The following is a 144,179-nucleotide window of genomic DNA, read 5'->3' on the forward strand; positions in this document are numbered from 1 at the left end:
AAAAGAAATGATTTAGAGAGGCTATTTCCAAACATATTGGAAAGATGTCCCAGATTGCCACATCACTTTTTTGTCTAAAATACAGCTATGCTCAAAAATTTTTATCAATATAGACTCAATTCAGTCTTAGCATGTCTGTGTAATGTGCACGAGGGTTGTACACATCATCATGGTTTCAGAAGTGCATGGAAGTATTCACAGCATGTATTTGCTGCATAGATGCTTCAAACCCCATCTTGTCATGTAAGCGGCTGCTCAGGAGCCAGACATTGCCTTATTGGACTTGGCAGCATGATTTATCCTGTCATAGAAATTATTACGAAGTGACAGTGATTGTCCCGTCTTCCTGCAGAGACCGAGACCTCACCCAGACCCGATGTTGTGAATCTGCCCTTTTCCATATGGAAAGCCAATCAACCAAAACAAACCTAATCCCCCAAAATCCAAGTTTAATAACTTGATATTTAAAAGGTTAAACCTTTGTCTTGGGGACAAAATCAAGGGTCTGTGTTGTATAAAATAATACAAAAACACAATACCGTGACCTATTTCACGCTCCAGTCTGGAAACCTAATATGCGCTTGTGCATGCAGGGGAGAGCTGATAAGTTATGTATGCAAATGCACTCTTTCTGATAATCTTTTTTCAAAACTGGACAAATTTGATAAGATATTTGTGATGCACGTGAACATTTCAATTTAGTAAAACAAACAGAAAGCTTTCTCTTTCTCTTGAATGCTAAACGTTTATGTTTGTGGATTATCCAAAAGAAATATGTCTCATGTGTAATCCACCCATGTAAATGGTTGCTTTTGTATTAATAGTGAGCAAGAAACATAAACAAGGGGACATTTTTATGAGTTGTTATTATGAGAAATAGAAGATTTATGAAAGACAAAAAAAATGCAAAACAAACATTTACTCTTTAATAAGCCTTCACTGAGATTTATGGTCTCATTAATAAACTTCAATTTGTTTAGACTAAAGACTTGCATCGCATCATCTCCAATAGTCTTGGCTTCATTAGTGAAATAAACTATTTTTTACTTACTTAAATACGGCTTCTATTTGTTTCAGAGTCATGCAGTCTTACCTGCTTACCTGGTGGGAAAACCATGTGCTGCTTTCTAATAACAAACTCCTGCATGATTGAAGCATGTAAGAAATAGAAAGACTAATGACTTTATTTTTCATTTGTTTCATAGCAGCAAAAAACATAAATCTGTTATGAAATCTCAAACAAGGAGGGTCAAAAAGGAGTGAGTTTGTGTGTTCGGGGCTGTGTCGAATCCAATTTAAGTCCTTCAGGCCTTGATACCCCAGCGCTCCTCTGCGCTTTCATAGAGCAGTGCTTTCCTCAGGCTATTTCACACTCTTAGATAAATGGCTAGCTGGCTCTCCTCATTTGATGGAGAGGAACATAGCATTTTACTGCAATGGCTCACAGCACATAGGGAGGGTGAGAGCCAGATGCCACAGTCAGAATCTCAGGTGTGGCGAGGAAATGAAAGTCATGGAGGAAAGACACAGAGCAAGCCAGCAAAAAAACAGCCAGCTGGTCGAGCTTATCTAAGCAAATCAGCGTGACAGACCACTGAGTCCCACAAAACTGCCACCACCTTATGGCTCTAGTTGCCAATAAACCAGCCATCCAGCAAAAAGTGGGCAGTTTGTCATCTGACCAATAAGTTGCCTCCGTTTGTCAGTCCTCCAACCAACCACGACTCTGAGTACCCAACAGGGTGTAGTTTTCTTGTGCTTCCCTGTCTATCTCCAGTGCACGGTGGTTGGGAATGAGCCCGGGTTTAAATCAATGGAAATATCGCTGACTCCATTTCTTACTATGCTGTTACTCAACGAGACTGTGGGGCACGGGAACCATCCAGTCAGGTAATATTCCCATCAATCCACCTGATTTCATTACCCTGTTCTCCGCTAGTGCTTTGCTTTGCACTTTCCAGGTCCCAGCTCACTAAAAGATTGGCTATCAAAGTTTGATTATCACATCCCAGCAGCTGTTATTTTGCCATAGGTGTAACTTTCTCAGAGTGGGATAAAAATTTACATATTTTTTGTTTTTGATTGGAAAGCCAAAAAAAACCCATAAAACTACTGGAAACACATATATAATCTGTCTGTACTCATATAATTTCTTTTCATATATTTACAGCACCCATTATTTAAAACTTGCATGACATTTTCTTCCACACATTGCAAGACAGTTACACACTTTGGGACTTTTATTAAGGGCTTTTCAGCAGATGTTGTAATACCAGCTACAAAGAAACTTTCAACACTACTTGACACACTTTCTAACATCAAGGTCTTCCTGGTGGATACATAAAAATTCTGCATAAATTGCGCAGGTTTGCTCTCTAACCAGACCCTCCAACAAAAAAATCATTCCAGCACTTCTGAAATTCACACATGAAGAGATAAAAGTGAGTGACTTGGACTAGAAAAAGCTTTGTTGCATTTTCTTACACATCAAGATCAGACAAGTCAAATGAATGATTGCTTTGCTTGTCAGTTCATTTTTTCAGATCCCAGTTTATTATAATTATGGCACTGGGCTTTGAGGCTTGTTTATTGTTAGTAGATTTAGCTTGTTTATTTCTCATACTAATTGCAGTCTAAGTTTATCCTCTGGTAACACAGATCTGTTATCCACCTATCTTCTTCCACTTCTCCAACATGCAAACTCCACACTGAAAGACCACAGAATGGATTTAAACCCAGGACCTTGCTATTGTGAGGTGACAGTGCTAACCACTACACCACTCTGTCAGTCAATCAACAAAGATTACCAAGGAATTTCTTTTAAAAAAAAACAAAAACTGAAAAAACCCTAATTCTTAAACCTCTTTACTATTTCTGTTAAATTCTGCTCTTTTTTCAGACAAAGTTTTTTTATATAAATATTATATTATATTCAGTTGTATGTTGTCCACTTAAAATGCAGTGCAGGTTATGAAAACTGTTGAATACTGAACAACAGAGTGCTACAGACTGGAATAATTTAACAGGCTTTATTGGCGGCACCTATTTTTCTACACCTTCTATCTCACTGTTGCACCTTCAAGCGGACACCAGAAGACTGAGCATAATAATCATGCCTTTATTCACATTGTCGCCAAACCCTTTTAACAGTCCGCTGCACTTATTTTGCATTCAGTTCATACCGAGGGATTAGAGTCTCAAGAGGCTGGAGAGTTTTTATCCTTCAGCTTTGCTAAACTCTGCATGCTTCTCTGTTATATGCAAAGCCACAAGCAATGTCAACCCAATGCAAAGCTTCTTCAAGCTGCTGCCGTCAGGGAGGAGACTGCAGGAGTCTCCAGGCCAGGACCAGCAGACTGAAGGACAGCTTCATCCATCAGGCTGTCAGGAAGCTAAACTCCCTCCCGATTCTGCCCCCCTCTCCCCTCTTCTCCACCACGGTCTCACTGAACTCTGTCACACACACACACACACTCACTCTCTGACGCACTCACTGGCCTGCTCCAGTCACTTTGTGGAGCATTGGACTGCTTAAGCATTGGACCTCATAAGACTTTGTTGTTACACTATCTCTTACCGTACACTACTAAATCCCCATTTGCACTATTTGCCTATTTTGCACCACTATGCCTTCTTACTTGAATATTGTATATTGTATATTGCATAGCTTTTTTTTTTTGTTATACGTAAAATTGTATTGTATTTATTTAAATTTTTACTTTTTAATTATTTTATTTGCATTTTTCTAATCACTAGGGTTTGAGAGTAACGCAATTTCTATTCTGTGTATGTCCTGTACATGTGGCAGAATTGACAAATAAAGTTGACTTGACTTGACTTGACTTGACATGCATCAACACTACAATGAGCGGGTGGAGGGAGGTTTGGAGTCTTCTCACAACCCTGTTCTCTGCGGCCTGCTGGAGCAGGGGGGCTGGGAGGAGGAGTTGGCCGTCCGATTGGGGTCTGGAATGTGGGGCCTCCCTGCTACTGCCGAGCCGGGGCGGTCTGCTTCTCTCCACCCCAGGGAAAAGGGTAACACTACCTGGGTCTTGGTGCAGTTTCCCCCTCCGGGGGCAAGGGTACCTAGACCTGGGGCTTAGAGTACGCTTGGGGAGTGTGATTGTGTGTACAGTGTCTCTCTATGTCTGTCTCCACGTTGGGTGAGTGTTGAGTAATTATGAGAGCATGAGGGTGGGAATGGTTGTTTGTATCTGTGTGTGCCTGTTTGTCTGTGTCCATATGTCAGGTCGGGTATCAGATGTCACCTCTCTGGAGGCCTATCTCCCCCCACCACTTCCCCTGCCAGTGGCAGACGCCCTCGGACATCGGTGCGTTGGTGGTTCTTTGTGTCTAGGGATGGGCATCCGGGTACACACCGGCTCACTCCTTGGTGGCTGCTTGTCGGGGCCTGGAGCCTGGGGTTCTCCTCAGCTCTTTCTGGGACAGTGGCGCGGCTGCCCCTCTGTTGGTCTTCCTTCGTCTCTTGTGTTCTGAGGGCCTCTGGATGTCTGGAGTCTTGATCTCCTCCATACCTGCTTCATGCCCTGGTGGACGGGGCTGTGGCTCCCTACACCCTCTAACAGATCATTACATAAAGGAACCTTTTAAATACAAGCGCGTCCATGCTCACAGGTGTACACACGGGTGCTCACAAACACAAACTACACCCTTTTTGGCTCCTACCTCAAAGCACACTGTGCGCTGTCGATCTTACGTGCTGCAAAATAATGTTTAATATTTAGTATTTACTGTTATATTCACATAGATCATCGTGATGTTGTTTATTATGTTGCTCTTTTTTTTCTCTTTCTTCTGCTTGTTTTCTCTTTTTTCTTTCTCAACAGGTGATCCAGGTGATTGATATATGTATTTTTTGTCTGCTTATTTTGTTGTTTTTTTGTTTTTTGCCCTTTATCCCCGTCCCTCTTCCCCGCTGTTTTTCTTTCCCTCTTTCTTTCTCCCCTTTCTTTTCCCCAGTCTGTCCCATATTTAACAAGTAAAAATAAAATAAAATAAACAATAAAGGGTGAATCAAATAGACCATTACGGCAAGGCTGGGACGGTCCATTTGGTAAAGTAAATCCGTTGGGCATCTTTCTTCACCTTTAGACAATAATTCTGATGGCAAAAGAGCCAAACAGGACAGACAAAAAAAAAAAAAAGAGAATATCATCCCTGGGGTTCAGTTTGATAAATGCACCTTCCTGTTTTATTGCTATAATCCATCATGCAACGTTATTTTCATCAGATATTTTTCTACAGAACGAGTGAGCTAGACTGTTGATAGTGAAGAGCAGTCCTCATGGGACATAATTCAATGTGGTATGTTGTCTTCTGTAGTTTAATCAAATGTAAAAATAAACCTTAATGAAATGGTCCTAAAACATGGAAAACGCTTTTGTGTATCTAAATACTGATCTGATCTGACACATCATAGGAATGTAACTTTGATGGCACTATTCTGTTTTTCCAGTGATTTCTTCCAGATTTCTAGTTATTTCTAAATGTTGCCGAATTCCAACTCATTGCTGCATATACGGCTCCTGGGATCAAAAGCAGAAACATTCTTGGGTAAAACCAGCAAACACCAATTTTTGCAGCTACCCAGATGACCACGGCAGTGTCAGAACAGTAATAAAGAGATGACTCAGCTCTATAAACAACCAACCAAACTGAAAATATAAAGAACATGAAAAATTCAGGTAATCATCCAAAGTGCAGTATGTTATCTTAAAAGGGTTGGGACTGAAAATAAGTTTGGTAATAAAAATAAATATAACTCTCAGGAGAATGTGTTTGCAAAAATTAAAATTACCTTCGGGTAACCTCAACGCACATCTTTCTGTTATCACGCCTTAGAGATGAACACAGTCTATGAGATGCACAAAAACTATTAAAATTAATGAAGCCGAGGAGTCATGTGCTCATAGTTTCTGTAGAAATGTTGGATTGAAATTGTTTTCCCCAAAGAAGCATTTTACAATGTTCAGCCAGACAGTAAAATGTTATAGTAGATGTAGTAATAGTTTTTACAAGACCTTCATGGCTCCCAGAAAATGATCTGAATGCGACAGATACCAGAAGTCTCGACGTTTATTTCCTTTCTGTTTCTTTAGTTGGGACCCTAATGACATTCACACTGCCCTTGGGATAAATTACAGCCTGTTATGTATTCATAAAATGTATCCATTTATTGTCAGGTGAAAAAGTTAAAGTGTCCAATACCATTGTGACTAAACACTAACATTCCCCAGGAATAAAATAGCAGTAACACAGGCACCAAAGTCCAAGGAATGTCAGTTAGAGTCAGCAACTTGTAGATATGACCCTAAACCGTACCTTGAGTTTTTAGTTGTCCAAATATCAGCATAAAACAGCAGCTCTCAGATTTATTTTCAAAACTGTGTTAAAAAAAATTAGCACTGCAGCTGTGCACCAGTATACTTAACTCCATGTTTATTTTGGGACTGTGGGAGGAACCCACATGGGGAGAACCTGCAAACTCTACACAAAAACAGCCCCAGACGGGATTCAAACTGAAATCCTTCTTGCCGTGAGGCAAACCATGCACTTTTGTGCCACATGTATTGCCACACTAGTGTTATCTAATGTTATATAACGAGAATAGAGCCCAACTGTTCACAAAAATATAAGTAAACATTTCAGAAATGTGGTGATTTTGGCTCAAAATTAAATGGTGAGCCTGGAATATTGCTCATCATCCTACCCATGAGTGCCATAACGCTAATGTCTGTGGTTAAGCTATAACCGCTTTGCACCTAGCCACAGAACATCATACAGACAAATTTGGCAATTTAACAGAAAACAGGCAACACAAACAGAGACAAACACATTTTGAGTTAATTGGGTCAAACAGCTAATGGCAAGGCCCCTGTTATCCTTTGCTCCGACAATTCACAAGAATCACTCCTCCCATTCGACTATTCGAGAGACAGATGCCCTCTCTACTTATAAGGTTAGGCTTAAAACTTTCCTTTGTGATAAAGCTGTTTTCTTTGTATTGTGGGAGGGTCTTTACCTTACAATAAAAGGCACCTTGAGGCAACTATTGTGATTTGGCATGACATAAATAAACTGAATTGGACTATTGGTCAGATTTTAGTAAAACAGTGATCACCTGATGGTTCTTCACTGAAATTGTTCTCGTTGTCAATGTCAAGGTTACAGTTGTTGTTTCATGGACATTTTTCCATTTTCACAAGAATTACTGCTTCTCCTGGAGGTCCAGTTTTAGTGAAATGACATTAATTTGTCCTGGATCCACATGTTTATAAGCCTGCTTGACTTCTCAGTGGATTTCAATTCTTATGAGTTTCTGCAATAAAGCCAGCCAGTGACAACAAAACTTTCTTTCTGCACCTCACACAATACAATAACCTCTGTATTATGATGGATCATGAGGTGGATGAGCTACTACATCGCTGACATTCTAGCAAAGGTGTCCGTGCCCGAGAGCCCAGTCTATATGATTAAATAGAATAGAATAGCTTTATTAACCAAATCAATGGAAAATTGTCTTTGTTTCACCAAGTCATAAATCAACCAATCAAGTTGCTTCAAATGAACCCACATTCATACATATACATATACAATACTTCAATACAACGATAAAAACACATCACAGCATCTCATTATTCAGAGTATCGATTGCTCTTGGTGCAAATCATCCCTTATATGTCGTTTTAAAAGGCATTAATTTGAAATCAGAATAGAGAGGGGGGTCACGGTCAGCAATAATAGACCGGGCTTTAAACAGACTGATGACACAGTTTATCCAGTTTAATTTGTTGTCGATCAATAATTTGTTTCTGAAAATTACTTTACACATCCAGTCATCCACACACTGGTGATGGCAAGCTACATTGTAGCCACAGCCACCCTGGGGCGCACTGACAGAGGCGAGGCTGCCGGACACTGGCGCCACCGGGCCCTCTGACCACCACCAGTAGGCAACGGGTGAAGTGTCTTGCCCAAGGACACAACGACCGAGACTGTTCAAGCTGGGGCTCGAACCGGCAACCTTCCGATTACAAGGCGAACTCCCAGCTCTTGAGCCACGATCGCCCTATTATATGACTGATTATTATTATTATTATGTAATATTAATTGTGTGTGTGCGTGCATTACATTGCAAATGTGCACATTATTTACTATTCCCTACATACTAAATGTTAGGCTTAAACCTATGATAAGCAGATGTTTTCATTTGTTTGTAGCTGCAAAACATGTGATCCTGGGCCAGTGCCCCGCTGTTTATTTTTTGTAAAATAAACATTGCCTCATATACTGTATAAAATTTCAGAAATCCCAATAGAAGCACACAGGTCACGTTTTGATGTTTTGTTTCTTTATGTAAGTATGTATGTATTTATTGTTATTCTCTGTAAATTATATAATTACCTGCGGGTTAAGAGAACAACAGTTTTTTTCTGTTAAGTGAATGGATTGCACCTTCGTATATATATATATATATATATATATATATATATATATATATATATATATATATATATATATATATATATATATATATGTGTATATATATATATATATATATATATATATATATATATATATATATATATATATATATATATAAAATTTGGTTTAAGATGTACACGAGAAACGCAGAGTTTACAGTCTGTGTTCCTTTCCGGTTCATTTTACTGGGCGAACCAACCGGAAGTGATCGCTCCGTGGTGCTGTGTTGAGTTGGAGACGGTCGTGTAATTTATTTACATCTCCTACCTTCGTGTTTGAATTCCTGACATTTTATGTAAGTATCCTTTCTATTTTCAACTTAAAAAATGTCTTCCTTGTTATTATATTAACTTTAAAAGGAACATTTAGAGCGCAGTTGACACGACGGTGAATAGGCTAACACTGGCTAATTAGCCTCACATTAGCATTAGCAGGAATTTCTCTGTTTACATAGAAATCTTTTTACTTCAAATTTAAATAAAGTTTGAATTGCTTCAGAGTAGTATAATCACTCATCGGGTTAACATTTGTTGTGGCATTGCTTGACTCGTAAATACAAAATACAAGAAAAATATTCAGGTTACATGACTGAACTTCTCCGTCTGAACGTCTCCTTTTTAGCTGCACGTTTCTTCTGATGTCTTCATGTGCTGTTGCTGTTAGATAGCGTTTCATTCATGGGTCCCTATACTTTCAAGCCCTTAAACGGGTTAAAATTGTGTTTATTTTGGCTCCGAATCAATCGGCTTTTGGTATGTGACTTTACTCAGAAGCACAACGGATGGTAAAGAAAACGAGTCTTTGTTTCTACCATGGCTGGCAATAAATATAAAACATCAGGACACGACCACACTGTTACTAAAACAAAATTCACAATGACAGCAACGAGGTCGGCGACTTACGTAGGTTGTGTCGTAGACGTTAAAAAGAATGCCCACAGAAGTCTAAATCCGACCTTTATCTGCACTTCATCGATGGTGACAACCTCTTCCTATTTCTTAACAACCACTGGATGAAAACCAGACCTTAGAAAACTGTCTGTGTTATATTTGGAAAACCAGAGCCAGTGAAAATGTGGGACACAGTCTCAATATGTGGGATAAGGGATAAAAATACTGTAACACAATAATCATGGTTATTTTAGCTCAGTATTAAGCTTGCAATTCTTTAACTTGGTAAGACTTTTGAGCTTTTTAAACAATGATGAAAATGTGTTGCTTGTTCTTTGTCACTTTTTAAAATCAAAGTTATTCCAAACAGCTGAATTGGTTTTCGTTTTGATGACCAAAAAGTCTCTCTTTATATCATTTTGGTTGAGCTGACCTGCCAAAACCTGAAGGGAACACTGGGTGTTTAGTGCGAGGCAAAATTGTGTCAGTGCAAAGGAAGGGGATTCACTGGATTTATAGAATAGGGCAAAATATGAACCCTCACCCTTTGTTAAAAGACAAAAAGCACAGTTGCAGTCATTTCTGTTAATTTCTTTAAAAGCTATAGTTCTAATTGAATACAGACTTTGATTAATAGCCCATCTTAAAGTCTTTAGCCTGTTATCTCATTGTGTGATCCATCTTTGCATATATATTTTTTTAATTTATTTATTTTGTATTTATATTCTAACTTCTTTCTCATCTCTTCCCCTGTCTAGAGCCTCCAGGACTCATCTCAGCAAGAATGACAGACCGCTACAACATCCACAGTCAGCTGGAGCATCTTCAATCAAAGTATATCGGCACAGGACACGCCGACACCAGCAAGTGGGAATGGCTGGTCAATCAGCATCGTGATTCCTACTGTTCCTACATGGGACATTTTGACCTGCTGAATTACTTTGCTGTGGCTGAGAACGAGAGTAAAGCGCGTGTTCGTTTCAACCTGATGGAGAAGATGCTTCAGCCATGTGGACCACCAGCAGATAAACCTGATGATGCCTAGATCACACTGGAGTGAGCAGTGGATGCTTTTTGTTAGAAACAAAAAATATTCCAGCTAAAACTGCTACTGCATCCTTGTTTGACTCCACCATTACTGGATTCGTTGTGTACTTATAGAAGAGAAGACTTTTTCTTTTTTTTGGTTTTATATGGACCAGAACAAAATATTTTCTTGCCCAGCACAGTTTTCTAAACAGTTGTTTAAAGGTGAAAGTGCTTTAACAGCTGAACATGTACCAGAGGACATAATAGAAAGCAGGTATAAGGTGTAGTACTTTCATCTGCATGTGTTTGCATTAAAGGATGGAGATGTATTCTTGATTTCATTAAAATTTGTCTTTTTCTATTTTAGCACTTGTTGATTGCATTTACATGAATTTAGATTTAATAGCCAATGGTTCGGATTCATTGACCTGTTGTGATTTACAATGTAGTAATTTATACAGTAAGTTTAAAAAAAAAAATCAGGAAAAAAAGTTTGTACCCAATAAAAACTGATTTAGTATTGACAGTGTTGGGCAGCAACAAAGGGACAGCAGTTCCAATGTTTCTTGGCATGGTTACCGCTCATCCCTGTGACACAACAGGGGGAGTGAGAACAATTTGTGCAAAAAGAATATCTGCTCATCAGGTGGAAAGTGCTTTCTGTTACACTCCCACACTACCTGTAGCTGTTCTGTTGGATAGAAAGTAGTTGCTGTGAAAGCCAGCTCACGTCCAAGTCATTCAGAGTCTTGGTGGAAGGATTTATGTTTCCACTGAATCAGGTTTTTTTTTTTTTTTTGTACTTTGGCACTCACATTAAAAAGAAAAATGTGTGCACAGGAGATATTTGACTAAACCTAGTCATGGAAAAAACTTTTAGATATGAAAAGGTAAGCCGGTTTACAAAGAGAACTAAGGGATAGAGAACAAGCTAGCAGATCTTGTGGGGGAGCATTTGCACTGTGAAGAAGGAAAAGTCAGCTTTGATTATAATGGAATAAAATTGTAAAAACAAAGTGAAGCGAAAAACAAACAGCTCATTGTGCAAAGCACCCTCCTTATCTGTAAACCGCGTTATGGGACGAGCATACATGGTTGCCAGTAGAATTGGAACAATAGTATTGTAATCACCAGGTTGAATGGAGAAGTGTACAAGAGCATTGTGTGTGCTCAGATTCAGCCAAGTTTCTCCAAACATCCTTTCCTGATGTTTAATCACTCAATGTAGCTGTTTTCCAAAGTATTACACAACCAAAGCCTAATCAGAGAGCTCAAAATGACTTGATTGAATATTCTTGGTGATAAATAGCTTACAAAAACAGAACTGACCAGTTTTCTAATTCGTGTTCAACGCACACACACTTGAGCCGACAAAGATCAGCTGTCCGTGACTGAGACTTGGCATGCTATATTTTTTTATATATATAAACATTTTGTCAATGAACATATGTGATATTCATAGTTAATTGAGCTTTAAAATTCTGTCTGCTACCTTTTATTTACAATTCTGAAAAGCATGTAACAGTGATCAGATTTCAAATGAACTTTTCAAGCAGGTGCAGCAAAAACCTCTGTAGCACAGCTCAACAGCGGTGGTCAGGGTAGACATTAAGAAAATTTTTTCCAGAGAATGAATTTGGATCTTTGATAAGGAGTGTGGGTTTATTATGCCACCAACCATGGGATCAGGTTTTTTATAAAACTAATTGCCTCAGGCTTGTTAAAGTCGAGTCTATGTGTGATGCTGCGGTCGATACAAGGACTTTGCTTGGGGAGCAATCAGAAAGGCACAGCAGGGGCTGAGGTTTCACTTGCTGACTTAAGGTGGTTCATGAAAGTATGCTGTCATCCAAATTTGCGCACACAGTCAGTTGGTGGGAGAGGACGCTAAACATGACTCATTGTTGGACTGTGATAGTAGTCAGGAGGTGCCAGGGAAGTTTTTGTGTCGTGTATTATGGCTGAGATTGTGTGTTGGAGGCTTTCTTGGTGGGGTAAGTCCTTGCCATCTGTCCTCACTGTCAGACTCGGGGAGACAGCGCTGCCAAGTCAGGCGAGAAAGCTGCGTGAGGTTTTGTTGGTGTGCGGTCTCGCACACACACGCATGCGAAACACATAAAATGCTTGACTATGCAAGACGTGAGCCCATAAATAATTGTCTGCTTCTCAATTTTCTGTTTAGTTGTATCATATGATTGTGTGATCTCAAGAACAGCCGATATCGAATATGTATGTGAGGCACCCTGAAAGAAGGCCCTGTTTTCAATTATAAAAATGACACATTCATTTTTTATTTTTATTTTTTAAATCACCAGCAGCTATGAGAAATTATCAGAGCATCTTCTAAAGCACTGAGCACCATCACAAGGTTTTTTGTCAGTGCTGAGAAAAACATGTTATTTAACAGAAAGCCTTTCTTGTACCATTACGTCACTAAAGTTTTGTGTAAGAAATTGCTTTGAAGCACAGATGAAAACTGTTCACACAGTAAGAAAATGTGAAAGCAGCATACAGCTGTTGTGTACTGTTTTTCTTTTCCAAGTCTGTCACAGTGACCATAAATACTCAAGCCTGCCTGCCAACAGTCTTAAATCCTCACCATGACAGCTACAAGGTCATAATGAACACTCATCTTCTACTCATTATGAACAAGGAGCAAAAACTGTCTCTCATGATCTCATATAAATCCTCTAGTTAATGAATGGAGCATAATATTAAAAAATAAAATACTTGGATGATTTATTGGACAAATAAAATATTCAGACTTCCATCCAGCACTTCTTAGCCAACTAGCGTCACAGGGAGTGAGAGAGGCAGGGTACATCCTAGACACTGAGCCCATCACAGAGCTAAAGCATAGAGACAGATGAACATTTATTCTCAAATTCAGACCTATGGCCAATTTGGAATCACCAGTTAAGCTAACATGCTTGTTTTTGGACTTTGTGAGGAAGCTGGAGTGCCCAGACACCATGGCCACAGGCACAGACAGGACATGCAGACTCCACACAAAAATGCCCCAGCTGACCTAAATCAGAAATATTTCATATACTGCTTGAAAAAAAATAAAAGGAACACTTTTTAATCAGAGTGTAGCATCAATTCAATCAAACCTCTCGCATATTGATCTGGTCAGTTGAGTAGCAGAGAGTGTTGTTAATCAGTTTCAGCTGCCTTTGTGTTCATTAAATTAACAACAGGTGCACTAGGGCTAGTGTCTCTACTGGTAGTCCAACTCCTCCAGCATCCAACACGTCAATATGTGCAATTTCCAGAAGGTTTGCTGTGTCCCTGAGCACAATCTCAAAAGCACATGGGAGATTCCAGGAGATGGGTAGTTACTTTGGGAGAGCTGAAAAGAGTGGTAGAAAGTTCTTTCAGAATGATTAAAGAAGAGGATTGCCGATTTGGATTCATTAATTTGTTGTCTTTAAAACCATTCAGCATGATTGTTTGGTGGTGTGTCAGTAACGGTCTGTGGAGGAATATCTATGGAAGGTTGCACTAACCTTAGTCTAGGTAACAGCACTATGACTTTGGTTAGGTATTCTTGAAATCCTTGGACCCATCGTCAGACCATGTGCTAGTGCAGTGGGTTGTGGGTTCCTCCTGGTGCATGACAACAGTCTGCCTCACGCCGCGAGAGTAGGCGGTTCCTGGAGCATGAAAAAATTGATACCATTGACTGGCCCCCTTCCTTGTCTGACCTGCATCCAATAATACATTTTGTTTCAGTCCATCCGACGCCACCAGGTTGCACCCACAGAAGATCAGCCATGCCCTGGTCCACAACTCGGAAGAGATCCCCCAGGATGCCGTCTGTTGTCTCATTAGGAGTATGACCTGACATTGTCAACCCTTTGTAGGCTGACAATTTTCATTTCCAACAAAGAAAGTGGCATCCCTTTTATTCCTAACACATTACCCAGTCCAGATATTTTTTTATTTATTTTTAGCAGTATATTTTACACCTGTCAGAAAATTACTCTGTTGATCCCAAAAGTCCAAATGTGAAAGAGAAAAAGAAACTGGCAGAACACACCATAAACTGAGACGCTAATGCTTTTAGTGTAATCACCCAAACACATAACTGGGTGTGATAGCTAAACCCATTCTGCCTAAATAGTTAAGGGTTCTTTTACTTCATGCTATTATACTGTATGTCTTACCAGACTAGAAGCACTGATTTTTCTCCAGACTAATCTGCATGTATATTGGGCAGATGGGGCAGTCATACTGTTGGAAACAGTTCTTAAGGAAGAACCAGAACCCCTGTGTTGCTTTATATTCACTTTATTCAAGCTTCAGTTAAAAGATTCAAATCCTTTGAAAGTATTTCTCAAATAATATTTCAACTGGACTGATTTATTTTATTTAAGCTCATCATGCTGGAAATGCAAAACTATTTCTGTTTATCAAGTAACTGGTGAAAATACACAAAGAAAGCTATTTATTGTCCTTTTCTCTCTTCCCACATCTAACTCGTCACATTCGATTTTGTCAACGAGCAAGTCACTGCACTGCTGTCAAATCTTAAAACGGCTTCTTTCTGTCGAGCTGTCAGCTGTCACTTCAGTGTCAATGGATGCAGTCCTCCTCCACCTCATTCACCCCCAGTTTTCCTCAGAGCCAGCTCATCAGAAGTCCTGTTCCACATCATATGCATGCAGACTTCCATCATACAGCGTCACCACCACCGGTGTCTAAACCCATTGTTATGTTGATTTTACTACAATGGGCTACTGATTGGTGTAGATTATCAAATAATTGCTTCATTTAATGCAGTTGCACTGCAATAACTCTCTTCTTTATGGTGAGCTTCCATGCCACTGATCAATAAATGCAGGCCCACTTGAACATTTCGCAGCTAAACAGCTAATCAATTGATCGAATCTCGTGCGGCCGCTCGTTTTCGCCTCAGCTAGGTAACCTTTCAAGATCCTGCAGGGTCTAGTTGAGGCAATTAATTCTACTCCCTATGACTCTTTGCAAATCACAGTCAGAGTGGAAACTGGAAACTGGCAGCACCGTGTGTTTGCATTTACAAATGGAGCTTGACACATTGAATAGCATTTGTTAATAAACCACTTGGCCTTTCTGTGTTCATGCTGATGCGAGCTCTTCGTTTGGCCACTCGTCCATATCTGCTCTCTCCTCTGATTACACACTGGTGCAAAGGTTCAGGAAGCACAATTACCCTCGTCAAATATAAATTCTCCACAAATTCAATTATCTTTGTCCACATGGCCACCCACCACCTAACCCTTGTGCTATCCTGTTCTCCTTCACTAAACTCTTCACCGATTCTTCTTTACTGCTCGAACCACTTCCTGCAAACTACATCGCATCCTCCCCTTCTCCTCTACTACACTCCATTTTTTTCTTTCTTCATCTTTGCCCTCTCAGATAGGCTTACCAGTGGAGTGGAAACACAGCAACTAATGACTCTCCAGCAGTGGAAAAACACATGAATATTTTGTGTGAAGAAGGCACAAATGTGGTGCAAAATCATATTCAAAAAATAAATGCAGAACAGAATTCACCCAGAAAAATGGCACTACTAAGAAAAAAGGGGTTTCTGTATGAAGAAAATAATTAAAGATCTCTGGTCTGCACAGTTCTGGAGGCACTTTTGTGCCGTGAAAGTTCTCCTTAAAGCATCCTTTAGTTAAATGCAATTTGAAGCAAATTACAATTCACCTGTCACCCACACTTCTTACCAATCAATTACCCTTTCAAAAAGGATTGCTCATATTACTTTCAAGTCTGTAGTGATGTTTCTTTTATAACATTTCCCTCATTTTTGAAAGGAATGGAAATACTTTGAGAAATAGAATGACTGTAATATGAACAGTATAACAGAGCAAAAACAAAAACAAAATCATATGTTTTGAAACGTCAGCGAGTGTTAGACCGATGACTAATCCACCAACTTCCAATTGAGCAGACTGCATTACAGTCAGGACCTCCAGGGATAAAAGTGCCTTCCTGTCCTGGCTGGGAAACTTCATTAAAGTGGGCTGTTTGTTGTGTGTGTGTGTATTTTACAGCTAGTAAAACATGGAAACTTTTTACTCTCAGAAAGCAGGGCTGAGTTTAGATTTATGGTTTAGGTTTAAAGTTCAGGTTGAAAAAATGCAGCTGTGGCCAATAAAGAAGTCTAAGATAAAAGCAGGGATTTTAGAGACAAGCATCAGTTCTCATGAGTAAGACAAGTGTGTGTGTGTGTGTGTGTGTGTGTGTGTGTGTGTGTGTGTGTGTGTGTGTGTGTGTGTCTAAGATAAAACGAGAGGAGGTTTATGATCACTGTGTACCAGGAGTATCTTTCAAACACAGGCACCAGGTAATACAGTTTTCCTGCTGCCCTCCTGTGCTCTATAAAAATGATTATCACTTCTGTCATCCAGGTCTCTTTGACCCCAGTTTCCTTCCATCACCAGTTCGCATTTTCTTGTCCTCTTCTGCACATCCAACTTCATTACACCCACTTCATATTTAAACTCTTGAAAGCACATACTGTCGTTGAGCTGGATGGGACCTTTTTGTAACCCAGTAGCTTAAGTCAGTGTAATTATGCTGTCATCTTTGGCAGTTTATCCAAACAAAGCCATATAAAAGATGATGAAATGAGGTGAGCTGAGCTTTCTAGATTTTTTTTCTTATATCCAAAAAAAGCTTAATTGGCACTAATTGCCACACTTTTAGGTGCATCATAGATGGTAAATTTCTCTCAGTGCTGCTCTTTGTAGCCTTAATGGAAACGGGGGGGGGGGGGGGGGGGGGGGGGGGCAGTCAGCGTTTCAATAACTTTATGAAATCTGCCACAAATTATGTAACATATTCAAAAATAAAACCCCACTGAGTGTTGTGCTCTTTGCGTTTTGCGTCTCTGAATAGTTAATTAGGAGACGCAACCTTCGTGGGCTCTGAAAATATGCTGCCTGCAGGGACTACAGCTGGCAAGAGGACAGCAATGCAAAATTATGGGGCTTCAATGAAATTACATATTATCCTAATATATTTGTGAGGTATGTGCAAATGCATTGCTTTAGGATGCCTATTGCTGATGCATCTCCGAGCTCCTCTGTTCCACTTTGTATGCACAGTTTGCATAACGCTTCTTTATTCATACATTTCCCTGTAATATACAACATCTAAAAGCCTTCCCTGCAGGGCAGGCTGTCTGGGTCCAGACATCACTTAATGCTGGCGAGAAAGCTCATGGTCAGAGAGCAGGAGGCGGTTACTGACCAACAGGGTGTAATTCTCTCAGCTGGCACCACTTTGCTGTCTCTCATTTAGACTTATATCCGGTGGATGAATTATACCTTCATTAAAAACTCTGAAACGTTTGCATGTATGAACACATACATGCTTAAATTCCAAACCTGTGACATTTATTTTCTTTCCGGCAAAGAAATTTCATATTTCTCTCAGATTAGCTTTTTTCCCACACAAGTATTTCTAGGATGTAGCGAATGGTCGAAAAAAGAGAAAATATCCAGTGAGCGTCAGTTCTCTGGGTTGAAATTACTTACTGATGCCAGAGGTCAGAGGAGAACAGCCAGACTGCTTCAAGTAGTTACTGAAATAACCACTGGTTACAACCAAGATGTGCAGAAGAGTATCTCTGAAGGGAGAAGCCAGTGTTGAAGCAGAAGGGCTACAGCAGCAGCAGACCTCACTGAGGGCCCTTCCTGTCAGACCAGAACAGAAAACTGAGGCAACAGTTGAAGACTGTTTCCAGCACCTTGTTACATCTATGCCACAAAGAATTAAGGCAGTGCCAAATAAATAATAGGTATACCAACTAAAGTATTGGGTGTCCCTGTTCTCAGACAAAAAACAGTTGTGATCTTACTTCAGTGATAAAATTATTCACGACAAAAAAAGACAATGACAAAAAAAACCCCTTTTTGTTTAAGTCTTTATATACAAAAACACTATACACAGTTTGGACACAACAGTAGCTGTTTTGGGATATATAACATTGTAGTACAACTTCAAAGATGAATTATTAATGTCAAACAGAGTAAAGGTGGTTGGAGCTCATGTGAAATATCCTCTCCTCAGCCTTTGCTGCTCTGAGCACAAAGTAAATTCATTACTCTGACAGTTTATACATTACTGTATATCAGATTTATAGCATGATATTTGCTAAACTGCAGCAAATTACAATTTATTTTCACATGGTCAAGAAAAGATTACATGTTCAAGAAAAAAGGGGTGGTTTTGACTGCAGTCTGATTGTGGCTCCAGTCTGAAGTATAGATTTACATTCGGGAAGCAATAAAGGAAGCTTCAAGCACCACCAGCAGGAGACATTCTCAATGTAAACATTTTTATGAACTGGGGGAAGTAGACAGCATTACAAATAAACAGTAGCAGCCCAGGAAAAACAAGTGCCACTATGGCTGTCAAGAGAAATAGAGAAATACCTTCTGAAATGCAGTCTAACTATTATTACGTTTTCCACGATCACTATTAACACTGGGAAATGTGGGGTAGGCTTGCAGCTTCTTTGGGTAACGTGACTGTTTATTTTACAGCTGCCGTACAGATGAGATGAAACAGATGGCACCCATCAACGTTTTTAGATGATTCGTCCTGAATCCTGATGAATTAAGTGGTTATAGCTTAACACCCACATTCCTAATTTCGGATAGAAATATGGATTTTTGCACGATATAAATGCTGTTGATATTCCACGCAAGTATTTCGGTGGAAGCGGTTTCAATATTAAAAAGCCGTTCTAAAAGCGATAACACTAAGCTTTTGCCTGGAGAAGGTTTCTAAATATTCTCATTTGGTAATGCTTCATTTTAACCTCTATATTTAGCACTGATATGTACACCTATCAGCCACAACATTAAAAGCTGCTAACAGGTGAAGCGAATAATACTGATCATCTTGTTATAATTCAATGTACTGCTGGGAAATATTGGACTCTGGCCTTCACAACCCACTATTGCCAGGAACCTCTCCCAGCTGAACAATGCACCCTGCAACTCAACAAAAACTAATTACAGGAAGACAACGAAGAGCTCAAGACCCCGACAGGACCTTTGTGGGGTGTGTTGTAACGAGGCACCTCCAACCTGCAACCGACAGGATCTAAAGGATTTGCAGCCAATGTTCTGATGCCAGACAACACAAGACATCCCAAAAGGTCCCGTGTCAATACCCTGATGAGTCAGACCTGTTTTGGCAGCAGCAGGAGGTCCTACACATGATTAGACAGGAGGCTGTAATGTGATTGATGAGTGTATAAATTGCTAAAATTACGTACAACACACTATAATGTAGCTTTGAGTAAATGCTAAGAAATTCCAAGTTTTTAATTTATTTTGATAACAGTTAAAGCTTTTCCTAATTGGTACATAATGAGTGATAACCCTGAATAACCAGTTTAATTGTAATTTTATTTGACTGTATACAGGCTGTAAATGATTAATAACGTGGGTTAGGCTACTCAGTGTGCCCCTACCGAGGTCATCACCTTGGAGATAGTTGTGAGAGTTGTTGACCCACCCTCCCATTACGCAATTTATTAAGTTCACCTGGGCCACTCACACCTTGACACACTTGTGACCCCAATGAACCACATCTTGATTCACATCTTGGCTCATGTTACCCTACCAACACCTCCGTTGGCAGGGTAGGTTAGATAGTATGTTCAAGCTAAAGTTGGAAAATGGAATTTCTCCTAAAGTCGGATTTCCAACTCAGAATGAATGCGTTGATCACAAATCCTATTTTTCCGACTTTACTACTGGAACACGCTCAACTCGGGAGTGATGCAAATCCAACTTCTGAGATAAATGGAAAGCAGTAAAGACTCTCAGGACCACCTCCAAAGACGCCTCTCATGCGAGAGATAATATATGTTTATGAACCTAGAAAAAACCAAAACATCAATTTGCCTCTAACTCAACTGGATGTATGACTTTTAATTTGTAATAAAAGCTCAAACTTCCTGGGTATTTGACTGCAGCTTTGGCTGACGGTGTATACCGTGTTCACCTGTGCTGGAGCCACACCCAGGCAGACTGTAAGGGATCAAACTCATATTTACTTCCTTTCTTCAGCTGCTAGTTTTTATTTCCAAACTAATTAGCATATGTAAACTTTACATATATAATACACTCTCTCTCTCTTTATATATAAATATCTAAAACCAAGTATGATTATTATTCCTATGTAAAGGATTTCTAGTTTGTGCAGATTAGAACTGTGGATATTTGTAGAAATAAATCCAAAACCGGATATTCCCAGAGATCATTATCTTTGTCTACGTATGAAATAGGTAGGTTATTATTAAAGACTGTGCTTGATAAATTGATTAAAAAGCACCACTTTCAGGTCAGCTGTAATCACTTCTTTATCAGTGTCTGGAGATGGTATCAAAAAATATTAAAAAAAAAAAAAAACCCAACACAATTTGATTTTAAAACATTCACATAAAAGTTGTATCATATTATATTGGTAGTAAAAGTCATACCAATGTATGCACATGCTTGATATACATTCTGTACAGTACACACACATATATGTATATTCATATATATATATGAACAACAACTTAGACATCAACATGAATACTGTTGCTTCTTTTTCATTGCTATACATCTTTTCACTTTACAACCCCCGCACATTCAGAAGTGGAAACAATCAATCTGCCCTTTTCAGTTACTATTTGGAAGAATGACGAGTGTTTGTGGAGGTTGGGGCTCTATTATAAGAACACCGTCTTTTGGAGGTCAGCAAGCTCTATCTGTCAATCACTCGACAGCCAACATCTCCGCTCTTCTCGAGTAGGCATGGGACAAAAATATTACTAAAGCTCAGACAAAGATTCTGGCATTCTCGGAGAAAGAAAACACTTTTAATGGATCCTCTACATTTTTCCGAAACATGCATCTCAAGTATCTGGCAGTGCACGTAAAGTCAGCAAATCCACAAATCCCCCAAAATCCAATAGTTACCAAACCACCCGAGCCAGATTGCTAAAAAAAAAATAAATCACAAATCCACACACTAGATGCTTCATAGCTCCACATTTAAACAAAGGAAATCCTCTTGACTCTGTTAAATATGGCATCTATTCAACCACATGAAAGTTGAAACATTTTCCCAATGATTGACCAAAACTGTAAAATGATCTAAAATGATTCTTATTGAAATAATTACCATGGCTGGAAATTAACTTTCCAAAAAGTGGAACAAATCCATCAAATAAACCTGATTCATGGTTAAAAAAAACATGTAATGACACTAGGTAATTTTGCTGGATTCAAGATGCATGTTAAAGCTAGATGTAAAGATATAATCACAAAAGTCACAAAGCACTCATGTCAACATTTCTTCTTTTTAAATGTGTTCTAAAAATAAAGTCACTTGACTAAATTGCAAAAGCATGTTCAAGGAAATGAAAATTAAAGCACTCTTTCACTCTCTGAAAGAAGAGGGCCGTTCGTTACTAGTGCTGAACCTCTCAGTGCCTGTTCTCTACGTAGTCCACCCAACAAAATGAAACCTGTAAGCCAGGGGTGTCAAACTCAAATACACAGTGGGCCAAAATTCAAAACTGTAACAAAGTCGCGGGCTAACGTTAATATTTATTGAAATATATTTATTCCTCCAGATATAAGAATGAATCTTTTCTTATGGACTCAAACACGTTTTGCTGAAAAACTGAATATGGAACAAGCAAAGCTTAATACTAAACAATATATATATTAGCTGTATAATACCAGTAGGCCAGCTCTAATAGTAATTTGGTATGGCTTCACGGGCCAAATGCAAGTAGGCTGCGGGCCAAATTTGGCCCACGGGCCAGAGTTTGACACCTATGCTGTAAGCGTTCCAACACCTACATACGATCAGGTTCCTGCTTTATCTTTGGCACCAAATAAAGAGCCAAGTAAAGCACCCCAGCCAAAAGCCTGTAATAGAACTAGTAAGAAAACAATGAGTACATCTCCTAAACAGCTAGCCCAGCACTTTGTGATTAGAGGTTCATAACCCAGCAGAGAATACATGATGATATGTTATCATCATGTATCATCAGGAAAGTGTGCTGAGGGATTAGAAGTGGCCAGAATGGGATTTGCACTTCAATATTAAAGCCTCAGGTGGCTCCCTCAGCTTTAGCAGTTTTAAATATAACACTTGTGGTTATTCTTCAGCTATGTGCACCGTCGTCTTCTGTAACTCTTAGGATACAGCGACCTCTAGTGGCAGAACTTAAAGCATGTTTTTAAAAAAATGAACTGCAGTATTTCTGATTCATCTCTGAGGGGAACATCTGAGCAGAGGAAACTGCCTCTCCTCTCCTGTGATCTGTGACATAGGCACTGACATCAGCATGAAGCTATCCAATCAACCCCACTTCCTGTACTGGGCGATTGTGGCTCAAGAGTTGGGAGTTCGCCTTGTAATCGGAAGGTTGCCGGTTCGAGCCCCGGCTTGGACAGTCTCGGTCGTTGTGTCCTTGGGCAAGACACTTCACCCGTTGCCTACTGGTGGTGGTCAGAGGGCCCGGTGGCGCCAGTGTCTGGCAGCCTCGCCTCTGTCAGTGCGCCCCAGGGTGGCTGTGGCTACAATGTAGCTTGCTATCGCCAGTGTGTGAATGTGTGTGTGAATGGGTGGATGACTGGATATGTAAAGCGCTTTGGGGTCCTTAGGGACTAGTAAAGCGCTATATAAATACAGGCCATTTACCATTTACTAGGAAGTTGCCCATATTTGGCCATTTGTCAGTTACTGACAAGGCATACCCTGGTAAGGACACAAACTCTACAGTACACTCACATTCACTACTACAGGGCTGACCAAAAACATACAAAAAAAACAAATACACAAAATATTTTGTGTACCAGCTGGTTCTGATACTCTACAATAAATAAATCTACTCTGAGCACAATACACGCCACTATCCTGACATTGGATATGTGCAAATGTTTTATGGGTGCCAAGAAACACACACAGATGTTATGATAGACTTAAAAGTTTCATCGGGGGCAACAGAGCTTTTTTACATAAGATATTCCGATGTGCTTCAGTAGGAAAAATGCAGGTGAAGCGAGTGTCACCTTCCTATCAATCGCTCTTCTAAAGTATGAGCGCACATCCAAGGTTTTGGAACTGGTTAACCTGAACGACACACAGCCACGTTTAAATGTTGTAAAGTACACCTGTGCTTCTCCTGCTGTGACAAGACAAAAAGTCCGCTGTGAAAAAGGTCGACTGAGTTCCAGAGTGAAGTGGACTGAGCTGAGCCTGCTGGGAGATGTGGACCAGAGAGCTTGTGGCGCTGACGTCGACGGGGCATTGAGGAGACTTAGGGCCGATGAAATCTGAAAACACAGACACAAAGGTTTATTTACAACAGAAGAAACACACAGACAGTATAATAGAAATACATGAATGTATTGTCATTTATTAGCAATTCCTACTAACACTCCGAGTAGTAACCTGCACAGTACCTGGGAATAAACTTGCATCTGAAATCACTTTTCAGATCTTGAAAAATCCTCAAACACTAAACCAACTGCTGTCGATATAAACCAAAGCTCAGTGAACACTAGGGCTGCCAATTTTCATTTGAATTTCAAACTTGTATTTTTCTTTTTTTAACAGAAACATAAATTACTCATCTGAATTCAAAGCAACCAACACACATAACAGACCGCATCTTTAACTCCAGGAGGTGGGTGTTTACAAAATGCTTTGTCAGGCTACATTGTGAGTAGTTTGTGTGATCAAAGACAGTCGGTAACAGCAGTTTGTGGTGAGTTATTTGCTGACTGTAGACACTTAATAGTAATATCTTTTTACATAGTCGAGGCATCAAATAACAGAATGAGAATGAAATGAAGACATGGCTAAGCATTAAGCTGTCAGGGCCGCATTGATCTGCGTAATCCTTGTGGTGTTGTCGGATCAAAAATGGTCCCTAGGTGAATGACAGACAAGCATATGGGAATCCCGAGGACCACAAAGCAAAAAATAGTCATGTGAGAAAAAGGATTATGTGCAGTCCTATAGAAAAACTAACCATTAAATAAGCATTTCACCATCTTAAATCATCTTTAAAAGTCATTGAACTTATCTTGATGCTTACCTAGAAGCAATAACTTGAACACTTGTTTTTCTGTATGACTTTATCAATCTGTCACATCATTGTGGAGGAATGTTATGGGATCATTGTCTTGCTGCATTGACCCAATTACACTGCCAGACAGATGGTTTCACATTTGACCCTATAATGCTAACTCAAGACCAAATTCTCACTCCTCCATCGCTGAGACGGACAGCTGGTTCAGATTCCTTTTACAAACACGTGCTGCGTATGTATCCAAACATCTATGCCACTCTGCTCCCTTGCAAAAGACAGTGTGTCCTTTGGTTTGTTCAGATGCAACTTTGGAAACCTAAGCCATGTTCTTTTAGAGGCTTCCTCTTGGAAACTATTCCAAACAAGCCATACTTTTTCAGCTTTTATCTAAAGGTACTGTCATGAACTTCAACATTTAACATGCTGAGACCTGTAGAGTCTGAGGTGTAGCTCTTGGGTCTTTTCATGTGAATCTTCAGGTGAATTTCTATGAAAGATTGTGTTATTAACACACATCTGAATGCTCCACACCAGCAAACTTCTGCTTTGTTGATGATCAATTCATCAAGTGCATTTGATTTTCAGCCTGGCTGCTCCTTACCCTCTAAATTCCTAAGGAAGCAGTAATCGTGTAGATAGTTTTTCACCGGACTCTAGAAAGAAACTTATTCACATCACTGTGAGTGAGACAGATTATAATATGAACATTGTTTTATCATGTACCGTTGCTACGTTTCAGCGTGTTATCAGGCAAAAACAGTCAAACACGAGTTTCCTCTATCTTTGAGCTGCGGCTGCTGGCTTTAGAACGAAAATGGTGGTGGTGCATTTTAATCGTGCTGTTAATTGAAGTGTTTTAACAATAGATTTAAATCTTGCAGAAAAGCACAAGTCTACAGGTTTTTTTTTCCCTCTTCAAAAATATGGCACAAAGGAAAAACATTTCTGGGCATCGTAGAACAAATGACGCATTTCATTGATTTCTCAAAGGAAAATGAAAATCGTGGACCTTCCTTCAAATGTTTCCATTGTCAGACTCAAAAGAAAGGAAGCGTTCTGCTCATCTTTTTTTTTTTTTTAATTTCTTTACAAAACATACTTTTGGAAAGATTTCAGTTTTAACTTTGTCTTCTTAAAGCACGTGTTCTCATTCTCATCTCATTATATTGACTTTTGTAATGAATTTGCAGGTAAGGCATCCCCTCTGAGGACTTTTGCATGTGGACTATGTTTGTGCACAAGTTGCTTTTCCTCCATTTCCAGCCCGTGTACATTTTATATCAAAGTTTTCTTGTTCCTAAATGTTATCTTGACTTCTGTGGCTCACCTTTAATAGCATTTTTAAAGTCAGACAGGGAAAATTGCACCCTGGAAGCACTTTTCTTTCTCTTTTATACTCTTCTCCGTTGCATGACCTGCCCCTCAGCCCTTAACAATTTAATAAAGTCTTGAGGCAAAAACATTGCCAGACATAATGCTGCCACTGCTGGTTTTTTTTCTTATTTTCTCTAAATTCATAAAACAAAGTATAATAGGATATGAGGAAATAACGGTGACTCAATGTCTCTGTTCTGCATGAGTTGCAGTAACATCTCTTCTCTTTCAAAAACATCAACAACTATGTAATTTCACAAGTTCAGAAAGAGGATGTAAACAAATATTGAAACATTTTGCGCTAGTTGTGTTTTTATTGAAAGGTTTATAAGTTCTTTTTGGTGGGCTCGGCACACCGATAAAATAACAAATGAGAGAGGGAACCTAACCTTTATTGTCAATTATTGCCTGAGGTAAATAAACTGGAGTCGACCCAGGAGTATATCGTGACTTTAATGTGGGACTAGAACAATATAAATATTGATCAATGTGACTAATAAACAGCAGCATTTACTGTGATAAAGCGATAATAAAGCTTCAGAGTCGGCTTAAATGGTCAATGCCATTGACCATTTAAGTACCTGGTGAACTGTTTGCTGTCTTCATGAACCTCCATCTCTCGGCTTTTAAACTCATTCAGCTCCTTACGGATAGCAGCCTGGGGGGCAGAACACACACATACAAAGACACACACAGAAAATAACATCATTAGAAGACCAAGGCCAACTGTGCCCCCCCACCCCAATCACCTTTTCCAAGTAAGCTCATGATGCCTTTGAGCTGTTTCAATGTGAAATGTTCAGATGCTTAAGCGCTCTCATTTGGAGCTTTTAAGATGTTTACAGATAATTTCCATAAATCTGCAGAGCTACAGTCTTTGCTTCGGGGAAGTAGTCGGAACTAATAGTATATGAGTTAAAAAAATCGAGCAAATTACACAGCAGCACAAATGATTATTCTCATTCATTTTAACTTATAAAATAATGATTTTAAAGGGATTTATTGTAATGTTTGTAACCGACTCTTCCCTCAAGCCTTACATGAAAAGTTTGTTTTGTCTGTCGTCAGTAACATCAAGTACATCCATTTTTTGACCTGGTTGTGCAGGTGATGCTGTGAAGTCGGAGGTTTATTTTTAAAGCTGTTAAGGATTTAGTTAGACGTCGCTTGCTTTATTTGCCTGTCCATTCTTTTATTTGACAGTAATGAGTTTAGATTTGTGCGATCAGAAATAATTTATATGTCTCCAAGGCTGTCTGCGGTGTGACTGGTGACGGAGATTTCACTGTACAAATGTGCAAGCAGACAGTTTACTTTGGTTTGTCCATGCATCGTTTTCCCTGTTGCCCTCTGAATGTGAGAAGATATCCTAAAATTGAATATGCTGGATGTGGGCTGGAAGTCTCAAGGTCTGTATTTATGTGCTGTGCAGTTCTGAACATCAACAGCAGAGGGAAACCTTGACAAACTGCACACTTTGAGGGTCTTTATTGTCTGTGAGGATATTTTGTTAAGCCATGCTAAATATTCATACAGTGCAGATGGCACATATATGCAGTTACATACTGACTTAGTGTGAGCTAGGTGAATTTCATGTATATCATCAAGCATAAACACACAGAGACGTTTAAGACCATAATATGAAACACAACTGTGTACGCAGAAGGCCGTCCTGTTGAAACTAGAAAAAAACCTGCAACAAACTAAGACCCATACATAAATGGGTTTTTGATTTTGGCCTGCACAAGCTCTGACCCCAATCCACCACCTTTGGGATGAACTGGAACAGCGACTGCAAGCCAGGAAACATTTAGTGCCTGATTTTAATAATGCTCTTACAGCCCAGTGGGTTCAAATTCCTGCAGCCAAGATCTGAAATCTTTTCTAAAGTCTTCCCAAGAAGTCGAGGCCGCTACAAAAGCAGATGGTTGTTCGCCATATATGTGTGATTGCATGTCCACATATATTTTAAGTCTCTAATCACCAAAGTAATCAACATCACAAATTCACAAAATTTTCACCCTGAATAGAAACTGTAAAGGTTTCATAAAGCCCTAATAAATTTAATTATATCAGGAATTAAAAAGCAGTCTACAAGAGCAGTACCTTGTCAGCAGGAGTAAGCCGTGTCCAGGGTTTGTCAGCTCGTCTGTCATAATCCTTGGCGTCCGTTACCTCCACATATTCATTAAAACGAAGAATCCTCCTAGCAACGAGCTCTGCCACCGTCGGCCTCACGCTCAGCTACACACAGATGAGAAAGGAGGAGAAAGTAGACAGTCAGTCGAATCAAATATTAAACTTCAAAATGATCTTGTGTGTGTGTGTGTGTGTGTGTGTGTGTGTGTGTGTGTGTGTGTGTGTGTGTGTGTGTGTGAAATTTACAGTACCTTTCTCGTGAGCCTCCTTTTAATCTCTTGCTTAGCTTCTTGTTCCTCTGCTTCATTCTTTTCTGCATGTAGAGAACCAGCAGATTGATTTCACACCTACTATGTCTGCAACAAGTTACTGCATCTAATTATATACACAAGCTATAATTTGCAATATTAAGCCAAGTGCATGGCTATGCAGCAGTGTGGCTGCCATTACGTAAACAAAAGCAAAAAGGCGAAAAAAGGGAAATTAGATTCAATCTGAACGGCAAATATTCTTGTGAAATATTCATTGAATTGCACCATATATACACACACACATACACACACACGCATATATATATATATAAACAGCTTGGTGAGGGGGCACTGGAGAAGTCAGTGACATCTAGTGGTCTCATCCAGATTGAAACAGAAGTCATGCAGGATTTACGACACCTAATCCTTTCCTAGCACAACACATACACAGTGTTACTTCTCTTCCTGTGTTTAAAGGAACACATGAGAGCCTTGCATTATTTCTCATGTGCTATGATGACACTGAGGCTGTGTGCTGCAGACCGAAACGTTTTAAAGTCTGCAAATCAACCTTTCAAAAAATAAATAAAATAATTAAATCAGAGGATAAAGTTACACAGATACCCAGTAAAGCTGTTGCTCTTGCTCTTGACACTTTTACATTACATTACATTATACACACAGTATTATATAATTTTACCAAATCTATTTGTAGATAAATTCTTGCCCACAAAGGGATGAACACCAGAAACAATATATCGGAACTTCCTTACCGCTGTTATGTATGTGGATATAATCACTACACGTATGGACTATGTGTATATCTGTTCTATTGACTGGGAATACAGGCATTCTTTTCACCTACAATAAAGCAGTATTATCATTGTATATTAGGGAAAGAGGTATCATGCATTTGTGCAGTTAGACCAAGAACAAATATACTGATTGAAGTAATGGGCAATTCTTAAAACCATAAAAGCCTGCACGAATGACAAATTTGAACTAAACAGGTGAGATCATAGCCGCTAGCAGAGTTATTTTATTCATGTTCAGTAGCATGACAAGCATGCTCGTTAGTGTGCGTTGGAAAACGAATGACTCAGACCAGCTTCTATCACTTCGGTATATGATCACCAAAGAAAATCCCCTCACAGTGTGATTGAACACATCACTCCACCGTGGGAGACACAAAGCTGCTAAAAGGCAGTAATTCATAATTTAGACAGACATATCTGTCTCATCCATCTGATTAATAAGACACGCAAGGTCGTATCTGAAGATCTGAAAGTGGCAGTAACAGATTGTGGCTGGGCAGCTGAAACAGCACAATACCGGCTTTAATGTGACCATCCTCATGATAGCTCTTGTGATATGGTTGCAGGTAGATAAATGACATTCGGGCTTTAAAGCATTATGACGATCATAAAAAAAAAAGGTGTATCACGTCACACCTCTGTTGAAGAGTGTACTTACGCTTCAGAATGTTTCTCTGCTCCAGCTCCTCTGTGGTTGGTCTTTGGCTCAGGCGTCTAAAAAGAGAAAACTGTTTACACTCTTTTTACGAGCAGGTATGGATTTAATAATTCTGCAGGCTCGTGCAGAGAAAAATCCAAAATTATCAACACTTAAGATGTTGTTTTTTGTTTACACCTTTTGTTGCTGAGAATCTGAAGGCTGTTTTAACACCAGCCAATTTGGCTCATCTGTTAGAAAAGGCCAAACTTCAGGACACATTTTTAATGTGCATCATTTGTAACAGTATACCACCCACAGCTACACCAAAAAAATAAACAACAATCTCTGTTGTTATCCTAAAGCAATGCCAAGCTTGAGAAAAAAGTAACACCTAGCCACATTTTCACAGTCCACTTTGTATGCGTGTGTTTGAGTGTACCTGACTAATTTGCTGCCAATCTGCTGGCGTAGCTCGTGCCTCTCCGTCTCTGAACTCTGTGGCAGAATGTTTTTCTCTTCCAGCTCTTTCTTGCTGGGTCGGTTCCCCAGTTTAATGTTCAAGGTGTCTCGTCGGCGGATCTTGCTGGCAAGAGAGGCTAGAACAGAGAGAGAACAGGCAGGGCTAGTAACAGTCTTCCGGGGGGTCAGCTGTGGATCATAATGAACAAACAATGAAGAAAATGAGACGTTTAAAAACCTGAAACATCAACAGAAAGTCCATTGTAATGATAAACAGATTAAATGCTGTTCACCAGTGCTGGTTAGTTTTGCAAGCAAAAGTTGCATCTTTGACAATTTTAACAGCATGACTGCACGAAGCAAACATTGCACCGTCACAGCAAGTTGGGCGGCTTCACAGTCTGACTGCAAACGGTTCTTTCACTTCATCTTGGGAGCAATGAGCCCTTGAGCTGAGCAGGATGTTAAAGCTATGGATGTGTTTCTGCAACCATTCAAGGGTTTATACACATCTGGTGACATGACATATTCTTTTACTGGAAGTGTCTATTCAGTAGCCATGAGCTGCTGGCCTACTGGTCAGTTCCACAACTCTGAATCAGGATACGCTGTCTTATATTAAAACCAAAGGTCATGTGTCATTAGGTAAAATATATATAAAACATATTTATTTGCAAAATAAATATGTTTTAACCATAGTAGCAGGACTAGCAGGGCTCTTTAGTTGTGAGGCAACAGTTCTAACCATTGACCCACTGCACTACATCCTCTTAAACACATCACACCCCGCCTGCTAACTGACATGTCGAAGTTGAGTTGTTTAGGTGAGCTTCTCTTTAAGTTCTGCAGCTGACGTGACTGTTGTCAAACATACTGTTTGAGTCCTCGTCTTCCTCCTCCTCTTCTTCCTCCTCATCCCGGTACAGGATTGGTCCGTCAGAATCAGAGTCACTAGTTTGGCTGTCTCTCGGCCTATCGGGTATCACGGTCACCTCGGCCTGCTCTGTTTTTACCCTGGGTCGCTGCGGCTTTTCTGCTTCATCCTCTGCTGACCTGCAGGAATCAATAACACAACAGTGTGACTAAACAAATTTTAATAGATTTATTGTCAGTTATCTAATTTCATATAACAGCAAATCATATAAAGATTAATTTGTGACTTTGTTAAGGTTACTGTAATGCATGCTATCAAACTTAGATAAAGTCAAAGTGAACATAAGGAATTCAAGCAATCAGCAACTTGCATGTACCAACTAGATTTTTACAGTACCTCCGGCTATTTTCAACAACATTCTCTGTTTCTCCTTTCTTCGTTCCACCTCCTCCTCCCTCCTCTTTTGTCCTCTCCTGTTTATCGCTCTGTGAGCTGCCGCGCGCCTCTCCATCTGCGAATGATGTGTTTTCTGTAGCAGTGTTGACATGAGAAGACTGACTTGTGGTTCCAGGAACTGCACCTTTATGGGTATCTTCACCTGCACGCGATGCGTCAGGTGAAGATTTGGGATCTTGGACAGAGTCCCCCTGAGCTCCCCCTGTGTCATTGCTTGAGACTTTAGATGAAATAGGTTTGGTGTCTGAGGAAAGGCGAGAAGCTTTTAAGTCTCCAGGTGGGTTAAGAGTCTCTGCAGAGGCTTTTTGAAGTACAGACGATGAAGTCGGAGTGTCTGATTTCCGGTTGGCCTTTGCATCTGTCCTTTCATTCTGTGCTGCAGAGCCAGTGTCCTTTGACGCACGAGAACGAGGTGTGGAGGTGGAGGTGGTGGTGCTTTTTGTTGTGCATCCCGTCTTCTTTGGATGAGAGGACTTGGCTGAGGAGGACAGAAAATCAGACGTTTTTGTTTTTCTAGATGCTCTATTTTCTGAAGACATGCACAAAAACCTCCTAATATGCTTATACAAATTCTATGTTGTAAAAGACAAATATTTATGTGTTTTAAAGTAAAAATGTCATCAGTAATATATGTAGTTAATAACACGCGTATGATAATGTGAGAATCATCCCAAAATATAAGCAATGTTTATATTCTGTTTAATGGCTGTTGGCTACTTAACCCAGGGAACTATTGCTAGTAGTCTTACACCTTCTGTTCAAGTGAAACATTTTGATTGGCTGCATGGATAAAACTGAAGCGTATAAAACGCGATGTCTCACTTTTGCTCTCTATTTCAATCAAAGTAGTTTCACCTAAAGTATGATCGGCCTTGAATTTTATTTTTCAAATGCATCACGTTTTTTGTCTAGGCTGTGCAATGCCAGAAAACGTAACCATTTTTGATTAATACATAATCCAAGTGTATGCAGCACATATGGATTCCAATATTTACCAACTCTTAAACTTAAACATAATAGAGTAACTATCTAAACATATCTTCTCCATTAAAACTGTGACAAACACAGAATACCTAAGGATATACTGACTACTAAAGTATGTTTTCAAGTCTATGTGAAGTGTCTTTGTGTGCTGGTAAAAACACCCTTAGGAGAGGGGGTGAACTTAGGATTTCGAAGTTATTCAAACATTAATGAAGCAACGTTTGTGCCACTTTCCTGAACACACCACAAAAGACACAAATATCCTCTGAAAGGACTGCATGAACATCACATGCAGTGTTCTAAGTTTCATTTAACCATGCTATATATTGCAGCACAGACACACACACATATACACAGGAAGCAGGGGGATGATCATGCCCTGGTGTCATGCTAGTGAAACCACACAAGCTCGTCAGATTGCTCTCTCTCTCTTTCTTGTTAAAGTGGCGATGCTACACTGACCTCACTCACTTTTCTTGCTCAGCCCCTCTGACACACACACAAACACTGCAGACATTTCTAGAGGTTCACAGATAAATCTTTACTTCTGCTTTCTTGGAAAACAGGCAGATATTGTAAATGACATGCTTTTTATAAGGAAAGCACATCGTGAAGAGGGAGAAAAGGGGAAATACTAACCACTTGACAGAAACTTCAATAACATTTGCACGAGTGTGCACATAAAGCCATGCTTAGAAGGAACAAACTGCTTAATAGTGACTCCTATTTTCCTTCCAACAGTGAGAGAAGGGCATTCTCCATGCGGGAATGAGGGAAGGGATGAACACTGACAGGCCAGCTGGTTTCGGTTCTAACTATCTGAACTTACCAGTCCCGCGACCAGTTGTGTTAGTGTTCCGTGGGGGGTTAGCTTTAGCCTGTGTGGACGACCCAGTCTTGACAGTGGTTTTAGTTGTCTTTTTAGCCCCAGAGGCACCATCCTTGTGCTTTGCCGTGGCTGCGGTGCCACCGGCAGGTTTGGATGATGCGGGCGGAGTGGCGCTTGGCTGTTTTTTAGCTTGAGTCTCTCGAGGTCGCGCCTGATTTGCCCGGGTGTTAGGTTTAGTATCAGACCTTTCTAAATAGATGAGAGGGAGTAGGAAGGAAAAGTGCAGCAGTTACAGGTTAATATAAAGGCTGGAAGGAAGATAAAAGTTGCTGATCTGTGCAAACTGATGCACAAATAGAGAGGTGGACAAGCAGAGACAGAGGAGAAAATGAATGATACAGAAAGTGTATGACAGAGCTGATGATGAAGGGCTCTTGTACAGCTTTTCCAGAGAACTGATAGATAATATGTACCCATTAACCTTCCCAGGCTCCAGGGTAGGCGATAGTATGTGTGTTCAGTTGCTGTACTTACAGAGTTTGTTGCCTTTGCCTTTCTGATTATTGACAAATGAACAAACAAATGGCTACAAGTTCAATGCTAACAGGGTTGAGTTGAAAACAGCACAACACTTAAGCAGCATCAGACACAAGAACAGTGGCCTGTCTCCTCAGGGAGAGAGAGGCATTAGGAGGAGAAGATACAGCTCTGTTCAAACTGTGAATGCCTATTGCAGGCTGATATAATGGGAATATCTATCTGAACACATTAGACCCGCTCATTGATCCCACAGTGAGTTCAATGTCAACCAGAAAGCTGCTGCAGATACTAATGCATTCCACAGCCCAGAGGAAAAGACATCAAAGCACCTAAAAAAAGCTACAATATTTAGATCCAGTATATAAAAATGGAACAGTTCAAGGGCCGAAAAAGCCCCACATTCCACAAAATGTGAGTTCTCTGTAGAAGAGTAAAGTTTTCTCAGCATTTAGCACGTCTCTAGCGACAACCGTTTCTTGCTTTAATTTTCAAACAAATAACGACAATGCATCTATATATAATTCTTCAATATATGCAGGTGGAAGACTGTTACCCTGGGCTTGTAACTTCAACTAGTACAGGAATCTGATGGTTAGAGACTCCAACCAGCCCTGGATTACAGGCCAAAGTATTGATTGATTGATTGGTAATTTATTTCAACATGTGAACAATATACAAGTACATTTAGAAAAGAAATGAGAGAAAAAAAATATACTATACAAATTACATACAAAAAAACATTCTGATTAATTTACATGTTGAAAGGGAGTGGGAAGAAGTATACACTTATTTAATCCCACCCCTGTCCCATAAATTATCAGTGAATATTTAGTCAGCTTCCTTACTGATATAATTTGTAATAAAAATAGTGAACAGATTTCTGATATACTATATACTATAATATCACATCATGAATTTTTTGTTTGTTTGTTTTTAAATAGAGACATTCACTTAATTTAAATATTTTCCTTTTCTTTATAGATCGAGAAGATCATATTTTTATAACTCTTTTTGAACAGTTTTATGTTTGGACATTGCTTTAATTCCATATTCAGTTTGTTCCATAGTTTCACTCCTTGAACAGAAACACAAAAGCCTTTTCTTGTAGTACGTACCTTCATTGTTTTGAAGTTACAAAAACCCCTTAAATTATAACTTCCTTCTTTCAAAAAAAACATACTCTGAATATTACCTGGCAGTTCTTTATTTTTTGCTTTGAATAGAATTTGTGCTGTTTGGAATTTCACTATATCGTCAATTTTCAATATTTCAGACTGCAAAAATAGTGAGTTTGTATGTTCCCTATAACCTGCATTGTGGATGATTCGAATTGCTTTCTTTTGAAGAGTAAAAAGTGAATGTAATGTGGTTTTATAGTTATTGCCCCAGACCTCTGCACAATAGCTTAAGTATGGTGAAACCAGTGAACAGTAGAGAATATGAAGTGATGTTCTGTCGAATACCTGTTTTGCCTTGTTTAGTACTGCAATGCTTCGTGATACTTTGGAATGAATATATCTTACGTGAGCTCTCCAGTTAAGTTTTTCATCTATTATTACCCCCAGAAATTTATTTTCACTGACTCTTTCAATATCAACACCATTTATTTGAATCTTTGCATTAGTATTTAAACTACTATTTCCAAATAACATAAGTTTAGATTTATTCAAATTTAATGATAATTTGTTTTTATCAAGCCAGAACTTCACTTTACTTATTTCATTAGTCATATCCTCCAATAAATTCTGCAGATCATCACCAGAGCAAAAAATGTTTGTATCGTCAGCAAAGAGAACCACTTTTAATACTTTGGACACTTTACAGATGTCGTTAATGTACAAGTTGAAGAATTTTGGACCCAAAACTGACCCTTGGGGTACACCACAAGCAATGTCCATACATAAGGAGCAACCACCATTTATTTTCACAAACTGCTTTCTGTCACTTAAATAACTCCGGACCCAATCTAAAACTACCCCTCTGACACCATAACGTTCCAGTTTTCTTATTAATATATCATGATCTATAGTGTCAAATGCCTTTGTCAAGTCTATGAATAACCCAGCCACATATTGCTTTTTGTCTATGGAATTTGTGACAAAGGTTATATTGTGACTGGTCCAAAGGTTACCTGGTTTCTCCTCAGTTCTGACCGGGCCAGTTGCCTGTTCCTCCCGCAGTGTTTCTTGAGACTCAATGTCGACTTTGACTTCCTCTGGCGTCAAACTGGATGTGGCATGGCCGTTCAGATTTTCACTGATGACTGGTTCATCTAGGGGAGAAGAAATAAAAGCTGCTTTTTAGTCATTTTCTCCATCTCCTGATATGACACAAACAACATGTGACAAAGTAAAAAGGCTTTGAAGTGTAAAGAACAATAAAAAACATGTTAAGATGTGTCTTACAAGGTGAATTGCTTTGCTTTGTAATAAGTAAATGTCATAATTTGGGGAAGAAGAGGTGTGGCATTCAATGTGTTCTTGAGCATGGATTTGACTGATACATAGGACAAACCTTGGTCTGGGATGAGAACTCCTTTCTTGATGAGCTCCTCCCTCGTTTGTCTAGTGGAGATTTTTCTCTCTAGAACTGAAAGACCAACAAGCTCAAGTTCAATATATTTATTCGAACACATCAACAACACAATGCCAAACCACATTTTACACAGTTTGCAACTGCATGACGTTGAAATAAGAGACGGGGTGACGAACGGGCCTGCCTACAATCCAGACCTGTCACCCCATGTAAACATTTTGCACATTAAGAAAAGAAAAATGTGACAAAGGAGACCACATAATGTTAAGTAAACGAAATCCTATATATAAACAACTGTGTGAATATATTTTATACTGTTTTCTAATAAATGTGGTGTTTAAATTACTTGTAAATCACCACAATCTGCTTTTACTGACATGGAAATGTGGTTGTGTACTGATCTCAGACCCCTCCCCCCCGAAAACTTTGACACCAATAAATAATCTAATTATAAAGAAAGACGTTCTACTTCCCAGTTAGCACCTTATATATCCTATATATCTAAACTGCCTGAGCGCTAGCATTAAAGGGACATAGAGGAACACAACTTTCATATAAACACAGGAAAAGCAAAAGATAAAACCTAGCAGCTTTCAGGAAAAAGAGTCTCTGGTTTTTGTATTTACCTCTGTCTCTCTTTATTTCCCAGCCAAACCCCTGAGGAATCAATCAGCAAGAACTACAAACAAACCATTCACTCTTTTCCTTTTAAAGCTCTTCTGGGAGCAACAGTGCTCCATTTCACGCGTAATGTTCCACACAAATCCAAAAATGCAATCTGAGATATTGACCAGACACTTGATTGAGGAGAACAAATCAGAAGCGACTCATCAGCTTGTTGATACAGTGTCATTAACATACACATCCACACACGGACACACAAGACGTCCTACCTTTTGAAAGATCCTGGAACTTGTCGCTGGTCTTCTTCTTCCTCCACTTCCAGGGTTTGAAAAGTTTGCCCAGGGTTGACAGCTTGCCTCGCTGCTGCCGTGATGCATGGGCATTCTGGGCATTGGCAGAGCTGTCCACCGCCACGTCGCAGCTGGCCAGAGATGTTGATTTCTCCAGTCCCTCAACTAGAAGACACGAAAGCAGAAATGCATATAAATAAGAGAAAAGCAATATCAGCGTGCAACCCAGGCAGGGCCCTTATATTTGCATATTATCCATAAGCCTTTGCAGCCTTTCTCTAGGAGAGCTGGTCTCTCCTACAACGGATATGCAAAGATAATCCTGCCATCTGAGCACAGGAGATTCTTATTCTCAAGACCAACACTTCCAATTTAAATAAAAATAATAATACTGGACCTTAATTTCAGTCAAACTAGTTTATTTTAACTCCTTCATACTGCACAATACTACAAGTATAGGCCATCTACGATGTACACATGTGTTATATGTTATAAAACAGATTTTTCTGCCTTTCTAATACTTCTTCTTCTTCTGTGATATACTGAACAGCCTGAATCCCACCCTTCAAATTACTCAACTGAAATGATCCGAGAAGGTGAAGGACCCTCTTTACTTAAAGTGCTCTCAAACATATGCAATCATCTGACCCCCTTCCTTCAGGTCACAGCAACATGATGCTCAAAATAGAGTCATAGCACTTAAGATTCATTTTTATTCCTGTAGCCATTTAAAGGACGACAGGAAAAATGGCTCTCTTAACATAATGGAAGCTTCCACAAACCACAGTGCACTTTATCTGGCTCTATAGTTTGCATTTTTTATGTGCAGGATTATAGCGGTGTTTATATTTTCAGTCTGTATTTACTGGAATTGTGTTTATATTTTAATAGTGTAGTGTTATTTAGTATTATACACATCTCTTTAACAAGTGATTACTGGTGTTTACTGCCGAAGGCTTGTTCCTGTTAGTTTCCCGATAACGCCCGCCTATATTATCAACTAAAAGCTTTAAATGAAGACAGATCCACACACGTTTTTAAGATGGAGTCAGCAAGTGTTAAAAAAAAGCTGAGAAATAGTCATATTTGTCGCGCTCTACAGGTCAGTCAGGGGCGAATATTTGTTTTTAACAGTATTTGCAGTGCGTGCGCTTGTGTGTGTGTCTTGGCGAGATCCTTGTCCTCCCACAGCTCCTCCTCTTCCTGCTGAAAGATTAGAAGAGCTGTGAAACTTCTGGGATAATGTCGACAGTGTGTGCAAGTGCGTGTGTGTGTGTGTGTGTGCAGGAAGCTTACAGAGGAAAGAGAGGTGGTGTGTGTGATTCCTCAGATTTAAGCAGAGGAAGGCTTTTGTTTTTGCAGCTACGTAACACTGCTGAATCACCGCTGACTCTGTGGAGCCCAGCTAGCGGCAAATGTGTATCATTTTTTCCGCAAAAAACTTTTGAGTAATTTATGTCTTTTTTCATATTTGCACTCCCGAAGAAAAGGTCAAGTTATTGCTGCTTGTAGGAAATGAAGTTCAGCGATGTGGAAATATTGAAGGAGCTGTGTGCTTTTAGCACAGAAGTGCTCTTAGCACAGAAGTGCTCTTAAATGACAGAACAGCCCCAAAACCATGCCTTTATGAACGCATGGCGCAACATAGAAGAGCCGGCTCCACGGGACTAACTCGGCCGTCCTTCTGCATGTAAAGGGAAATGGTCACTTTTTTGAAGATACCAATGTTCACATTTTGGACAGTTTAAATGAGGAGTGAAAGAAGCCATCTATGTCCACTGTGAACGACCATCTTTGAATAGAGGTGGTGGTTTATGACACCAACTGACTGCCATCTCAATCCAGTTCTGAGATCCCTTCCCAGACGCCTTGACGACCATTCACATCCTGTGCCATTTGACCTCAGGAAATCACGTGATAGGGTGGGGTTAAGTTTCACGATGAGCTCACCCGAAACCTCGGCTGATTGTGACCTACACTCGTTTTCACACCTTGGCTCGTGTGATTAGGTCGAGGATCAATAGGGGGTCCATGACCCTCTCAGGGACACTCCCACAGAGCTTAAATCTGGGACTCTCCATCATTTGACTCTTAGAACTGAAGAAGCTTCTCGGATGAGAGGTGAAACTTCTTCAAGCAATTTAAAGAGGTCCAGACGCTTTTCTTTCCAAGCTCCTCAGACTAAGATGACCTGGATGACTGAGAGCCTTCACAGACACTGTGCTGAACACTTTATTTTTATTATATTAATATATTTAAATGCAGTCAGACTAAGTAATAATAGATGTTTGGAACATTAATCAGCCATGTGCAGAAATTAAAAGTAATTACAAAACATCACACCTACAATTTGCATTACATAAAAAGCCTGGCTCAAGTTCAACTTCAGCTGATATGTCTTCAACACAATACTTGGATGTTTTTCACATGAAGTCATGGTGATTGTTTTCTCCAATTATGTGGACAGCTTCAACTAATTCTGAAAACAAAACTTTAAAAGATGCAAGATCAAGTGCACGATCCAGGATCCTGGTTACACTAATCCATAACAATTTGTATTCTGATTGGCAAGAGGAAATATACTCATGAGCGCAACCTACATTTGTTGACATGGTAGCAGCCTGGTTTAAAAAACTAAAAAAAAAATACAGAATCATCGCAAAACCTCAATAGCCGAAGGCCAGGGACTCTCATGTCATCTGCAAACTGAGATAAACGCAATTATTCAAGGGAGACGATTTAAGGGAATTCATTAATTCATTCTTTCAAGTGCATTCTTAGAGAACTCCTAAATTTGCAAATGCTAGCTACACATGGAGGGAATCACTATGCCTGCTCAATAAAAATAATAATGCATTCCCACTCAGCTCATGTCACTCTAAATACTTGCCGACAAGAAAACAATAAAAGTTGGTTGAAAACAGAACAGTGCAGTGTCAGTACTGTTTAAGATGCTTATGCAGCCCCATTGTCAGCAAAAAAGAAAAAAGAAATCTGCCAGATTTCCACCAGACCAAAGCTTAAAAAACACTCAGCTTAGCTGACCAGATGATCCAGATGTTCATTTTGGCAGTAAAGAAGTTAAGTAACCATTTGCCTAACAGCAACTAAAGTCACTCAGTCAAGCATTTCCTGGCTAAGCAGATCTAGTGGGTCAAATCCATTTCATAACCTTCAGCTCAATTGAAAACTATCAATAGCCTGATGATTGGTTGGCTCTCACCAGCATTGGCAGATAGCTGATTCGCACTCTGCACAGATGGACATGGGCTAAAACTGATGAGTGTAAACTATCTCTGACTGCTGCTTACTGCTGATGAAGGATCAATGCATTGTTTATTCACACGCTGTGAGTAATTAAAGTCTACATAAGTGTACATTTTTTTTCTACTAGTGTTGTTTATTTTCCACGGTGATGAGAAAGTCTCTCTTTTTCCCCTGCATTACTGAAGCTAAAGTAAATGTGCATCGATCAAAATATTTGTTGGAACACTGTCAATTAAATATGATTAAACCAAATTCACACAGGTTTACAACTAACAAACTCTTAATATCTAACAAATAATATCGAATCTTCTTATTCTGTCTATAAATTTAAAGACAGTTTTGCAGGTTTTAAAACATTTGGTGGTCTTTAGCAGATCTAAACTAAATAAAGTAGGATTATTATAACAAAAAACTGATGTGTCATTAGCCTAAAGTGTAAAATGAGGGTCAGATAGTAAGAAGTAATATAACTAGAGCAATATAACCATAACAAAGCACTCTGCTTTGTTAAAGAATGCTCGTAAAATCATAGTTTCATTATTGCTCCCAACAGTATTGTGATCACCTTTATCACATCGAGTGCTCAAGGACAAACATGTACATAAAAACAATGGCAGTAAAGAGTGAAGACATGGAGAAGTGCAGCACAGAGCCCCCTACAACTCCCCTCAGACCAATGTAGCACCCTCTTTTTGCACACACACACACATACTTTGCATACACACACTCATTTCCTGTTCCTGTGTTGATATCAAATCACAACAATAGGTGCATTTCAGCAGCTACTCTGTACCGCTAACGATGGGAAAATCGGTAACAGCGATTATCATCACCATTAGGCCAACTATCAAACTTCCAGTGGGAACCAAACAGGGACAATGGATTGACTGACTACTTGCTGAGAAAAGAAAATGAAACGAAGAGGCAAAAGAAAACTCACTGCTTAGTTTAGAGAAGAAACAAAGCAAATCATCAAAAGAGATTCATCTGCTTCCCATTTTTCGGAACCGATTGTAATACAGTCTTTTCAAATTCCTGGTTTCACAGTTATGTAATTATCATAAGGAAAGGGGAAGATTTGAGATTCATGCTGTGTCGTGTAGCAATGCAGGAAATCTAAAGCCTGCATTGCTGTGACACATGCATGAGGTGCTTACACTTACACCGAATGTGTTCAACGGCAGAGATCTCACAAGTACAACAATAAGTCATCTTTTCCAAGAAAATTACACCTACAGTTAATTTATTGTTCTCACCTCACTCTGCAGAAATTCCAATCATTCCGTCCCCCAAACAACTGACCAGAGGCTGATGCTTGGAGGCGGGCAACCGTTAAATAACTCTTGATTTCCATCTTTATGTATACGACTATTATCGACATTTAAAGAAAAAAAAAACTTGGCGATTTACTGTAGCTACATTGTAGTGGAACAGAAAATAGTGAATATACGGTCGATATTAGCTACTTTAACAATTTCTCCACAGTAATTGAACCTGCAGCTGCAGGGTTGTTGTTTGTTCTTTAGTGAGAGATTGCATGATGGTTGATTAGTTTATGTTTTCACTGGGATTCAAAATGTATAGGAACCAGTCCTAAGGGTGCACTGTTCCGGTTAGATGTCACTAACAAAAAGACAGAGGTGGCGCTAGAGGTGGAGCTGGACTTGGCGGTGTTGAAAATGCTAAGATTTTTACTGGGAGTGGCTAAGAGGGAAATGATTAGAAAGTAGTATATCAGAGGGACAATCCAGCTTGAGCTGTTTGTGGACAAGATGGACCTGACACGTGCAGGGAAGGGACACTGGACAAAGCCTGTTGAATATGGAGCTGCCATGCAGACAGAAAAGAGGAAAACCTCAGAAGAGTCATGGGTGTAGTGAAGGAGGACATACAGTGTTAGTGTGACAGAAGAAGTTGCTCGCTTGTGTGCGAGATGGATCTGATAATCTGTCAGTGAGCTGATTTGGCAACTTCTAAATAAAACAACTAAAAAAAAAAGAGGACGATCTCATTTATCTGTACTTGTCTCATTTCAGCACAGTTTGAAAATTTCTAGGTTTGTGAACACTGTGACGGCACCTTATGGGACTAGCGATGTATACTATACCAGCGGTCCCCAACCTTTTTTGCGCCACGGACCAGTTTATGCCCGACAATATTTTCACGGACCGGCCTTTAAGGTGTCGCGGATAAATATAACAAAATAAAACTAGTACCGGTACCAAAAAAGAAGATTTATTCATAACACACGTGAAAAGACCCAGGAAACAGAGTTAACGATAAAAACAATAACAAAATAACACTGAAAACCGATAAAAACCCTGAAAACCATACATTTCACGCCTGAGCCTCAACTCTCGCGGCCCGGTACCAAACGACTCACGGACCGGTACCGGTCCGAGGCCCGGGGGTTGGGGACCGCTGTACTATACTGTATACTGTAAACTGGGGAGGCAGGATTAAAAATAGTTGGAATAACCAGTCTTTGGGACTCTATCGCTTGTGTTAGTGCTGCTTTTTTTAGCTTAGCCTATGCCCCAGAAGACACAATATATATATATATAAAAAACTTCTTTATTGTGAAGTGACACTGGGTAAAATGAAAACAATATATGAAACAATATGAAAACTCTCCACTGCACCCACTGTATGTGCTTCTTTTGCTACTTTTTAAATGTTTGATTGTTTATTTCGCGCTTGTTCCTCTTTGTGGTGAACACCACAGTTGTCCCATTCCTGTTCAAGCCCACTGACACGTCTACATAGTCAAATATAACGGTGACAAATATAATACCTTGAGGCAGACAATGTTAGTTTACTGTATGTGCAGAAATAATGCTCAACGACTGCTACATCAAACACAGCAAACGTTTCAGCTGTTCATTACATTACACAAACAGATAAACACCACTGCCAATCTTATTTGCCAATAGATCGAACACTGTCAACAAGGTAAGTACTAACAGATAACAGCTTTAAACATGTTGACTTCTTTTCAACTAAAAAAATGTTTTTGTTTGTTTTTTTTAAAGTCGATCTTGCCAGGCCTTAATCTATTGTATCTATTAAGAAAAATATACACCATCATAAATCAACAAAATCAGGTTTTAGGAAACCAAATCAGAGGAATTAAGATCTTCAGTTCATCAATCTGCTGTTTAACAGCAACATATGTTATGCTGTCAGTATTTGTTGTAACTGACAGTTGCTTTAAAATAGTGCTGTATTTGATCTCTTGAAATTAAACTGTGTACCTCTAAATCTCAGTTTAATTCTGGGACGTTGTTACACATTACAGATGCTGACTCGACTCCATTGTGCCACAATGAATTTTACACTGAAACAGCTGAAATGCAATGTCATGCAAAATGGGTGAGTCAGGACTTGGATATTTTGCAGCTGGGTGGGATAATTAGAAACAACTTCAGAGACAGCAGACGACCAAATAAAAGAGACTTCAGTTGCCAGTTGCCTTGACAAACTGCAAAGTCTTATATGTATCGCCTGATATAATATTTAAGGGTAAAAGAGATGTATTGTGACAGAGCCAGCAAACTCTTTTCAGACATTATTGCCTGAACATGTGTTAAGGAGGAGGGAAAAGGGAGAGGCTTCCTTCCTTCACTCCAAGTCACCGGGGAGGGAAGAAGCAAGCGTCACAAACAGAGGAAGAGGGATGGAGGGGGAGAAAGAGGCAAAAAGAAACAAAGGGAAGAAGAAAAGATGAAAGAGGGGAAACACAGGGGAAAAGGGACACTGAGGTGGGGCATGAGAAAATGTGGGATTAAAGAAAGAAGGAACAGGGAAAGGAAGAGAAGAAGACAAGGCTACAAGAGGTGCTGGACAAGAGTGGAGGGAGGGGCGGCGCTGGGCTCTGCAGTTTTAACACTTGGGTCATTTCTTCCAAATCTTTCTCCAGCAAAGGCTGGACAAGCATTATAGAGCTCAACTCATGATACTTGCACGACTTCAAAGCTCTGGCTAAGTCTGGAGTAACAGAGCAAAAAGCAGTCAAACAGGAAACCGACCATGTTTTAACTTCGGTAGAGAAGCTCAGAGATCTCAGTTTTATGTTAATGATCTTTCAATAAGACCCTGAGAGAAAGAATTCCACTTCTGCTCTTAGTGCTGTAGATTCAGCATTTAAAGCCCACCGCATCATTATGAAGTCGTAATGTAACCATGCAGGACGTATAGATCATTATTATAGCCACCAGGTTCCTTTGCATGTTGATTAAAGTGCATTACAGTTGAGTCTGAGTTTTAGTTTAAATGCTGACAGAGCCATAAAACAGATTTAGTTTTGTTTTCATCCAGAGTCATGTGTCTCATCCTCTACCTCACTGCCTTTAAGCCTTCCCATAAAAAGTGTGATTGAACATGAAGTGCCTACCTTTATGGCTCAACGAACCGACCAAGGACTACAGATGGGAAAAAAAGGCTTTGATTGTAAAAACAAAGCATTCGGGTTCAGTATTTGCCAGTGTTGCATATGAAAAAAGCTGATTAAAATGACTCTGGGAATTAGATACACAAAGAACTCCAACAGATTAACCAATGAACAATCAGTGCTGCAGTTTAGTATGCAGATGAAAGAACACAAACTACTCTTTTTGTTCAATCTGTAGCTCATAATAAGCTTCAATGTCATTATAAAGCTGATAAACACTTGATGGTTAGACTGTTTCATTTAAGAGTATTTTTTCCTTTTCTTTCTATTAGCTTCAGCTTCATAATCTTCAAAATCTGCATGATTCCTAGTTTGAAATGATAACACTTTGGTGTTGCCCCTCAGACTGCTTTGAGCTGACAGGAAGGCAAGAATAACCCAAATGACCACTTGTTTTAACTTCAAGTATCTAAAAGAGCATCTCTAAAAGTACAACATATGCAACCTTGCAGCAGATGGGCTACAGCAGCACAAAACCACACGGGGTGCCACTCTTACCAGCTAAGAACAGAAAAATTAGGCTCCAGTTTGCACAAGCTCACCAAGAGAAGATCGGACACACATTAACTGGTCTGAAGACGTTTTGATTCTGATTGCAGGGTTAGAACTTAAAAACTTTGAAAGCGTGGATACAGCCTGTCTTGTATTAATAGTTCAGGCTAGTGACAGAGGTCTAATAGTGTGTGGTATAATGTCAGTCCATACTTTGGGTCTCTGAGCGCCATTTAAATGGTAAATGGTAAATGGCCTGTATTTATATAGCGCTATCTAGATGCCACAGCCTACCTGAATATAGTTGCTGACCATGTACATCCCTTTATAACCAAAGTGTAAGCATGCCCCGCTGCAAAGTTCAGATCATCTCAAGATGATTTCTTGAACATGACAATGACACTGTCAAATGGCCTCCACAGTCACCATATCTCAACCCAACTGAGGTCTTGGGACACAGTGAAGCAGGAGATCCACATCACTGGCAAATCTTCATGATGACTGCATGATGCTGTCATGTCATTATGCACCAAAGATATGTTTCCAGCACCTCGCTGAATTTATGCTACGAAGACTTAAGGTAGCTATAAATGCAAAAGGCGGTCAAATCCAGTACTAGCATGGTGCACCTAAAAAACTAGAAAGAAATCTGAAGAAGTCTTCATTAAGGAGATAATTAACTCACTAAGGAGTTACATTAATCCATAATTTAAATAATAACAGGTTTAAACGTAGCTCAGAACTCCAGCACTTCTCATTTATCCAAAATTAATATCTTCTGTAATATTGCATTTCCTGCTGCTCTTCATAAAAATGACCAGGCCTACTTGTTGACTCACTGAGTGCTGCTCAACAGCTTCGTGACTGTATTTACTGTGCTCAGATAGACAGCTCGATCTGGGGTCTACTGTAGGGGCAAATGGTTACAAGTTTAATCTGCGCTCCTTCCGATCATCTCGACCAATGTCAAGTTGGCTGCTAAATACATAAAGTCTTCATTACCTAGTTACAACAAGCCAGCCTTTTAAACAGCTCTTGGGTTATACAACACTGCATCCTGTTTTAAGACAGGCTGTTTCACTAGTTTTTCTTTCTGCTATACAACAGTTGGTTGGCAGAGCCAGCGATAAATTTAGAAACCCCCTACACACACACACACACACACACACGGCGTAAAATGATGCAAGAATAAAATGAACACACATCTATTTAGCAAACTTCCACTGACGTTAACGGTATTTAGCGCTGCGCTTTGTTTGAACTGTGTCGAAGTTATGCGACAGAAATGTGAAAGAACGAAAACAAAAAACGAGAAGACTTCCTGAATAAAGATAGCGGATTGTGTGTGAGAGAGACAAGAGGAAGGGAGACTGCACACTGCACGTATACACACACACACACACACACACACACACACACACACTCACCGCTTGCAGTCTGAGACACGGCAGACACGGCGGTCTGACCCATATTCGGCTTGAGCACCGGGCCGGACCGGGCCCCCTAACCCGCTATCACGGCTCTCTATCTCCGCATAAACCCCGTCCTCCACCGCCAAGCGAGTTCATTTCAAAAAAAGAAGTTTTTACGCCGTGATGGCTCAGTCACTGGAAACTTGGTTCACTCTCTCACTCACTCTCTACTACGTCGTAACTTCCCCTCCCCTCCTCCACCACCTCCTCCCCGCCTCCTCCTCCTCCTGTGAGCGGCTGAAAATGCCTCTCATTCCTCTATGCAGATTAGGGACGCTGCTGGGGTCAAAGGGCGAAGGGGTCCGACACTCTCAGCCGCTGGTTTACATCGGCCCAGATCACGAAATGATGGCACTAACCTAGAACTGCGCTCCAGTGAAACTTGAGGTGAATGTGACTCAATTACATAACTATTTTCACAAACCAATATTGTAGCCTTAGTGCATTACACAGCTTTTGTTAAAATTCATATTGTAACTATTGTATCTATCTAACTTTTGTGTATTGTCTTCTCTTTTTTAAAAAAACACATTATGCAGTCATTTGCAGTATTATCACACATGTATCCTTGTCACACTTATGTTTCATATCATCAAACAAATTTTAATATTAGAGAAAAAAAAATAACGCCAGTAAATACAAAATTAAGTTTTTTAATTGCAATTTTATAGAGTATTATAATTATCATTGGGCAGCAGGGTGTCATGGTGGTTAGCACTGTTGCATAACAAGTTCCTGGATGCAATTTCACAATTTCTGTATGTTCAGCCCTTGGTCTGTTTTTCAGACATTTGTGGAAGAAGACATAGTTTTAAAGAGCTCCCTGACTTTGAGTTATCATTCTACTGTCACAACAAGTCCGTTTGTGAGATTTCTTCCATCCTAGCTATTCCGCAATCACTTGTAAGTGTTACTTTATCAAAGTGAAAGTCTTTCGGAACCATAGCAATTCAGCCACAGATTGGCATACCACGTAAAGTTACAGAGTGGGATTACCGAGAGCTATGCGTAAAAGTTGCAAACACTGCTTCCTCAATAACTGTAGTGTTACAAACCTCCCTTGGCATTAACATGAGCACAATAACTGTGCACCAGGAGCTTCATGGCATAGGTTTCCGTGGACAAACAATCACGGAAACCCATTACACTTTCTTAGTCCAATAAGCTGAGCTGAATAGGTGTAAGGTGTAATGTGTAGGAGGCCCAGTACGTTTGTGTATGTTGTGTATTTGAATATAAATATTTTAACTTGTTTCTCCATCTGTGAATTCTTCACAGAGCAGGCTGGAAAACGTCTCCAGCTAATGCTAAGCTAATGACAGCAACAGAAAGCAATTAGAGTCAGGGGTGGGAAAAGCTGGTATCATGCAAAATTATGTCTGGGCGTGCACAATAAGTTGTGTGTTGCAGCAGGACATTTACCTTAAATATTAAATCCAATTTATTTCAACCTAGAGTACTTCCCATAAATGGGTGATGTGGTGGCATGACCTCATTAGAGCCTTTCACATCCTGAAATTTGACTCCGCTGAAGGAGTCCTGTAAGTACAAAATGGTCCAAAATTCCCCCTGTGATCATCAGCCATCTCTGACCTGCAGGTTCCTCTAAAGCCTGAGGTTTGAGGTTACAAAGGAGGCTGAAGCAGGTATTAAATCCAAGGGTTAAATTATCTTTTGACCTCAAATGAGTGTGCTCTATAAATATGTATAAATTGTGTGTGTTAGTAACTCAAGGATCACATTTCATGAACCAATGAATCTAGAAAACCAGGTAATTCCAAAGAGTTATGACAGATTTTCTTTCTACTGGATGTGCCTGTGAATTTTAAGCAAGTACAGTGTTTCTGGAACTTGTGATGGGTCTTTTACAATATTACCCAATATTAAAAATATATAACAAGAAACAAAAAGATGATAATAATGGCATTAATAAGTTGCTGCATTGCTAATATGATATGTAGTGTACTTACTGCACAATACGTCATACAGTGTCATTTAAAACCTGTGTGGCAGTGCATATCAGTTGTTTTTAGACCAAATTTAAGGTCCTCCTTAGCAACAAATCCACTCAGTGAATTTATAGTCACACTAAATATTATTTTATTGACATTCCAGCAGCCCAATAGTACCATCTAGCCCAATAATTAAACATCTGAGAGCCTATCTCAGAAACCAGGCTTGGGAAATGACAATATATTTAGCTTACAGCCTATAATTAATACATAAATGAGTTTACAGTCCAGCTCCAGAGGAAAAGCAGTAGGCTTTACCCTGCAGGCAATTTATTATTAAAAAGGAAGATGACAGTAGTGAATCTTGAACCAACCCAGCAGTGAGTCATTCAAAAGAGCGCAAAGTCAGTCTAGTGTTGTCATTAGGTGCTCTACTTGCAGCACGCACAAGTAATATCTGTTTAATATTAGACACAAGAGCACACATCACTGCTCAGTGACAACTGTGGCAAACTGAGTCAAACGCTGCCACTGACTCTCAACACGAGAGTCAACTAACGTGTGTGTGTGTGTGTGTGTGCATGCATGTGTGACTGTGTGTGTCTGTCTTTGTGTGTGTGTGTGTTTGTGTTTATAGAAGAGAAAGCGCAAGAGAAAGAGAGCTTTGGCTATCATTACTGTCAACACAGTGTCAGTTGAGACCTTGCAGAACAGGGCTTGACAGAAATAAGCCATTAGTACACACGCTCCCTCCCACTCTCTACACACACAAACACACACAGACACACACAGCAGCAAGCATGAGCAAATTAAACTTGCCTGATCTGCACACGAAACGACTTACCATTTGGGCCAAGACTGCCATCTAGTGTTAAGCAAAGTAAGCATAAGCAAACTGACTTCAGGTTAACTGGGAGATGATTTGTCACAAAGTTGTTCTTGTTCCATTCATAATTCTGTTTCTATGTGGCAGTGCTGCCCTCGCTCCCTGATCCCATTTCCCCATAAGTCATTAAACATCAGGAAGCCACATGCAGTCCTGGCATTTAAGCAGCCACAGCACAGAGAACATTGTTCTTAAGGATTGTGGCAGAATGAGAAATAAAGCCAACATTGACCTTTAAACAAAACTAATTTTGGAAGTTTTGTTACAAAAATGAAGCAGTGTATGGATTTTGTGTGTGTGTGCAGACTCACTCACCACTTCTTGTCTGCTCTGATTTGATAAAACCCAATTACCTGCCCCTTGATTGTGGCTTATTTCAACCTAACTCTAACTCAATTCTTAAGGTGACACGGATGCCATCAAGTCCAAAGAATATGTGACATTTTCTTGATCCACCATATTAACAAATGACCCCTTTCAATTGCTTTTGTGCTGGTAACATGCAGTGTTACCATTCAATATACATTTAGCTTTGGAGCTGCCAAGTCAACCACACAGTTATGGGGCTGTCATTAGCGAATCAGATGGAAATGGATAATTGAACAGGAAGGAAGCCGGTAAAGAGGTGGGAGGATAAAAACTGAGAATGAGAATGGAAGTACTTAGAGAGGTTAACAGCAGAATATGACTATGTTAGCACTTACTGGGAGGTAATGTCATTTACACAATGTACCCACAACACATACTGAATTTGGAGCACATTTACACGTGTTAAAGGACAGAGATAATACCACTGAGAACACACACACTGATTTCCAGACAAGACAGCACAACATTCAGTCTCAGAGGGTATTTTCACTGGTTCCTTTGGTTACCATAATCCAAAGATTCTTATGTTTTTGCCTACACCACATTTTTAAAATTAATTATTAACAGTGAAAAAGATCCGTGTTGCATTTCAGTTAAATGTCAGCACAATAGCATGAGGTAACTTTTTTCCATAGATAAATGATATTCATTGAACTTAGTATTTTCCCTTTGGTCATCCACCCACAGAGGCTCTATGCTCCACCAGTGGAGCCATCCACATAGATTCAGAATAACTGAAATAATGCAGAGAGATGCACATATATGGACTCTGTCCAAAATGGATCAGAGTCAGACATGCATTAGCTAATTAGCTAAAAAAAGAAAGAATGAAAACTGAGCCAAAAAAGATTTGAAGATAATGAATCCTTACCCGAAACAAGCTTGATTTCAGCTCATCCCAACAAAAAGACATGAGAGGTCTAAAAGGATAAAGATGATGTCATTTTTAATGCTGTATTTTCAAATGGGTGTCTCTGTTCTCAGTGCAGGACAATTTTCATTTTTGAATTTCATGAGCTTTATCATTCACTGCCCATCTGCCTTAAAACACACACACGCACATACGTGCGCTCACACACTACTTGGGTATCATTTATATTGATGCACAGAGCCTTGACCCTGCCTGAAACCATCAAGTACAATTAAGACACCATGATGACAAAGAGTAGAGCTTGTGTTGCCTCTAGAACCAGACAGACAAATATCAGCTGACAATAGCAGACATTATGTATGTTTCCAATAGAGATGCCCTCATCCTGATGTCACACCAGCTGGTTTATTGACTACCATGTGCACTTGAATTCTGGAGTCAGAAGTGACCGTATTTGGATAAGGTGGAGCTGGTGACCCTGGAAACCTGATTCGAAGTATATACCTTTCTTTGCAGTTTAATACACACTTACTGATGGGATTCATTTCAAAAGGATCACAAGTTCACTGAAGGAGTGAGTTCAGACAATGACATTATATAGATTTTTTTTTTTTTTTACATTATATTGATTTAGTGTTTCATGAAAACTGATTTTTTTTAGTGACTCTATTTCAAGGGATTGCGAGGCACCTCTGCAGGGGCTTCACTTCTCTGGCCTGGTGGCTATATTTGTACTTTTTCTGTTAATGCTAGGCCTTCAGTGCTGCCACTTTCAGTTCTTCAGCTTTAAGTGTGGGGTTTCTTTGCTTTAATGTTTGGTTTTATGCAAGTATCACTATCAAGTCAAAGTGTCAGTAACCAGATCTCAATCAGACTGCGTTCCTGTAACTTGTTTCCAAACTGCTGGCTTAATCTGAGCATCCCATAAACGCCCGCATGCATACTGTTCCTTTTTTCACCCGTAGTTATTCTGCCATCAGCCTCGTCTCCTGGGGGCTTCCCATGACACAGCGCTTCTTCCTCATCGAACTCTTTCCACTCTCTATTCATACACCACTTTGCATTTAATCATTAGTTATTATCAATCTCTTGCTCTCCTCCACAGCATGTCTTTTGTCCTGTTTCCCTCTCCTCACCCCAACTGCTTACGTCAGATGTCTGTCCCTCTGGTTCTCCTGGTGGTTTCTTCCTCTTAGAAGGGAGTTTTTCCTTCCCACTGTTGCCAATCGCTTAGTCATTGGGGATTTGTCTAATTGTTGGTGTTTTCTCTCTGTTATTGTAAGGCCTTTATTTTACAATATAAAGGGCCTTGCTGTGAACATAAAATGAACTGAACTGAGCAGTGAAACGACCAAAACATGCCATGAAAGCAGCATCACCACATTTCACATGTAAACTACCTGAAAAACCGATTACTGATCAGACGCAAGATTTTGATTAGATGAAATTAATACTTGTGCTGTAAATCTGTGCAAGATTTTTAGGGATTTATTTGAAATCAAGAGTACTCAGCTTTGAGTATGAGAATGAATCTCTCAAGGTAACGCCTCAGGAAATGGACTCTGCTTGTCCTGACACTAAATAACTGAGACTAACAGAGGGAGATTGACCAATTCTCTAACCGGAACAGCAAAAGGAGAGACAAGAGAGGTGAAGGGGGCAAGGGGCCAGAGGAAAGGAAGAGAGTCATCAAATATTAAGTAGTAGCCTCAGCAGAACAAGAGATAATAATTGTTTAAGTGCTTCTTTTCAGAGCCTTTCTCCCCTCCCCTTGATTTATTTATTAAACAAAGTTTTTTTTCCCCCAGAGCACAGTCTAAGAAAATTGTCCTAACCTAATATTATTTTGCGCTTTCATAACTCTGTATGTGTGGCTGTCCTTTACATGCACAGCACAACCAGTTTAAGGAGGTCTATGTGAAGTTCACCTAATGGATTTTCTGTGTTATGAACTAACTAACCTTTTTAAGAGTCAGTGACGGGACTTGTCTGAACCAGGATCATGATTCAGACTGCAAACTGTCATAACAGTCAGGTGTGACTCAGCAAGGAACAGGCCCTGTTATACAAGCAAACTAAGCTGAGAAGAGAGGAACTTATTTTAAATGGTCTCAGTGTAAAACTAGTCATTCTCTGTAGTTCTGTGATGTTTCATTCATTTAAAATAGTGTCTGTAAAATATATGATCAGCAACACTTACAGTATCTTATTCATCTTTGCCAGGTTTGATAATGTTCAGTAGAATTCAGTAAATCAGCATTTTTTTTTTTGCATAGACTAGGAGATATTGCAGTATTAAACCACCTTAAATCATTTTCTCATTCAGCATATTACTATAGCCAGATTTTCATGCATAATTAGAATTTTTTTAAATAAAATTTCCAGAAAAAACATGAAAGATAGTCTCAATTATTGAACAAATACTGTGCAGCTCTGCTGTATAATAATATTAAGGGTTGGGCACACTTATTTTCCAAATGGATCGTTAAAACATTACAGAAACTGACAGTGTGATAAGATCTCATTGTTGATTGAATAAGTGCCAGTCAAACCTCAAATGATGGAAAACAGTTCTCTCTAATACATCAATGTTGAAAACAAAGTAGAAGTGGTTAAGAAGAAACTTGGTAATTGCGTTTGTTTCATGTAATAACTTGAGAAAGCCTTTGCCTCATCAGTTTGGTGCAGCGGAAGCTGGACTTTTGAGTCACGTGTTTCGTGTATGTCAGCATTTACCCATTAAGACTATTTCCATTGCACTGTAACACATTTTGATTCCATCAATATGCCAACTTTTTGGTCAGCACCAAGTGTGGATACAGTTTTAGTGTCGGTAGAGGGAGGCCTTTAGTGAACTTTCACTTCAAACTTACTTCTTCTTTCATTAGGTTTTTACAGTACATAGCCACTAAGTACTGAGAAAGAATTTCCAGTTTTATAGTTTTTTTCCTGCTGATAATAAAAAAATCATAGTTTAATATTGGACAAATGTAGTTCTGCTCATGATCATCTCATCTCTACACAATGGATGTAAGTCTCAATACAGTATCTGAATCTAACTAATATCCAGTGTTATAAACACAAGTTTGCCTATTCTCTCCACTCTCAACCCTCTTATGTACCTAATAAAAGCATTTTTAACTGGTAATATTAACTGTATAATATTATAATGCAACAATACAGTAAAGGCTACTGTCATCCCTCTTTCCATCTGCCAGCAGGCTTGTCTGAAATCTGATCTCTTGTTTGTTGTATTCTGTTTGGCACAACCCATAAGCCGCCATCACTGTTAAAATGTTGCCTGTATAAATCAATAGTTGACATCCTGCCAGACAGGCAGCCGGAGAGCTTAAAAGAACGTGAGCTTGAGAGAGGTGAAAGAGAGCGAGAAAGGCTGAGAAAGAGGCACAGATGAGGACCAAAAGAGCTGAAGGAAAGACCATTAATGTCCTGTGGGGTCTTTAATAATAGCCATAAAATAATGGCCACCGTGGCAGGAAAATGTAAGAGCAACTGCACATAAGAGAAAATGGCAATGGCACGACTGTTTTAAAAGTGTGTGATGTGAAGGCTTAAGAGGACACAATAGTCTAACTATATAAGGCTAGATTTACCCAAGAGCTGCTGTTAATTACAAAAACAGCTGTCCTAAGCACGTCAGTCATGTTTGCTCAGTTGTGTTGTGTGGCTGTTAGTCAGGACATTGCTTCTCTTTTGAAGGCTAAACATGATTTGTTTTAGAGTAGACTCGCCGCTTGATGATGATCCTTTGGCCATTGTCATGCTAGCTCTTACTGACAGTAAGAGCTGTTTTGAAAAGGGTTACTTAAAAAGGTTAGATACCATAAAACAGTTTAGGTTTAAAATACAGAATAAATAATAAAACATCTTCTCCCCTATGATGATATTTTAGTGGCTCAAAGAGTGACATGAGGATCATTCTCTTTAAAAACTTAAGAGAGTTGTACTGATTTATCTGGTGTACCTGTCAAACAAGTACGTCAATCTGTCAGTCTGAAACTATGCTGTTTTACCAGGTCAAGTCTCCTCTGTCATTTAAATATTCATGTTTGAGAGAGAAACACAAACAAGCACAGTGGCATTTGTGGCATAACTGAAGTTAGGTGTGTGTGGTTTCCCCCCTCAGAAAGGTCATCACAACTTTAGCAGCTGAGTGCAGAGGTTGTTGTGTTATCAACAGTCTGTAGGAGTCTAACCTGCATCGATATAGTGCAGACTGCAGACGCAGTAGTAAATGACTCATGTTATACAAGCGTGTGCAAATCTGCAGACTGACCTTGTGTTTTCTCTAAAACACATGCATTCAAGAGTGGGCAGAGGAAATATATCCACACAGTAGCACTATGACCAACTATGGTCTGTGCAAACATATGCATATGAATGCACGCACACACGCAGATGCTGCTTTGCATTGCAAAACACTGTTTTACAAATTCACCGCAGCAATAATATTTTGTGTACTCATTTGGGTCTCAGCACAAGTCTGCCAGTGAAGGCAAAATCACACAATTAAAGGATGGTTAAAGCAGTTTATTGTAAAGCTTATCTAGGACAGCAACAATCATCTTTGTTCAAAATTTCTGTCTTGATTTATTGACGCATGACAGCAGGGGCTTTGGCTATTAAACACTGTGATATGTTATGACAACCTCAGCAAACAGTAATTAAACTACATTAGATAACATGGGACTGATATAGCCTGCCTGCCCCCTCGTGTTGTGTGTGACACCAACCAATGTACAGACTTACCATTGTCATGTTGGCTAGCACACCCAAGATGGCTTCCAGCCAAGCACATTAGGAATTATTATCCTTAATAAGTTTTCTATTCTCTATAGAAATATTTATAACAAAGTTACAGCCATTAGATGCAGTCTTCACTCAGTCATATGAGAAACCCTAATGCTATAATGCAACTGTGAACAGACTTCAAAAGCAATCATTTCTTTTTACATTAAGTACACAACGATCGGTGCTTCATGAACACTGCCAAAAACTCTTTCTGTCATCAACAAATCTGAACCTACCAGGACACTAGAGGTATAGTTAAGTGAAGATATGGAAACCCTTAATGTCATTTAGTCCTCTACAACACTCAATAACAATAGGATCTTATTAATATTCCAAACAGATGCTTGAGTCTCAAGTTTTCAAGCATATACTGCATGACTGGGTGTTGTCACTGGTATGCGCTGCATATTTATTTTAAATAATGAAACAATGCAAAGCGTTACCAGAAAAACTGCTCGAGCCTGAAGAAAGTCAGACTCTCATACAAAAGTTGCAAAATAATTAAAGGCTTTAATAATGGGGACATTAAAGCGCTATATGACCCCCATTTATTTCCCCCACTGTGTGCTCATTTCTTTCTTCCGGCTAAACACGAGCATTTTAACCAGAGTGTTTCATAACTCAGGTGATACAGACCCAGGATTTACAGCCTATGCCTACACTTAACATGTAAAGCAATCCTAGGCTAACAGGTGACAACCAAAGCAAAGGACAGCATGTTAGGTGAAGACCCAGTAGCTTCTGCTACTGCTGCACAGACACACAAAGTCAGAGAGACACTGGATCATTTAAAAAATAGAAAGATATACAAGGAAGTACAGCTTATTATATAAGGAGGAAACTTACCGTCATGTTCCATGACTTGACCCAGGGAATATTATCAGCAGTTTGAGTTGATCCTTGCCTCTTCCAGACACACAGCCTCTCTGCCTCCAGCCCTCCCCCTTGCCAGTTCCCCCTCCCTCTTTCTCACCGTCTGCCTGCTTTTCCTATTCTTTCTCTCTCTCTCTCTCTCTCTCTCTCTCTCTCTGTTCCTGTATTACCCTCTCTGCCTCTCTCTCTCAGTCTCTCTACACTGTCTGCTACTCACTTGCTCCTCGTCCCTTCCTCCCTCCCATCTGCATCCCTTCGCTCCAGAAAAGACCATTAAAAGTTAATGTTTGTTTCCATCTCAGGTCCTCGTTCTCTCTCCCAGTCCCATCCTGCGTTTATCTCCATCAAACTGTCAGTCAAGTTTTTCCTTCTTCTTACGGCTACCCAGTCTGGCTCCATGCTCATCTATTTTTTTTTTAACTCTACCCCATCCCCATGGGTTAAAATCCCACAGTGACGTAAAGAGGAAGGAAGAAAAAGAAGAAGCAGAAGAAAAATATGGCACAGCAGATGCAATCATTCAAACACACACTCGCATAGTAGAAAAACTACATAGAATTCATACACGCCAGTCCTAATAATCTAATGCATTTTTACTGTTGTATGCTGTTTGTTGAAATTGCTAATGCTTTGGCAGTTGCATACCTAAACTTCCATGCTAGTAAATCAAACCAATATGATTAGATTAGATTAGATTAGATAGAACTTTATTAATCCCTCGGGTGGGTTCCTCTGGGAAATTCGATTTCCAAAAAAGCACAGCACCGACAGAAGTTACAGAGTTACAGAATATTATATATATATATATATATACACACACACACACACACACACACACACACACACACACACACACACACACACACACACACACACACACACATATATAAATACAGAGACAATATAAATAAAATATACGAAGGGGATAAATAGAATGAATAGGAATAAAAAATAAATAAAAAATAAAAAATAAAAAATGAACTGAATACCTGCATGGGTTTTCTCTAGGTTCCTCCTGCAGGTCAAAGACATGAACTGCAAGAGCTGAACTCAGGGGTGGGCAATTAATTTTCTCAAGGGGTCACATAAGAAACTGGGGTTGTTTTGGAGGGCGCCTATATGTTTATAAGAGATAAAATTAGTATTAAGCAGAATAAGGTAACTCAGTTCTGCTTAATTGATATTACGCAAAATTGGATTGACCAAATGGGTGCACTCCTCCCAGTTTTTTTTTTTTTACGTGGCCCCTTGGGAAAATGAATTTCCTGGTGATTGTAAGTTGTAAGTGTGTGGTTGTCAGTCTCTCCGTTTTAGCTTCATGATGATGAACCAGTGTGTGCCCCAATATCAGCTTGGAGAGGCTCCAATGCTTGTGACTCTGAGTTGAACGAGTAGTTAATATAATAAATGGTTGAATTGAAAGGAAAATAAGAGAAAAATAAACAAAAGGTAATGTATTGTGTATATAAATATGTCTCAAATGCAGTGATATAAAGCATCATAAAAGCCACAAATTGCATAGCTCAAGCACACGTCATGTGCTACCCATAAAAACAAAAAACAATAAGAAAAAAACACTTCCTCATACCAGCTTAACCACCATGGCCATAACTCAAGAAATCATACAGTAAAGCCTAAAGCAAAACATTAATACACGAAAGTCACAACTGAACTCACATATGAAACCTGAAAGGGGAAAGAGGAGTCCAAACACACAAGTCTTAGGGCATAGGTGAAACTAATGAGAAATCAAAAAGGAAGCAAAAATATCAGAGATGCACAAAAAACTCTTTACCAAAATAAAACAGGAACTGAGAATGATTAAAAACAAGAAAACAAACAGACACATAAACAGAGTTAGACAAAAATCAGGAAACACACCAGGACACATTAGGAAAATATGAAAACCAGAAACCCAAGAATGGATTTCAGTTAAATGAACAGGGACCGTGACCATGACACACTGTTATAATCCCCTTAAAAATGGAAAAAAAAAATTCCACACTATAACGGAGGAATGGAAAGACAGATGTGGTCATATTTCACAAGGTTTTCAGATACTGAATTTTTACTGTCCACCTCTTAATTTAATTAATTACTAAGTATTAAGTACACACACTGAGTCTGAAAAGACACGGATGTAAACTGCAGCTGTCTAGTGGCCTTTTCCCCCTCCTCGTTTTAACCCCATTTATGGCTTATTGAATATTACAGTTAAGAAGACAGCTGAAGACTGTGGCCCAACGACAAGAATATAAACATAACATTTGTGAGAATCATATCTCTATAAAAATCAACAAACATACTCACACACAATGAGAGAGAGTCAGGTGAGGGCAGGTAGAATAAAAAATGCAAAATGTTCACTCTTGTTCTAGCGCTTTACATTTTTCATTGTGTGCTCTTGATTCTTGCTTTGATTTTTATCTAAATTCAACATTTCTTTATCTTTGTTTTGTGTATTTGCTGTATTCCACTGAGGAGTCTAAGTTTTATTTCATCTAGATTATTATCGTTATTATTAGTAGTAGTAGTCTCCCTAGTGTCTATGTTTATGCCTCCCTCTGTGTGCCTTTGTTCCTGACTTCTTATTAAATTCCATCCATCCATTCGCTTCCGCTTATCCTTTTCAGGGTCGCGGGGGGCGCTGGAGCCTATCCCAGCTGTCATAGGGCGAAAGGCGGGGTACACCCTGGACAGGTTGCCAGTCTGTCGCAGGGCTAACACACAGGGACAGACAACCATTCACACTCACATTCACTCGCACATTCACACCTAGTGGCAATTTGGATTATCCAATTAACCTATCCCCACAAGCTGCATGTCTTTGGACGGTGGGAGGAAGCCGGAGTACCCGGAGAGAACCTTTTTTCACTTAATACAAGATATTTTAGCTTAAAATAAGTGAAAAAATCTGCCAGTGGAACAAGTGAAAAATCTCTAGTTTTTCTCTAGTTTCAAGATTCACTGTCTTGAAACAAGTTCCTTTAGCTTACTGAAATGTTGCCCTGTAGCTGATTGTGTCTTATTTTAAGTGTAATGAGATAATTTTGACTAGAAATAAGACAAATATACTTGGTAAGATTTTGAGTTTTTGCAGTGTGTGTTCCTCCTTTGTCTGCTAGTTCATCTGTTATGCTCCTCGGTGTGCTCTGTCTCTGTGCTCATCTTTGGTTCTATTTGTGCCTTTTGGGACTTTGTTAATGTTCAAGTTTCTTATCAGCCTTTTGTTGCCAAGCCTGCTTGGGTCCTTTCCTCATCGCTTTCTGTGGTACTAAGAGCCAGATAGATGGTTATTTCCTCTCTCTTCGTTTCTCCCATTTACACACACACACAGGCGCGCGCACTAAATAATTAAATAAGTTTTATATCAACAAAAGTTAGGATTATTGCGTGTCTCCTTTAGATATCTGCTGCATATTTATGTTGGCTGTGCACGTCTACTAAGCACAGGTGATTTTTAATTTTCTGTTTATTATAAAGCATATCTATTTCACATTAAAGTCCAATCTGTGGAAAGAAAAAATGGGTCAGAGCACGATAAAATGTGCTGATGGACTGAGAATAACAGATATGTGTGTGTGCATGTGTGCATGTGTGTGTGTGTGTGCATGTGTGTGTGTAAGCCAGTGTAAACAATGTAAGTTAAGTGGACTGAGAACAAATATGGTGTCCACACACAAACATTAGTGCTACGTGTCAAGTGTCAGTATTTTCCTGTATTATTGTATTTGACTCTCTTATTATTATTTAATTCTGTTCTCAAATGATATTTTTTTTATACATACATATAATTTATCTATCTTATATCTGTATTTTTTAATCACTAGTGTCTCTCTTCTGCTGGATTTTTTAATTAACATACAGAGTGATTATGTAATTCCCACTTCACGCTTAAACATACACTTGCTGTATGTAAACATCATTATTAGAGGCTGTGCAGAGTAATCATCCTGCTCATTTTCAGCCGAGGCGTTTCAACATATATTAATAAAGTTAAAGGCTTATTAAGTAACTGCACAAAGTTACTGTTAGACAGATGGAGGGGGAGTAAGAAACAGAGAAAGTGAGACTTTGACTTTTGATTCAGTCCAATGAAAGGGCTCCCAATAAGCGAGAAGAACAGAAACTGGCTCATCAACTCCAGTAACACCCACCCACACAGGCACACGCATGATCACACGGAAAAGAAGAGAATAGATTAAAAAAGCATTAAAGTGCCAGTATCTAACAAGATAATCAAAAAGAGATGCAGTCTTATTCTCTTTTTCACAGTTTAATGTGAGAGCAACACATAAAGTCCATCCAAAACCTTACCAAGGCTGAGTGTGATTATTAAAAAGGAAAGAAAATCAGTTTCTTAGAATTAGCATTCAAAGAGTGTTCATGAAGATTTCAGGGAGTGTATTAAAAAACCAAGACAACAGAGCTGATCCAGAATAATTATTGGATTTGGAGTTGCCTTTTGTTTGTCTGCTGGCATAATCATGAGGTCATTTAAAATGCAGCAACAGCAGGCCGACAGGTTCTGATGAATTGCGTTTGGAATGTCCCTGTAGAGCAACACATAGGAGAGTTTACTGAACGTATGGCTTACTCACACTTCACTACTGAAAATGAAATAGGTTGTGCATCTGACATCGCTGCAGTCAAGTTTTGGTTAGATTTAAACACAAACTCAAGTTGATCAGGGATTAGGCAAGCTTGGTGATTTGGTAATAAATTATTAGTAAAAGGGTGGGCCAAATGTCAGTGATTGATACTGTTAAAAGCAAACACTGACTGTTAGTTAAAATAGTATGTTCTGTAGATCCATTCTCTGTATTGGCTTCTATGGAGAGCTTGTATATAGGCATTACAACTAGCTTCTCTTCTGCTAGCATGTTAGCTAATGTAACCTTTTATTTTTATTTTTAATATTCCAAGATTAACATTCATTGCAATCCTTGGTATGGGAGTATCGCCTATGTGACTTTTCTGAACAAATTTAAACTGTTTCACCGCTTGAACTGGATGTCACACCTGGGGGGCTTGTTGAAAATGGGTCAAAAGGCATCTTAAGTTATAAAAGATATAAATTTGTTCTTAAAAATCTGCCACTGATATCATATGTTAAAATAAAGCCTGGTTCCAGAGCTGTAGGCTAGGTTTTCAATATTTTTAAACTTTGACGCCAGAAACCAGAGTTAACCATTACCTAATGTCTTGCTTTGCTCAAAACAGGTATAATCACAATGACCCTTTGAGAGCTCGCTGACGTGTTATTTTTAGGGGTGGAATTACTGCCTCACAGCAGGGTCATTGATAAATTCAAATGTGATGTATTATGTAAAAAACATATATCATCATAAATGTAGCTGAAACAAGGTGGTTGTATTTTGCTACATACTAGCCATAGTCAAATAAGTTAATAGATCCTAAACTGTGGTCTACATTTGGTTACAGACGGATTCCTCTGCTGCCCCATCACTTGGCACACATTTCATGACATCGCTACATCTATCCGTTGTAATTGGAATAAAAAAAAAATACATTTCACATTAAATATTTTCTTTTTAGAAGCTTTCAATTGACACAGCAAATATTAAACCAAAAATCCTTTCTCTGAATCGTCTATCTCCAGGATTTAGAAATTGAGCTCTCAACAAAATCTATTAAAAATTAATGATTTAGTGATTTCCAATTCCATATGAGACTTTTGAAAAGAAAAAGTCGAATGTGGTTATAATAAGTGAACACTGCAACATAGATGGTGTTTTTATTCGCTCCAAAAACAAAAACCATAACTTTTTTGGGGTATGTCAGTGGCTGCTGCAGAAGCCACATCGGTAGCTAAAGATGTGTGGGCAGTGAAGGGGGAAGGGCAGCTCACTGCATTTCAGTACATTTTAACAAGCAGTTATCGCAGGCTAAAAGGGTCTGTAATCAATGTAATTTCGAGGCAAGTACCCGCAAGAAGCCAAGCTACCAGAAAGCTGACACTCCTCTGTTGTCTTCTTTGCTTTGGTCCTCTCCTCCTCCTTAATCATCCAGTCCTCGCATCCCTTTCTGCCTCCTCTCTGCTCTTCGCTGATTTCATAATGTTCCCTTGTCTGCATTCAAATGCCTCACTTGCTTTCCACTCTTTGGTCTGTTTGTTCACTGTTGCTCTTCTTTGTCTTAATTCGTACTTTTTGTTCTTGGCCTTTCCTTCTATCTTTCTCCTCTATTTTCTGGCCTCTTGTACCATTTTATCTCCTCCTCTACTTTATCCCTCTCTAATTAGGACAGCGAAACAGTACCCATCTGGAGGACAACATATTATTTACAAAGTACATCAAAGGCCATCTTAGCATGCGCATTATCCACATATAACCTAAGAGCCGTGAAGTGCATTGGTGTACATGCTTTGTTATTCTTATGCACATTCAGGAAGTGATAGAAAATTACACCAAAAATTAAACTGAATCTTTTGTCAGTCTTTATTCAGACCCACTTTACTCAAAAACTTTCTGCCTTGATTTTGCTCCGGTTACAATTTAGCCACATAATATCTCACAAGACTGTGGTTTCTTATTCATTTTTAAAGGGAATGCTTAGATAATTCACTTTTACTTAAAAGAGCCTATTTTGTTTTATCATTTAATTATGCTTCCTGTTGCCTTGCATGTTCTCAAGTATGTGGGCGGCATTTCCTTTTTATTCTCATATATTTTATAAACAAACCATACTTAGCATGAAAAGAACATCCCTCCCTTCTGCCATTAATCATGCTAATATTCCCCACCGGAGCAATTTTATATTGGGAAGGGACATTTCTCAGAAGCTCGATCAACTTCATCCCTTCTAGTCAAAAAAAAAAGAAAAGAAAAAAATATGATTCTGTAAAATGACAGATATGGTCTGTGTCATTTGCGATGTGTACTACACTATTTCTAATCTCACATCATCTCAGTCAAAATAAACCCAGCCTCCCACCATCAGTCCACACCTGGGTGACGTAATACGTTTGAGTTGATGTGTGCTGTTTTTAAGGATCATTGTTAGGAAAGGTGAAATAGCGCCCCCTGTTGCTACAAATCGTTCAGTTTACAATATAGTGTGTTTTGTACACATTACAGTCATTGTATAGTCTAAACCGGTTGTTTGGAACCTTACATATGTTTAACAGATTTGAGTGAAGATTACATATGTACGGGCACTTATAAGAAATATTTAATAATCTTGCAACTGGTGAAGTTCAAAATGCAAACTGGCAGGAGACATAAATAACTTTGGGCATCTATTTTCCTAACGGCTCCACTCCACAATCATTTCCTGTAATTACAGCCTAACGGTAAACACAGGACACTTACTGTGGCAACTGTAGACAAGCAATATAACTATTAACTATTAACGCAAATGTTATTTGTATGCTATAATGAATTGATCCCATTTAAGAAGAAAAAAAGTCCTCACCAAAAGACAGTGAATTAATAAATGTTATGTCTGCAAACTGTGTCAGAGCAGAGGGAGGCGTGTGAATTGGTCAAACAGCACGGCCCGAGTTAAAACAGTGTAGATGACTGATAGGAAGTGGTTCAAACCACTAAAGCAGTATATAGGCCTGCAAGCCACGGGCTTCAGGCAGCAAAACCCTGACAGTGACATTTAAGAAAGTCACCGCGGACACATGGTTAACACAGTGAAAGAAGTCTCACACTGCATCATTTTAACACCCTGTCCCCGAGTATTGGTTTTACATTTTACCTCTGAGACCTTTCGATATCTAATACCCAAAGAAATAACCGATATTGTTATTATACTGAAACTGCACACTTGCTAACTTCAGTTACTGGTGAATTTAATTATGTGTCACACCCTGACGTGACAAAGACGATCTCCATGCAATTTATTGTGTAACTTTGAGAAAAAAAAAATAGGTGTATCCACTATATGGTTATGAATTACAAGTGTTGAATTACTACGGTAATTATTGTGTTCTATGTATGAACTGTATGAATTGTATGAACAAGAAAGCAGAATTAAGTATAAAACAAAACAAACAAACAAAAACTGGCTTCTTTATTTGCTTTTTTTTTTTTTTTTAATTCAGCCCAAAATGTGAGAGGAAGAGATACGACGACTATTTTGGGTTGGAGAACAGGAAATCAGAGGAAGCAATTTGGAGATGTTGTCTAGCAAGACGTAACTGCTATAACTTGCATAACCTTAACTGTTGATTAAAGAAAGCTAGCTGAAGCCTGTTTTGTGCTTATTAAGCACCTTTGTCTCAAACTTCCTTATTCTTTTTTTTTTCTTGGCCCACTCGTGAGAGGTCTCTCCTACCTGAGCGGGCTCCCCGGAGCTTGAACAAAACTCTAGCTCGAAATCCGGAGGTATCACTCTGAGAGCGGCACCTGTGGCGGGGCCACAGCTGTGGAAAAAGCTTCATCTCCCGGTAGGTATCCCCCTCCTCTTCGTCGGCCATTGTCGCCTCGTCTGTCAACCCGCCAGGCGAGGGGAGTAACAAGTTCACAGTGAAGAGAAAGCGAGAAACCTCACAGGAACCTGCTGAACATCAGCACACCGCCTGCTCCTCCTCTTCAAAGTTTTCTTAGCCCGCAGACAGTACGTGTTCCTGTGTTTGTTCACGCCCATCATCTGTCGCTGCAAACAGGTTGGCTTGCTGTTATGACTAAGAGCAATTGTGAAAGGCAGTGGCAGCTGCCTACCCATTATCCCACTCACTGCTGAAGCTGTTTCCATTTTGCATGACTTTTGCAAGACGGAGTTTAAGCAATGCACATTATTGCATGCATTTGCGTCACACAGCTCTTAGCTGTAACTTAAGGCGGCATGCATGGAAAATAAATATCTTTAGTGCACAGAAACTCCATTACAATCATACATAAGACATTTACCGAAACTGCATCTGGATGCAGGACCTGCGAGTTGCATGCATTTTCTCCTGCATGAGTGAACCGTATGGACAGATAGCAGCAGACAGTTATATTTATTAAAGATAAACTAAAAACAGAAAATATGAGGCGCTTTTGCATAAAAAAAAAGGTTTCTTTGTTACACATAGTATATATGCTTCCTCTACACATTTGTTACACATCTTACGCAATAACAAATTTCTATTTATCACCACGGGATAATCGCAGGACTCGGTCGATGCAGGCTTTAAACGTAAGATGTCGCTAAATCACTACTCTGCTGATTTCCGTCCAGGTTTACACCCAGTGCTTCATTTTCACATTATTATGTAGAGATCTCTTACTCTGCACTCATTTTTCAAGCACCAAATATTTTGATAATCTTTAAATATGACTGGTTTGACAGTGTTTGTGTGGCAGAAAGTGGTACACAATGCTAGCACAATGCTATAGTCAGATATATTATATTTGAATCTAACTCTCCCAGCTCCTCCAACAATAATTGAAAAGAAAGATGTTTTTTTTTTTATTGTGGTTACATGTGATAATCTTTTTATGTTCCCATTTACACTGTTATTTCAGCTGCTGTACTGCCAGCTTACAGTCTCTGGGTTTCAGTACTGCCTCTTCATATTATTTATCATATTTTTCATCATTTTTACTAAAATCTGTCAAACTTGACTTTTTTGGTACCTTGTCACTTTCCCTGTTGTGCATAGCATTAGACAGGCTGAGGCTGTAATAAAAAGCCTTCCCTGACTGGGGTAAGTGCCAACGCTAGTCCCGCAAAGCGGTCAAAATATGGGACATTGTGCCAAGATTTCTGACGAGTGGACAAGGCTTAAAAATACTGTCCAGTCCCACATAAAGAGGGACATCTGGTCACCCTGACATTTATACTGAGCAGATTGCAATTAAATCAAACCTATAAACATACACATATATTTACATGTTATTGAAAAAATACTTGCTCAAACGTCTGATGCAAACTAAGTATTTAGTGTTAGTTTTTATTTATTATTTAATCGAAATAATAATATATGACGAATTGTACTGTATTATACTCCTATTACACATGGATTCATATAAAAATTATAGTAAAAAAAACCACAAATACAAATCTAAACGACATAGCTCTATCGATGTTTTTGTTAAGCGTCAGAGTGATCATCTTCATAATAGACGATCTGCGGTCGTCGCTCAGCAGTAGCAGTGTTGGATCCCTGTCCTGAATCGGAGGAGATGGGCTGAGGTATAGAGCACAGACCCAACAGCAACCGAGATCCACGGCGGTTCAGCGCACCACTTACAGGAGGGACGACTTGGGTAAGCTGACATGGGTCGTTAAACTAAATGAATTAAGCTAATAACGTTGTTGTTTCATACACTTGAAGTTGTCCGTTTAATATTTAACGAAGCGGGCTAGCAGGAGCCGCCAGTGTTAGCTTGGGGTTAGGTTAACGTTTGTGACAAAACTTCTTTCTCCCAGCTAGTTATAAACGGTCGAGCAGTAAAGAAAAAGCAGTATTAGGGGAGATATATTGTAATTATCCGTGTCTTGCGAATCGTTTTACAAGTTTGCGGCACGCTAAGTACAAGCTAACATGAACCATATCGTTCTCAGTTAAGTTGAGGCCAGGGAGCCACAGCCACAGCTGCTGATGCTGCTAACACAGCCGTTTTCAGCGTGTTGTGGTAAGCTGGAATACCCAACGTTAGCTAACAGTTTTTGGTTGTGATGTTATATTTACGCTGGGATTATGGACTCTTGTTTCCTAAATCCTTTGGTTTAGACGCGCAGGACTCAGCTAGTAGACTAAACCCACTGAGCATCTTCGTTTTGCCTTACTTTGGAAATAGAAAAATCTAGACTAGGCATTGCTGTGGTGCGAGAAACCTGGGTGACCAAGTAACTGTTAAGGCTGAAACCGGGCTCTATTTAAAGGTTTCTGGTGAGAAATTATTTGTTTTATTTGAACTAGAATGGCCTGACCCACAAAGAGCAAGTGAAGTCCCCTGCCCCTTTAGTTAATTACCTTTAATCCCTTACCATTGTTTTCTCTCCCTTTTATTTATTTCATTTGTTGCGTTTTTTCAATCCACATCCTGACACAAGCAGCATAAACCTTTACTCTGCAGTTACTATTTCCAGTTGCTGTGGTACTTTAGATGTTACAGCAGCAGTTTAGGACCATGAAAACAAAATACTGACTGTCCAGTCCTAAATGTTGACTTATGACTTGGGTATCTTGTGACAGTGTTTGTGTTAGTGAGGCCTTCCAGTAAAGAGTCAGTCTACCTGGGAAATGTTTGACCTAGAAAGAAGTGGGCTGTTATCACCATCTTATCTTAAGAGGTTGACCTTTAAACTTGTAAATCTTCACTGTAGTCTGGTTAGCACTTTCAACAATTTATTGTAATGTTTCCTTGTATCTTTCCTAAATTTAATTTACAGTGAAAACCGTGCTGTGTGATCCCATACAGAATTTTTGCGTTTCTAAGTATCCTGGTAGTGATCTGTTTTGAATCCTTACTAGAGAAACCCAGATATGCTACTCAAATAGAGGCTGGGTTACTGATCACTGCTTGCCATGTGTGGATTGCTTTCCTTGGCACAATTATGCGTGTCCTGTAAGGAAAATTTTCAAAGATTTACTTGCGAGGGAGCTGAATTATCGTAAGGATATTATGACCATTGACCCTGGACACAAAAATACCTACTGTGCAAAAACTGCACTCTGTCCATTCTGTATTTGCTCTTACCTAAGCACAAGAGGTAGCTTGCACTGTAACATATAGTAGCTTACAGCCACCTCCGGTGAGTTAATATGAACTTATATTTGTTATTTTGACAGTTGAATTACTGATGTGTTGTTATGTTCTATATATGTCCTGTATAATCCCCAGCGGGGGATTATATATCCCCCCATATGCAGACATACTCACTGTGATGAGCCCCTTTGACAAGGGAGCAGCTGAAAGTAGAAAGGAGTGCAATATATTTGACCATATTAAATCCAGCTCTTCATCACAGATTCATCAAGATCTTTGTAACGGTCAGTCATCACTGCTTCTGGGGAATGCCTTCTTTGGGAAACACTTGGCTCGGGAGCTGCCACCAGTCCTCACCGAGGCCTTCCCCAAACCGCAGTCTCAGACCTAGATCTAGCTCTCTGCATTCTCCTTTAAGAAACATTGTCAATCAAATTCAAGATGTGATAACTATTAATGAAAAGAAGTCAAACACAAACTTTAAATGAAACTGAAGTAAAAAAAAAGAAAAATTATTGTCTACATTAACAAATTTCTTCTGGGGGCCCACATAGTTCAGATTCAGTCCCATAAATGTGTTGGTGTAAATAATTTCATCTGTATTTAAGGAGAAGGCTCATTTTAATAAATAATCATGCACATTTTTCCTCTGCAGGAGATGTTAGGGATGTAGCTATCTTCAGTCCGAGCCCTGTCTGATAGTGCTACCTTTGCTACACCACCTCTATTACTTGTCTACAGACCCCATGAGAACTTGGGTTAACAGCATTGGAATTTAGTCTGTGTTGTTATTGTGTGTGCGTTTGTTTTTTTTTTGTTGTTTGTTTGTTTTGTTTTTAAATGTTGACCCACTAGATTGACAGGTGACCTGTGACATATACATGTTTTTAATCAGCCATTTTACAAAACAGTCTTTTTTGGGGGGGTCATGCTTACTGCTATACACCAAAATACAGTTTTTATTTCATATACGATGTGATTAGTTGAACTGATAAAATGTCCACTGTTGCTTCAATGTTTGATGTTAAGAGTATGTATGTTGACTTTAAAAACAGTGGTAGTGAAAAACTTTTTTTTTTTATAAAAAAGAACTATAAACACTTAAACAGTTGACCTTGAGGCGCCGCTTCTCTGTCCTGAGCAAAGTTGTACAAATCTTTTTATCGATGAAAGTGCAATTTTGTAAACTACCATAAAGTTCAAAGTTGTTAATTGATCATGAGAACTGGATATTTGCTGTGTTTACTGAGGATATGATCTCATTGGTTTCAAGGTTGTCTCACCTGATCCAACAAGAGATAAACCAATAGATAACAGGAAGAGTGGGTGCATTCAGGTCCCTCCTGCTTTCAGTGAGTAAGTTTTAATAGGCCTTGGTATTACTCACCTTCTTGATGTGAACTCAAGTGACACCTAGATATATGCTTCCTCTACACTGTTTATTTAATCAACAATATTGCTGTTTATTTACACTTCTTAGTGAAATGCGAACTGTAAATGAAATGTAGATTTCTCAATACTGAGTGTAAGGCATGATTTAAACCAATATGAAATGTTTTTGCATTATATTTAAAGGCTTGACTACAAGCTCTGCAGTCTTGCTCAGGCCTTTTTTATGGGATGGCAATGGCTCAGGACATAGATCAGGTCACCTGCTAATTGGAAGATAGGTGGTTGGCCAACGTATCCTTGGGCAAGATATAAAACCCTAAGTTCCTCCTCATGTGTTCACCGGAGTGTGAATGTCAGAAAGCACTTGGACATGTGTGTCTGGAAAGTATTCTCTGCACTTCACTTGTTCCACATTTTGTCATATTGCAATGTTATTGCAAAATGGACTAAATTCATTTTTCACTTTAAAATTCTACACACATTACCTATAATTACAAAGTGAAAAGGGTTTGCTTGAGATTCTTGCAGATGTATTAAAAAATTAAAAAAACTATGCTGTGAATACACGTGCACTGTCGAAAAAAAGTACTGTTATAAATGTGTGTGAATGAGACATGTTGTATAAAGCACTTCGAGTGCTCAAGTAGAGTAAATGAGCACCATAGAAGAACCAGTCCATTTACCATTTACATCATCACACACAGATGGAACATCATTGATGCCCAAGCTGAATAACAGTGCCCTAATATTGATCCTTGCACGACCCCCGTGTTACAAGTTCTTGTGTGTGTTGGAATTAAAATAATATTATCTGTGTCATAGATTTTATGTAGATCTAGAAGCAATCATCTCACTACCCCACCTTTTTCTAAATTTGCCCTAACAACTATGGTTGTTAGAATTCAAATAGGGTAGAGTAGGCTGTGCTTTTCAGGTGTTCTACCAACTGGTCATTTGCAAACTTTTCAGCAACTTTGCAAACAGAAGCAAGCGCACAGGTCGAATTGTTTTCTTCCTGTCTGTCACCTGCCTTGTATAAAGGAGTTCCTACAGCAATTTTTAGAACGGAAGGAAATGCTGTATTTCACAGAGTTATTTATAATATAAAACATAAACAATTATTTATCTAGTCCCTTGTGAGTTTTTACATTTCATTAGGGGTTAAATAAATGTATTAACCTTGGACTCACCTGATTGATTGAAAGTTAATCCTGTGATGATATTTGAGAAAGCATGGAAATTAGATTCTCTCAAATATCTACCTGATTCTTCCAAAAACTAAACAAAACAATGCTGTGAGCTTAAGCTGCATACCCAGTCTGTATTTTCTTTGTATGTTTCATGTTCCCACATCTATACCAGCATCAGCCATACTGATGCAGATTCACTTCGGCTGTTTGGGTTCCCTAAGTAATTGTGAGGAAATGAAGTGCTAGCAAAGCTTTTGTTAGACGAGTCAAAATTGGTTTGCTTTTTGTTGGTCATATGTGGCTGATAAATTATTTTGGACTTTACTGCACTTTTTGTTTTTATATCTATAATCTTTTGGCTGCTGATTACATGTTTTTAATGGTACTTGCCATGGGTTCATCAGTCAGTGTTTTCTTACATCTTTTTGCAGAGGATATCTATGTTCAAGTAGGAGCTAAAGGAAGATGCCAAAAATGGGTTTTAAAAAAAAGTATTACTAGTAGGGCTGCACGATTAATCGTTAGAAAATCGCGATCTCGATTCATACTTATGTGCGATCTCATTTCCAAATGACAACGATTTAAAAAAAAAAAAAAAAAAAAAAAAAAAAGACGACGATTGTACCGCATTTTGGTCCGGGACGTAATCTGCATGAAAACAAGCGCTCACTCTTCCTGCTCAACAAATGACAAGGGCGGAGCCTTATACCACTGATACAGAAGCTGTGCCGTGTGATGCTAAAATTAGCAGGAAAAAACAACGGAGAGCACGTCAGGGATGACGAGAAGTGACAGGAGAAAATCGGTCCCGGTCAACCACCCAAACATCAATAACGGGAACCTTATACAGCGCTTCCCTATACACGTCGAACTCCCGCAGGCACAAAGAAATTACGGAGGCTATTACTTATCACCTGACCAAAGATATGGCTCCCATCAACACTGTGCAAAACGAGGGACTTAGGAAAATGATCAACACCCTAGACAAATGCTACACTGTGCTGTCCCGCAACTATTTTTTCTATTGTGGCACTACCTGCTCTATACACGCAGTGTCGAGCAACGGTGGAGACGGAATTTCAAGCAGTACAACATTTTGCAGCAACAACAAAACGTGAGACATTTGTTGTTTTTATGTTTATTTATTGTTTTTATGTTCAGTCTCAACTGTTACGAAGTTGATGTGCAGTTAATAAGTGCAATAAATATTTATACTGGAAAAGAAAATCGTGAGAGAATCGTGATCTCAATTCTAAGCCAAAAAATCGTGATTCTCATTTTATGCAAAATCGTGCAGCCCTAATTACTAGTGTAAAAAAACAAAAAAAACAACCCTGTTCAGCAGAAGCTAGGAACTAAGAATAATGAAAAGCATTTTTCTACCTGATGCTGTGATGACAAAATAAATCCACATGATGTATTTAAATATGTTAAAACCCCCCATTGAAAGGCACTTTGGGTCAAACAAAGTCTAGGGGAGTGATCATTTTTTTAATGTTATATTGTTATAGTATGGAGGAAAAAAAACATACATTTTTAAAAATTTCCCTTATTCCCTACTTAGTACATATCTTGGCTAACAAAGCTGTTATCCATATTTAATTTTTATTATTATTATTATTATTATTATTATTATTATTATTATATCTAGTTTGCATTAAGACTTTTGATATAATCCTCCTTTTCTCTTCCCTATCTTTAAGTGTATTTAATTTCATCTTTTGTCAAATTCTTCTCTGCATCACGAAAATGGATGAGCATGCTTTCAGCTGAACTTTTGCAAAGTACTTTATTTACAGTGTCGCCAGTCTCCACAGAAACGTCTCTCACTTGACCTTCGGTGTGTACGTAGCGTTAAGATGGTCGTCTCTGACACTGCTGCTCCTTTCTGTAGCCTGTGTGTGAAATAGGATGACTCAGAAGCTGACTTTTATGGGTAGATGCATATTTTACGGGTAGATCCAGAAACTAACTGAGATGCTAACAGCCTAGACTCCCTGCACAACAAGCGGGCCTTTTGTCCCCTCCTTGCCCTCATCCACCCACACAGTGCTCATAATGTTCTGGAAAAAGAGCGCTTTATCTCGGCCTTCCACAGACTCATCTCACATATTGTAGGATTGGTTCAGAAAGACAGCAGCTTAAACAGGCTAATGTGACTATATCCCCACAGTAACACTGCACCCACCCACGCGAGTGCTGACATTGAGATGCGCACATTCAGACGTGTTGGTCTAAACATTTACTTTTCAGTTCATTAAAGGAGAGCAGCAGGGATGTGGCAGCACTCAGCAGGTTAAATATTGCACACTCTCTCCTGTGTGGGTCCTTTAGGTGTTGTTTTTTTTTTTTTTTTTTTTTTTTTTCTCTCCCCTCTCGTCTCTCCTTTGTGTCGAACATGACTGAGCTCACTGGTATTTTTTGGCAATACTCAAGCGGTGCTTAGCTGCGGAGGCAGGGAGGCGGGTTGAAGGGAGGGGATAGAAGGGGTTGGCCAGAGGCTTGCCAAATCGGATGAGAGAGAATTTGGGAGGAGATGACTGAGAAAGTGAGAAAAGAGAGACACCAAGGGAAGAGGGATAAGGGGTAGGGGGCAAGCTAGGCTGGGTGGAAGAGAGAGTGACAGTGTCGAGTATGTTTTACAGGGGGGAAAAAAGAGGAAGAGAGAGCGGGTGAGGCTGATATAAAAGGATAAAGGCGGGGTTGTGGTTTGTGTCACATGATCCCCTCACTGGTTGTAGCCTAGTGAGATCCAGGTGGCAGAGACACCATAGATGCAGTAGATGAAGACAGCAAAAGAAAGGGAGAGCAAGACTGCACAAAGAAAACTTAAAATTCCCCATTCACCACGCACCCTCTTCACTCATTTTTCTTTCCTCTCTTTTCAATGTGTCCTTAAGGAATTCCTCCGTCCCGCTTTTCCCTTCTCTTCTCCCGCTCCTCTCTCTCCCTTCCCGGCCTAAGCGGGCTAGGGAATGTCCCGGTGGCGCGATGCCTTACGTGGACCGACAGAACCGCATCTGTGGCTTTCTGGACATCGAAGAGAATGAGAACAGCGGCAAGTTCCTGCGCCGTTACTTCATACTGGACACACAACAGGGAAGCTTGGTGTGGTACATGGACAACCCACAGGTAAAGACACAGAGATGTGTTAGCTTAGCTCTTAGCTTTACTGGAGGGTGGCCTCAGGGCAACCGTACAGGCAAACTGGGAAACTACATGCTGCAAATTTTAGTTATCATATAGATGATTGGCTTTCATGCAGGTGTATCTTGACTGTGAGCCACTGATAGCAGAGCCTCCTCTATAAATTATGTTTTTTAAAAATTATATTCTAACATGCTTGGAAAGCACATTTTACAGACAAAGGAGGATCTCAGATCTAATGCGGTGTCTGTGTTGTAACTATTGGCAGACACTCCTGTAAATCATGTCAGAAAGGGCTGTCTGTGGACTGCAACACAGGGGAGTAACTTGTAGCTGGAGGTGTGTTTGGTGCTTTTCTTACCTGCAGCAGAAGCTGTGTGGCTCACACATGCCCAGCGTAAGCCTAACTGATGTTAACCAGCACGCATGTGCAGCATCAGTATCAGCATGTTTTGAGGTTGGTGTGTTTTGCAGCAGTCGTGCAGGCTGCAGGTATTCATCCATTTAAATAGGGAATAGAATGTACTCATGTTGTTGAGAGGGGCCCAAAGAGACTACAGTAATATTTGCACTGACCGTAGTGGTTGGCCATCAGTGTCTACTCTGTGCCCCATAGTGTCACTTTTTATATAGTGTAATATGTCCTCTGTTGGCACATAATCTGATTTAGATTTGCTGTATTTGTTAAGTGCCCTGTTACATCAAGTATTCATAAATGATGTAGAGCAGGAAAAAAATTGTAAATAATTGAATAAGTCTCTTTCTTTTAATAGATTGAAAAAAGTTAAATTTTAATGACGTTAAATCTGGATCTCCCAGTTTCAGAAACACAGGAAGGCACTGACATTAACTGGATGGAGTGCAGCCAACACATGCTGTACTTACTCTATAATATCGACTGGCTTTGCAGAACCTCACCCCCAGACCAGATCACATTTGATCTTCTACGGCTAAAGGCCTGCCTTACTGGCACTTGTATTGTGTATTGTATTGCGTAATTGCATCATTAGCTTGAGCTTCCTTTTTATTGCAAGTATTTTTCTTTTCCACCTTTTCTCACAGAACTTGCCTGTTGGTACGGTCTGTGTTGGTTCCCTCAAGCTCACATACATCTCTAAGGTAAGCTAGATCATCAAAGGAGCTACAAGGTTATATACAACTGGAAGACTTCACATTTTTTTAGTTGAGCTTGAACACTAACGTCTGTGGGATTTGTTCTTATTTAGGTCAGCGATGCCACCAAGCTGAGGCCTAAAGCAGAATTCTGCTTCGGTAAGAAAATGCACGTCATCAAATCTGTTCTTCCAGTCAGGATATTAGCATAATAAAAGCACAGAAGACTTCACTCTTGTTTTTAACATCTTGCATTTCAAATATTATTTTGAACACATTTTCCAATGATGTCACTAATGAGCCTTGGATAATATGATTCATAGTATTATTCATACTAAACAGGAAAACATCTTGCGTCTTTATAAAAATACAACTTGACAAATGTCTGAACTGCTTTGAAAACATGAGCAATGATGGTGAGTTTAACCACATGTTGACTAAGCTGGATACCCTTAATATAACCTAAGGGAGGACTATTTTTTTGTCCTTGTCTGCTCTCTCAACATGGTCAAGCACAGCTTTTCTCAGGTTTTTTCCACCACTGATCAAGCAGCATTGTTCAGCGTTGCGTGGTTTGTTAATGTAGAAAAATGCACGATGCTCCAGCAGTTAATGGCCTGGGGTTTTTTTTTGACCACGTTGAACTATTCTATAAGTAGAATTTATTATCTGTCCTATTTTAAAACAGTCTTTTGTGTATTGCTAAGGTTTTGCCTCATTCTTCTCACCTACTAGTTAATAAGGATATCCCGGGGCATTACCTATTGCTGACTACAATAAGTAAAACATTTTATAAAGGCATAAGTTGCTGGTGTCTTCTTCTGGTGCGTTGTTAGCTAATCTTGATGCACATTGATTCTGCAGTCTTTAGAAATGAGTCGCATTACTCTGTGCTTGTGGGTCCCTGTGATTAGAAAACTGACTCTTATGCAAGAACTTTCTTACTTACTATCTTTAAAATGGACCTACTGTGCTCTTTTCCAACTCCATAGTTTTATTTTTTGACTTGACAAGAGTAGCTTTAGCATCTAGTGTAGTGGGTAACACGTTTGTCTAGAAATCCCTGGGAGGGTTGTGTTAGGAAGGGCATCCAGCGTAAACATCTGTGCCAAATCAAAAATGTGGATCCATCCGCTGTGACGACCCCTTGTGAATATGCAGCAGCGGAAAGAAGAAGACTAGAGTTGTTTTGCATGATTTATAGTACAAAATATTCTTTATTTGTCTAATTCTGGGCCTCCGTACAACTCCAGAGTTATTCCATTTCTATCCTTTTGCTTTAAAGCCATCCTTCCTTTAAGCAAGCTGATTGGCTGCCTCATGCAGGCAGAAGGTTTTAACAGTGAATGTGTGGGGCTTCAGTGCTCAGTTTAGTGACTGAGATGACCCTGTTTGGAATAACTTCACAAAAGAAACTGAAAATGAGCGTATAGAGCAGTCTGTAGCCTGAGCTTTTACTTCTCCATACGTTGATCTTATTAATTGAAACTTTGTGTAATATGAACACTTCTGGTAATGGTATACGGTAATTAAGTTTATATGTTAAAATAAAAGGGTAATAAAGACACTCATTTTGTATGAGTGAATTATATAATCTTTGTATTTTACCTGGACTGGGTATAATTTATGGGGTGTTGATAGCTTTTTAATATTGTTTGATGTCCTCTTTGCAATGTCCTTCAACAAAGAAATACATAAAGCCCTATTTGTACTTGTCTTCTTACCTCATGTGGCCAAGATGGGAAAAAATATTTAATAAAAACTATTAACTACTGTCAGATGTATTTATTTTTTAAGAGTAAATCTTCATCGCAGTGTTTGTTTACCAGCCTAAGTCTTCATCTGTCCAGTTCAATAGCAGGAAATACTAGTGTGTGACAATATGTTCACACTGCATGTGTATATCTGGCTGTGTACACAGCAGTTGCCTTGTTGAAGTTATGACAGGATGCCGACATCCTAATCAGAACCTGATTCGCAGACGTGAGAAGCTATTTTTAAATTTTGTCTGATATCCATGAATCGTGCTCCTCCCCTTTTCCTGTGTCCAGCAAGCCAAGGCATGATATAGGGTGAAGCAATGTTGACATTTAATTTATAGTTTAAAAAAACTCAAACAGACTTTTGTTTGCAGCTCATATGCGATGGAGAAAGATTAAGAGCAACTGTGTGAACTTTGGCTTTTGTCTGCATTTCCCAGCAGCATGCATTGTTTTGTTATGTGTAACTATGAGTCAGATCTGATACCCCTTCTCCCAGATTTCATTCCAGCGCCAAAGATACCACTGCAATTCCACTACTGCCGAATAGTTTATCACTCCCACAAACAGTGGACAGATTTTAGCTCAAGACTGTTGGACAATTTCCTCCTGGTCATCTGCTTGAGGCCAGATAGACAGAATTATTTTGCAGGAAAGTAGTGGAATAGTGTATTGAGGTGTCCAAGATCTGGAATAAATACACAGAACGGGGAAGAATGATCTTCATTGTGACACAGTTTGCCTTTTGCCTTTTCACAGCTCTCCCCCGCCTGATTTACCAGGCCAGCTTTAATGTAATTTATTGCTATGGTGTCAGAAGGAAATAGAGGAGACACAGGGACGGTTTGAGCTGCAGAACTGAAGGATTTATGGCAAAGCCAGAGAGAAAAGAGACTTTATTTCTTTCAGCATCTAAATCCTGATCCATAGCTAATCAGCATTTGACCCAAAAATGTCTTCATGATTGAAATGCAGTTTTCTCATGTTCATGGCTGTAAAACCGTGTGAGAATATTTGGTTGTTGGTACCCCCCCCCCCCCCCCGTCATGGTTAGACGTGGGTAGGTGGTGGCAGACGGAGACAGCTGAGTCTAGCTGGGTCATCATCGCCATGCAGAGAAAATGCTGCTGGGTGTGTGTGGGAGAGTCCCTTGGCTCAGTTGTTTTTCACTTCCAGAGAAATCTGTGGCGGTGGATGTGTCCTGACACTGATACAAGAAAGGGCTGAATACACTCTTCAATATGTCTTTGTATGTGTATTTGTTTGTAATTCAGAGGGTGTATTGTAGCCTGATTGTGACAGAAGAATGTACTTTCACTTTTTCTTTTGTTCCCAATGCTCTTTTTTTTTTTTTTTTTTTTGTCACCTGTAAGTCATCAATGCTGGGATGAGGAAGTTCTTCCTGCAGGCCAATGATCAGCAGGACCTTGTCGACTGGGTCAACGCTCTCAATAAAGCCACCAAGATCACTGTGAGATGATAAACAAAAGACACACACACACACATCTCAGATTCAGCTTTTCTAATCTGCTCTTTCTGGTTTATGTTTTATCACTTGGAAAAACTTTTATTTCTTCCTCTTTCAAGGAACTAGATGGAAGTTAGTCAGAGCATGACTAACAGGATGCTGCTTTGTACAGAGTTCTGGGATAAAGGACAATGAAGTTTTGGGCATGTGGAGGGGAAATGGGGATAAAAGGCTTGTCAGAGTTTGCATGCATAAAGTTTCATGAAGCTTGGCTTGAAGTTTGTAAAAAAGAGGCTATTTATACCTAAAGCTTTTGTGTGTGTGTATGTGTTTGTTTGTTTGTTTGTTTTTAAGGTTCCAAAGTTGTCTGATGGCCAGCAGAACTCAGAGAACCAAAAGGCTTTGCCAGATGTTGCAGGGCCCAAAAAACAAGTCTCCTATAAGACTGAGATAATTGGAGGAGTGCCCATAGTCACCCAAACACAGGTAAACTTTACCCGTGAATGCAGTGAACCACATATTGTATTGATTACATTTGCATGTATACATATGATAACATGTACTTTATTTATCCCACCTTTGGGAAATCCTTCAAAAGAAAATGTGTAAATTTGTTTTTAAACTAGACTATTCCCAAAATGCTGCTTTTATATTGTATCTGTTAGAATGATTTAGTCAAGCTATTTCCAACTGTTAGATCATTAGTTTTCACCTAGCAAAAGTGCCCAAAGAGAGCTGCGTTCAGGCTCTCAAACGTGTGAAATTTTCTGCTTCAAACACAGAACAGTTTTTCTACAGTTTTAACCTGTCAGATAAATCGACCAATTTAAAGACCTCACTTTGATCTTGGAGAAACTGATATCTCTATGTTCTAAAGTGCAAAACTATTGTTGAACCAATAAATGATTAATAACATTTGATAACTACTTTAATCCATAATTTATTGATAAAGGAAATGATCCTTAATTTCTGATGTTGAAACTACTGCATTATCTTAATATCTGTGCAACAGTCGTCGTAATGTTAATCACAGGTTGTTGTTTTTTTAACAGTGATTATGCATTCACCAGTCAGGTCACCAAATACACCATGCTAGTACAACTTTAGATGCCCTTTTACCTTCAAAACTGCTTTAATTCTTTGTGTTAGAGATTTAACATGGTGCTGGAAACATTCCTCAGAGGTTTTCATTGACGTGATAGGATCAAAGATGCAGATTTGTCTGCTACACATCCGTGATACGAATCTCCCATTCCACCACATCCCAAGGGTGCTCTGTTGGATTGTGATTTGGGGACTTTGGAGTTGATTTGAGTACAGTGAACTCGTTGGCATATTCAAAAGATGTTATCTTAGGAGTAACCATTAAAAGATAAAGGGATGGACATGGTCAGCCAAAATACTCAGGTAGGCTGTGATATGAAAATGCTGGAACCCAAAATGGGGCAATAAAATATCACCCACACCATTACACCGCCAGAAGCATCCTGGATCATTGATGTAAAATGGGATGAATCCATGACTACTTTTGCTGCTTTAGCACACCTGCTTTATGGTTAGTTGAGCTAAGTATTCACAGCAGGCCTTGGTTGTAACAAGTGGTTATTTAATTTACTGTTGCCTTCCTATCAGCTCCAGGTACTCTGGCCATTGTCCTCTGAGAAATGTCACTCACTGGATATTTTCTCTTTTCTGATCATTCTATGTAAACCCTATAGAAGTGGTTGTGTGGGAAAATCTCAGTAGATAAGCACTTTCTAAAACACTCAGACCAGCCTGTCAAAGCCACGTTCAAAGTTACTTAAATGTGATGCTCGATTTGACCGTGTCTTCAGGACTAAATGCATGCTGCCATGTTACTGGCTGATTAGATATGAGTGTTAACAGTTGAACAGGTGTACCTAACAAAGTGACTGGTGAATATTTTTATTTCTTGACCAATGTCTTTTTCTCAAAATTCAGTTAACTAGGATCATTGTCTGATCGCTTGTCATCACAGAATCCAAAGTGGCAATTTGTGGTGTTTGCTTTTCACAATGAACTTCAAATTGACATTATTTTATGTCCTTCACCCTCCAGCATGAAGGAGGTGATGGCGCAGATAGAGCTGAGCGTGAGGCCATGCAGCGTTCCCACAGCCAGCTGCCTTACTTCCTGGGGAGGCCAGCTCAGGACCACAATGTCATCAAGTCAGGCTACTGCGTCAAGCAAGGAGCTGTGGTGAGCACTGACACAACCACTGACACTGTTTTTGGTTATTTATTTATTTTTTGCTTAAAATTAGTTAATTTAATTTGTCCTTGTGTTGGTGTTCAGATGGGTTCCCCTGTGCAGTAGTTCTGCTCAGGGACCCAATTAAAAAATAAAGTAGGTAAGCTCCATTACAATTAATATAATGATAATCTAAGAAAATTCAGCTCCTCCTATGTGTACAATTCTATACTTTTAGAAAGACCCAAAAGTAAAGTAAAATGTGTAAGAAGTATAAAAAGATGTGCTTCTGTAATCTGAATCTTTTTTTTTTTTTTCTTTTTTTTTCTCCCCAGATGAGGAACTGGAAACGGCGATATTTTCTTCTCGAAGAGAATTCAATGAGTTACTTTAAGTCAGATTTGGTAATTAACTGTGATTAAGTTACATGAAGCTTTTATGGAATGTTTAGATTTGTAGTACACACACATTTGATTTTCCTCCAGAATCCGAGGGCGAAGTATCTGCAAACACAACCCCGAGTTCCAACATGCTTTATTCATAGCCTGTGGAATTCAATGCCTTCACTGTACATGTCCGATCATGCCTTCTTCCCTCCGGGTTTTCTTACTTGCACACACACACTCACACGCACACACACACACACAGACTGTCCTCTGGATAATACTGTACGTCCCTTACCCTGTCCTTGTCTAGGTCTGCCCTTATTTGACAACTTTATCTGTCTATTTGGCTATCAACAGGCCTCAAGGACACAGACTCTCTGTCTGCTGTATCAAAGTGCTGTGTCAAGAAAGTTGCAACCATTAGTGTTTGCAGTTTGCTACTTCTTGGAAAGTTAACCTCCTTCTTCCCCTGTGAACCAGAAACTCTGCACCTTTTCTAGCTATCCCATTAGATACAGCATTTTAAATGTGAATGCATTATAAATAATATTTGTCCTGTGTTATGAAAAGTTAATTCTTTGTTTTTAGGAGAAAGAGCCTCTCAGAATGATCCCACTAAAAGAAGTTCACAAAGTCCAGGAGTGCAAGCAGAGGTATCTAACAAGTCCCAACATTTTTCCATTGTACAGAAAAATGTCTTTGTCTCGGTGGTTTGTGCTTACCTTTTCTGATAAAGATAGAGATGAGATCAATTTGATCCTGTTTTTTTTCTGCTTCATTGTAGTGACATTATGATGAGAGATAATCTATTTGAAGTTGTCACCACATCAAGGACGTTTTACATACAGGTATGCGACTCTCTGTGATGAAAAGAATGGCTCAGACGTGAGTGCTTACTAATGTTGATGAATCTGGTATTCAGTCTTGTCTGTCTGCATCTTTACCAACTACATGTTACCCTTCCCGCCACTTCTGATCCTGATTTCCACTCCTTATGTTCTCATTCTTTCCTTCATTTCGTTCTGCCTCTTTTCATGTCTGTCTCCACTAGGCGGACAGTCCAGAGGAGATGCACAGCTGGATCAAGGCTGTGTCAGGGGCCATTGTGGCCCAGCGGGGCCCTGGGAGGTCAGCTGCCACGGTAAGTATCTTCTACTACGGTACAACACAAATCCACCATGGGAGGGAACATAAGTCACTGCAATTAGGTTAAAGTTTAACATCGAAAGTAACGTCAGCCCTGAATTTTACTTGCATGAGTAGAGTGGGAGACTTACTGAGTGACGTGGTTTGTAGTAGTCAAGATGATATGGTTGATTTGTGTGTTGTTTCACTTGTGCCGCTTGTTTTTTCTTATTCTTACACGTCCTCACGCAATTTCAGTGGCAATCTTTTTCTTTTTTTTCTTTTACTTCTTTGTAAACAAATGCATAATAGGAGAATTGGCTGTGCCGTTTTTTCCGCATGACATTGGTTCATCCTATAATAGTATTTTAACAATATTGTGTTGTAGTTGCATAGTACAGAATGGCATAGACTTGTAATTTCTAACTCCTGAGCTATGGACCTGTAAAGGGGATTGTGATGTTTATAATCGGGGGGCAAATTATAGCTTGAACTTTGCTCAAAACGGTTCTGAATGTTCCTCAAGCCTCTTCATTACCACCTACAAACGGGATTGATTTTTATTTTTAATACTACTTTTTTGAAATTATTTTCTTTAAATGTATTTGCATCAAAGTGAGAGCGATAGAGAGACTGATGGCATGCAAAAAGTCTTCAGTTGGAAACAAACTGTGGACACTGAAGTTCATGGCTACCACTTAATTCCAGTCCCATTGGGTTGCCCCTGAACTGATTTAGCTAAAGTGGGTAATGGATAACCAGCTGTCACCACTTGTTGAGCATTAGTTACTTTTCAGAAGTCTACGTGCAGGGAGCCGAGCAGCTTGACCCGGTAGGTGAGCAGTGAAATAAACCACTTCCATTGTCCTCACTGCAGATGAAAACCAGCCTCTGCCACATTTGGGCCCTTTTGGTTAGACTGAAGTCATTATCCGCAAGCGTCTGTTTCTCTGTGGTTTCCTTTCTTGCCTTCTGTGTCTTTCTCTCTAGCTTGTCTTTCCTTCCCTGTGCCTCTTTTCTCGATCCCTTTCTTCCTTTCACATTCTTTCCACCTCTTCTTCTCCTTTCCCAGTGGGCAGATGGCCCATCTGCTCTAATCCTGCTTTGCACTGTGTTGTTGCAGATGCGGCAGGCCAGACGGCTGTCGAACCCTTGTATACAGAGGTATACGTCCCGAATCGGGGAGTGCAGCAGCACGTATGTCAGCTCGTCTAAATCCCACTCCCTCCCCCTTTTTTAAGCTCTGGGTTCAGCTTTTTAATACTTTTTTTTTTTCACTTATTGGCTGGTCCTGTTGTTTGTGGACGAAGGGGAACAGATCAGATCCGACTGCACATCTGATGCGCTTTTCTTTTTTCTTTTTTGTTGCTTTGAACCAACCACACCCTACGTATGGCTGTGATTACCCAACAACTGCTCCTCCTCCCTTCACATCCTCATTCTCGCTGCTTATCTTCACCCCTCAATCTCCTTTGCTTTTTTTTTAATTGTTTGTTTTGTTTTGCAGCTCTCTGATATCAAGCTTAGCATAAAGTTTAGGGGTTTTGCATTTAGAATATTTGCAGCTAAAGGGATGCAATTTGTGCGTCAGGTGTTTTAAGAGTCGAGGTGTGCTTGCTTCTCTTGCATGTGATGGCTGTTGTCACAGGCATGGCAGTGCAAATCAAGCATACTTCAAGTCTTTCAAATGCTAAAAATGAAGGGTTTTTTTCTGCCACAGTACAAAATGACTCTAAACTGACCATCACAAGGCCCTGCAGCCTTCATCTTCATCCACAGCTTTCTTATGCTTTCTTTGTTGCTGATGACATTTCAGTGCAAAGTTGGAAGTATTCATGCACAAATATGCTCTGACTGCATGAACTGTCTGACCAGCTTAGCTATGAATAGTTTAAGCCTAACTGTATCTGTGTCTTTATTACTGCATCTTTCACACCTTCTGTTTCTCTTCCCTCCGTGCTCTGTTATCTCTGCAGTCTGCTGCAGCTGTGTACCTGTCTTAGATGTGTGACATCCTGCTTGTCTCTTCTCCTCCCTCCTGTTCGCTGCCTGTATGTTTATTTTATCTTTCTCATATGTTCCCATACAACAAAATCCTTGTTTTCATCTTGACTTCCGAAAGCACATCTCTGAATGTTGTGAATGTGTAACAACAACTCACCAAAGCTGAATCCACAGGTCCAGAGTCACAAACTCAGTTTTCATAGTGACATGTTGGGGCTTTTTTCTTAAACAGCTATCGGTTGGGCTGATATATTGGCCTATATTAGCTATTTGTTGATATATCAGTATTGGCATTTGTGACTGTTGATGAAAACAAGGGAAGTAATAAAGGGACAGAAGGAAACACCCTTCAACTGTGGCATGTTGTTACATAGTTTGTCCACCAGAAGGCACTCTGCAACTTCCCAGTAGGCAAAGCGGATTCACACAAACACAGGTCAATCAACACTTGTTGCAATGATGCCGTTTAAAAATAATCTTGTTTTATTATGTTGGTATGTAATCATAAATAATGACACATAAAAGAATAAATAGTGTTTGTTTTGTGTGTCTGAATGAAAAGAAAATATCGGCGGCTATATTGAATTTTTAAATCACAAAACATCAGGCTTTAATATCCTGTTTCGGTTGGGCTTGACTCTTAACAAAAAAAAAAAGTCAAATTTAGAGCAGGTTAGCTTTAAATGCCTACAATGGATGACAACTGGCACTGCAGTAAAGGTTTGGGTTTTCCCAACCCTTCATACTGTGAGATTGTCTAATCTTTCCCCTCCCACTGTCCGCTAAATTTCGACATGAGCTTGATTTTGGACATTTGGATTCAACGACGAGAACAAAACAAGAACTTTTAATACACTTGTGATGCTTACTGTGGTTTTCTGTCATGTTTGTGCTACAATTTTACTCTTAAATTTTATGACGCGTAAGTGATAGTTAGGAAGTTGCACAGGCCTGCAATGTCATATGGTGTTACCGTGAATAAGCATCTTGGTGAAGAGGCTATGTTTAAAAATATACAGCCATAAAGGTGGTGCTTTCATGTGCACATTTTGGTGCATTACAGAGCATTGCAGAGTGTTTGTCTAACCTACATTTCACCTCCTGCTGACCCTTTTTTTTCCTACCTGTACTGAGTTTTTTTCTTTCTTCTGATACATCTTTTTTTTCTCAGAGATTGAAATCTGAAAAGCTGTGAAATAATGAGCAACAACCAACCACTGCACTCTGTTTGAACTTCTACTGCAACCTATTGAGACTACCAAAACTAAAACCTCCTGACACTACTTTTCCTGCTACCTCTACTTCTACTGCTACCACTCCTACTGCCGTCATCTCCATATTCTAGCAATGCTTCATTCTTGAGCACCTACAACTTCAAGCTGCATCAGGCCTCAAATGCGGGCGCTAATTCCAAGTCTGTAACTAACTTTGGCTCTTCTCACATGAAGTACACACGTCAGGATTTGACTCATCTCACTAACAACAACTCCTCTTGTCTCCTTCATTCTTGCTCTTTCTTTCCTCGTGCTTTTTCTGCTGCAGGAACACGGCAGCCGTTCCACTTTCTACCGCACCCCCACGGGTCCCCCCGTCCCTCGCTCGCCCATATCTGCAGTGCCACCATGCTACCCAGAGTGGGGGAGTGCTGTCACGTGCGGCACACGCTCACAGTCTGGCATGGGACAGCGAGCACTTCATGAGCCTGCTGCCACGCCCCAGTCACAGCCACACGCCAGCACGCCTGTCCCTGCAGGAAACACGCCTGGCAAAGTGACCTGCGACGCTCCCGTGACCAACGTCGCCAGCTCTGAGGAGTCACCGTGGCGCCGGCGGAGCAGCTTTGAGCCCCACATGCCTGAAACACCCCTGAACCTAGAGGATGCTGTTCTGCCAGTGAGTGAGGTCTAACCCGTTTAACTGGACATTAAAAGTCAAGCGGAAGTTGACTGAGATCCTCAGATAAAGAAGAAATCCTGTGAGCAACATTAATTTTTTTTCCCAGTCAAAGCTCTGTCACAAACTCTTTGGAACTACTCCATCGGTGTACAGGAGAAACAAGTTGGCTCACCTCTGAACTGCACTCTTGTGCCAAAGTCAACCCAGGCTCTACCCACCCAGCGTCCCCCCCCCCCCCCCCCCCTTTCCCGCCTGCTGTCATAGTTCAAATGATGTTATTATTTACCAAGAGTTAATTTACACCTTCTACTTAACTTGTGTCAATTAGCACTCAATAACAGCTTTATTTTAATCTGTACAGGCATAAAGAGGTGTTAAAAGCATTTAAGTGTTGAGGAATTTTGCAAACCACTTTGTGCCAAGAAAATAAGGGAGCTTTTAAGGGTGCTAGCTAATTCCTCACATCTGAAAAGAGTGTTCAAAGTGAGCACTGGCATTTTGTCACCTCTCAGATCTACTTGTACTAAACTGTGTGATCCATTCATACTCATTATTGTAACACTGGATTTGTGTACTATCGCCAGTGTTTATTTTTTGGAGCAGGCCAAGTCAGAGATCAAATCCTCACTTTAATGCAAATTAAAAGTTGACAATTCTGGACTGGGCTAGACTTAAAAAATATATATATATAAAAAATGGAAATAGTTATGTACAATCCGATGTGTGTAATCATGCAAGGTGAAATGTATTGAGTCTTTTTTTTTTTTTTTTTTTTTTTTTTTTTTTTTACAGTGGCCAAGCCACTGACTTGAATCTGTTTTTAAATATATGGGGAGGGTTAAGGTCTGTTCTTTTTGCAACTGTTTCCTCAACAACGTTTTGGTTGATTGAGTTGATGTTACTGACAAAATAAAGTAGTCTTCTGTGTACTACTACTACTACTACGACAGTAAATAGTTTTAACCAATAATCCACTTGTGGTAGTAAAGGCAAAGTGCCGTGCAGATGAAAAAAGAAAAACTGAAAGCTTTCACAGCGTGTGCACCATGTCACAACCCAAGTCACTCTTTCTGGTGAATCATATTTCTCTGTATTATTGGAGTCTTGATGACGGCTTAAAGTAGCAAGTGAACAAGAAGACGATGAGGACTATGCTTCTATGCATTTTGTAATTAATATTGATTTAAAAAGAAAAGCAACAACAATATGGCAGAGTGAGCTTTAGCTCGGTCCTGAAAGACATATTTGCTTAAACCTGTGTTTACTAGTTTGAAGATAATACTGAATTGATCAAGTGCATACGTTTTAATTCATAGTTTAACAGAAAAAGTATTCAAGCTCAGCCACTTATGTTGCATGCTAAGGTTTTAATAATACCTAAAATTGTATTATTTTTTTCTAATCTACAGATGTTTTGGTTGTTGCGTGTTTGCAGACTAGAAACAGATTTATTTTTTATATGCTTTTAGGCATGTCCTGTTCCTGTTCACTTTTGTGTTGACAGCCTAGTAGCAGGAAGCTGCCTCATGGTGTTATTTAAAAAAAAAAAAAAAAGTCCCACTGTAATCCTTCTAAATAATACACACTAATCTTTTTTAAGTGCCTGCCGCATTAGAGCCTAGCAAAGCCAAGCTATTTCACCCTCTTTTCAGTCTAGTGTAATTGGTTTGAATTGTCTCTATTTATTATGTGGATGACTTGAAAGAAATAAACACTGAAAATGTGCTCATGTTTCAGTATTGTGCTTATCTTTATCCAGGAGAGCATGAGTCTGGTGGAATATAAGAGGTTTACAAAGTCTGCAAAGAGAGAAACTTTTGGCAGCATCCACAGTTTGATTTGAGTGTTTGATGTGATTGTAGAGAGTTTCCTCTGCCCTCTTGTGGCAAGAGAAAAATCTTCACTTTGTCATTGAAAACATTCCTGTGCTCTATAAACCACCAGTTATGTTTTCATCACGGATGACTGCAAAGGTTTCAGTTGATGGAGTGCAAAGCACCACACACGAGAAGCATGAAACAGATGTTTCAGCACAGACCCAGCCAAGAATCATAACAAGAATCATGTAAGAAGCATGCAAAAAGCCACATTAACAAAAGAGGGTGTGTCTGTGAGCTTCCCCTAATTCCATGTTTACAGAAATATTAGCCTCAACCAGAACAAGCCATCAAAATAATTACAATAAATAAGAAACTGACCATTTTTGGATCCTTGAATAAAAGCCATCAACTCCACACTCCATATAAAAGCCCTGCATTAACAATTTATATAATAAAATATAAATACACAAAGTATCAGAACTTTTGCAAACATAATTCAACTTTATTTTGTTATAATCCTATAAAATGTGTTTGCCGTTATATCTGACTAAGGTGGGCCTTTCCTATTTGCTTGTTAAAATTGAATTTGAAATTGTGCGTGATATTTAAATTCTTCCTCACAGCTTGATGATAAAACCTAATCTACACTACAGCTGAGTAAAAAGAGACAATCATCTTCATCGAGGACCAAAAGTATGAATGGAAACTGTACAAGTAAGCCAACTTGGCAATGTAGAACAGTTGGTGTACATGGAGCAAGTATTTCCACTCCAACATCGATGATAAAGCGTATGTATGAGCATCGTTTGTCATCTCTTAATGAGGTGCTCCTTACATATTCAGCCTTGAGCTTGATATGGTACGTGTGGACTGAATATTTAAAGCCTCTTTAATCAGCTGGATAATGAGTTATGGCATATTCAGGGGCTTCGTCTCTATGTGTGCAGTTAATTGTGAATGCTGCATGTGTGGACATTTTAAAGTACATGTGGATGGTGTCATTGGAAGAAGCAAAATCATTTATAATTAGCTGGTGTGTTTAAGTATGAGCTTGGATGTACAGCTCTTTGATATTCCATATATACCATAGCTCCTATGCTCATTGGAGGATGCCAGACTTTGGTGTGGCTTCAGATGTGGAAGTACAGCTCCATTTTGGTCCTTCAATGGCCTCACTCACAGCCTGGACAAACTTGGGAGGCGAGATCACACAGACCTCAGTGTCGTCCATCATTGGCTACGTTCACTGTCCTCGGCTGGAGGATGGGTGTTCCTTATAAATGAGGTTGCTTTCATCTGCAAGTTTTCCCACCGTTTCTCGCCTACGTAGTGCCACATAACGGAGCTGATGATGTTGCGTGGGTTTCGGCCGTTTTTGCATCAACCAACAATGTGTGTTGTCTTGGACTGAAATTAAAGAGCGTTCAGCTTCAGCTCTGTTTTTTTTTTTTTGTTTGTTTTTTCTGCGAAAAAAATGAATGAACCCTGTCATTTAACTCTTAACATCAGCTCTGGGTTACAGTCTACATTGTAGACTCTGTTTCCTGTGCTATACAAGAGTCCAGTCTGTTTCCGTTATGCCCCCCTTCTAATTGCCCCAAAGATACAAGAGATTTGGGTTTCCTGAGCCCCAGCACACCACAGGGTCCCAAGCAGGGGCATGGACAAATATTCTGCTGTATTTGTCGACCACATTTAAACCAAGAGGCACATAAAAAAGAGAAAAAACAAGCCTGTCTTAACACAGTCTATCAAACTGTGTTGGGTATTTTATGAGGCTGATTTATAGAGTTTACTGGACTCTTACAGCTCACCACAGACATCTTAATCTAACAACGGTTTGCTGTTTGCCAAAATTAAAATGTGCTACTCTGATGCTGGAAATGTGTCAAGAGTTGATGTTTACAAATATTTTGAGTGATTAGTTGTACAAAACGATGTTGATTGCTCTTGAATTGAGTGCATTCTTTATTTGGATACCTGTACTAGACTTGTTATGCCCCTACTTGCTGGGTGCTTAACCCTGCATCATGATAAACAGGCCTAGATAAGTTATGTCTTCATGCAGTCTTCCAACTGGAGCAAAGTTGGCTGTTTATTAAGTGTACATGAACGCATAAAACCCACAATCCACGCAATTATTGTTCCACCACTGATTTTTTTAATTAGCCATGAGGCTTGTGCGGGTGCCAGGAGTGACTCACAAGGAAGCATTAGAACAGGAAAATAAATAACTACAGCATAAGGAAATAGTGACGCTGGATGTGTGGAAGGCTGTATAGCGTAAAACATCTGGGCTACATGCATCCTTATTCTGCTATTATTCATTTCATCAGTCATCGACAGGAAACACTGGTGGACTAAAATAGTCTCGATATTCTCAATATTCTTGCTTGTTTTCAAGTTGACCTTGATATTTAAAGTTTTGTAATAGGCTGAAATAAAACTAATATATTTAAAATCACTTCCTCCCATCAGTCATGGCAATTTTCTGCTCTTTCCTCTGATTATTTATCTTCACGCTTTTGGAGACATGTCAGTAATTTAACTCTTCCGATTCAGTACGTCACGTAAAGCCACCAATCACCCTGCTTGTTGTTATTATCTAGAAAGTGAGTTGCATGTTTGATGCCGTGCCAGCAAAAACGTAAAATCGCGTAATTGGTTACGCAGTGGAGTTTCTGTTAAATGCCTCTCCAGCTGGGATGACTCCCCCCTCAGCACTGAGCTCTGTCATCCCATAACACTGCTAGCACAGAGCGACCTTTTGGAACTCTTTAAAAGTTTCTGGTGAATTTTTAGGGGAGCTTCTTTTTCAGTCTGAAACATGTTTTGGTTGCTGTTATGCGCAATCGTAGCCTTTGCAGCCGTGCCGGCGGATGCGCAAATCTCCAGCCGTTATGTTGTCGGATGTCCTTCCCGGTGTGATAAGTCGATGTGTCCTCGGCTACCAGCGGACTGTCCGACAGGACAAACCCTCGACGCCTGCCACTGCTGCCCGGTGTGCGCTACCGGTGAAGGCGAAGCCTGCGGCGGCAGTGGGAAGCTCGGCGACCCAGTGTGCGGAGAGGAGCTGGAGTGCTCGGTCTCCGGCGGGATTGCATACACTGTGACGGTGAGGAGGAGAAGCAAGAGTGGGATTTGCGTGTGCAAAACCACCGAAGCGGTTTGTGGAAGCGATGGGGTGTCCTACCGGAATATCTGCGAGCTGAAGAGGGTCAGTCGACGGGCGCAGAAATTGCAACAGCCACCTGTTCTTTTCATTCAGCGGGGAGCCTGCGGGAAAGGTAGAACTCACACTGTTTTGATCAAGACACCCTTAACCCAAAACACACTGAGATATTGATAATAAATAGGAGGGAGTAGATTCGACGTTTAAAGTTAATTGATTACAGTATAGTGTCAAGAATCATGAATAGGCTACTCTCTTTTGAGCGTTGTGAGCCAAAAACATTAGTTTTGCAGCTGAAATCAATCGTTGCACATTTTCTGTAACATGGTGTCATTTTTTTGGCCGTTTTACCTTAATTATTTACAACTTGTTGTTGAACGTGATCCCATCATTCCTCACTGGGCATTTATTGTCTCAAGGTCGCACAGATGTTGTAGCTCAGCGCTGCATTCAGTGGCACACAATCCCCATGTGTCTGGAACCACAAGAGCAGCCATTCAAGTGCAGCCCTTGATCCTGCATTACAATTAGACTTGATCAGAGAGGGCTTTTCTTTTGTTTTGTTTTCTTTTTTCCCCCCATGGCTGAATGAAGCCACGAGTTATGCCCTGTTGTAAAGCTTGATGTGAACCTTAGGATTACTCTGGCATGCATGACCAGCAATCACATGACTATAATCTGGTTGATTCCTTTGCCTGAAATATGTGCATTAGCTGAATAGAATGGAATGTCAAAACCTGATATGTATGATATAAACTGTTATTAAATATAACTGGAGATATATTTATAATGATAAATGGAAGTGTTTCAGTATGGACCTGCATTTTGTCATAGTGTCATGTGACAGGTATTTTGTGCTAATCAGTGAAGCTCACTTATAATGAGACTTCACTCTTTGCATCTGCTGCTCTGTGAAACAGCACAGTCCAAATGAGAATGCACATTCTGTACAAAATGAATCAATGAGTCATATATCATCATTAGTAGTGTAATTGTTTACAATTTATGCATGACATAAAACATCCAGGAATGAAAAAACGATCACTAGTGATGCTGCAGGTGGTAAAAACATTGTGTCCTTTACGGTTTTTACTGTTACTGTGTACGTACTTTTCCCCCCCTCAGATTTGGCAACATATGTGCACTTAAAAACACACAAAGGACAACATTCAACACCTGTTGCATCAAAGATCTATAACTTACCTCAAGGCTTGGAAACTTACTGAATCCACCCTGCCACAGCCCCCCACCACCACCCCAGCTTCTTCCTCTCTTCTCTTTTTGACTGTGGAAGTGTCTTTCACTCCTGGTCTGTGTTGTCACTCATAAATCACACTTAACAGTCACATGAAGGAATTCCTGGCACTAATTCCACCTCTGTTGAAGACTGTTTAAAACAGGCAGGAGACATTGAGGAAAACACAAAATTAGCAACCCATATTTTCGGGAAAGTTGTACATGTACATCAAAAACCATGTGGGCACAGTGGAAGGGCAGACTGCATCGCCACATTTGTTTGTCAGTCATGTAAGCAGCTTAAATGGTTAAGTCATTCCCGAGCAGCTAACCATGTCTGAAACTGAGCAAGACTGTGGTGAGTGCTATTGATTTTCCAAGACACCCTGTGAGAATTTCCATAGCTGGAAGTTGCATTTTATTTCGTGCATTAGATTTGTCCCTGTCCAGGCTGGTGCTGACTAAGACTGTAGCAGAAGCACATATTTTAAAAAGAAATGTCAACTTTAACATAAATTGTGAACAGGTCTGTTGACTCAGAATGTCAAGAGCTGACACTGAAAAGAAACTTAAACCCCTCTGAGTGCCTTGAAATACACCGCAACCTGGCCTCATGTTAAGAAAAAACATGTGAGCGCAGTTGCATGATGTCATTTCGTGTCTGGACAGTAAAGGCGTAGCTCATTTTGGGGAAAAAAGAAAGAAAAAACTAGGCCAAAATTTGACTGTGACCTTGGTGTCATAGTTGTTAAAAATTATCTTTTTTTTTTTTAAAGTGCAGAAAAAAACCTTTTTGGCAGTTTAAAAGCACTAATGTGACACAGACTGACAGGAAAAGCGCTGAAGAGTATTGGAGATCAGAACTGAATCACTTGGTGCCTCTCAAACTGTGAACCAGAACTATGGAGGGGTTGCATGAAGGTGTGAAGGTGAGGCTGACTTTCTTATAATCTGTTTAGACTTTAATCCAGTTGAAAACCCGACACAGTTTGTGCTGCTCATAATTCAGAGCTGATGTTGCAGACAGAATGTACTCTGTGACTCCAGCGAGTGACATCTGCTGAATACGCACATTCTTCAGCAACTTGTTTCAGCCACTCATGATGTTAAAACATCATTTTTGGGCACATGCACGTGACTTGTTTTTGTTGTTCTACTTGTCAGTGTCTGCTTTTGGTTCTGAATGTCTGCCTGTCTGCTTTTCTCATCTGTTCTTTTTCCTGTTTGATGTCTGTAATTCTCCTGCTTCCTTCATTCCTCTCTCTGCTAAACTATATTTGCTGCAGCCTCTTCCGTGCTCAGCCTCTTTTTAATGTCATCTAATACTGACCGCAACATAAGCACATTTGTGTATGTCCGAATTTCCTAAATTGCACTAATTAGAGAAATGTAATGCTTTTGCACCACACCAAATTGCTGTACCTCCATTCTTGTCTATGGGCCACGATAAGTGTTATTAAACACTGTACTGAATATTGCATTGGTTTAATATCTTTTAAAGGGTTAAAACCTGCTCTTGCAGCTGCTGTACTGATCGACATACATCATTTTCTAACAATAAAATGGGACATGGTTTTGAATGGGTTCTCCATGCTGCTCTAACTGCCCTGTTACTAACTCAGTGTGAGTGTTTCTGGTTGTATTATGTGCTTTCAACCTTAGATGGAGTTCACAATGGAAAAAATTAAGTTCACTGGATTAAAATAGGGTAAATTGAATCAATATTGGGAATGGAAAAATTGGGTTAATTATAATCACTCAGTGAGTCATTTGAAACAGCTGCCAGTTTGTCATTGTAGTATTATAAACAGCGGCAAAGCTCAACTGTATGCTTTCATAACTGGGGAAAAAAGCCCCATCGAAACAAAATGATTCATGGTCTTAACACTGTAGCAAGCTCATATGTTCTGAATCATTGAAGAAGTACAGCGAGCCAAAATCAATGACCTACTGGAAGTAATTTTATAATAACATATGCACTAAGGCGCATACTTGCCATACTTTTTAAGGCCAAAGAGGGGCCATACTATTTACATTTTATTGGCTTTTTTTAAACAATCAGTACTGTCCTTTGACAACAACCCATTTGACGTAGCTTTACTTGCTGACCTTACTTTCTTTTCACTGACTGGTTCCTTTAATCCTCTATTCCACCTGGCACACCTTGTATGCGGGCTATACACCCTTCCCCTCACTATTCTCATGCTAATGTGGAGTGAAAAGAGTTAATTTATTAAACATTTCTATCTTTAAGTTAATGATTTACTCTAAACTTATTTTGGCTCTTTCAGAGCTTATATGAGTTTCCCCTTTGGTTAGTTAAATTACCTTTGATCTAAAGGAAAACAAACCTAAAATTCCGGAGAATAACTGATGGCTGTGTTCTTTGCATTCCGACCGGATGTCCATGCTGATAACGATCCTTTCCTTTGCCCCTCCTTCTTAACATATCTGAAAGATTTGCTAGTGCATTAGCTTAATTCCAGCTGGACTGAATCCACTTTGTTCACATCTATGTTTTTTCATTTCTTAAGGTTTTTTCTTGGGAGAACACAAATCGTCTTTTAGTCTGCAGGAACCAATAAAACGAAGGGTCCTATGCATGGGAAAGCTGAAGAAGAAAAGACACCCTGACCTGTAGCTTGTGTGTTGAGTGGGGAGGGGTAATGGATGTATGGGATTGTGAGGTTAGGGGGGGCTTTGAGTGTGTATGTTGGGAGGGGAGAGTACTTTCAAATTAGGTTCCTTTTAATAAATGTTGTTTTTGAATGGTTTTCCCCACATAATGCTTGAACTGACTCCAAAAAACTCTTTCCGACATCTGATTATTGTTAATAGATACTTAAATATTATGAGGCTTTCATTAGCAGTTACCACACTTCTCAATATGTCTTGCATATGGGTGAAATCTTAACTTCATCAGGTCACAGAAACTTAAAGCAGGTTTATTACTGTTTTTATGTCAGTATATCATTTAAATTGTGTGGTGAGAGTGTGTATACGCTTCTCTGTCAGGATAAGTTACTGCTTAGTAGGAATGCCACCCTCCCACATAAGAACAATTTTGTTTTTGGACTGCTTAAAAATCTAAACACCACATCCACTCTATATTACATGCAACTCACTTGACCCATCCCCACTTTTACCTTAAGTGCCATCTCCAAAATATCTGCTGAATAGCAGCGTAATGTCTGTGATATTGACAAGACTGTTCATAAGTCTCAGTCTGCCATTGCCCTGAAACTCAAGTGATATTTTGTGGTGTGCTGCTAATCATTAACATTTACAGTATTACTGTTTATCATATTATCATACTACTTTTATAGTCAGTAGTTATTTCTGCTAATGCTTTCCTATAAACCGAAGCAATTAGACTAAGTGTCTGACAGGGTGAGTCGGAGTAACAAGAGTGTGTACTTGCTGTTACACCAAATATATCGCTTCTTAATTTACCAAGTGTGAAATACTCCACTTCCAGTTTACTTTCTATAAAGTTGTTTATGCGTCTTTGGTGCACACAGATATAGTCACCAGCCACTTTATTACACTTGTTAGTACAAGTTTGGGCCTCATTTTTCTTTCAGAACTGCCTAAACTCTTTGTGGCACAGACTCAACAAGGTGCTGTAAACATTCCTCGGTTTATGGCATCACATAGTTGCTGCATATTTGTAGGCTGCACATCAATAATGTTGCATCACATTGCGAAGGTGCTCTATTGGACTGAGATCTAGTGACTGTGGAGGCCATTTGAGTACAGTGAACTCATTGTCATGTTCAAGAAGTCACTTTGAAGTGATTTGAGCTTTGTGACATGGCATATTATCCCGCCGGAAGCGCCCGGAACAAAAATGGGTACACTGTGGGCATAAAGGGCTGGACATAGTCAGCAGTAATGCTCAAATAGTGTGTGGCAATTAAACAATGCCCCCTTGGTATGAAGGGGGCCAAAGTGTGTCTAGAAAATATCCCCCACACCATTACATCATCAGCCTGAACTACTGATAGAAAGCAGGGTAGATCCATGATTTCATGGTATTTACACCAAATTCTGACCCTACCATCCACATGTTGAAATCACATGTCATCGGATAAGGAAACATTTTTCCAATTTTCAGTGTCCAATTTTGAAGACCCGATTTGAACCGTAGACTCAAGTTTCCTGTTCTTAGCTGACAGGAGTGGCACCCGGTGTGGTCTTCTGTTGCTCTAGTCCAGGGGTGCCCAATCCCGGTCCTCGAGAGCTACTATCCTGCAGCTTTTAGATGCATCCCTACTCCAACACAGCTGAATCAAATGGTTTGATCTCTTCAGCATGCCATCATGTTTGGCAAAGGCCTGATAACAAGCCATTCATTTGATTCAGGTGTGTGGGAACAAGGATGCATCTAAAAGCTGCAGGACGGTAGCTCTCGAGGACCGGGATTGGGCACCCCTAGTCCATCTGCTACATCAAGGTTCAATGTGCTGTGCATTCAGAGATGCTCTTCTGCATACTCTGTTTGTAGTAAGTGGCTATTTGAGTTATTGTTGACTTACCTATCAGCTCAAAGTAGTCCGGCCATTCTCTGTGCTTTGCCATCAACAAGATGTTTTCATCCAGAGAACTGGATTTTTTCTTTTTCTTTTTTCCCAGCAGATTCTGCAGTTTCTGAAATAAACAGACCACTCCATTTGATGACAATGACTATGCCACATACAAAGTCTCTTAAATCCCCCCCCATTTTTATATTCAAGTTGAATTACTTTCAGCTGGTGTCACCATGTGCACGTGATATGTGACCGACTGGTTAGATATTTGCATTAACAAGTACTTAAACAGGTATACCTAATAAAGTGGCAAGTGAGTATATATCTCTATATGATCAATCTGCATGAAAAATGCTTTTCAGTCTATCATTGGTCATTCTGTTATTATATGCCTATTATATGTGTTTATGTTGGTTTTGTCGCCTATGAGGAAAAACGCTATGTTACTTGGATTTCTAGTTCAATCTGCTTTTTGAACTAAAAAGCCATTTGCCTTGTTTATTAGTGACCTACAGCTTACTTTTACATTAGCTTCTAAATGATTGCCTTTAGGTAATCTCCAAATAGCTCCTGCGGGCAAATTATGCCCATTAAATTTGCATGCAGTTATTTTGAAACTGCATGCAGTTTCTGAGTCTATTATAATGTACTCTGTGACACCCTAAACAAGCCCATTTTCAAAAGAAGTTGAACGCACCACTTTTCACACCATCAAAAGCATGTCCTCTTTTCTTTCCTTATAATGACTCTAATTAAATGTATAAATGTCACACACACATAAGCTGTTTAGAAAATTACCTTGCAATCACAGATCCCATCTTACTATAGCAGCAGTTCAGCAGATGGAGAGGTTTTTCGTGAGCAATACTTAGATGAGACAGTGATCAGAAGCCTTTAAATCCCACTTTCTCTCCACATATCAAGATGAATCAGTCACGTTTTGGCATCTAGACGCTTCTTTTCAGTTTCGCTCATAAGTCAACTTAATTTTCCAACAGTAAAGTCTTTCTAAGCTTCAGCTGTAAGCTCAGTTGAGCAATGAAACGATCTATCTCACTATATAACTCAGGAGAAAATGGCTGATTCATGACATCCTGTCTCTACCAAATCACCACCACTAGGCCTATAAGTTTGCTATCATCACACTGGCATTGTAGTGGCAGCAGAGTGTTCCTGGTTTCCGCATGTGTGCAAGGAGGCCTCACTCATTATAACATGGTGAAGTGGAAGAGACTGGGAGCCTGTTTGTGCACTCCAGAAACAACACAGATTCTGGACCCCGGGCCCTGCTTTCTCTCACAGTAATCCTATCAGAGCTGACCACGAAACCCCCCGGGTTTGAAGCTAGCAGGGAGGAAATTACTCCAACATTTCCATCTTTTCTTCATACTATTGCAAGAAGGTTGTTTGGCCTTTATAATGTTTAATACTTGATTTAAAGTTCAGGAAAATATATGTCGGGGTTGGGGGAAAAAAAGGGGTTACATTTATTTATGAGCAACTTGGTTTTCTTTTTTCTTTCAGTGGCTTTTAGCTCTAAGAATAGCATTTGGTACACCGTATACCCAGAAATAATCATCAAGCATTTGATGGATTATAGTAAAATTCTGCACAGGCAATCTTAATCGCCAGATGCCCAGAAACCTGCTAACTTTGGTGAGCCCCTCGTTTGTCCTTTCATTACAATATGAGGTGGGCATCTGAATTTTTTTAGAGAAATAGCTTGACAATTATTAGCAGGACTGAAATGGATTTCAGTACATACATCCGTGAGGTGAAAAACTCCACAACTCAAAAAATTTCTAGTAAAATTATTGATTTGGATTATTGATTCATAATGCTCAAAGGGTTTATCTTGAAGGAATTTTCACCTCAAAATGTACTTTATATGTTTTCCTCCGTACTGTAGCACTGTTCATTCATCTAGACTGTTTTGGTGTCCAGTTTCGGACATATTGGCGCTTCACTTTAATTTATTAGAAATAAATGATATTCCTTGTGCTTAACTCAACAACAGTGTCTCTTTCCAAAGAGCATGACCTTACTGCCGTTGTTAATATTTAATAACATGAGCAAAAAATCCATAAACCTTACTGCAAGTAAATTCATGTAGAACTGTTTTCTGTCCACATCCAGTGTAAAGGAATTTGAATTACATTACAGCTCAGCTGAGGGAAAGTGGGAGGACAATATTACCAGAATCACTACTACTGTGAGCTTCTTGTCGCAGGTGTGCATGCATGCATGCATCTTTCTGTGTTTATGATTCAGTTAAAAACATAACAGTTTATAACCAAGGCCCACTTTTTCCTGAGCTACCATTGTGAAGTGTCTGAGCATTTTAGCTTTTAGAACTGGAAGTGCTGGAAGGGGTGGGTCCAACATGGAAACCACATACTCATCAGGAAAGTGTTAATCCAAGTAATTTTCCTTATGACTTCTTCCAGCAGTGGTTGGTAATTAGTTTTTCCAAGGGGCCTCATGAGAAACTGTTGTGAGCTGTAGTGAAGGGCCTCTCCGATAAGTTAAACTCAGTTCTGCTCATTGTTAATTTTATGTCTTCATTAACTTTTCAGTGTGGCCCACTGCAACAGTCCACTAGAAAGAGATCTGGTTTAAGTCACTTCTGAATTGGCGTTGCTTTTCAGATACAGAACTGATCTGATTTCTAAATTGTATAACTATGGAGTGAGAGGAGTAGCATTGAATTGGTTAATGAGTTATTTAGAGAATAGGTTGCAATATGTTTATTATTTTGGCAATACTTCTGAAAGACTGAAGATTGTATGTGGTGTTCCTCAAGGTTCTATTTTGGGACCTAAACTCTTTAATTTATATATTAATGATATTTGTGACGTATCTAAAAGGTTAAATTCGATTTTATTTGCAGATGACACAAATTTTTATTGCTCTGGAGAGAATTTGAAAGACTTGGTTGAAATTATGACTTTTGAGATGTTAAGAATAAAAAAATGGTTTGATGTAAATAAATTATCTTTGAATCTGACAAAAACGAAATATATGATATTTGGCAATCGTGTAAAGGAGGATAAAGTCATTATGTTTATAGAGGAAGAATTGATTGAAAGAGTTACTGAATTTCGTTTTTTGGGTGTAATAGTGGATGAGAATTTGACATGGAAATCTCATATTGAACATATTAGAAAGAAAATGGTCAAAAGTATTTATATTTTGGGTAGTATAAGAGATTTATTAAATTATAAAACAATGCGTATTTTATATTTTTCTTTGTTTTTTTCATATATCAACTATTGTGTTGAAGTTTGGGGGAATACATATGAGAATACCATAAAACCTTTAAACCTATTACAGAAGAAAGTTATACGAATAATTCATAATGTTAAATATAGAGAACATACAAATAAATTATTTATAGAATCAAAATTATTAAAATTAGGAGATTTAGTGAAATTACGGACATTATTAATCATGTTTAAGGCTAAAAATAATATTTTGCCTTTTAAGTTACAAAGAGTACTTTTGATGTGTTCAAGGGGAGAAGAGAATAGAAGGAAATTTTATTTTAAACATCAGTTAGCCAGGACTACACAAAGATTAATGAGCACAACGGTTAGGGGTATAAGACTGTGGAATTCACTTCATTATAATTTAAAGAATTGTATAAATTTACAATGTTTTAAAAAGTGTTATATGTTTAAAACGATAACTCAGTATGAAGAATGCGAATGAATGTGATGTTGGTTTGGGATTCGACCGGAGAGAAATGTCAATATTAGTTTGTTCCTGATTTTTGGTGCCCACCGGTGATATAAGTTCGATGGTAGATAGGGGGCAGGGTTTAATAAGAATATTTTCTTCTTCCTGCTCCTTTTCACACATGGTTGTTGTGTTTTGTTGACAGAAGATGTGGTTGTTTTGTTTGATTTGTAGTACCAAGTGTGAAATAAATAAAAATGAAATGAAATGAAATCTGTATCCATCTTTTATCTTCAGTTTATAAATACGGTTGCTAGCTAACAGAACACTTTCACAGCTAACAAACTCCCGCTAAACAAATTTTGGTGCTTCACTGCGACCACCAAGACTTCAACCACATGCAGAAGAATTTACTTCCTGCAGTTTGTCAAATGTTTGTGGACTGTACTTTTTAATGGTGTTCCATACAGCAGCATGATGCTCATTAAATGCTGGTGTTAGCTTAACTGCACCTCAAGTGTCTCTTTGTTGTTTCTTTACCCTTCAGTGCAATCACTGATATCCAGGGGATTATACTTTTGCAATTTCTGTCATCTAGGAGAAAGTAATGACTGAAAATTGTTCTTGTGAGACAAAATAGTTCAAAGTACGTGGCAAAATAACAGCTTATGGATGGAAGGATGAAAAGCAAAGAGGGAAAGGTTGGGGACGTCTTGATTCATAGCCTTGCTTAAACTGTCATTTGAGTAGGATTTAATGAGCAGGTAAGTCAGTCAGCATTTCCTGACTTACCAAAGCTGGATGGGTGATTTAGTGAATTTGGCAGTCCCTTAACATACAGTGTCACACTGTCTGTGTGTTATACTTGACAAATGAGCTGCGGATGGTTTTAGAACTGCTCTGTTTTCACCCTTAACCATGGGGTAAGATAAGGGTAAATGTCAGTGTGAAGTGTTTATTTGTAAGGTTTATTACCAGACTCTGTAAATGAGTGAGTACATGTGTGTCAGACCTAGACCTAGACAGTCTCAACCGCAGATGAACTGTCATCTGTTCTTTTCCCAGATGTGTTATGATGAAGGGTAGTTTAATGTGTTGGTTCTCTATCCTCACACAGCTCTTACATCATGCAGTATTTCCATGCATCTTTTGTTTGTTTTTACCAGGCTGACATCCTATTTGTGTATTTGTGTGTGCATGATGTATTTCCAGCTCAAGACAATCCAGACAGCCCGAGGCACAAATACAACTTCATTGCCGACGTGGTGGAGAAAATTGCTCCGTCTGTGGTTCACATTGAACTTTACCGCAAGTATGAGCCGCGTACCTGTGTGTCTGTGCTCGGTGCTGGGGAGGGGCAGACTGAAAAACCCTAGAATTTACAACCTACCTGTGTACTTAAACACACTGCACCAGTTGGTAGAGCACCTTATTCTCAAGTTTAGTCTTTCATCTTCTTTTTAAAAATCATCCGACCAGATTTTTGTGCTTTTTAATCTCTGCTTCTTGTTCTTTGACACTTTGATTCTTCATCTGTCTCATCTCTCTTCTGTCTGTCACCATCACTTGTGAAGTGGTTTTTTTGAAGGTCAAAACCCTCTGATTTTCAGATTTCTGTCTCTCCTTCATCCGTCGTTGTTTCACTTAGATCTGTCTCTTGTTTTATTCATCTCTCCAGCTTAGCTTTATATACTCACCTTCTTACTGTTTATATATATATATATATATATATAGTATACATACTTTTGGTTTGCATTTAACACTTCTATTACACCATGTACTGCTTTATTTTACTATTCTGGAAAAACTGTTAAAGGGGAGAGGAAAGAATACCAGTAGTCTAACCTTTTCCTACTCTTTCCTAATGTCTCCCTTTCTTCCCTCCACAGGATGACTTATTCCAAGCGTGAAGTGGCAGTGGCCAGTGGTTCTGGTTTTGTTGTGTCTGAAGATGGCCAAATTGTGACCAATGCCCACGTGGTGGCCAATAAACACAGAGTGAAAGTGGAGCTAAAGAGCGGCGCCTCCTATGATGCCAAAATCAAAGACGTGGATGAGAAATCAGACATCGCCCTCATTGAGATCGATGCACCGGTTAGTTAAAGTGTCAGACTTCTAGAAACCTTGCAAAATATAGAAGATGTGGTAGTTAGAGGTGTTCTCAGTGAACACCGTTAATTTTTTGTTCGCTTTTGTTTTTCTTGCTTCGTATCTAAGCAAGCACACCATAAAAGGAATAGTTTTAAATACTGGAAATAGTCCTCATTCACTTTCCTGCCAAGAGTGAGATAAGAAGATCAATAAGACCATACATCTGTCTACATTAAACATTAAGCAAGAGCCAGATGTGCTGATTAGCTTTGTTTTCAGTGTAAAGACTTGGCAGTAGAGACTCAAAGCAGTCATGGACTTGGCTTCTGTTCGCCAAGAAATAATATGAGCATTTAACTACTTGTTTATAGTTATTTGACATTTCTATTTATGTACTGATTAAACAAACGAGACAAATGTATGCTTTCAGTATTTCTCTGACAGTCTTTATGCGCATCTAAGCTAATTGCCTTTTGGCTTTTATTCTTAGCTAGCATGCAGACATGAGTGTGTTATTGAACTTCTAACAATATCGAATTTTCAGGTATAGAAGTATTTTCTAAAATTTCATGGTAAGTTTTTAATGATTTCTTTGAACTATCTGTTTTGCAGGGTGCAATGACTGTACATGTACATGTTTAATGACTTTAAATTTGGTGCACAAGTTTGAATTTATTTGGGATTTTATGTCATCCACACAGGGTCAGAATTATACAGGCTCAACTATATACAAACACCCTTATTAATATGTGGTTAATTTCCCTTAGCAAGTTTCACCTTTTGTTCTCTTGCTGCTGTGGCCAAATATCAGTCTTTGTCTCGTCTGACTGTAAAACGTTTCTCTAGAAGACATGTGGTTAGTGCATGTTGGCAGCTGCAAATTTTAGTCATGCTTACTGTTGTTGCAGGGCCTTCTTTCCTGGTCAGCCCCCTATTGGTCCATGGTGGTGTAAAACTTTCTTTTCTATGTACAGTAAAGCTGGTGTTGCAGTAGTTTCCAGTTCATGGCAGGCTTGTTTTCTTGGTATTTCCTGGGTTGTTTTTAAGCATTTTAACCAATTTTCTCTCATCTGAGGGTGACACTTTGGCTCTTCTTGCAGACTTTGGCAAAGTTGTCACAATTCTGATTAACTTATACATTTGTTTGAACTGATGATCTTTGAATATCCAGTATTTTAGAAATGGCTCCAAGACACCTTCATAACTTGTGTAAAGCTGCAATTCGTCTTCTTACATCTTTGCTGAATTCGTTGGACTCTCCCATTGTTCTTTTTTCTTTTTTTTTTGTTCTGAGTATTGGTCAGCATTGATCATTGAGTCAAACAAATCCTTTTTATCCTGACAAAGACAAACTACCAGCTGCAATGAATCATGATCACTGAGAAGTTAGTAGACCTTGGCCTTTTCTTTAACTTTTCAAGTTAATAGATCCTTCAGAACCTTCAGTCACTTATTAAATGATTTAAGTAAATGTATGTATGTATATATTTGACTTTTGACTGTAGTGATAAAATCTGAACCAATTCTTGTTTTTTAAAATGCTGTACAATTATTCCACCATTATATTAGCATGTTTTCCATGCCCTTGATGACTGTACATAAATGTCCCACCATATCTGTTTATCTAGTCCCATACTGCAGTGACTGTAAAGGGAAACAGCTTTTACAAAATTACAGACATACCTTTGTGTGTCTATTGCCATATATGTACAAGTCTCTGAATTGGTTTCACTGAGTACTGTACTGAGTTCATTTGGCCAAATTAAGGCTTGACAAATAAGCATTTATCCAATGAGTCCTGAGTTAGTTGAAGTGAAAAAGTCTGCAAAGGTATTTTTGACCAAGCTTTCTGAAGTCACAGCCAGCACAACAGAATAAAAATATTAACTCACGGTTTTGTAATTCTCCCATTAAACTGCTGTTAAAAAACTATTTTGTTGGTTTGGCGATTCAAGTCTGGAATGACAGTGTTCCAAATTTAGCCTAGTACTCAGAGTGCAAGTGAAGCAAAGTGAGCATGCAGGTGCAACCAGATGGGTCTTTAAAACACAGCTGGCTTGCAGTCAGTCCAGATCTTGTTAGTGTTCATACACAACAAGCTGCAAAAACAACTGACAGATACTACAATGCTTGTTTCACAACCAATTTGCAGAGACACTCACTTATTCCTGGCAGGTAAAAATCTATGGACGGTGTTGATATTTAAAAGAAAACGCATTGCTTTGTAGCACATATGTTTGTTGCATTTTCTCTCCAGTTCTCTCAATGTCCCTATCTGTCTGCATTTTTGTCTGTCTACTGGACCAGAGGGATCCACGTTGCATGTTAATCACAGCCATTCATGTGAAGGAGTGTGTGGCAGAGAGCCACGGCCTATTGACTGCGAATCATAGCAGAGCTGCATTAGGGAGCTCACTCTCATGGCTCTGTGACACAGCTGAAAAGTTGGTCACGATTGCAGAGCGAGGTATGTTACAAAGACCCCCCCAACCACCCTTAAGTCTGAAGAGGTTGAAGCATTCAGGTTTTGTTCGGTGCACAAATTGAGCAAGGAGTGCAGAAAAGAGCAATGACATGTGCTTTGTATTTGTTCATTCTATGATAAAACCTGTTCAGTCTGTTGATGACAGTCAGTCTGGTCTTTATTGAGGGGGATTTCCCCTGTTTGTTTGCAGCACATGGTCAGTGGCTGTGCAGATTCAGGAATGACTGGTACTTATAACATGTAGTAACATAAAGATATAGGCCGTTTAAGAATCTTCATCATCATAGAAACCTTTCACTGCACATGCATTTGAAACATTTCGATGCATCAGACTTTTTCTTGATAAACAACAAACCTGCTTTACTAAAAATTGCCTGCAAAATAAGAAGCAGGTAATTTGAGTAGGTTTGCTGTAATTCAAGACATTCAACACTATGAGTATGAAGTGTTTGTTTTATATGAAGCCAGAATGAGTTATCCAGACCATGTGTCAGCGATGAAGCCCCAGAAGACCTGTGGTCACTTTGCAAAGGCACCATTATTTAGATTTTCATTTGGAACTCGGATTTCTGTTAATGTGCAGAACTTAGCGTGTGGAACTAGTGAGAGTTATTAGATGGAAAATTAGACGATGAGTCTGTTATAATGTGAGGGCGGGAGGGCAAGCAAAGTTGGTTTGCATTAAAAGGGACATTGAAACCATGCAGAATAATTACCTCGGGTTGTTTAATTATAGCACCTAAAGTGTAATAACCACATATTTCAACTTCATAATAGTCTTCTTTTATTACCACAGTTTTAGACGACAGAGTAATGTCAACATAAAATCTGAGGTATGAATAGGAAGACTTCAAATAAGCCATCGTGATAGTAGCCAAAGGTTAGTGAAGCCTCCAGCACAGCAACTTAACCATCAGCATCTTAGTGTTTTCAAACTGGATGTTATGAGTAAAGGGGCAGTTCTGACCGTGAAACCAAAGACTTCCCACTCATACTGTTGAACATCCTACTTTGTACTACATTTTACTGTAAAGGTGAGTCTGTGGTCACAGACTAAGTAGCCAAAGGATCGTTTTCCCCTAGACTCCTCTGAAAGCACACATTTTTGTAACTAGAGGATCATCCACTGCTGGCTATTAAAAATAAGATTTAAAGGGACGTTAGGAATGGTTTGACTTTCAGATCCAAAAGCGACATCCATCTTTTATATATATAGTCTGTAATCCATATCATTAAAATGACACGATCTTTTAGTTTTGAAGATGTTAATAGCTGAATTTGGCAGAGAATAATTCATTCAATGCCTATTCACTGTCTATGAATAAATCAATAAAAAGTGATGTTGGCTATATCTATATCATATTCATTTTCAGAGTAAGTAAGAAAAAGCAAATATTCTCTTGTTTAAGCTTTCTATTTTTTGTGTTCAGAAAGATTTGAGGGATTTTAATTTTTTAAAGCTACAGAGGTCAGTTTTCAGCTATTTTGTTGCTGAAAGTCTTCCATCGTCCCCCCCATCAGTCATCATTTGCCTTTGCTTACCAGCCCCAATAGTGTTCTTCCAGTTAAATAAAAGCTAATTGTTTACAATGTCAGCAGTATAGAAGCAGCCAAAAATAATCAATAAAACTCCACAATGGTACAATTGTTTCTGAGTGAGAAAGTTTAAAGTTAAGTTTTCCCTGACTGTATAATGAATCTCTTCTCTTTTCTTTCTCTCTCTTTTTCTATGTGAAACTAGAGTTTATTGGTAGCAGGGCCCAGTCTGTTCCTGGGGCTGTGGTCTGCCCCTCAGCTCTGGGGAACACATTAGTCTGTCTACAGCAGCTGGAACTTCAGAGGGGGACGGAAAGAGGGGGAAAAAGTGCTGTGCTCACTTGTTCCTGTGTAGAGAGTATGGGGGGAAAGAGAAAGCAAGAGGGACAGAGAATGAGAGGGTGATGTGGCCAAGGCCTGGAAAATGGATCCACATGTCTGAAGGACTTTGTGAGCTAATAGGTTAATGATTGCACTGTGTGATGCGCGTGATGGAGCCCATCAAGCTTTAGGTTTTTAAGTCTTTCAGACCCCTGTTCACTTATACCTGTAAGTGATTCCAAAGCCTGTTGGACATTTGTTTACTTAGGCTGATAGAGAGCAACACAGACTGCCTCGTTAGAACTTCAAAATGTTCCAAATGTCCCGTGCAGTATGTCATATTTTTTAATGTTTCAGTTTATGGCTTAATCTGTGCAGTTATTAGAAAGTGATTTGGTTGCTTTAATGAAATGCAAATGTACTGCCATGCATTATCTTTGACTCTGCAGCTAAAAAGCCTCTTACCTCTTTACTTCAAAGTCCCTTAAGACTACAGCTCTGTATAGTAATCCAGTGCGAGAGCTCTACTTGACCACAGGAAGGCTGTGGTGTGTGATGTGTGTGTTAGGAACATCCATACATCCATCCATCCATTGGGGCAGGAACTCGTCCCTGACCCAGAGTGGGCAACCTTTTCCAGCTGAGGCCATGGCCTCAGATTTGTAGGTGCTGATTCTCATTCCCAGAGGTACCGCCCCTGATCTCCACTCAACATTGGAGAGGCGTGTCAACCAGGACAGCCCAGCAACATCCAGAGCCTTCAGGAACTCAGGGCAGACCTCATCCCCCCCCAGGGGCTCTGCCACCAAGGCATTGTTTAACTGCCTCAGTGACCTCGCCCCCGGAGATTGGCCGATCATCCCCCTCGTCCCCAGACTCTGCTTCCTCCACAGAAGATGTGCCAGTGGGTTTAAGGAGGTCCTTGAAGTATTCCTTCCACCGCCCAACAATTTTCTCAGTCAAAGTGGGGCCCTTTTTTGGGCTGTGCCCGACCGGGCCCCATGGACTAAGGCCTGGCCAACAGACGCTCCCTAGCTCTGGCTCCACGCCGGGGCCCTGGTAACCCTATCCCGAGCAGAGTGAACTGTTCCCTTGGTGTTCTACTCATGGGGGTGTTCTGAATTGCTCTTTGTCTGGTCCCTCACCCAGGATCAATTTGCCATGGGAGACTCTACCGGGGGCAGAAGCCCCTGGACAACATAATTCCTGGGATCCCTGGGGCACACGAACCCCTCCACCACGATAAGGTAGTGCTTTGCATAGGGGGTGGAATAGTGAGGACAAAATGTTAAAATTACCGAACTCTACCTTACTTTCAATGATAGTCATCTTCTAAAGATGTTGTGAAAGTGATTGAGCTTTTTATTCAGGTATATTAAAATTTAAACTGCAATTGTTAACAATGGCGAGGGCATGAAATAGAAAGTCTTGGCGGGATATTCATTATCCCCTATCTGGATATCCTAGGCCTTGAAAAATAGGCCACTGCCTCCAGAGAAGTGAACAAAGTAGCTGAATCTGGCCATCACATTTTGTATTATTTGTAGGCAACAGAACAAGCAGTCATGATTTTAGATAGTGCAAACTGACCCCTGCATACTAAATTAAAATCTGCTTTTGCCCACTTACATCTGAAATCACCGAGAGGCTAAATGATGAGCTATAAATGTGCCATCAATATCACTGTAAGTGTAAATCCTAGAATGGGTGAAAAAAAGCTTTTTGAAGATAAGGTGACTCAAAAAGATTCAAAGTTAATGAGTCATTAACTTTTTCTCAGCTTTACAAGTGCTGTATTGTGGTAAAACAAGTCTTTTATTCTCCATGTGTTCTCATGCAACAATAGAACTGTTTTTACTGGCGATCAACATTTTTAACCAGCCTCTCTGGGAAATTTGCCTGGTGTTGGTTTGGACAGGGCTGGATTTTGTGTGCGTCTGTGTCTGTGTTATGTGAATGTCTATAAAGCAGCCTGCACTGATCTGTTTATTTTGTCTGTTTATATTAGTAACACTGGGTAAATATTTCTGCAGAAGATGCCCACATTTCATTTGAAATCCCTCAATTAACAGAGGTGATAGACAAAAGCAGTTATTCAAACCATTATCAAAGTGTATGAGTCCGCATTTGTCCACATGGGTGTAAGACAGCTCACTGCGGGGACGTGGAGGTCACGCTCCTCTGCCAGTGGAAAGACACTGTGTGTCGCCTTTGGAGACAGGCAAAAAGGAAATGAATCACTTCCTCCTCCCTTCCTGAGCCATCTATTCTCCTTCATCTCTCTCCTCTGTAACCAAAAAGGTTCCCAGGCCTAAAGATGCAGTAGTATGGGAAAAGAGCCAAGGAAAATGGACACATAGACACACATAGTTTTACCCGACTGGGTGTTGACACTCATTGTCTTGGCCTACTGTTTTGATGTGTAATTGTTTTCTTGGCAACAGCCTTGCCCACGGGATTACCGGCATATTTGACTCAGTGCTGATTATCAATAACCTTTATTGTTTCCCTAATGACACAAGGTATGATGCATCTTCAGCTATGTAATTATGAGACAACTGCAAGCTATTTTAAAGGCAGCTGAGTGAACCCGTGTTTTAAGGTTAGTCCACTCAGATTTTTTTTTTTAAAAAGTCACATTTGCTCCAGTGGCATATAAACAAGGACACAGGCTTTTGTCCCTGTTTAAAACCCTGCTCTGAAACCAAGCACACTCGCTACTTATGTTTAAGTGTAATTAGAGTTTTTACATTCATAAATCAGCAGTGACACATCTTCCGGGAAACAAATGAATCTACAGATTGCATTTTGAATCTTTTTTACAAGTTTTGTTAGCTTGTTTGTTTCATTTCCTCAGATATATCAGGCAATTAATAAGAAGCCCGAAATTGTAGGAAAATGCATAGCTTTCGGTTCTCTCCACTAACACAGAGATGTAACATGTAATGTCAGATTGATTGTGCTGATTTGTGTTGTCACCTGACAAAGGCCCTCTCTGAACCAGAAAAAAAAGGTTTTAAAAGTGCACTGTTATAGGCTACAAAATGTAAACACCACTCATATTTATTGCATTATCGGGGACAGATATCTCAAATCCAGTACAAAATTAGGCTAAGGCATCATATATCTAGGTATAACTGTTTGGTTCTTAATCTGGATAGATGACACATTACCTTTAGCTAGTTTTTCCTGGCTTTTATTTATTGGCTTTTAATAGGTCTAATAATTGGCATGAAAGGCAAACAGGAAGTAAAGTGGCCTCTTTTTCATTGGAACCATTTCCATGCACTGCTAGCACCTGCACGTTACCATCAAACGGGTGAGCCCAAAGTTGGAAACACTGATGTCAGTGGCTCTGGGAGGTGTCATCGTAGTTAATTTGCCAATGACCTGCAGATTCTTTTTGCCATGATTTTTTTCCTGTCTTTTTTACCCCAGCTTTTGATACATAATGCTATATAATGTTGCTTGTCGATCTAATCAAAATGTAGATTGCTTCTCCAAAGACAAAAGGCAAAACTGGCACCCGAGCCGTAACAGTAACAACACGGACACGGTGTCGGAAAATGTGGAAAGGGTCAGGGAGAATGTTAGGGGCAGATAGATGGTTAAAAAAATGAAGCTTGAGGACTTGATCCATTTTTTATATCTCCTGTTATACTCAGGGTCAGCACAAGTATGGCATATTCCAGCACATACTGGCCAAGAGGTTGGCTCAACCCCAAAGTAGCTACCAGCCTTAAAAGAACAGAAACATCTTGAGCGCCATGTAAATACTTCAAGTAAAAGCGAAATGAACCATATTATGCTGTCAGATCTCTCCCCTGGAGCAAACGAACCCACTAGACCTCCTCTGCTCTCATCACTGTGATTTGCACAGTTCGAAGTTTTGCGGTGTCTAGCCAGAACTGAGATGTCCTTTAGTGCTCGTAAGCGTTCATGCTACAGAGTGAAATGTGTCCAAATCTCGCAGACATATGTTTGCTCTTATTCTCAAGAACATATGGAACCTATAGTGGAGTGGTTTCCGCACTGGTGTCAGCAAGGATATGGTTTCACCCAGTGTGACGTGGACACCTACGAAGTGGGAAATGCCTATTTTATGTGCTGATTGTGACTTTACATACTTCTACAAAATTTTCTCAAACTATAAATAGTGAAGTAATTACCTATTTACTTATTTTGTACTTGTGCTATCATTCATGTAAACGAGTCCATTGTACACCGTGCAACCACTCAGGCTCACAAGCACACAAACACAGTCAGCATAGCCTCTTTCAGTCTCCTGAGCGTGATCTTCTTATTCCCTTATTTGATGTTATGTACTGCATGAGCATGCTGAATCCTGCCACATTTTTAACTGCATCAGCACAACCTCGAGGGCAAGTTCAGCAAGTAAAACCCTATACCTTAGTGTACTTATGAATTTTGTAAAGTAGAGCTTTGTAAAATATGCCCACCTTGCTTTGAAGACACCTGCATGAAGGAAACATTAGAGGCCATGTGACTGCATATGAGCTTTAATACAGTTCAGGTCATGCACTGACCCAACCCGAGCTTCTGTTTCTGAATATGTGTATTTTGACGTGGTCTAGCTGTATATCTAAGCAGTGCCAGGTGTGTGGGATTTAATTTACAGACTTCAGTTTGTGAGGGTTCACGCTTAGGCGACCTCCTCCCTTTCTCTGAGTGATTATATGTGTGTCCACATGTGCCTTAGACACTATTAAGCCTCAGTCCATCTTAGTTTGCCTGGAGTTAAAGTTTGCACCTGGTCTAGTCATAAAAAGGTAGTTAGTGTAATGGCTTTTAAATGAGGCTCCAAACGACCCAAGCTTTAACATCAAACATTGATAAATCCCTTTATAGCAACTCTACAGCTATTTTCAAGTCTTTCTGTGGGGTTGTCAACCAGCATATTCTTCTCACTGTCCTTTCGCCAAACCTCTCTGTGTGCAGGCGGTTGAACAAATACTCTGCTAGGCGACAGCAGATTTTACGAAAGCTTTGAATTTTTCTCAGTAATGTGTCGCTTACAGCTGCCTCTTTGGGTAACATAAACAAAGCTGTTTAAATCTCCTTTCCTCAATCTGATGGCCCACTTCTCTCTATTATCTAAACACTCAAGAATGTGGAAAACACAGATTCTTTTGGGCAAGAAAAGAGAGGATAATCTATGGCATCATTGCCATAATATGAGGTAATGAAACGGTCTCAAACCTAACAAAACAAGAGCCCTTTATTTAAGAAGAAAAAAAAATCTATCCTCATAGACCTCATCAGATCAGACTTTTTTTTTTTTTTTGTTCTATAAATGTTACCGTGGCTGTCGTTTTTATTTTTTCTACATCTTAAGCCAAAAATATTTTTAGGGGTAATAAGCTGGCTCCTGACGTAACTTTGATTCACTCTTTCGTCTCACATTCTCAGACTCTCTTCCTGTGGTTTGTGGTGTTTGTTGTTCCCTTCTTTAACCTTGCCTCTTTCCTTTAAGTGCGGCTATAGTGTCTTTGGGTAAAGTACCAGTGCATCTGAAATAGCACGGTGAGTCACTTGGGTGGTCAGACGAGGTGGACTCACATGGCGAGATGATTTTCCACAAGTGATTCCAGATTGCTGACTAGTAACAATTAGTAAGTGATATGTAAGCTAGGGGTCTCTCGAAACTTTGGGGAGTCCACTCGCTCTGTGTTTGCTCTGCCCTCTCACCTAGGTGCTGTTTGCATGTCAGCCAACTTCTGCATTTTGCCCTGCATGTGCATGCTTTTTGTGAATGCAGTGTGATTTTTGCATGAGTGTGTGTGAGACCCAGGGTTAGGTAGAAACTTTTAAGCCGCAAACTGCTTGCATTTAATAAAGTCAGATCAGGTGGTAAGGTAGCAACAGTCACCATGACACAACCAGTATCACTAACTGTTATCAGAATCATGGTGACAGGCAGTGGGTAAATGCCTTAGCAGGGACTTGAATCCACCTGATGTCCTCTCTCTCTCTCCGCAGCGTGTGTGTTTCTTTTTCTTCCTGTCTCCATCTGGTTATACTCTTATCTCACATGGAGTGTGACGGGAGGGGGGAGCTGGAGTGATTAAACAGACTGCTACTCCTGTGTCAGGTGTCTTTCTGTATGTGCATGTGCATGCCAAATGCTTGTTTGTTGGATTGTGCGTACAGTTATGTAGCTTGTGCGTGTTGCCATATTTTTTTGTAACAAACCCTACAATGTTGAAACAAACTCACACTAATTGGGAACTAATCCTGCGACATTTATAGTAGTTGTGTTTGTATTTCTATATCTGTGTCTCTGTCAGCATGTGAGGTAAGATTGAAAGGTTCTCATCCTCACTATCTTTGTCATGTTCTAATAATAACTTCACCATGAGCACTGAGATCATTTACAGAAAGCTTTAACACGGTATCACTGAAAAGATTTGTCTCTGACATTTTCCTGCAGCTCAGTTTTCTAAATGCATTTCAATTCGCTTATGAGTCGCATGTCTTTATTTAATCTACATCTGCAAACATGCATCGATGCAGAGAAAGTGTTTGCATGCGTTGGCAGTTAGGTATCCCCGATATAGTGCTGGGAATGATATAATTTTGCAAATTGCTTCCTATATGATCCCTTTGTCTGTGTACACTAACATGTGCTACTGTCCCTGTGAACATTCACCCTCCTACGCCACCTATTTATAACCCTGAGTAAACAAAATGGATTCACAAGAGGAACTCTTGGGATAGGTACTTTTTTCCCCTCTAAGAAAGTTGCCTCCCTGCAGGTTATTGGGTACAACTGTATACAGACCCATGTGGATGTGGCATTACACATGCTTTGACTATGGACTATCCAGCAGAGATGATTTCATATAAAGAAGGAAATTGTCACTGTGGATGGATAAATATATTCTTTCGGTGTCTGAGGCAAGCACTCAGCAGCCTGGTTTCTACCACCCAGTGTAACAGGCCCAACCATAGCTTAAGGTACTCATTATTGACTGTAATATCTATCCATTTTCTAGCATCTGTGGTCTGTTGGCACACATTTGCCATTAGGAATCATTTCTCAGCCGAGCTGCACTTTCAAATAAGCCTTTCATCGTGATTATCAGTATTTTAGGTTGTTTGGCATAAATTTCCCTTCCCCTGTGGTTTTAAAGTGGTAATTGTTTTTGTGTGGGAGCAGGACCATGCTGCATTGAGTGGGTTATGTTTAGAAGACTTGCAGTTTAGCTGTAATTCTTTTTCTGCTGTCCACTTATAAAACACCTGATCACGAGAAATGCTCAGCAGAGCGACTGCAAATGAAGCAACACTGAACTTGTGATTTTCTTTCAGAGTTACTTTTTTACATATTACTCAACTTTACATGGAGGATGTCGAGGGAGCAAAGAAATATAGTTTAGTTTTAAAGTGAATGCATTAAGTTAGTATAAGAATAGCTGAATAAGTTTAACTGCATCACTTGTTTTGTTTTCTGTTATTCTGTGCATAACTTGTAACTGAAAAGATGCAAAGATAAAAGTTAAAAATAGCAGATGACAGAGTAGCGTAGGCTAAATGTAGATGCTAGTTTCACAAATGATTCCCTATTCCTTTTATGGAGTCTGTCAAATGGCTAGAAAAATATCTGTGTGTGTGTGTGTCTGTGTGTGTGTGTTGGGGGGAGGGGGGTTCAAGACTATAACTCTACAGTAAGCTTATTGCGCAGAGAGACTGGACAGAAACGTTAGCATGTTTACGTTTGCTGCTAAAATGCTAATACGCATATTAGCACAAAACACAAAAGGTGCTGGAAGTGTTATTAGATTTTGCAGCATATTTGGCCATAAAGTCAGGTAATCACTAAAAGGAATGCAAATTATTCTGAGACATGAGTGGACTAGTTTGCAGACCATACTGTTGAGCTGACGTTGCGCCTCTAAACCCTATCCTATCAATGCTAAAGAAATGCTTTCTTTACCTGCAAGCCTTGGATTCCAAATATAAACATACTGACCCTCTGTGTCCCACTTGCAGACCAAGCTTCCTGTACTTCTGCTGGGCCGTTCGTCAGATTTGAGGCCAGGAGAGTTTGTGGTTGCTATTGGCAGCCCATTTTCCCTCCAGAATACGGTTACTACAGGAATTGTTAGCACTACTCAGCGAGGGGGCAGAGAGCTAGGCCTTCGCAACTCTGACATGGACTACATTCAAACTGACGCCATCATCAACGTAAATAAATAAAGCTGAATTGTCATTTCTCACTGAATTTCTTTTCTCGGATTACTACAGATAAGTTATTTACTTTTTTGGTTCACAGTACGGCAACTCTGGAGGGCCTCTGGTCAATCTGGTAAGCCAGAATTATATATATGTTTTTATGCTTCTACAATTCACCATTTACAGTCACTGAGTTGAGGTTTACTGGCATAGGATGGTGAAGTGATTGGGATTAACACGCTGAAGGTGACAGCGGGCATCTCCTTTGCCATACCCTCGGACAAGATTCGACAGTTCCTGGCCGAGTCATACGACAGGCAGTCCAGAGGTATGAGCTCTCACTGACACATTATTAATGTTCTCATTTTACTGGCTCTCTTCAATCACTTTTAGTATAGAAGCCAAGAGAGCTGGACCGTGATCTCAGTTAAATGAGCTATAATTCAGCTCACTAGTTCAGGAGTTTTTTTCGTTTTCATCTTTGTGTGATCTCTTGCGATATGTTCACTGTATTTAGAGCTATGGGAATCCATGCCCAGCATTACCTAATAGAATTTTGACATTACAATAAACTAAAAAGAAAAATCTGTGCCAGTGCATATTGGTTTGTTTGTTTTTATTTTATGCTTTTTGCCCTTTTCATTGAGTAGTGTTTCATAAGAAATGAAATTCAGAAACTTACCTATATAAAGCAGACTTCACCTGATCCATGCAAATCAAAAAGGAAAATGCAAGTTGGTGTTTTCAAAAGCTTTTATAGACCAGCACTATAATACATATATAGTAAGTACATTTGATAATACAGCTATTCCTCTGACAGCAGTTGCTTGTCTGCAAAAGTGTCCTGATAAGCTGTTGAGAAATTGTTCACCTTTCCCAGATGTGTGCAGCCTGCAGCTGTGCAGTGGACATGAAGACCCAGCCTGTCTCAGACATGTTTAGTAGGAAACATATCAGGACTAAATGCTTGCCAAGAAAGTGCATGAATATCCTCCTGATCCAGAAAGTCCTGCACTACTGTGTCAGTGTCAGACATTGTTCTACTATTGTTCTACTAGCAGGGTGGACAGCTTATCTCAGCATCTCTGTCCAGATTTCCAGAAAGACCAATCAGATCAGAGGTGATGCTCATATGGAGATGCAAGGCTGCAGCAATAACTCAGACATGCATGCCAGCATCCACCATGCCAGCATCCCTGCCTTGGTCACAGGTGCAGCATGGTGGCACTGATGACAGTATTGAGCATATGCTGTTCTGAGGCCACTGCCTTGAGAATGCAATACCCTGAACCAATTCTGAGGTGGACAAGTGAGTTCATGTAATTGTTTGTTACACAAATGACTAATGCCTCCGCTAAGTAAAACCAGTGAACCAGAACAGAAAGCTACTCACGGGTTTTCTAAATGATGTACTGAGAAAAGGATCTCAAACAAAGATTCGAAACATATTTCACAGCGCAAAACCTGCATTTCTTATTTTCTTTATACCCTTTGAGATTGTTCACAGATTCGGCTACGTTTGAATCGCTCTCTAGAAGTCCTGTTGTGACACTCACTTGTAATGTATGCTGGCTGTCCCTCACTTTGTCAAAAACAGTGAACCTTCTAGTTGGATGAAAGGGACAAAGACACTGGGAGCTAAATATGGCTCAAGTAGGGCTGGTGAAAGGTGAAGATTGTCTCAGTCCTTCTGAAAACGTGCTGTCTTTTCAATAAAGTGCATATGCTACAGTTTTGGGAAAGTCCCTGCCACTTTGTTTCCCCTCTGAGGCCCCAGGATGTTGCAGTATAACTCCAACTTGACAGTCTTAGCCTCGAGGTCGAGCTGAATTCACAGTGCACATCCCATTGAATGCTTGAAAAAATGATGATGATTCCCCTGGTCATATTCCTTTACTAAAGCACTGCCTTTGGGCAATGAAACTGCAGACTCCAACACAGAAAAGTGCTGTTTGGTCTCTGGTTTGTAGCTAGAGACCCAGGTTAAAAGATAACTGAATATTCTATGTCCAGCCTTAGGGAGAACAGAAGCAAAGAAGAAGTATATTGGTGTGAGGATGATGACTCTCACTCCAGGGTAAGTTGCACACTTTTATGTACATAGCCATTGTGTTCAATCCCCAGAATGCAATAAATGAAACATTGTATTATACCCAGGTCACAGGGAATTGCAGAATTTTGTGTTTAACTCTCTCCTTTTCCCCCCCTACCATTAGGCTAGCCAAAGAGCTGAAGACTCGACTCCGCGACTTCCCTGACATCACCTCGGGAGCTTATGTTATGGAGGTCATTGCAAAGACACCAGCTGCAATGTAAGCAATATATTATAAGTTTCCAAAGACAGTGGCTCTGTAGAAGCTAACTTGATTGTAACTTTATGGATCTCAGTGAAGTGCAAATGGAGGTTCTATCTGACTCTAGCTATGGGATATTGTCTTTGGCTCGTAATACAATACATCTACACTAAATTCACACAAGACTCTCATCACTCTCCACGCAGCCCCTGCTCGCCTCTCGAAATGCAAATAGATAGTATATTTCATTTCCTTTCTTAATTTTCTTTTCCTAGTTTAACCATCAAGAGGTTGCACACATGCCCAGAGCTTCCTACATAGCTGTCCTACTAGCATGTGAATTAATGGCTCACTCTAGCATGTCTAGAGTGCTTGGCCCTCTAAAATATCCCCCTCCTCCCACAATTGCGGCCCACTCCAATCAGCCACCACCACAACTCCAGCAGAGTAGGGCGCGGGAGACGCTGAGGTCAGCTATTTCCTTCAAACCTCATGCAGGGAGGTTAGTAGCTGAACTGTGGTTTTCCTGCGCCTGCTCACCCATCCCACTATATAGTGGTCTGTCCTACAAGGTTTCATCAGTGTTTACTCATTGCTTAAATAACCCACCCTTTTGCATTATAACATTTCTGTGGTTCCTTTTATATTCTCTGTTTTGTTTTTTCTAGGCTCTGCTTTTTTCACTTTTGATCTCACTCTGTGTTATGTTGGTTTATGGACTTTGGAATCTTGATTCTTCTGTAGGGAAGGGATTGTTTCTGTGGCGACCGAGTGCACTGAAATCCCAGTTTCAGCTCCGTTAATTGATGCTGTTGCAAGTGAAGGTGTGGTGGTCTATGTTTACATGTGGCTATGATTAAGCAGTTGTTTTAAGAGTCTGCTTTTGATATCACTGCTGGTTACTGCCTCAGTCTGTGCGTGATCCCCATTTTACTACTTTGTTTTTTACATTGGAAGTGTGCTTTTAGTCAATGTGTTTTTATTTTTTGTTGATTTAGAGGCTCACAGACCTGGAAACAATCCTACCAATAGCTGATTATGGCTATGTAAAATGAAGAGTATTTCACCTCTATATTTTCTTTCCACTGAAATCTAAAGAGGGAACTATAGTTAAATTACATAAGAAGATGTATAAATTGTCATAAAACTAAACCACTAATGTGTTAAGGCATCTACACCCATGAACATTTATTTCATTTGATCATTCAGATTACTTTAATAGCTTAATTCATTTAAAAACATCACAGATTTTCTTAAAATGTAACACAATGGAGGATGACCAAATATAAGCTTTAGTTCATATACGTGGAAATAAAGAATAACAATCAGTTCAGTGATTGGTATGGGATTTATTAACAATAGGATAAAACCAGTGGACTGACATTTTTATTTCCTACGTTCCTATGATTTTACAGTATTTTGTGCTCTGTTAGTCAACATACAAAAAAATAGTGTATACAGTGATAGAAGGTGACATGGAACAGCTGGACTTGATAAACATCTGTACACCTCCTCAGAGGCTAAAACTGTGCCTTGATGTCATAAAACTCAACTAGAATAGCCGGGCTCCGAAAACAAAGATCATCCTATTCGCACATGTTTTTCCATTTATGAACCCCTCAATCATTCTTTCTTCTTCTGTCCTCCAGCGCTGGACTCAAAGAGCATGATGTCATCATCTCGATCAACGGCCATAGGATTTCAACAGCAACCGATGTCAGCGCCGCCATCAAGAGAGATGACACCTTAAAAGTGGTTGTGCGCCGTGGCAATGAAGATGCCATCCTCACTGTTGTTCCCATTGAAATTGACCCTTGACCCTCCAGAAATCACACCACAGTTGCTGGAGCTAGCTTTTACTTATCACCAGTGGACCTTATATCGGAGGGGTTTTTTACTGACGCACCCTCTCCCTGTGGCCAAAGGCCGGTGGTGCCTCACATCCAGGAAAATTCTGGCATTGCCTTGAAAGGAATGACTGTACGGATGCTTTAAAAGCAGCGCTGTACTATGTTTTCCCTGTGTGTTCTCATGTTTAGACTTTAATGCTTTGATCAAAGCTACTACTGTGTGTTCTTAAACCTTAAAAAAATAGTCATTGGCATAGTGTTTTCACCTGCTTACTTGTTTTGTTGTTGTTGTTGTTTTTTTAATGTACTGTTGCTCAGTCAGGCTGACTGAAATTTGAAGCAATTTTAAGCGACTTGCTGAGCAAATCATATTTGTAAAATTGTTGTTTTCTAAACTCCCCCCCTTTTTTTTTAAAGTACTGTAGAAATACTTTGTTGTTTATGTGATGTATACTGGAGAAGAAAATAAAGGTTTTTTACCTCCATTTGCTTTGACACTCTGCTTACTGCCTTTTAAAAAATGCTCTTTCCAGCTCTCTTTCATTCAGTTTAATACACACATAAACAGTGTTGGCCAAGTTACTTGAAAAAAGTAATCAGTAACTAATTTCTCTCGTGCATATGCACACAGAAAGAGGGACATAGAGCGTGTTGGGATCTGGTTTAAATTTGCTTTTATTGCCTTCATATGGGCTTGATAGTGGTCTGGTGTGATTGTTGGGACAGGGTCTCCACAGACTGACCTCAGAGACAGGAGTGCGAGCCAAACTGAGATCCGACCCAAACTGAGGTCCGACCCATGATGCAGTGGTCACAGATGTGGGGCTCGCATAAATACATTTAATGTTTTGGTGGAGATTTTTGTTTACCACATATAGTGAAGTAAACCTCATGAGACCTGCAACTGCAGCTTCAAGCTATACAATACAAAGTCAAACGCACCGTCTATTATGCTGCATGTATTAGAAGATAAAATTGCACTTCAACAGCTTTACGAGTAAGTCTAAATGACAGTAGAACATATTTTGTCATGCAGTGGTCGGCTTCCTAGTTTTTACTTTTAAATTGCAGACCATGTGTCCAATAGCTTGTGGAGCTTTATCTCGCCAACTGCCCAATTTTCCATTTACACAAAGCACATGGAAGCTATATTACAAAGTCATCCTTTCAAATGTCAAGTAGCCCAAAGGTGTATAACGTAATTAAACATTATTTAAATGACATAATGGACATTTTAATACATTTGATAATGACATATACTACATTTATAAGCACTAAGCAGTGTTGCTGCCATCTCATGGATTTGTCTCAGTGTTGCAGTCTGTCGTTCTAGTTTAAAAATCCAACTTTGCTGTGAACATTTTGGACAGATGTTACACTCAGCATTGAAATTCAATGTCTGCATTTCACTTGGCGATGCCACAGGTTTGTGACTCACTTGCTCCAAGACTGCAAAACATCCAGAGGTTACAGAATACATACGGTGCATTTGAATGAGCTGTAAAGTTTGCTCGTTAATGAAGTCATGACTGCCAGATTGCCAAGACCTGAGCTCAGAACCATCAGTCAAACATGGTCGTATTACCTCACCACCTCTGGGCTTTTGATGTGGACTGACTGTCTCTTTTCTGGCCCAAATACATACAAATGTTTGTATGTTTAACTGTAATTAGGTTTCATCTATCAGCCTCTTAATGATCAACCATGTTATGTTTGTCCAAATGTTACAAAAATAATCACGGGAAACAAAGTGACTAAACATTTGGCTAATTGTGGTCTATGAATCCTCCGATAAACTAAAAAATATGTCAGTGTATTATGTTGACAGTTTGTAGTTTATATCAGGAGATTAATTAGTGTGACAGCTGTTTCCCAATCACAATATTATATTAACACTATTTGTGTTATTTACTTTTTTCATTAAGTGAAATGGGTGGGATCCATCTGAAATTCAAACATTTCAGGCGGATCCTGTAGGAAATTAGTGTCTTGCTGTTTCTGAACTGAGGCCAGCCATTTCCACAAAAGATTTTCATGCTTTTAAGGAGATGTTGTGAGGTTTGTTCTGGATGAGTAATGCTCAGTTCAGTGTTGATACAGTTGGGACCACTTGGCCCTGAAGACCCAGGCTGTTGGAACGAACTATGTATTCATTTGACACCATCTGTGCCCCAGGCTAGTGCCAGCGTGGGTGATATATACATGATTTCTGTTTACAGTATGTTGGATGTGTTTAAAAATTCACTCCACTGGGTATAGAACAATCAGATTTGGCAGCATACAACAACATTTATATTGATCGTGTAAGATATTATGTTATGCTAAGAAAACAACTAGAAGAATTTAAGTAACATAACACTCTTCCATGTGTCTGATATGAAAATCAAGATAAAAATACTGTGAAAATTGGAATTCTTCCTGTTTGGATGTATTACCTTAAGTATCCTAATTTGAAGTAATTACAGAAGATTGTTTTTCCTGGATTAAAGCATTGGCTCTTTCAAATATATTTTTTTAATTTTCTCACTTAAATCTAAGTGTGTGTAGCCATCATGTGCCTTTTTGTTTGAGACATAATTGCAAGTGGCCCCATTAAAACACATCCTCAACACAACGAACTTTTACATTTGGGTCCAAAAAATAAAATTAAAAAGGCTCAGCAGTGCTGTGCAAAAGTCTCGAGCCACTACTCTTTTCTTCATGAGTTCTTCAGGCTATTTGAAGGTCTTTCAAACATAAAAGGGCAGGGAACAGCCAGTGTTTATCTTCATATATTAGACAATTTTGCCAAGACATAATTTTAAACTGTAACTTTGGGCATTTTGTTACGAGCAACGGGTCACAAAAACATCTTTTGTTTCCCTTTTTTTTATAGAACCTTTAAAAATTGTGAAAGATAACACAGTTCAACAGACATAAAACTGTATTTTTGAACCATAACGTTCATTTTCAAAGAGCTATTTGCTGAAAACTTTGCATACCTCAACATGGTGTCAAGGGTGTCCTAAAAAATTGATAAAGCTGGATAAGTGGAGGACAAAAGAAATAGCTGGCCTAAAAACTGCCTACATTAAATGAACAGTAACTGAAAGTCATGTCCTTAAGAAATAGGAAACAATATTTAAGCAAAGACCAGACACAGCAACCCGGCGGTGTTAATGATCTTGTCAAAATGTATCACAATATGAATGCAGACCTGCCTTGCAATACTGAAAAGCATCTGTTTAATGAAAAATAACTGTTTAATTTTGCAGCATAAAAACAATCCAAACTCACTGCTAATGTAGTAAAACATACTTGCATGGAAAAACACACAAATATAAATGAGAGGTGGAATTTACACAGTATTGCATGTGTAAAGGGTTTCATTAGAAGATTAGATTCGGAAATTAGACCCTTTAAGCTGTTCACAAATGTATAAATTGAGTGGACCGATGCAAATATTGAGTGACCATTTTTTAATATTGCATCTGTTCTTTCCCAAAGAAGGTCTATGGATAGAACTAATGCCGATCACGGCCGTTCATTTAGCTTCTCTTTGGCACGTCTTCAAGTTCAACCCAAGTAATGTGGTCCTCTTGCGCCCCCTATTGTTTGTTTTGGTTTAATTTTTAAACCAATCGAAGTCGCGTTTGCTCACAAAGTCTCAACGCACAGGAAACCTTTCCTGTTGCTGGTTGGTCGATTGCCTTCGACCAGCCCTTTACATGAGGGTCTTGCCAAGCATCGAGGAGGGAGGGGATATTTTAATGGCCGTCCGTAGCACTACAAAATGCAAAAAGTCCGGATTATCTACCATATATAGACTGTTACAGGCACCGATGCGTTAAGTACGCATTTCTGTGTTGATAAGCATCGCTGCGTGGACATATTCGGAATAGAGATGTCTTTGTAATGGTGTTTGTACTCTGCTGAGCGGACTTTACCCGCTTGATTTGTGTGCGAGTGGGAAATCAGGCCTAGCCGGCTGGCTAAAAAACAAGCGGACGGTTAGCCTTTCGCTGGAGTTAAAAGGTAACACTGCATTATTACTCATTTGTAATTACGGACGATTTCTGCACCATAGTATTTCCATTCAGACCATTACGTCAAAAGACTAAAACTTGTTTCAAACGCAAGGTTTCTGACATTTGAGGCAGCCAGGTGAGAAATGTAAACAGACTTACGTTAGCATAGTTAGCCATGTTAAGCTAATGGCTAGTGGCTAACTTTATAGTAGTTAACTTTACAAACAAGGGCTGACTGAGCTAGAGTTAACACAGTACTTAGCTGTCCTGTAAGTATGTGCTGATAGGTAAAGAGTTTCAAATTGTATTAAAGTTGCTCTAAATCGTTCACGCTTTCTGTCGTGTTGCTCACATTTACCGATGATGGTTTGGAAAGCTATACCGCTTGAGCTAGCTATGCTAACTTTGTGCGCTACCAGCCAACAGCTGAAACATAACTTAGCCGGATTAATATAAATAACATTCCCCAAACCACTCATGACGATTACAGCCTGTTTTTGTTTTATGTTTTTTTTTAAACACTCCTTTGCTAAGTCGTTCGTATCAATTTAAGTGCGCAGATTATAATGTTCTTGATGATCTATTGGTATAGTAAACGTTTTATTGTCTCTGCTGCTGTTCACAGGGAATATGTAACATAGAGCAGCCAACATGACATCCAGATTCGGCAAAACGTACAACCGCAAAGGTGGGGAGGCTAACTCGAAATTTGAGGAGGTCTTTTCCAATAAAAAGCCCACTCTGACCACCAAATGGGGGGAGACCACCTACAAGGCTCAGCTCGGAGCCAAACGGCCTTTGTTAAAACCTGACGTTTCTGAGGTCCCCAAAAGGCCCAGGCTTGAGGACAGTGATAGTGAGGAAGACCCGTTTGGCTTTGACAGTGATGAAGAGTCCAAGACTGTAACCTCCCACAACGTGTCGCAGGCAAAAGTTGCTGAAGGGGAGGTGATGAAGACCACCACAGTGCAAAGCACTGGGACAGCCGCTGTTGTGACTTATGCACAGTCCTCTGCATGTTCAACAGCCACATTCATGAGTAAGTTTTCATTTTTTTCCATGCACTTTTTTAAACTCCTTATCCAAATTTATTTTAACCTGCTTATTTAAGTTTTACAGTGATTTCTAACTATTATAGAAGCATAGTAGTTCCTGTCTTTTGTTTAAACAAACCTGCATTTATCTTCTCTTTTGTTCAAAGGCAAACAAAAAACAGAGGAGAAAGTAGGTAAAAATAACCAGCCGTGGTACAAAAGTGAATCACAGAGCAGCCAGAAACCTGCATGGGGGACCTCTTTGTCAAGCACAGTCCTCTCTGATGATCAGAACTTCTCCCAGAGGTCCACCTCCTCCTCTCCTAATATAGACACATCTGTTAAACTGTTCACTGATGTGCCAGGTGGTAGCAGGGACTTCCAATCCTCATCTTCTTGTGATGGCTTGCTGTCAGATGAAATGAAAGGTGCAGAGGTGGAGCCTTCAGCGGAGGCCCCACCAGAGCCAGTGGACAATATTCCCCCTTCCCCATTTACCCTGAGGGCCTCAAATTGCAAAAAATACCAGCGGCCAGGCCGTCCTGACAAATCATCGTCTGAACTTGCAGAAAGTAACAGCAACAAGTCCACTGATGGTGCAAGTGCCCAAGATAAGCCCAACAGTGCCCTTTCTGCTGGTGCAAGTAGTACTGCTGCCAGTGCTAAAACAGCAGCCAAGCCTGTGGGAAGGGGTGGTGGGAGGGTACGGGACTACACGGTTCTCCACCCTTCCTGCCTGTCAGTGTGCAATGTCACCATCCAGGACTCAATGGAGCGGAGCATTGACGAACTGGTCAGCCTCGCTCCCCCAGCTGACCTTGGAGAAGCAGGGCAGATGAAGAAGAAATCAGATACACCACCACCCAAACCTACTAGGTAAGGCTGATAGTTCTGTGTCTTAAAAGCCACATTGCAGGGAGAATTCTCAAAATACTATGTTCTGAATTCTTATTTAAACAATTGTAGCCTATCCACCATTGCTAATTACATGGATGGGTGACTTGAGTATATTTTCTTGTGTCATTCAAGATTTTGTTTTTGTAGTAAATATTTTCAGGTTAAATATTTATTACCGTGTATACACGATACCATAAGGCAGCCATCATGTGGTAGGTTAGTAATTTAAATATAATAATACATACTACCTTATATCTTACTTCATTGTGTGCTCATACACACTTTGCTTTATCTCTCACTAGTACTGGGTCTTATAAAAATGTCATTCATTCATATTCTGAGGAACAAAGTGCAGACGCTACTGAAGTTCAGGTTTAATAAAGATTTCATTGGCACTTAGATTATGCTTTCATGTATCGTATTGTTATACATTTATTGGCCAGACTTTTGCTCTGAAAGAATGTGCTTTACCTTGATGTGTCCCTGGCTTTAAAATTCAAAGTTTCGGGTCATACTTTGAAGTTTGATATGTTCTTGCGCTTTCATTTCATTGCTTTTGAGAGGCAGGTCGGATTGAATCACCAGTGGCAAGAGAGGCAGCAGGGAGTGAACCTTTAGTTTGTTAGATTAATGTTAAATCCCCTCTAACAAGTCAAAATGGCAGATGGTGGCAAAAATGTGTGCTCTGTCTGTGTCATTGTGTGTGTGATCTCATCTCATGTCAGCCATTTATACGGAATTAACTTGATAAGAATTATTTTTAAACTAAACTATTGACATCAACTATTTGGAGAAACGTGCATTAGTGTTTGTTCTATATTGTAAAGTCTACAGTTTTTTAGATGTCTCTAAACAGTAACATTTATTGACAAAAAAGCTTTCTATTCACTCAGCTAATTAATTTTAGGCACCCACTTTGAAATCCCATTTTCTTTTCTTTGTTTCTACAAAATAGTTTTTTCTTTGTCCTGCTTCAGTTTCTATCTCCTTTGAAAAATCCCATAAGGCACAATACTTCAAAACAAAATAATCTAAAAAAAAATATATTCTTCTTGTTTGTAGGTTCAGACCCACACAGACAAAGACCAAGAAGACCAAGACCGAGACCAAGCTAGAGTTCTTTGGCTTTGAGGACAAAGAGGACCAGGAGGGGGAGGAGGGTTCAGAAGCTGGCAAGAGTAGCTACAAGATCAAGTACTTTGGCTTTGATGACCTGAGTGAGAGTGACAGTGATGATGAGAGCTCCCAAGCCAAAGAAAAGAAGGCCAGGAAGGCAGCCGCAGCCTTAGCTGCTTTGAGCTCCAGCGTGGATAGCCCTCATACCAGTGACTCTCAAGACAGTCATGCTAGCAGTAATACAGGTAAAAGCAGTCCTTAAAAACAGATCTGGTGTTGGTGTAATTGTCATTTTATTGCATGATCCAATGTAACGACATAAACTTCAAACCTCTCTTTAAATTAGAAGTGCTTGGATGACCCACTTTGGTTAATATTCCATCCATTTACAAACTCATGCTTTTTTTTCTTTTCCCTTTAATCATCAACAATCTGGTTTATCCAGCAGATGCCTTTGACTTTTCCGATGACTCAAGTCCTGGTGGTACCGAGGGCCAGAAAGCACGCTCAGGGAAGCCAAGTGACAAATCCAAGGACGTCGGCAGTGGACTGAAAAAGATTTTCAGTGGACCCAAAAAGGTATTTAAGCATGTTTTAAAATTGGCCGTGTGTTTCTTGGCTCGCTTTTCAACCAAATGTTTTCTTTGTCCTGTGCCATCCAGTGTCTTTGAATATTTGCCCATGAGACTTTTTTTTTTTTTTTTTAACAACTGCATAGACAAGGGATAGGCACAAACCTTTTAACTGCAGTCTGATCAATCTAAGTGTCTCAGTACAAGTCATCTAGCACTTTTGATGACCTTACTCCTGACCAGGGTTTAAAGCAGGTCTGACACGTCTTGGCTTATTGATGTTTAGATGACATTTACATAACAGAATGCCCAGCTTGTCTGAAAATAGCCTGAGATAACGAGAGTGAGGAGAGCATCAGAGAAAAATAGAGCAAGTGGGCGGGTAAGAGGCTCGACTGAAAACTAAATTTATATGGTTGTCATTTTATGTAATCCAATTCTGTGATTCAGCAGTGATGCAGGTTAGAACTACAGTCAGAGACTTAAGGCATTGAACTGTGATGCCCAGGGAATAACTTTTGACAGCAGTCTCATTTGAATCCCATAAATGTGCGTTCAGTAGCATGCATGGGTTTCCACTTTGAAGGGGATTTGGATATTACCTCTTCATCAGGCACATATTTTCTCATAACTCTGCTTTGATTTGTAATGCTGTGCTGTTTTGTGTAATGCCCACATTTTCTCTCTTTATCTAGATCATGTTTTGAAGTGGCTTTGGGTTATTTGTAGTGTGTCTTACTAATTCTGTGTAGTTATTCTTTCTACTTCCTCAGCAAAACTTCCTACATTGTCTTTGTACGATATAATTGAGTTTCACAATCTGTCATTTTCAGGAAATGTTTTGTGCTGCTTGGGGACTGTTGTGTTCTACACTGAGGCTGCTGTTGTCTTAGTATATCAACATGAATTCAGCATGCAGTGTTTATGGGTTCAGTTCTGCTCATTTACAGCTGGAACGTGGTATTCTTTAGAGAATAAAATATTGGCATATAGGTTGTTGTTGTAATTTTTTTAATTTATTTTTTTTAAACTGTCATCACTGAAATGCACCAATCTGAAAGCACCATCAGTATTTTCTTATGCCAGCTGTTAGTAATCACTAAATATGTGTATCCGTTTAGTTAACTGACAAATTTTTAAGTTCTTGCTGTGTTTCAGTCTCCTGCTAAAGCTGTGTACAATGCTCGCCACTGGAACCAGCCCGAACCTGAAGAAATGCCTGTGCCTCCAGTCTCTCGATCTCAGACTGCTCCGGTAAGATACTGTATTTTGCCTGTAGACTGTAGACTGTTAGTAAAAGATGGACAGAATGTGGCATCATCTATTAGCTTCTTAAACCTGCATTTTGAAGCCATAATATTTGTGTTTTAGCTGCTGGTATGTTGACTTTGTTGATGTAGAGACCATATTTAGGCCAGTTGGTGGGGTGCTAAATCATCAGCTGATCCTAGCAAAGCACAAACACGGGTATCTGCTTATTAACAGAATTATAATACTTGAATTTCAGTCACTGAAACTGAATATCAAACTTTTCGGATGGGCTGTGCCACCTGGCAAGCCATATTACTCATCAGATAAGTACATTAAAAATGCTTCAAAAGTTCAGTCTAGTCCAGTTGAGTACTGAAGGTAAAGTATTGCACAAAATCCACTGTAGCTAATGTTAGCACGCCTTTCAGTTTTAAGCTATAATAAAATGTCAATGTGAGCTATTAAAAAATCAGATATTATGGGGGAGGAAGTTGGCTATGTAGACTAAATCTGTTCTTTGTGCCAGGTGTTCTTTTCATGGCTGAAGCTAGGCATTTTAAAATACCACAAGTCAATCACACATTGATTAATTTTGGAGCCAAACTCAAATTGCTATAAGAGAAGCCACAGTTTTTTTTCCCTCGTCTTAATTTTTCAGCAAGGTTACTGCTTGGTTTACTTGTCAGGAACTGGAACAAAAATGTAAATCTGTCATTGTGAGTAAAGAGTGTATTTGTATGTTTAAAGTTCTCATTAGGGTGTATACATTCATTTTGCACAGAGAGGGTAAACACTATTACTGGGTTATTATGTAAAGAAAATGCTATTAACTAGCGCCATTTATTTGTGTTTGTGTTCTTAATGTCCACATATTAGGATACTGTTTACTGGTCTCTTAGTAGTCAACAATTTCTGTATTAATTGCTCTAATTAGTATTGCTGTTCAAGTGAAATTACTTTTCCAGGCAAGTGAAGTTTGCTTGTATGTTTTGTATTGAATTACCCCAATGGAAATAATGTTTGTTTAGAGACTAGCTAATCAGACTCTGGCGACTGGGATTTAAAAGTTATTGTTAACTTTGCACTACCTCGTCTGACATCTGTTAACAGCACTTATTAAAGACTTGTGTGGTTAACAGACTGTTCAGCTGTGGTAAATCTTGTGGACATGTCATTAAACAGATTTTGTTGCTTTGGTATGAGCCCCGTTTCTCAGCTTCTTTTTTGTCCTTAGGCTATTTTATCGAGCAGCAGCAAGGACAGCAACTCCCATAAAGATGACGGCTTGTTCAAAGCTCCTCCACCGCCACCCAAAGTCATTAAGTCAGAGACCATCCCCACACGACTCAACCAGGATATTGTCACAGCACTCAAATGCAGAAAAGAAGACAAGGAGGTGAGTCCAGGTTACACAGATTTGCTGAGTAACAGCAGTTGTTAGATAAATCTTTCTGATCAGTTTTTACTTCACATTTTGTTTGCTTGCCAGTATGAATTACCCCTAGCCCCCCCTTTTCCCCCCTTCCTTTTTAAACACTCAGCCAGTGAAGGGTTGGCATTCATTTGATGTGTGCCAGTGCTACTCCCATACAGCTTGTGTCATTTACAGATGGGCCTTCTGGCCCCAGATCAGGCTGTTAGCCACAGATCCCCTGAGGTTAAATGGCTTCAGCTACACTAAGCTGTCACCACACACTGATTCTGTTATAAACCCAGGTCCTCCATCCTGTGTCGTGCTGAGCCCCCTCACAGTGTGACTGCTGATATAGATATACATACAGTGTCAACTGCTGATCATACTGACCTGAAGCTTTTGCTGGCTGTGAAACCAATAGAGGAATTTAGAAATGTGAGCAATTTGCTGTGTGTGTGTGTGAGCAATTTGAGGGTCTGGACAGATGCAGTGCTTCTCAATTAGCTACAATTAACCCCATTTCCCTTACTACCAGCTGTATACTGTGGTGCAGCATGTGAAACACTTCAACGATGTGGTGGAGTTTGGAGAGAATCAAGAGTTCACAGATGATTTTGAGTACCTGGAGACGGGGCTCAAGAGTAGTCAGCCGCTCAACACAAGATGCCTTAGGTAAGTTTAATAACCAGCTGGGAATTTTTCTTTGTTGTGTTGTAGAGGAACATTTCTATATTTGGTCTGATTTTAATTTCTTTTTTGTGACTTGCTAAATGTTACTTAGTTTACAAAGTTCAGTGACTGGTACAAGCATATGCCAGTTAATATTTCATAAAAGTACCTAAAACCAAAATTCATAAAGTAAGTTATTATTCTTGCAACAAAGTAGTAGGAGGTAGAAAACGCAGAGTTAATACTTTAAAAACAAGCACAGATGATCAATTTTAATTGAATTGCACTCCAGCCCAGAGACTTCATGTGTAGCTAAAGTTCTCAATCATTTCTGTCCCTTTGCATTTGCTCGCCTCCCTTCCACCGTTGTGCCTCAGCCTGTTAATCACATTTTACTTCCAATTGTGATTTTTCACTTGCAGCGTTTATGAATAATAAAAAAAAAAATATCCAAGATTAAACTAATATTGTTCTGCGTTCATTTTCACAGCATTGCTCTCTCATTGAAACCATGAAAAAATAATTATTGATCATGTGTCACTGATTAACTAAATGTGATAACAAAATCACATTTAGTTAAAACATTGAAACTATGATGTAAATCACACTTCTTATCCAATGTTTTCATAGGATTTAAGTGATTTTATTCATAATTTAAACTAGAAATGCAGTACAGGTAGTTAATGTGTGGCCATACACCACACCCAATCCGATATTTACATTATGTCTGGGCTAATATATGTAAAACATTAGCACTTCTGAAGGTGTCTCACACCTGGGACACCAACAAGTTTTCACTGTATGTTTACAATGTTGTACATCAAACTGGTCAAGTAATGACTGAAGAGCTTCAAATAACTGTCATAATGAGTTGAGATGATGATGATGATAATAAAATTATAATTAACTATAATAATAAACTAAATTAGTTTTACATTGTATTTTTTTTTTTCGTCCTATAGTCTTTTTTTTGTATTTATTTGTTTTTACTTATTGCTACCTATTGAATAAATTGGACATTTTTTTTTATTTGTGATATATGAAGTTACAGAATTAGAAAGGTGATGTTTAAGTCAACACTGACATTTCCTTACACATAAAAGAATCATTCCCAGTCTCTTTCTCACACTGAGAAAAACAGCTTAATAATTTAATGCTTGCATTGGATCCATGCTGTGCATCAGCAGAAAGCCAAAGTCAGGCTGTTGTTGTTTTATACCATTAGAACATTGGATTGATGCATAGCATGGGCAACATTGAAGCCTTAGTCTTTAAATCTTTCCCTATATTTCTTTAGTTTGCCATTTGTGACATTTTAATTTAAAAGTAGGCTGATTTCATTGTCATAAATCTATCTTTAACATTCCCTCTATTCTCCACTTTCCTCCCTCATTTCTCCAGTATAATCAGCCTGGCCACACGGTGTGCCATGCCCAGTTTCAGGATGCACCTGAGGGCAAGAGGGAAAGTCGCACAGGTCTTCAAAATGCTCAACGATGCTCCACAACACCCGGTCAGTCAAAGTTTTGTTTTTAATTAATTATTTTTTTGTCACCTCCTGCCACAATCTCTTTCTATCATCTCCCTTGAAGTTTTGACAGATGGTAATACAATGTTTGAATAACTTGTGCTTTCACAATTTATTTTGTGACATGAACCATTACTTTTCCATCTAAGATGAAGTGTTGAATCACGAGCCCTGTTTCTTCGGTATTAAATTATCAAAATGCAAGAAGAGTGCAAGGAGACCTCAGTAGTTATTCAAATGACATCCCAGGGTTAGATATGCACACGTATAAATAGGTTTGTGATTTTATTTTTTGCTCAACAAGTAGGTTTTCTGTTGTTAATGTAGTGTCTTAAAATATATTAGTCTTTCCTTTAAATAAGCGAAGAGCTTGTGGTGGGTATTATGTTTTTATGATATGGCAGTATTTGTGACCGGATGGACCTTTTTTGATGTCAGTTTGTCTTAATCTTTATTTTATTTATTTCTTTTGTGTGTATTTTCTGTTTTTCTCTTGGTGCTGTTTTTAACATATTCTTTGTATTCTGGTTGTAATCCTTGACTGAATAGCACTTTGAATCAACTCATGTTGTTTTTATATATATCTAAGTATAAATTTTGTAATTTTGAGAACTATGTAGTGAAAGTGACACACAATAAGCTTTTTCTTACTGATCCAGAGCTTTCTCCATATGATCTACACTGCCTGCACCCCTTTGTAAAACCTGATCTGTCATTTTATCAGAACCTCGCTCTGTGCACGGCTGCACTGATGTACATTTTGAGCCGGGATCGTCTTAACATGGATCTGGACAGGGCATGTCTGGAGCTAATGATCAAGCTGCTGGAACTAGACCAGGACTACTCGGGTCACCAGGATCAGCTCACAGCAAAGGAGATGGCAAAGGTCAAAGAGAAGATCAGGAAATTGTGCGAGACTGTGCACAACAAGCACCTTGACTTAGAAAACATCACGGTAGGTTGTCCATCAATAAAGAAATCATAACATCATCACATAACTGGTGAATCTTGGATTTAATCAGTAACCACAGTCTCTTGTTCATATATTTATTGAATAAGCAACACTATGTACATTTTTAAACTACTTTAATGGAAAGGTTTTTCATAAAAATATAATCTGTCAGTCTGACCTCTTTGTATGCACCCCCTTCTGCATGCAAATACACTAATCTTACTGCAGCTCAGCTGTCAGTTTTGACCTGTCACAACTGATCGACAATATTTCAGTCAGAAAAGTTGCTGATTTGATAAAATGACAGCATTAATATTACATATGCTTTACTACCTAGTAATGTTTTCTTGGTGAACTGGTTTATATTTCTTCTTATCAAGCTTAATTAGGGGGGAAAATGTGTGTTTTAGTGTAGACGACTTTTACAATAGTGGGTTTGTAATACAAGCATACATAAAATTCCAGTGATGTTTTTTTAAAACATGCTTCTGTCCTCTATCCCTGCAGACAGGGCACCTTGCCATGGAGACACTTCTGTCGTTAACCTCCAAGAGAGCTGGTGATTGGTTCAAAGAGGAGCTCCGGCTACTGGGAGGCCTGGACCATATTGTTGACAAAGGTGGGTGTTGGATACTAATGTGCTCAAAGCCATGCTGTACAGTGCATATGTGTATACCTATGCAACGATTTTGTTTGTCACGGTTTGTAATTGCCACATGTCGTGTGTGTTGCATTGCCACAGTGAAAGAGTGTGTTGACAACCTGAGCCAAGAGGATGACAAGGAGAACCTTGTAGCATCTTTATGGGGGGCTGAGAGGTGTCTGAGAGTGCTTGAAAGTGTAAGTACAGTTCTGTCAAGTTGGATTCTCTCTTGCACCAAAGTCACACTAGAGTGAGCCTCAAGGACAACAGTAATTGAGTACTAAGCTGTGAATTGGCTGGTGACCTTTGTTACCCGATTAAATGCCTCTGCTTAAAGCACTGAATGTGTCTTTATCAGCTATATCTTAAAATGCCATTCAGCTTTCCGAGCTAAACATAAAGGGTCTCCCTTAATTTTGTGTTTCTTGTCTTGTTTTCAAGGTTCTTGGTGTACTTTTTCCCTCTATTGATTTCATTTCTCTTTCATCTCCTGCCAACAGGTTACAGTGCAGAACCCTGAAAATCAGAGTTACTTGATTGCCTACAAAGACTCTCAGCTTATTGTCTCCTCTGCCAGGTGAGCACCAGCTACTGCTTACAGCTATTATTGACTGTCTACAGACATACTGGGACACAGTGGCTATCGTGACAACAGGTCCTTTTCACTTTGTCTCTTTTACTTTTTGTAAGATCATTTTACTCATCATCACCTCGGGGCAATTCTAAAGCTTCTCATGCCCATCAAAAACAACATTAGGGCAAATAAAAATAATCCTAGGATAATAGATTTGGATAAAGGTAACCACACCGATAACCAGGTCTGTGGTTTCTAAAATTGATAGCAAAAGTTAGATCTTAGTTTTAACCATGGATTCTTCTTAGTTTGCATTCATGAACACAGTATATCGAAGATCAATTGTGCTCAAGCTCGTTGCACTTTCTGCATTTAGGATTATCTTTCCACTCTGCACTTTAATATTTTTCTTTATTTCTGTTATGTCACTTTTTACTTTCTGTCAACAATATCTTTTTCTTACTTTTATCAGAGCTTTGCGATACTGTGAGGATATGATCCAGCGGTACAGCAGGGCATTAAACAACACCTCTCTGTCTTCATCGGCTGCTGCACTGCCTCACTGCAGCTTCACAAATGTGGGAAAGGCGGTGGAGGACTGTATGAGGGCTGTTATTGGAGTGCTGCTCAACCTTACCCATGACAATGGTATTCTCATTCCTTTTTCTTTTCTTATACTATTTATGGAAAACTGCAAAAAACTCAATTTACTGTAGTTTTTTTGTTTGGATTGTAGTTCTATAAATATACAAAGATGAAATGGCTCATTGTGTACTTCTGTACAAAATGAATATATTCGTGTTAATGTGGTCAGCTAGAATTCAGTTGTATCTTGTATGATTATAGTCTGTACCGTGAGCTATAATATTCAGGTGCTTAGCAGGGAATCATGTTGACATGTGTGAGCAGAGGTTAATAATAAGGTTATTTTTGCCTACAGAGTGGGGAAGCACTAAGACGGGTGAACAGGATCAGCTAATAGTGACTGCTCTAAATTGTGTCCTTCAAGTCCCACGCTACATCCCCCAGGAGCAGCGATTTGACGTGCGTGTGCTGGTAAGGTTCTCTTCAACAACAGAAAACATCTTCGCAACGGCACAGTTGCTGACACGCTGTTTAGTAAGTTTATGTATGTATGTGAATGTCTCATTTGTGTATTCTGTGGTGTATACCAGGGTCTGGGTCTACTAATTAACCTTGTGGAGTACAGCTCCAGAAACCGCCACTGTCTGGTGGACATGGAGTACAATGTCGACGACACCTGTCTGGAAGACAGCCTCATGCAGCCTGCTGACCCAACGCAATCTGACACATTGGAAGAGTCAGCTGAGACTCAGGCAGATACGGCTGACAAGCCCAAGTCCTGCGGTGCTTTGGCTGCCCTGGTGAAGGTAGGAACTGTGCCAGAACTCATACATCAATATTTTAGCAGTCACTGGATGTGGCTCTCTTTTGTCTTTTTGTTTAAAAAATAAACCAAACCCCCACAAAACAATAGTTTAATACAGTTTAAAGAGCTGAATACATCTTTCCTATTCTTAATTTAAGCAGAAACAAAGTGATTGGGTGTTGTGTTGCAATTTCTTTTGTCTGTATCATAGAACTCGTGAACCACTCATTTACCTGGTAACACATCTTTCTCGGGAGTGTTAAACATCTCTTCACTGCTTTAAATGCACACCTCTGTTTGCTCACAGTATTAAGTAATAAGCAAGTGTAAGTAAATGCTTGCTTGTTTGTGGATTAAAATTTCAAAATTAGGTTTTTATTTAGGTTTTTCTTTTTTAATCAATGTCACTGCAGCCAGAGTTCTTGCAGATTTTCAAAAAGTCTGGAAACTTTTAAAGAAAAAAATGGCAATTAACCTCAAAATTACTTTTCATGCCCAAGTATTACAGGCTAGTTTCACAGTATTTGGCATGCCTATTTGCTTCCTAACTTTGCCAAGATGAAATACCTTTGCTGTCAAGCTAAACTGCCACTCTTTTATTCCCTTTGAATTATGAAAAATTTGCTGTGTTACTTGGCTCCTGTTTTTTGGCTTGTGTTTGGAGTTCACATCTGTTTATTTCCCCTGGAATCCCAGCTCTTCCTTGAGAGGGAGCGTGCTGCCATCCTGGCTGAGGCAAAGACTGACGACCTCATCAGTGAGGCCCCCAAACCGGCACTAGACCAAAGCGGAGAGTGGCAAGAGACATCAGGAGAGATCCAGTGGGTGGCATCCGAAACAAATGACAGCCAACCCGAGAAGAAAGAAGAGGAGGATGAAGAGTTGGACTTAAATAAAGGTAGATATTTTGGGGTTTGTGCATATATGAGGAGCTGTTTGTAGCTTTGAGTAAAATTACAATCCAAATAAATGCTGACTCAATTTAAGCATGAGTTAATAATATCTGCAATAAGGATGAAGATACCAGTAACTATAAAGCTTTGAAAAATATCCCTATTAAGAATTCATTAACCGAATCTCTAATAAGGCTATTAAGGGAGACCACACTTGTCTTCAATAACAAAAACTTGTTTTTAAAACTAATTTATCCAACATTGCTCAGTTCTGGCTTTTCAAATGACATTCTCGCTGAATTTTACACACCAAATGATTGGGGGTGAGGAGGGGGTAGATTCACAACATTTATCCATAATGGGAATAATTTCATTTATTAATCCATTCATCTTAAAATTCTGAGTTTTGTGTATAAGCTGTGTAAGAAATTGTGCAGACAAAGGAAGGGCAGTTTCCTTTGAGATGACATTTCCAGTTTTTCTTTTTAATGTTTCCCAAAGTTTTAAAACTTCTAGATCGACATGGAGAAACTTTTTCTTTTTTTTGAACTCATAGATTCCTGATCTTTAAATTACTATGGGTTAGGATGGCCAGGTCGCACCCGTGGGTGTGCGACCTGTGGGTGTGCCGAGTGGGGTTTTCCCCACCCGGCACACCCACATCCACCCAATATTTTAAAAATATGTCATTGATTATTCTCTGTCTGTGTCTTTGGTAGAATTTTATCTCGCTGCATCACTTTTTTTTTTTTTTCCCAAAGAAAGGAAAATTGTTAAAGAAAAATCAAAGTGCTGTCTTCACAAGTTAAGCTTGTTTATAAAAGCCTGAATATAACACATAATTTTCAAATTGCTTGCTCTTAGTTTTTATTTATTTATGCCATTTAAAAAAACAAAACAATGATTTTTATTGAAAATAACATGGGAACCCCATAAGTATATCTGGGGGGGGGGGGATTGTTACAAGTCTCCACCATACTTTCTCTGGTCATTGAGTGATGTTGTGTCAGTTTGTCATGCAAGATCAACAGCTCTTGTTGTTTTGCCTTCAATGTTCTTCTCAGGCTTTGATGTAGAGTGCTGCCATGATTTTTGGCAAATTGACTTCTACACTTTAATCTGTTTAGCTTTAGCCTTGATGCTTTTCTCAGCTGCGTCGTTAGTTTCTGCCACAGCGCATGCTTTGCATCATAACAGGCTTTGCTAATGAATAATGAAACCTGTGTCCAGCTATTGTTACAGTTGATTAGTTTTTGCAGCTCCATTGAAGTTTAGGTTGCGAAATACAAACCTTTGTTCTTTAGTACTTGCTAGTCCTTTGAATGTGACCTCCATGAGCACTGTAAAACAGGAGTTAATGTTACTCTTGTGAACATCATGGACTCATTGTTTTTAATGCTGTGTAGAAGTGTTGGGTGAGCTGATCAGTGAATTACAGCTAAATATATATTGGGAAACCTTGTCTTTCTCCTTTGTGGTTACTGCAGCTCTGCAGCACGCAGGCAAGCATATGGAGGACAGCATTGTTGCTTCATACACAGCCCTGCTGCTGGGCTGCCTCTGTCAGGGCAGCCAGGTAAGAACCGGTGCAGATTTATACATTTTGTTTTGTCCAGATCTTTAAAAAAAATCTATAATATGTGTTGTTGCTCACTTCCTTTTTTTGCCATCCTCAGATTAATGTGACTACTGTGAGAGAAAATCTACCTAAAGGAGATTTCTCCATCATGACAGAAATGCTGAAGAAGTTCTTGAGCTTCATGAACCTCACTGTGAGTGTGACTATTCAGATCAGCCCTCTGTTATCAGTGTTACGTGATGATGCATGTTGAGATTGACGAAGTTTAAAATGATCTACAGTTATGCAAATACATGATGAATTATACAGGCTCAACAAATCAAAGTGTTTTTCTTAAAAAACAAACAAACAAAAAATACTTATATTTTAGTGACAGTGTAGTGAAAATACTGACACTGAAGGTCTTCGTCCTTTTTTTTCCCCTCCTCCTAACGCCTCTGAGTGTTGATGCAATCCTTGGCTTCAGGCAAATTAAACTGAAGATACAAAAAGCCGTTTAATTGGACCCATTGAGCAAAAGCACATTTTTGTGCAGTGAAGTGGCTTGGATGAAATAAACATTCTTGAGGCCCAGTAATTCTGTACAATACCACATTTTCCCTTTTAGTTTCAAATAATTGCAGTTTTTCTATAGCTCAGTTCAGCTCCTTTCAGAACCCCCTAGAAAGTGAGTGAAATGCTGAGCCTTTATTTCTGTTTATTAATGAAATGACTTAGGAATTCAAAACATTTGAAAGATGAATAAATGAAAGCCTTTCTGATTGTTGCTCATCTTCCAAAAAATAAAAAGCTTATAGTAGCACTTGGCTTTTATGAAGTACTACTTCTTTATAATACTAAATGTATTCAACAGATTATTAACAATTCAATATTTTTTTATGTCCAAGAGGCATAATCGAAATGATAAAATTTGCAAAACATAATTTTCAAATAATTCAAGGATTCCTGTGATGCTAGCACTACCACGCCACAGATGTGTGTTTTGCAGCAGCTTTGATTGTGACACATCCTGTCAGAGCTGAAGATTGGAACCATCTGTTTCATAAACATCCCCTTTGAACAGAAGCATCCTGTTATCATCAGTGTTTGCATCGAGACCTCACAAGTAAAGTTGTTGGCATCCTCACACACTTGTTTTTGTTTTTCCTGTTCTGTCTCCACACAGTGTGCAATGGGCACCACAGGACAGAAGTCCATCTCACGGGTCATCGACTACCTGGAGCACTGTTAACAGACAGCAAACTATCGAGCTCTTACTCCGACTGCACATTAAACGGTTTCCAGGTTACTCTTGTTCTCCACTACCCATTAGAAGCCACAAGGGGCCATTGGAGTCTTAGCAGCATTCTCTTGACTTCACCTGATCAGCAGATGTTGCGATCACTCTAAACTCTGAGGAAAAAAGGCATACACTGACATGTGCGTAAACACACGCATACAGATATACACAAGTTTCACTCCCTGTCTGGAGCACAACCCGAACCAAAGCCCTTCTAGCTGACAGACATGCAGACAACTTCAGTTCCACTCGGCTAACAGCCCATTTAGAGTCAGATCCAGATTCATCCTCAGGTGAGAATCGGGCAGACGCGAGGCTACATCCCCGTAATCCGCGGAAAGTTAAACGAAGCAGACGTCTTCACACATCGTCCCGAGATGTGTGACGGTAGCAGGCCACTGAGGAGGAGTCTCCCGTTTGCTGCCGGGTCTTGATTTCTGGCTGCTTAGCTGGAGTGTGAACCACTGAATCAAATTTTATGGATCATTACATTTTCTTCTGTGCGTGTCCACGTCCAAGCCAAGGGTGAAATCATAGATTAGCATGAAATCATTTTCACAGACGTTTGAATGATGTGTCTGTACGTAAAACCTGTATGGAATGATTTTTGAATGCAAAATCCCATTGACTTACACATTTGCAATTGGCTTGAATGTTTAAGGGAAATCGAATTTCTAGCTTATTTTCTAAGCTTTTCATTTTGTGCCGAGTAATTTTTGGGAGCTTGATTTTTGTAGGCTTTGGCTCATTATATTTTTAGATTTTTCTTTTTGCCTTGAGGGCATTTCTCTACCAAAATTATGAGTTACTGTTAAAGAAATCAGGACTGCGTGACATACTGACTTTTAATAGGATGTCCGTTATTTGACTGGTGACGGCACTCGGAAAATTACGAGCTTTTCTAAAAGTTAGAATTCTTCTCAGCCGTTGTCTGTTTGCTCACATTTTAGTTTGTTTAGATTATTTAAAGTTCATTTAATTCAGCCGTGTGTAATTAGAGTACGCATTTAAACTCACTGGTATAACGTGATGGATTACTCAAAATTATGATTGTTGTGCTTCCTTTATGTTTGTAATGAAGTTATTTTTAATGTATTTAATTTAATGCGTTCTCCTCTTGTGTAAAATGCAAAGCCTACGTAATGAGATCCCAGTTGTGTCCAACATCGGCTCATTATAATCCACCCCTTGTGATACAGCTGTGTGGCTGGGCACAGCACATCTGAGTGGCTAAATTTATGCTTAAATTGTAGTTTTTAAACATCAATCACTAAAATATTATGCACATGTTGATCAACATAAGTGGGATGGGGTTAGGGGCAGAGATGGGCAGTAACGCGTTACTGTAATCCGATTACTTTTTTCGAGTAACGAGTAAATAAGGGATTACTATTGCAAAAACGGTAATTAGATTACCGTTACTTTCCCGTAGGAACACTGCGTTACTAAAACCGTGATTTTTTTTTTTTTTTTTTTTTTTTTTTTTTTTGCGAGAATGTCATGACAGTGACGTAAGCGAGTGCGACGTTCGTGACAACAGCTGTGTGCAGATCAACAATGGATCATATATTGAGTGTGGGAGAGAGTATGAGCGTGCAGCGTTTAAAGCGTGGAAGTACTGACCTTACTTTGAGTTTGATTCCATAAAAAGTGACAAAAACATTAGCATCCATCGTGCGTGGGAAGAAAACTTTTTTACAGCGAAAAAAAACCCTAAACTTCCGCGCAAGCACCGAGTAGCTACGACGTAATGAGAAACTCACAGAGAAACTCGCGGATTCTTCCACTGACCACTGCGGCACACCTGCACCAGGGTAAACCTCCGCCTATGCCACTCCTGCTTTACAGGTGAAAATAGAGCAACAGGACCGCTGAGTCTTTGACTTTATTTATTTTCTGCTGTGTTTTACTTGCATCTATTTGAAAGAGTGAGTGTAAACACAAAAAAAAATGTATTTTATGTGCTGGAATGTGCAGAAAATAGGTTTAAATATTAAACAAATTTCTTCCAGTCAGAGAATGTTACATATAATTAAATTTTTGCTTGATGCATAAAGTTAAAAGATTAAAACTGATAAAACAAGTTTTAAAAAGAGACTTTTCCATTTGATAACATTTTGTATGATGGATTATGCAGAAAAAGTAGAATTGGGCTGAAAGATCTATCGCTTTATCACCTATTCAGGTTGTAAATCGTGTTTTTAAAAAGTAACTAAGTAACTAAATAATTAATTACTTTTGAAAATAAGTATTCAGTAAAGTAATGAGATTACTTTTTGGGGAAGTAATCAGTAATTCGTTACTGATTACTTTTTTCAAGTAACTTGACCAACACTGGTTAGGGGAGTCTAATATTTTCCTGTGTCCAGCCACAAGCAGCTTCATGTTTTTGCTCATGATATGTTTGCATTGGATAACATGCATTAAGCTCCCATTTATTTATTCTATATTGGTGTCATTTAAGCCTTGATGATGATGTTGACCTGATCCTTGGAAAAGCCTCTGTCTTGTACTGCTCACATGTACGATCACTGATTTGAATGACAGCCATACCTGTAAAAACGTTAGTTTTATCTGCTTTGTAGGGCTGCAGTGAACAGAACTGCAACTGCATTTTACTGTTAATCACTTTGAGAAAAAAAAAAAAAATCTGGTCCGAATGTAAATACTCCTGTACATACCAGTTAATGGACATTTCAGATGCTTAGACTACTTTTTTCCCCTGAAGCTGATATTTTTATTTTATACAATATTTCTGAGTTGTTTTAAAAACAAAAATTGCAGGAAGAGGAAAAAAATGTTTGTACCCCTTTCAAGGACATTGTCTTTGGTTACATGTAAATAGTTGTATCTCAAAAAAGAAAAAAAAAAGTTGCTACTTTCAGTACACTCCCTATGTGGTTTCTTCCTTCTATTGTTTTCTTTCATTCTGAGCAAGTTGATTGATTGATTGAATCTTTATTTTGAACATGTTGAAAAAGTATAAAAAAAAAAAATAGAATTAAAAGAGACAAATGAACAAAGCAAACAAAAGGAAAACGAGCAACCACAACTCCAAATAACGTCCATGTTCAAAAAGGAGCAGGAAGAAGCATAAGCTTATTTAATCCCACCCCTTTTCCACTATCTAGTATCAATAGACTACAGAAATACCTCCTTGCAATTACATTATATGTTATGTGTAATTTTTATTTTTTTTTTTTTTTAAATATATACACATATATGTTTCTATCTATCCATACATACGTATATACACACATACGCACATATACACATTTTCAATAACCCCATTAACACCTGAAGGATACACAGCCTACAATTATATATATATATATATCCATACCAACAAACCCGTGCATGCGCACACACATGAAAATATTAGACAAGAACACCCTATCAAATCTCTACCTTTTCCCTGTACCCTGAAAAAACCATATCCTTAAACCGCTTTTTAAACTGCGCCATGCTTGGACATTGCTTCATATCTTTACTTAGTCTGTTCCACAGCTTCACTCCACACACAGAGATGCAAAAACTTTTTAATGTTGTACGGATACGAGGATGTTTTAAATTTAATTCCCCCCTCAAATTGTATCCCCGTTCCCTTTTAGAAAACATTTTTAGAATATTGTCAGGAAGCAGGTTATTTATTGCTTTATATATAATTTGTGCTGTGAGAAAATGAACCAGATCTGTGAATTTTAGAATTTTTGATTTTAAGAATAGTGGATTTGTATGATCTCTGTAACCAGTTTTATGGATTATCCTTATGGCCCTTTTTTGTAATATAAAGATTGATGATAGCGAACATTTGTAAGTATTGCCCCAAACCTCTGCACAGTAATTCAAATACGGTGCAATCAGGGAACAATAGAGAATGTGGAGTGATTTGTGGTCCAGAATGTGTTTTACTTTACTCAAGATTGAGACACTTCTTGAAATTTTGTTATGTATATGATTTATATGAGACTTCCAGTTTAATTTATCATCTATAATCACACCAAGAAACTTATGTTCAAGTACTCTTTCAATTTCCACACCATCTACATGAATCTGCACTTGTGCATTTCTAAGGGAATTCCCAAATAAGATAATTTTAGTTTTACTTAGATTTAGCGATAGTTTGTTCCTGTTAAACCATTTTTTAATTTTGCACATTTCTGAAGTAATTGTATCCAGCAGCTCCTTTAGATTCCCCCCAGAACAAAAAATATTTGTGTCATCTGCAAATAATACTAATTTTAATATATCAGATGCCTTACAAATATCATTTATATAAATAATAAATAATTTTGGACCCAGTACAGAGCCTTGTGGAACACCACAAGCAATGTCCAAGCATGATGAGGAATGGACACCCAGCTTCACAAATTGTTTCCGGTCACTTAAATAATTTTTCACCCATTGCAGTACAACCCCCCTAATCCCATACCGTTCCAGTTTATTAATTAATATGTCATGATTGATTGTGTCGAATGCTTTCTTGAGATCCAGAAATACTCCAGCTGCATACTGTTTCTGATCTATAGCATTCGTAATCTCCTCAATTGATTCGATTAATGCCAGAGATGTTGATCTTTTTGATCTGAATCCATATTGACTGTCAGAGAGTAATTTATATTTATCTAAGAATTTGTCTAATCGTTTATTAAACAGGTTTTCTAGGATTTTGGAGAATTGTGGTAGTAAAGAAACAGGCCTGTAATTTGTGAAGTGGCGTCTATCCCCGGTTTTATACAGCGGCACAACTTTAGCTATTTTCATTTTGTTTGGCACTTTTCCCGTCTGAAATGATAAGTTGCAAATATATGTTAGAGGTCCTACAATTCCTTCAATGACCTTCTTGACGATTTTCATGTCAATATCATTACAATCAGTAGATGTTTTATATTTACACATGTGTACAATGTCAATTATTTCTTTTTCCTCCACTGATGTGAGGAACATTGAGTTAGGGTTCCTATCAATCAGGTTTTCACTACAGTCTACTGATGGCAGTGACTCAGGAATTT

At 39.3% G+C, this 144,179-nt stretch overlaps 5 protein-coding genes across 11 annotated transcripts; 4 read left to right on the forward strand and 1 right to left on the reverse strand.

The window, feature by feature from the left end:
• Nucleotides 1–8,704: 8,704 nt before the first annotated feature.
• Nucleotides 8,705–10,742, forward strand: sf3b5 (splicing factor 3b, subunit 5). Its single transcript, XM_085369173.1, has 2 exons — nucleotides 8,705–8,800; nucleotides 10,154–10,742. The coding sequence occupies exon 2, from the start codon at nucleotides 10,180–10,182 to the stop codon at nucleotides 10,438–10,440; it is 261 nt and encodes an 86-aa protein (XP_085225299.1). The 5' UTR covers nucleotides 8,705–8,800; nucleotides 10,154–10,179; the 3' UTR covers nucleotides 10,441–10,742.
• Nucleotides 10,743–21,716: 10,974 nt separating this feature from the next.
• Nucleotides 21,717–47,132, reverse strand: phactr2 (phosphatase and actin regulator 2). 2 transcript variants are annotated; one of them, XM_085369094.1, is made up of 13 exons: nucleotides 46,990–47,132; nucleotides 37,333–37,518; nucleotides 36,419–36,493; nucleotides 36,036–36,176; nucleotides 33,365–33,613; nucleotides 31,492–32,029; nucleotides 31,096–31,274; nucleotides 30,202–30,358; nucleotides 29,781–29,836; nucleotides 28,308–28,369; nucleotides 28,024–28,161; nucleotides 26,499–26,575; nucleotides 21,717–23,782 (listed from the first exon to the last, which is right to left on the reverse strand). In XM_085369094.1, the coding sequence occupies exons 1-13, from the start codon at nucleotides 47,030–47,032 to the stop codon at nucleotides 23,767–23,769; spliced, it is 1,917 nt and encodes a 638-aa protein (XP_085225220.1). In that variant the 5' UTR covers nucleotides 47,033–47,132; the 3' UTR covers nucleotides 21,717–23,766. The 2 variants fall into 2 exon arrangements, with proteins under 2 accessions (XP_085225220.1, XP_085225221.1); XM_085369095.1 differs by lacking the exon at nucleotides 33,365–33,613.
• Nucleotides 47,133–66,925: 19,793 nt separating this feature from the next.
• On the forward strand, nucleotides 66,926–86,389 carry LOC146619790 (pleckstrin homology domain-containing family A member 1-like). 5 transcript variants are annotated; one of them, XM_085369101.1, is made up of 13 exons: nucleotides 73,984–74,183; nucleotides 75,261–75,317; nucleotides 75,425–75,470; nucleotides 78,445–78,542; nucleotides 78,894–79,025; nucleotides 80,619–80,759; nucleotides 81,086–81,154; nucleotides 81,725–81,789; nucleotides 81,921–81,984; nucleotides 82,188–82,277; nucleotides 83,385–83,458; nucleotides 84,238–84,312; nucleotides 85,808–86,109. In XM_085369101.1, the coding sequence occupies exons 1-13, from the start codon at nucleotides 74,043–74,045 to the stop codon at nucleotides 86,037–86,039; spliced, it is 1,284 nt and encodes a 427-aa protein (XP_085225227.1). In that variant the 5' UTR covers nucleotides 73,984–74,042; the 3' UTR covers nucleotides 86,040–86,109. The 5 variants fall into 5 exon arrangements, with proteins under 5 accessions (XP_085225223.1, XP_085225225.1, XP_085225226.1 ...); XM_085369097.1 differs by lacking the exons at nucleotides 83,385–83,458; nucleotides 84,238–84,312 and adding an exon at nucleotides 66,926–67,023 and having other exon boundaries at nucleotides 74,016–74,183; nucleotides 85,808–86,389; XM_085369099.1 differs by lacking the exons at nucleotides 83,385–83,458; nucleotides 84,238–84,312 and adding an exon at nucleotides 66,956–67,023 and having other exon boundaries at nucleotides 73,952–74,183; nucleotides 85,808–86,389.
• A 4,313-nt stretch (nucleotides 86,390–90,702) lies between these two features.
• Nucleotides 90,703–119,812, forward strand: LOC146619791 (serine protease HTRA1A-like). The gene is made up of 9 exons (XM_085369102.1): nucleotides 90,703–91,268; nucleotides 101,809–101,908; nucleotides 102,486–102,690; nucleotides 115,043–115,237; nucleotides 115,326–115,358; nucleotides 115,439–115,553; nucleotides 117,239–117,302; nucleotides 117,442–117,537; nucleotides 119,169–119,812. Exons 1-9 carry the CDS (start codon nucleotides 90,809–90,811, stop codon nucleotides 119,335–119,337), a joined length of 1,437 nt encoding a protein of 478 aa, XP_085225228.1. The 5' UTR covers nucleotides 90,703–90,808; the 3' UTR covers nucleotides 119,338–119,812.
• A 3,301-nt stretch (nucleotides 119,813–123,113) lies between these two features.
• Nucleotides 123,114–140,614, forward strand: wapla (WAPL cohesin release factor a). Of its 2 annotated transcripts, none has more exons than XM_085369735.1 (20): nucleotides 123,114–123,383; nucleotides 124,002–124,415; nucleotides 124,578–125,286; nucleotides 126,370–126,668; nucleotides 126,869–127,002; nucleotides 128,154–128,249; nucleotides 129,481–129,642; nucleotides 130,196–130,332; nucleotides 131,731–131,842; nucleotides 132,582–132,812; nucleotides 133,317–133,428; nucleotides 133,552–133,649; nucleotides 133,953–134,029; nucleotides 134,499–134,674; nucleotides 134,967–135,082; nucleotides 135,202–135,417; nucleotides 136,113–136,314; nucleotides 137,797–137,885; nucleotides 137,986–138,081; nucleotides 139,054–140,614. In XM_085369735.1, exons 2-20 carry the CDS (start codon nucleotides 124,028–124,030, stop codon nucleotides 139,117–139,119), a joined length of 3,516 nt encoding a protein of 1,171 aa, XP_085225861.1. In that variant the 5' UTR covers nucleotides 123,114–123,383; nucleotides 124,002–124,027; the 3' UTR covers nucleotides 139,120–140,614. The 2 variants fall into 2 exon arrangements, with proteins under 2 accessions (XP_085225861.1, XP_085225862.1); XM_085369736.1 differs by having other exon boundaries at nucleotides 126,872–127,002.
• The last annotated feature ends 3,565 nt before the right edge of the window (nucleotides 140,615–144,179 follow it).

The sequence above is a fragment of the Diplotaxodon limnothrissa genome, linkage group LG13 (genome assembly GCF_057381915.1).
Source record: "Diplotaxodon limnothrissa isolate DT_005_m linkage group LG13, D_limnothrissa_male_GT1.1, whole genome shotgun sequence".
Lineage (NCBI taxonomy): Eukaryota > Metazoa > Chordata > Actinopteri > Cichliformes > Cichlidae > Diplotaxodon > Diplotaxodon limnothrissa.

Bases quoted from the DNA above. Each gene is read 5' to 3' on its own strand.
- sf3b5 (XM_085369173.1), top strand. From the start codon at position 10,180: ATGACAGACCGCTACAACATCCACAGTCAGCTGGAGCATCTTCAATCA.
- phactr2 (XM_085369094.1), bottom strand. From the start codon at position 47,032: ATGGGTCAGACCGCCGTGTCTGCCGTGTCTCAGACTGCAAGCG. The intron at 36,494-37,332 runs GTAGGACGTCTT...TTGGTCTTTCAG, and splicing joins GTTCCAGGATCTTTCAAAAG to TTCTAGAGAGAAAAATCTCC. The intron at 33,614-36,035 runs GTAACCTTTGGA...TCATCTATTTAG, and splicing joins CAGAACTGAGGAGAAACCAG to AAAGGTCTGATACTAAACCT.
- LOC146619790 (XM_085369101.1), top strand. From the start codon at position 74,043: ATGCCTTACGTGGACCGACAGAACCGCATCTGTGGCTTTCTGGACATC. The intron at 75,471-78,444 runs GTAAGAAAATGC...GTCACCTGTAAG, and splicing joins TAAAGCAGAATTCTGCTTCG to TCATCAATGCTGGGATGAGG. The intron at 81,155-81,724 runs GTAATTAACTGT...CTTTGTTTTTAG, and splicing joins GTTACTTTAAGTCAGATTTG to GAGAAAGAGCCTCTCAGAAT.
- LOC146619791 (XM_085369102.1), top strand. From the start codon at position 90,809: ATGTTTTGGTTGCTGTTATGCGCAATCGTAGCCTTTGCAGCCGTGCCG. The intron at 101,909-102,485 runs GTATGAGCCGCG...TTCCCTCCACAG, and splicing joins CACATTGAACTTTACCGCAA to GATGACTTATTCCAAGCGTG. The intron at 115,359-115,438 runs GTAAGCCAGAAT...TTACTGGCATAG, and splicing joins GAGGGCCTCTGGTCAATCTG to GATGGTGAAGTGATTGGGAT.
- wapla (XM_085369735.1), top strand. From the start codon at position 124,028: ATGACATCCAGATTCGGCAAAACGTACAACCGCAAAGGTGGGGAGGCT. The intron at 127,003-128,153 runs GTATTTAAGCAT...GCTGTGTTTCAG, and splicing joins TTTTCAGTGGACCCAAAAAG to TCTCCTGCTAAAGCTGTGTA. The intron at 133,650-133,952 runs GTAAGTACAGTT...TCCTGCCAACAG, and splicing joins GTCTGAGAGTGCTTGAAAGT to GTTACAGTGCAGAACCCTGA.